The 144,179-nt window shown below is 37.6% G+C and overlaps 2 protein-coding genes across 4 annotated transcripts; one reads left to right on the top strand and one right to left on the bottom strand.

The window, feature by feature from the left end:
• Positions 1-63,693: 63,693 nt before the first annotated feature.
• glra1 (glycine receptor, alpha 1) lies at positions 63,694-120,936 on the top strand. 2 transcript variants are annotated; one of them, XM_084133695.1, is made up of 10 exons: positions 63,723-64,509; positions 71,898-72,022; positions 81,497-81,535; positions 91,830-91,897; positions 94,538-94,761; positions 98,036-98,118; positions 99,168-99,305; positions 103,855-104,069; positions 106,778-106,924; positions 119,917-120,936. In XM_084133695.1, the coding sequence occupies exons 1-10, from the start codon at positions 64,463-64,465 to the stop codon at positions 120,205-120,207; spliced, it is 1,377 nt and encodes a 458-aa protein (XP_083989821.1). In that variant the 5' UTR covers positions 63,723-64,462; the 3' UTR covers positions 120,208-120,936. The 2 variants fall into 2 exon arrangements, with proteins under 2 accessions (XP_083989822.1, XP_083989821.1); XM_084133696.1 differs by lacking the exon at positions 81,497-81,535 and having other exon boundaries at positions 63,694-64,509.
• An 8,755-nt stretch (positions 120,937-129,691) lies between these two features.
• On the bottom strand, positions 129,692-136,710 carry g3bp1 (GTPase activating protein (SH3 domain) binding protein 1). 2 transcript variants are annotated; one of them, XM_084133692.1, is made up of 12 exons: positions 136,537-136,710; positions 135,337-135,453; positions 135,109-135,190; positions 134,852-135,025; positions 132,443-132,533; positions 132,245-132,335; positions 131,783-131,993; positions 131,568-131,669; positions 131,047-131,188; positions 130,696-130,824; positions 130,495-130,604; positions 129,692-130,407 (listed from the first exon to the last, which is right to left on the bottom strand). In XM_084133692.1, exons 2-12 carry the CDS (start codon positions 135,429-135,431, stop codon positions 130,177-130,179), a joined length of 1,458 nt encoding a protein of 485 aa, XP_083989818.1. In that variant the 5' UTR covers positions 135,432-135,453; positions 136,537-136,710; the 3' UTR covers positions 129,692-130,176. The 2 variants fall into 2 exon arrangements, with proteins under 2 accessions (XP_083989818.1, XP_083989819.1); XM_084133693.1 differs by having other exon boundaries at positions 131,071-131,188; positions 136,537-136,690.
• Positions 136,711-144,179: the final 7,469 nt, after the last annotated feature.

The following is a 144,179-nucleotide window of genomic DNA, read 5'->3' as shown; positions in this document are numbered from 1 at the left end:
TAGAATTTCTGTCTTTATAATGCACCCCTGTGCAGCATTAAAACACGTGGTATTTTTCATTTTGATACAGCTTCTGCAGAGTAAAATCATTCCACTGTAGATAGGCTCATTTAACCATATCATAATTGGCTCGTAGGGCTGTGAGGGGGCCTTTGCTTATTGGCTGCGGGGGTGTCCTGTGTGCCTGTGCACATAAGTACTGTGTACATATTGTATTATACTGCATGGCGCATACGTTTGGATGTTAGTTCACAGGGAGAAGTGTTATCTAATACAGAGAGGAAAAGATTAGATTTTCCCCAAGCCTCAGGTGTCAGACTTTAGCTTCAGTCAAGTCTCACATGGTTTTCCCAGATTAGCAATGACTGAATAATTATCTTAACAATGGCATTGAGACACTGTACTGATGCATAACTGAATACTATTTTCACAGGACTCACCTCACAAAACACACAGAAATCTTGTCTTTGTTCAGCTTAAACTCTGAATAAAATGAATCCTTTTTCTCTGCTATTGTAAATACTCAATGCAAATAATGATGTACTATCCAATGACGTTCGGTCCGGCTGTGATGTGCGCCGTGCTTTATGATGTGTACCATTTTGCATATTTTATTAGATTCTTAGGCCATAACAGAATAGCTGGAGGCCAACTGCAACCCTGACACAGACCATTAAAATGCAAATCAAGCCCCGTAATATAAAACTGAGATCTATATTGCCATAGACCCTTAGAGGTGAACATTCAACAAATCACCTCTAGGCTCATTTAGCTTGTGTTATTCAGTAATGTTATCCTATCTATTGCGTCACCCAGAAAACCTGTAGGCCAGTGCTATTATGCATGCGTTCAGCATTTTTCTACTTACGGCCAAGGCTGGACTGAGGTGTTTCAAATCATCAGTGTATCCTAACTGTGCTTAGTTCAGCCAACAAACAAAGTGCTAAGCTAATAATGCAGCCTGCTTTGCTAAAGCCCTGATTCTGTTCTTTTTGGATGGCTGTCAGTTCATTTAAAGACTGCCAGTCTGAAGCAGGTGGAAGAGATTGTAGTGTGCAGCAAATATAGTATCTTAATAGGTGACGATTTAACAGAGGACCAAAGTGACATGCAGGATTCATAGTGGGAAATTAGGCTAATGGTTTCTTGTTTCTCCTCCCAGTACGATGCATTACTTGATTCTACAGACATCCGGGCATCTAGTGTGAGGTTCAGTTTTAACACAGACTGGATGTTAAAATGATTGATCATACAAAAATAAAAATTCTGACATTGTTTACTCACGTTCATGTTGTTTCTAACTCATACATATCTTTCTTCTGTGGAACAGAAAGGTGAACTTTTTAAAGAATATATTGGATTTTGAATAGGTAAATGAGGACTGGGACTGTCAAAAGTGACAGAAATCACCATAAAAATTACATTTTTCCGACTTGTAACCACAGAAGAGCTTTGTCTGACAAATTTAAGTCAGTCACTGAAAATCTTCATCCTGGTTCTCCTTGGCACTTCCATGCAGATCCAGTGTTGGTTTAGTATTATACTATTATATCTATTAATTTTATTTTCAGTTTTAATTTTACCTTTAAGTAATTTTAAGTTGACAAATGACAAACACATTGCATGGAGACTGAATCAAACATAAATATGAACAATAAACATGACAAAACAAACTCAAAACATGACAATTAGTTCATGAATTGGACTAATTCGATCTGGTCACTGAAAAGAGTTTACAAAAACATCAGAGAATACTGACATGTTGTTCTATTCATCATACAAATATGACTCATCATTCAGAAGACTGAGAATATGGTGAACGAGTCATATGATATTTTTATGATAATTATGTTCTATAGAAGCTCCCAACCTTATTGCATGGAAAAGAGCAACCAGTACATTATTCCAAATGTCTCCTTTTATTTTAAAGGGAAGAAAGAAAAACGTGCAAGTTTGGAAAGACATGAGGGTAAGTAATGATAACTTTTGGCTGATTTATTCCTTTAAGATTTGCTTCTGTATGATACTGCACTTCATACTTCTCTCAGCTACAGAGCTTGTACAGATCTTAAAATCATGACATAAAGTTTTCAATAAAGAATCATTTTGAGTGACATGCTTTGACCAGTTCAGACAGCTGGTCAGGCTGAGAATGGGTTTGTGAGGGAATATATGGTCTGTCTGCGACCAATGATACGATTCATAAATTAGTGAGGAATTAACTGGACATCATGAGCAGGTTTGGTCGAGCTTCCAGACCTCTGTCTGTGGTTTATGAGGCCTTGGGTCATTAAGGATAGTAGAATGGCTGACTCTTTCAGTGCAAATAAATAGAGGGCAGGACTGGAACTGGTGTTTGAAGCAAGATGTGCTGCGTACATTATTGTGTTTTTTTATGAGCTTGTGTTAATCTGTATAATTTTGTGGGGTGGATTCACACCACTTTTGCAAATTGCAATAAGCATGCATTTTAGGGGGCATATATTTCTACAGTACATAGCACTGTGAGAAAAGAGTTGATGGTGATAATGTATATTATCAGAAAATTAAACCTTGGCTGCATGTCAACCTATTGTAGGACACATCCAAACCAAAATCAGGAACCTTTAAAACAGCATAATAGGGGTATTTTAAAGACATCCACAAAAGACAAAAATGATGCTTTGCAAATGTTTTAAGTGACAGTTGCCCAAAGCCTGTTTGTGCCAAATCCAGCTCAATTTGAGAGTCTTCATAATACATTTATGTCAAGAGTCAGTCACAGCATGATTAGAGCTCTCTTGTGATGCTTTGGGGTAAAAATGGAACTGTCTCTGATATTTTTGCATGTGATAAGCTAATAGACAGAAGAAAGTCATAAAATAATAAGGATTTTCTCAATGTCTCCTAAATTAAATTTTAATGATCTTTCATGACATAATTATATTTGACTGCCTGAAACCCAGTAAGTATAGTTTTATTAACACAACTTCACTTTTCAAAGGCACTTTTCCTGTGTATTAAATTAAGGAATTAAGAAACAATGCAACTAATAATGCAAACCTAATGTCAACTTAGTAAAATAAAGAACCAAACAAGGAAGCAACAACTTGATGTTTTAAACATCGAACAAAAATGTCCCTTGTTACGACTGTAACCCTTGTTCCCTGAGAAAGGAACGAGATGCTGCAACGAAGACAACACTATAGGGAACGCATCTGCGTGATAACGTCTGAAGCATTTGTGAAACTATACCAAACCTGATTGGTGCTACTTCGTGACGTAGCATGCGATGGTGTACACCATCAAAAGCTTACAAAATCACGCCGGAACACAACAAGCTGCTCTCAGGCATTCAGAAGGTGTGGCAAAGTGACGCAGCATCTCATTCCCTTATCAGGGAACAACGTTCCCTTTTGAGGGAACTCACTCTGTGTCGAAGATGACATTATGGGGAAGAAATCCCACTGCGCCACACTGACTAATGCCTGCCCTGGTATGAAGCTGTTGTAGCGACCCAACCCGAAACACACTAACAACTGGTCTGACTTCCTCCAACAAGAGGACCTATGCAGATAGACCTCGAGAGCCCTAACAGGGCACAAAAAGTATAGCTTCTCTTGGTCAACAACCTCAGCTGAGAGACCAACCTCTAAGAGCTGGTCTCCCTCCAGACCCATAGCTTCCACAGCTCCGGCCAGGGATGATTGATTGTACCCCCAACCACTGTAATCTGATCTGATCTGATCACTATAAGACCTGAAAACCAGACTCGGGCCAGCCAAAACGTGGCTACCATCAGTAGGCTGATCCTGTCCTACCTGACCCTCTCTAGAACTCACAGGAGCAGAGCGATCGGGGGAAATGCATACAGGTGCTGCCTCGGCCATGCCTGTACCATAGCATCCAACCTCATCATGCATCCCATGAGGGAGAACCAAAACGGACAGGAAGACCACAGGAAGACCTGATACGCAAGTCTGAGGGTGCGATCTCAAGCCCCCCTGACGATATAGGAGACCACCGACATATTGTATGTTCGTATTAGAACATGGTCTGGGAGGAAGTACCTGAGTGCTAGAAATACAGCCATCATCTCCAGGCAATTTATGTGCCATGAGAGATGATGCTTTCTCCACAGACCCCTTGTGAAGCAGCCCTCCATTACTGCTCCCCAGCCCGTGATGGACGCATCTGTTGTCACTATCTTCCGGTGACAGGGTGCCCCTGACACTAGGCCTTGAGACAGGAATCATGGTTTCTTCCATATGACAAGGGTACGAAGGCATCTGCATGTAACCTTGATCATACGGAACGGGTTTCCCCTCAGGGAGAACCCCCTGGTCCTGAGCCACCACTGCAGGGGTCTCATGTACAGCAGGCCAAAAGGTATTACGTTGGACGCTGCTGCCATAAGTCCCAATAATCTCTGGAAATGTTTTACAGTGATGGTCTGGCCTTGCTTGATCCTGCAGCCAGGATAGACTCAATACGAGCGGAAGACAGATGTGCTTGCATCATAGTCAAGCCCCATACCACCCCCAGGAACGTAGTTCTCTGCAGGGGACACAGTATGCTTTTCTTGGCATTTAGCGCCAGCCCCAAGCACCTTATATGGCCAAGGACGACATTTCGATGCCCAACTGCCATCTCCTGCGAATGGGCTAGAATTAACCAGTCGTCTATATAATTGAGAACATGAATGTCTCAAGGGAGCCATTGCTGCATCCATGCATTTTGTTAAGGTGCGAGGGGATAGTGCTAAGCCTAATGGAAGAACCCGACATTGGAACGCTTTGCCCCCAAAAACAAACCGCAGGAACTTCTTGTGTTGTTGAAGGATGGAAATATGGAAGTAAGCATCCTTAAGATCTAACATGACAAACCAGTCCTCAGACTTCATCTGACTCACGATGAGTGGGATTGTTAACATCTTGAATCTGGCGAATTCTCAAAATCCCCCGCTTCGATGCTGAGAACATCAACCTCCTCGGAGGAAGACGATCACAACATCAGGCTCTCATTCGGGGTGGAAGAAGCCTCAGAGTGGGCTTCCATATCCCGAATGGAAGCGCTGGAGCCTGCAAGTGAGAGACAAGAAAGACCCAAAGCAGCTCGAGCTCCTCTGACAGCTCCATCTGTAACCCCCACGATCTGAGACGCGGGACCTGAACCGCAAGGAGCCCCCTCGAGAGTTGCCCATGCATGATCCGCTCCCAGGCAATGCACACAAAGCTTGTGTGTGTCTCCACCCATGGTGTATCTTGGGCAGGGAGGCAAACACTGCTGGAATTGCCTTTCATTCGTCATTATCTTTAATATATATATAAAGAACCAGGACAGACAACAATAAATAAAACAGAAAGTTCACACCCAGAGCACTTGCTGAAGAACAGCTCCGCTGTTGTTTTCCGGCGTCCCTTTGTAAGCTCCTGTGTATGCCGTCACACGCTACGTCACGACATAGTAATCAGGATTGGTTTAGTTTCACACGTGCTTCAGACACTATCACCCAGAGGCATTCCTTAAAGTGTCGGGTTTTTTTGACACAGCGTGAGTTTCCTTGAAAGTGAACTGTGAATAATTTCTGACTTAACTATGTCTGATGAACTGAATTGTCTGCAGACTTTATCAAATATTCAGAAATTTCATTGCAAATTTACTGACAGAGTAACAGAAAAACAAGCACGTTGTTTGATCTACAGTATCAGGGCAATCACGTATACATGGCATTGATGTAAAATTCATGACATTATACCTAGCATCAGATGCTGCGCAAATTATGTAGAGCAAACTGTGAGATATATTGAAATGAGCAGGGGACATACGCTGTCCTTTCAACAGGCATACATTATGCATGCATGCACACATCCATTATAGATAAAAAATTAAGCCTGCTTAAAGGGATTCAAAATGTAGTGTCAAAACTGATTGAATCAAAAAAAAATTAGTAAAATCCACCACCCATGGGCAAAATCAGGCAAAATTTACTGTGGCAGGGAGTGTGGATTAGATGTGACTGTAAATAATAAGGCATTGTTCTGCCCCTGTGGTTATGGCAACTAAAAAGGCTGACGGTGATGAGGTGGGCTTTAGGGTGAGCTGCAGGATGTTCCCTAGTGAGTCAATGCCAAAACAATCACAATGTCATGCATTAACTCTGACACATAGTTGCACGCCATTGGCGGCAATGGCCTTGTAATACATTTCATAAACAAGTCAAAAACTCTATAGAGTTGATCCAGGATTCTGTGGTTGTCCCATTTACCATATTATAGTGACATTGTTTTTTGTGTGTGTGTGGAAAACAATGATCACTGAGTGTCTGTGTATCAACTGAATAACAGGTCTGTGTGTTAAACCATCACATGAAAAGTAAATTCAAACTGACTGAGAGCAGTGCACCTGTCAGCACTGTGTTCGAAACCAAAGACAGCTGCCTCGCTGTCTAGTTATTCAATGACCTAGACAGTGTTTGGTTATGAAGATTCCTCTGATAGATCTAACAGTGTTGTTACTGTTAACTATAAACTAACTATTAAAAATATTTTTTGGTAATATACAGTATATAGCATAATATTATAAAATAAGATATAAATATTATGAAAAAAATTAGATTTAAAATTATAAATTAAGTACTAAAGCTACTAAACATAAATAAATACTAAAATAAATAATAGGCACATACAATTAAAAAGAAAACTAAGGCTGCATCAACATCAAGCCAACATTAATTTAGTTTCAAAACACTATCATACACTAGTACTCGTCCACAGTCCAAATGTCAGAAAATGCTAAAATCATCATACCGTGCATGCGTAAAACAAATATTCTGTCATCTTTGCAGGGATGTAATATGAAGACTGTACAAAGTAACATTTATCTTTAGCAACACTGTGAAAGTGAATAGCACATAGTAGGCACATACCGGTCTGAACATAGATAACTATCTGTCCAGTATGTGTTACATGACTAAACGTGCTAAACACGCATTTCTGTTTTTGGTTGCATTGTGAGTATTTGCAGCATTGTGTTGTCAAACTGATGAAGATATTTTCTTAATTAGCTGTTTGTTTGTTTTTTTTTTTTTCATTTGCAGCACTTTGAGCTCTCTTGGCCACTGTAGAGATGTCTACAATTGATGTACTGTACATCAAGGACAAAAGGTACAATGGCATCTCAGTCTGATGGGACATTCCTCAGGTTTTTGTTCAGGAGACATCGCAGAGGTCTCTTTCTTTAGGGCAGGGGTGTCAAACTCAGTTCCTAGAGGACCACTGTCCTGCAGAGTTTAGCTCCAACCCTTATTAAATACACCTTAACCAGCTAATCAAGGTCTTCAGGATTACTAGATACTTCCAGGCTGGTGTTTTGGAGCTGGTATGAGCTGCTGTGAGACTAGCTGAATCCACAATCGCCCCCTAAACCCTCATTCTCTACTCCCTACGTTAGTCCACTAATACTGTTCACTTGAAGGAGTGAATGAAAACGAGTGAATTCGGACAGCCGTTGAGTGTACAATGACTGTACATTCGTTATTGCAATGTGGGATTGAATGAGTGCACTCAATAAAGTTCAGTATGGGTTCAGACACCACTACAAATGGCTGTCACCACAATTAGTGCCCTTTTTGAGGGTATAGGGGGCGATTTCGGATTCAGCCTTCTCTTTGCAGGACAGTGGCCCTCCAGGAGTGGAATTTGACAAATGTGCTTTAGGGTTATTAGACAGTCAGGAGAGAAGAAACATCCCACACTTCTCAGCAGTTGAGCATATACTTCACAACACTCCATGGTTAGATTCTCTCAAGTAGTTTCTGGCTTCCACCCATCAAGATTACCACAATAATCTCATCAGAAAGAGTGTTGAATGCACTGTGGAGGTTCACAGCAAAGACTTCCACTTTGTAATCGAGTTATTTTCCCCTACAGCAAGCCATTGCTATCAAAAAAGGGACTCTAGCCTTTTTATGCAGTCTTGGAGATGTAATTTTGTGCTTGTATGACCATTGGCCACTGGATAGTGTAAGATTATGACAGCAACCCAGGGGAAAAATGCTGGTTCCTTGCCTTCCAGGATATTCACTTCAGATTAGACAGGCAAGGGAAAAGATAGGTTGTCTCAAATGAATCCCAGTACTCACTGCTGGGTGTTTTCTACCTGCATTTAACTTCACATTATGTGTTTCCTCTGTATAAAGCTGACATGTCATGGATAAAACAAAACAAAAAATGCTTTGCATTTGAGATGTATTACGAGTTATGCACTCACAAGGCCTTTAATTTACATAATGATATTTTCTGGTATAACTTGACCATGGCTTCAACAATAGGATTTCTACCTGCTCCATTACTTACTCGAGCAGGTACAAATCCTAAATTCAAAGCACATTCAGGATGGTGAACACTAGCCAGAGTCAAAGCGACAGAGGTCAGCAAATGTCCCAGCTGGTTACACACTTCACATTTAATTACTGGACATTTAAACAATTCCTGCCCAATTACTGTACATCTGTTTTGGCTCAGGAACTGAGAACAAGTGACCACTGGTCCCGCAATGTTAAAGCAGTCAAAAGGATCTGTGCTTTACAGCATACAAAATTAATCTCTTACTGTTTCATGTTTTATTCTGTCAGCTTGATGTTGTTGCTGTTGCCTTTCAGACATTATAATGTTGGGTAAAACTTAAAATACTAGAACAGCCACGGTCATTGTCCTTAAGTCAACGTTTTCAACTCTCTTGCTTGTCCTAGGGAGAAACCTAATACTTTGAACATAACTGAGACCTCCATTAAGTCTGCTATGAAAGTGCTATGAAAGATTATGATACTTATAACAATCTCCCTCTGGGATTGTCTTTGTGCTGAGTACATTGAGTTAGTCTAAAATAGTCAGAGATGCATGCACATATTTACTAATTCTGAATATCAATGTCCTGCGAATATCCATATCTTTTTTCACATAATTGACATTAAAGTAAACTTTAGTTGTAATGACGTATGCTTCAGATTCTGATCGTAATCAGCATTTTTGAGCACTGAAATTATGCAGAGAGTGAAATTCATGCTTTGATCTAGGTTTGCTTATGGCTCCATAATGGGTTATGAGAGCGTTCTGGCCTAATGTACAGGATTTACATTGCATTTAAATGTGTGCCTAGTGTGCTTGTGTTCAGAGGGAGTGTGGGGAGAGACACATCTCAGCTTTAAATAAATCAAATTGTATTTCTCTCTTTCATTTGTCTATTAAGTGTCGTGGCTTTTTTAAGCCACTGCCTCCCTCTCCTGATCTAATGAGGAGTTAATTCCTGAGTGAAAAACACTTTGGAAGGACAGAAGCATCCATACAATTAGCCTTAAGTGAAATTCTGTAGTGTCCGTCATAGTTACTGCTTACTCAAAGGGTGTTCACAGTTTCAGGCTTCAGTCTTTTTCGAGGTCAAATGGAAAATATTGATGGAAAGATAATAATTAAAAAAAGATATTGAAGGAAAATAAGAAATAAGAATAAATGATAGCTATTTATAATGATATAAAGGCCTATAAGCATCAGCTACTATTAATAAGACTTATTTTCAAAGAATATGTCTTTATTCATTATGCATGATTCTGAATTATCCTGTTAAAAAGTCTTTTTATTCTTGAAAGTGTAATTTGGACAAAATTTTGCATATAAAATTTAGTAGTGTTTTTTTTTGGGGGGGGGGGGGGTAAATTTGATATTCTCGAAAACAAGAAATTTTGCTTATCAAATAAACTTACCTTGTTTGTACATTTTGAGATGAGATATTTTTTACTAGAAAACAAGACAAAAATACGGTCTGATTATATATATAGCCTATATTATAAAAAAGAAAGACTATAATCTCTATATGTCATTTGGTTGCAATTGAGTAGCGGCGTAATATGATCCAGTCTGTGTGGCACTTCTATTGATCCTGACAAATGTCAAGACTGTGAGGATGCAGTGAGAGAAGTAAAGAGAATTAGAAGATCAGCTGACATTATGCAAATGGAACATGCAAGCCTCTTTGCAAAAAGTTCACTTCTTTGAGAACAAAACAACCGGATTCACATCAGCTTTAGACACTTCACTCAAGCCTACTCATTATGCATTATGAAAAGTAGTACGTTATTAGTATTCATGCCAGTCACCTTATATCCATCTGTGTAGAGCCCTGAGCAGATAAGAACATTCCCATGGGCACAACAGAGATAAAGAAGAGTCTCCTGTCCCCATCCTCGCTTATCAATAAAATTACATTGTATGTTCTGTGACTGCGAGCAAATTAGATTTTTAAGAAAGTGTCATTTTTCAATTCTGCTGAGATACTATTGTATTACATGATAGTCATCCTCATTAATAAACTGGCATTTCAGTTTCTTAAAGAACTCGTGACCTTTAAGTCAACATTAAATTAAAATTCATTTTACACTTTCTTACTGCATGTTACGGGTCTTATGAACAATTCAGAAGTTCATGTAATTCCGAAAAGAAAAGAAAAAAAGTTTGTTTTTCATAATCCAATCAGTTCCCAATGGACAAAACAAAATCACCACTGAATATTCATAAATCTAATAAAATGTAACATTACAATTTAGTGACGTATGCTTCCATTTTAGAAAAAAAACAAAAAAACAATGCTAATAAGGTATGAAAAATAAGCTTAATTTAAGTCCTCCTGTAGTCAACAAATTTTATCCCTTAAAACTCATCTTTGATAACCAAAATTACATATTTAAAAAAATGTTCCTTGAAAAAAAAATTCTTCATGCCTTAAAGCTTGAATATAACTCTACACTCTTGCCTCATTTACTATACGCGGTTCTATGAATATGTAAATAAGCCCCGCCCCCACTCACTCGCACCAGCTCAGAGATCCACTCGTTGACGATTGGTTACAAGGTTTGTGACATAAGAAACACCAGCGATTTCAAAGAGTTCACTGCAGTTTTAAAGAGAAAAAACTCAATAATGGTGTTGACTTATGAATTTGCACATGGTTTGTCTTAAAGCATATTAAAAACACCACATGGACATATAAACAACATTAAAAGCTTGATTTCACTATGGGGGACTTTAATAATTTATAAATCAAGAAATTTATGAAATTTATGAAATTATAATATATCTTGTTCTATGCATGTTTAGATATTTTTTACTGGAAAACAAGAAAATAATACAGATTTTTCCCACCCCATTTTTATTTTTCTCATTCAATATGCTGTTTCACTCAGAAATATGTCAGATTAATAAAGCAACAAAGGTGTTTTATGTTGAATTTAAATTTGTACGTGGGGAACATTCCACATCAGTTTTCATTCTTATAAAGAGCAAATACATATCTTGGGCAACTATTTCAATAGTGGGTGTCAGGCATCAAAACAAGAATCCATTTTGACTCATATTCATAAGTACTGACTCAAGAAGAAGTCAAAATAATGCCAACAAGGAAAGAAAACATGATACCAAATAATGTTGCTAACACTGTGCATCTTGTCGACTCAAGATCAACCAAATATTTTGTTGTGGTTCATTAATGATCTCTTAAGACATTCAACTAAATCAGTATCTAAGAACCTTGATTTGAGCACACAACAGCATGAACCCATGTGTGGCTGATGCAACCGTTTTATGCCTTCACCTTACCTGGGACCTTTGTTATATACAAAGAGATTGATTTTATTAATGCATTCTGCTTGTGCATCTCGTTAACTTTCCATTACAGTTAATTTATGTGACAGTAAAAACCACTTTACTGTCAATCAGTTTTACAGGGTTCTGTCTTCACCTCATTCTTCAGGTGCATTATGCTGTATTTTTGTTCTACCTGATTGCATCTTTATTGTTTTTAAGCTTGCATAAAGGGGAAGTGTGTAATTTTTCAATATTTGAACACCTTCTCTTCCAGCTTAATGTGCTGAGAAAACTATAAACGTGCAATTTGTAGGCTAATTTTGCAGTAGTCTGTTACACTGTTGCTGCCTTTGAGTGGCACACAGTAACATTGGCTGAATCATTGAGTTTGGGGCGAGACTATCTGTTTGAAAGACCATGGTAGATGAGCAAAGTGTACAGTGATACCTGTTTGAAAGCATCAATCTTTATTTTTCAATCGTGTTTAATGGTCGCTCAGCACACTGTAGGAGAACCAAATGGCATATGCTTCTGTTCTCATTCTGCACAGCCAGGGACTTAAGTTTATGTGTTTAAAATCATTTCATTAACATGAGTAAGTAATAAGACTCCTGACCAGTCAAATACTTCTAATTTTATTAGCCGTGTACGTTGCTTTGTGTCCAAGACGACTGCAATCTCTGGAGCATTAACAAATCCATATGCATACTGTAGGATACATGCATTCGGCTATTTTTGTAACTTCTTGATTGGATTCAGTCAAATCCTCCGCACAGTCGAGCTCTGATGGCATTACTTAGATAGTTCTCAAGGACAAGGCAGCACCGGTAACTTTCAGGAACCGCTGTGATTATGATTCGTGAAAAAAATCAATCTTTCTCAAAAGAGATTCATTCACGAAACATACGTCACTATTCTTGAAACTACATGTTTTCTTTTTCTTTCTTTCTGAAATGTAGTTAAGTAAAAGGATGCTGTTATTGTAGTAAATGTTCCCTGAAATGAAAAATCCGCTGATAACTAGTAAATAATAGAAAACAATATTCAGTAGCATACACTGCCATTTGTATTCAGCAGCAGGGCCGTAACCACCATAGACATTAAGGACAAGTCCCCCGAAATAACTCAAGTTTTACCAAATCCATCTGAAGGAATTACTATCCAAAACCTTACAGTGCATTACTAGAGAGTTATCATGTTTTTCCCTTAAGAATTCTGACCCAAATAATATCCTTCTAAAGAATTTGATAATACTTGAGTCATTAGTGGGTTACCATGATCTTCACTTTTAGAATTAATTGTATTATGCATTATTCACGTTAAAGGAGAACTCCGGTCAATTTTAACATTGAGCTCATTTTTTTTGTAAATTTGGAGTGCTGTCAATACAGAGAACAACGACAAAAATCGGTGTTGCCTACACCGTGTTATCCTCTTTTTAAAATTTGCACCCTGTTGACTTAAATGGGGCAAGTTTTAAACCTGCTTTTAGCCTCTTAACATCCTTGATGTGTCATTACAAGTGCACAGCCAATGTGAGTGATTCCTTCAGAGTGAACACGGGTGAATCTGACTGCAGTAGATGTGAAAGATATGAATAAAAATGATGTTATTTCAGCCAGCGCACATACCTGTATTTACATCCTGTTTTCGGTCGAAGTCCACAGTAATCGATTTTCGAGTTCACGCGTGTGATCATAGGTAACTAAACATATGCGCGTGAACTCGACAATCGATTACATTTAAGTAATCAGGGTGCAAATTTTAAAAAGAGGATAACACGGTGTAGGCAACACCGTTTTTTGTCGTTGTTCTCTGTATTGACAGCACTCCAAATTTACAAAAAAATGTAATTGTTCAAATGTGATCAATGTTAAAATTGACCGGAGTTCTCCTTTAATTATGAACCTGTATATAGTAGTTCTTAGTAGTCTTCTGGGAGATATGAAAAATAGTAGTTATCGATTTGCTAATAATGAACTACCAAATTCGACTAGCACTATTAATAACTAATTCGTTAATCAGTTTCTTGTTAGTTAGTAGTTACTAGAGATTTAATAATGCGTTACACATTTGTTCCTGATTAGTTATTCATTAATGACGGAACAGTATTCTAAAGTGTTACCAAGTAAAAATTATTTAAACTTTGGTGCTGTTTGTAGTTGAGTTGTAGTTGGCACAGTTTTGTACTTGAAGGGGTCAAGAGGAGTCCTGTGCCCTGATACTGACAAAAGGCTGTATATGAAAAGACAATTAGAGCTTAATTTGCGTATTTGAAGTGAGCTTTGTTCTCTCTCTCTCTCTCTCTCTCTCTCTCTCTCTTTGAGGTGAGGTATTTCTGCACAGAAATATTGAGGGGAGGCACAGTCATTTTAACTGACAGTAAAATGCCACCCTTACGGGCAATGCACCTGAGAACGGGTGATTTATTGCTCCATTCTGCTAAAGCCTGCACTGCCTTTAATTAGAAAATACTGAGGAGGCAGTCGAGTGCTTATGCATCGCTTAGATCTCAACCGCCGTCGATGTGCACTGCAGCATCTTCTCTAATATGTGAAAATAAAGATGTAACGTCAGCCTCCAGCATAAATGTCCATGTGTTAATCAGTCACGCTCCTGGTGAGTGAACAGTGCCTCTCATTCATGAAGGAGAGATCACGTGACGGTGTCATAATCAATGAGCCGTGCTGTTTGCAGGTTTTATCTTCTGCCTCTTCATTAGCAGTTTGTGCCTCTGAACTACAAATATCCTCAAAGCAATACAGAAACCATTTTACAATGAAAGCAAGGTGGGTTACAAACAATGTTTTGTTGCAAAGTGAGCGGAGGCATATATATGTTTGGCTTCAGGCCATTGTAAACAAAGTGAACATAAAATATTGAAAAGGGAGAAATAAAAATGTCCTTGTGAAATAAACCAACAACTGAAAGGTAAAGCTAAAAATAAAACCATAAATTAAATATTTGTTTTGTTTTAGAAGCAAAACTGTTCATTAACTGAAGTCATCAAGTTCTTCATAATGAGTTATTATAATTTTAATTTAGAGACTGCGTTCCTCTGCTGTTTGTTGTGTGGCATATTATCATAATAATTAAGTGTGATCCACAATAATATAATGAAACAACAAAACAGCATTGCTAGTAATTGTTCAATGAGATTGTATAGTATCGCATTCGCCCAGATAAATTAGTTTCTACAGAGCCATTGTAATCTATTTCATTTTCCCACTGTATTAAAAAATAAATAAAATGGTAATCCCATTTATCCACAATGTATCTTGATAGGGAATCATTATCTTGATATAGGATCTGTGTTTACATATATGAGTGTATATTATAATAAGCTTGCAGATTATGCAAATAAATCCATAAATAAATAATTCAGAGGCGTCATATGAAATGTCTATGGTGCAGAGCATAGAATATCAAAACATAATTTACATGATGTGCAGACATACAATATAATACATGATATTTTATATATCCCAACATCCATAAGATATGAAAAAAAAAAAAAAAATTATGAGGAGGAAAAGTATTGCATAACTCATGCTCACTATGCCAGAATCACTAAGATTTGTTCAAATGAAGGGTAACACTTTATTTTAAGGTGAAGACATAGTTACACGTTACAACATACTTCTATGCATAATTACAAGTAGGCCTAACTAGCCCTAAACCAAATCCTAACCCTAACCGAAACTCTATAGTAAGTACATGTAGTTCATTCATTTTACTTATTTGAGTAAGTACAATTTAATTACGTCACCTTAAAATAAAGTGTAACCAAATGAATACCTACATATTCTCCAATGGATGGATACTCTGGACCTACTTAATATACATTGTGTGCGTGACAGTGTGCTTGAGTATAGAAAGTATGTGATGTAAAATGTGCATGAAAGTCTATGTTGGCTAAAGGGTAAATGTTTAAAATCTCTAATAAATCTAGACAGCTTTAGTGGGAATGTTTTATTTTGTCTTGAATTCCTCAGGAAAGAAATGCTTCGAGGTCACATTTGCACTTCCTCATAAAACTGACTCACTTTGCCCAATAAAGTTTTTGTGATTCAAGTTTAATATCCAGGAAGAAGAAAAAGTTTCAGTACAGAACACTTTGAAATACTTGTTTCTTTTCTTGATTGAATGGGGAATTGAGTAAGGGAACTGAACACAGGGCTGAAATTGTTCTTTGATCAAAGAGGAATCGGATCCACTGGACTGGATGTACCACAAATATTTGATTGCTAAAAACATAATTACTTAAATAATCGACCTTTGCTGGATAGCCGAGCAAATAACCAATTGTTATTTCTTAACCAAATTCTTTACAAATATTCCAGCAAAATTTGATTTAGCAGCCTTTATTATTCATTAGTGTTTGAAAATGCATGTCCTGTCCAGTATGGTAGGAAAGTGTTTTTACATGCTCTGACCCAAGGGCATTGGTTTAAATTTTTACATTGGTAAGGGACATTTCAAAGTCAAAGTATACAGATGCACCATGTTTATGCAACATGCACAGTGAAACTGTCTGAGATGATGTTAAAATCTTTAATACACCGGACTGGAGTTTGATGGTTTTATTTAAAAACCCTCTTAAAAATGTTAAAGCACAATTTGATTTAAAAAAAAAAAAAAATGATTTGAAAGCTATGAAAGTCAACATCTTGAAGCTCTAAAATATAAACAGCAGAAAACATAAGTGCAGTTTATTAGTTTTCAGTAGTCTCTTAACATAGATAGGGACATTCTGCGGTCACTTCTGTTTTGTTTCATTTGGAGAATCACAGAAATTCCCATCCCATTCCACTACCTCCTAAATTATAGTAGCCATGCTACTCTTTTCACCCACCAAAGTGAATCTAAGTAGCCTGCTAAAACACATAAAAGCTTTTAATTGAATTACAGTTGACAGTCAAAGAAAATTTCACAGACCACCATTTGAGAATATTTGTGGTAGAGAGGGTCAGACAAGAGTTTGGGATCAGACGATCCTTACGGCAAATTATAGAGCGACTGGAAAAAGGTCTAAGGTAGCTGGTTGCTTTGGCTCCAGTGTTTTTAGCGGTTTAAAACTTCTGAAGCAGAATGCAAAACATATCTGACAACTCTTTAGTGGATTTCACTGCAACCACATAAGACTTAGACGTCATTTTGCATACACAAAGCATCCCAGCCACCTTCACAAGTGGCTTTGCAGCCTTTAGAACAGAGATTCCCTCCAAAATAAACACCCATTAAATGTCAGTTGGGTTTATTCCTATTAGCTGCCTCAGTAGTAGGCCAACACTGGCTCTGTAGATGTTTGTGCCCATGGGAGTTTATATTTGAGGTCTGCAGTGGAGATTTTTCTTTTAGATCTCCATTAGATTCATCTCTATTAAAACTGTGCTTTGATGTGCTCTAAGAAATATTACAGTCACAATGATCTTAGCTGAGCTTCTAAACGACCATTCAGAGAATCAATTTGAATTACAGCACAGTGTCATTCGCACAAATGTGTGATGCCACGTTGAAAGAGAGGCCTAGAGACCAGGACTTTGATTGAGTGGCGTGACACTAAAGGCACCATTAGCTTTGAGTGAACCAAATGAGCAAGCGTGTGTTGAGCAAATGCAGCTCTACACTAATGATGATGAGCTTTTTTTCAAGGGCAAAATGTGAGTCGCCTACAAGTAGAATTAAATGTTGAGAAGCAACAGACTGGGCAGCCGTGGAGACTTTATGTTTAATGCAAATACAAATAATAAAAACATTTACAAGAAGACTTTTGTATTGCATTGCTCTTGTGTTTGTAATATAGTATGGATTGTTAAACTTGAAACTATTGTGTTATGCTTGTAGTAAGTCAGTAAGCCTTACATCTTAAAGTGCCCCCATTATGCTATTTTAAAAGTTCCTATTTAGTTTTGGAGGTCTCCTACAATAGGTTTGACTGCACTCAATGTCAAAAAACACTTAATTTTTCTTATAATATACATTGCAGCATCACCTCATTTCTCACAGTCTCTGAAACGGTTCGATAAAGGATTCAGTCTCTCTAAACCTTCAAGGAGCCTACTCTGCTCTGGGGTGCGTTTCCCAAAAACATTTATCAGCCAACTATGGTCACAAGTTCAATCTATTGGTAATGACGGAACTTGCAACCATAGTTGCTTTTGGGAAATGCTTCCCTGACTGGTCAGATGGCCAAGTCTGTTGTGATTGGACTACCAATTACAGTGCATCGGAAACAAAATGTACATTACCATATCTGAATTTCATCTCTGGAGGCTTCCTCAGCACTTGTATTGTATACACATTGATATAAACAGTAACAATGATGTTGGTTTTACCGTATCAATTCGTGCCTGAGTCCTCATCCATGCAAAGTGAAATTGCTTTCGCAGTGCAGAAAACAGCGTCTTCTCGACATGTCGACAACATGAACCAAACTCTTCCAGGCCTCAGCTACAACTACAGTGTTTGAGGATCAAAGTAGACATTGTTCGTGGACAGCTAAAGTAGACCATAGGCTGGCATTATGCAAATTTGTTACAAACCTATGTATGTTTGTGCAGGAAGTAAGGCTGGAATTACTGACGACTCATTTTAGGCAGTTCAGAATCAGCTCTTTGTTTTGGGAGACAAAAGCCCCTTTCACACAGCAATCCCGGTAAATTGCCAGAACGACTTTTCCGGTAAATAAAAAAATTTGCTGTTCACACAAGCAACAGCGTTCTGGCTTTTTACCGGTAACAGACCATTCACACATCAGTTCCAAAATACCGGTAAACCCTGTGATGATGTCATTAACCGGAAGTTTATGCCTTGTTCCTGAAGAAGGCTAGTTATTTTATCATACGTGACAGTATTTCTAACTGTTGTTGACAAATCTCTTCATCCGCCCGGATGAGGAGAATCGCTTTAGTTTCGGTATCACTCCAATTTGAAGACATTTGTAAACAGTGCTGAGTAAACACTTCATCTGCGTCATAGTTTTATGAATGGCTCAGAGCCGTTGCTCTTTCAACGGCTTCTGATTGGCCCAAATCACCTCTTACGTCAGTGCGTTCTGTTCTCGTACGTGCAAAATACCAGTAATCTTCATTCCGCGTTCACACAGCGCATATACCGGTAATTTACTGGTATTACAACTTCCCTAACTGGTAAGTTGCCGGAACCAATTTACCGGCATATTTGAAAAGGTCCTGTTCACACGTGATTTTTTATCGGTAATTTACCGGTAATTTACCAGTAAGGACTGTATTTGTGAAAGGGGCTAATAACTCCATTTATCTGCGTTTTGATCAATTAAACTTTGAAGACTTTTTACATTCACAAACAGCTACAGTATATACTACATGAAAGACAATATCCGAAAAAGCATAATAGGGACACTTTAATTTTGAAAATGATAAGTGAGGTAATTTTTTTTTTTAAAGTGTAATTTAAGTGAGGTAAATAAAATCACAAGGCATGTAGAATGTAACTCTCTCTTTATTTTGTAATTTCTCAGAACTCAGTTAGCATGACTAATCTCACCAGCCTACATTCTTGTTCACTCTTTCCACACTAATTCTTGTCCTCATGAGCGCCCTCTATGCAACACTTACACAGGACACAATATATTTATATTGTTAACATGGAGATCTGAATTTATTTTAGCATTCAAATTAATTTCTCATGCCCTCTTCCTGTTGTGAAGGTTATTATCTAAATTCATTATGTTATACAGAATAACAGGTAGGAAAGAGCTAAGTGAGAGTTGGCCTTGTACGGAAAAGGGAAGATAGAAAAATGGGAATCTGAGAGATAAAATAGCAGGGGAGCGGGTCTGGCACGAGTTCTTTTCACAATCATGATATTTTATCATTGCGAGAAGAAGAGGATTTCTCAGCCAATGGATTCTGCGGCTGCATGGTTCAGCCACCCCATGGTGCTGTATACAAAGATTAAAAATAACAGCAGACCCTCTGCATTTCACACATGACATGTACACAGTGGCAAACTGGTGTAATGTGGAACTTCACAGTGGTCCCAGCTGTTTTGAGTCTCAGTACCCTGTTGAAAAGAACCAGCTTGTTTTTGTTTGTTTAGAAAACCAGCAAGGAATATTCCAGGTTAAGAAATTTTAAGAATCTGAAGCATGGTGTTCATTAAAAAACAAAAAGTTAAGTTAGTATTTGTGTTAAAGTTGTATTAAATTAATCTATATTATTAGATTTAATATTCCATTAAAAACTGAAAGTATTCAATACTGATAATCAAATTAAAAACATGCTATTTTACCCACATTTGTGTGTTCTATGTATATTTATGCTTGAAGAATTGTGCTATTCCTCTTTGGTAGCCTGAGTCAGGTCTCCTGTGTGCTTTATGTGCCAAGCGCTGTTTGTTTGACACATCGTCTTGCCTTAGTAAACATCAAATCAGTCACTTACTGTATGGGGTTCCATTTCAGTCCGGATGCTGCCATAGAAGGCAGCTGTCTATGTAGGCAGTAGACAGCGAGAACTCACTAAATTCCAACTTTAGACATGTGTAAGGGACTGCTTTTTTAAAAAAATCAAAAGGATTAATTTAGTCGGCTGCACCCAAACACTAATAAATAGAAATAGAATAATACTGTAGTTCCTGAATACAGTATCTAAAATGATAAAAGACATCTAGCCTTCTGGCCTTCCAATCCATTTCCCTTTCCTCCTAACACTCTGTGGCTGTTGAAGCATCCAAAGAGCACAATGGCAATATCTACAGGCAACATTGTGCAAACAGTTGAATCATGCAGAATGTCATCCTTTGAATGTACAGTGTGCCGAGGGCTTCCAGTTGCTTTGCCATGAGGTGCAAAGCTAGTCATTTACTGGAGTCATCTCCGCCTCGTACAGACCTCTTTCCCACTGCCGTGATGACACTGAATTTACTCTTTTTTACCTTAGGACAGTCCTAGTTCTCCATGGGGCAGTTCTGGTTGTGCAAGACTGCAACTGGTCACATGGGTGGCCAACTGACAGATGCATTACTGTAAGAGATGGCACAAATTACCCAGTCTGCTCTCATGGCAGGCGACATATAAGACAATCTGTGGCCTGTTTATTAGTGGAGTAATTAGATGGGCTCCTCCCTGGCACATGCACAGCAGCAGCTGTATGCACAGACCCCCTCCACTCTCATTTGTTTATCATTAGATGAATCCTAGAATCGACATTAATGCTACTAGGGAGGGAGCAAATGCTGGTGTAGTGCAAGGACCTGTCCCAAATGGCACACTTCATGTGCACGTGTGGACTTACAATGGCCGCCGCGTGCGTGTGTCCTTAAGTTGAGTGTTCTATTTGTCATTTTAGGTATCAGAAGGGTGCTCTGCGGTCGATATGCACCTTCGATGTGCACTTTTGCTGAGGAAGATAGTGAGGGATTAGGTTTCCATTTGAGACAGGGCCCAAGATTCAGGCTGCATCCGAAATCGCATACTTCCCTACTATATAGTAGTGTTGTCAAAAGTATGACTTTGGTACCAAGTCGGTACTAAAATAAAAAAAAATGTGACGATACCAGCATTTCCCTCTAGCATTTTGAGTACTGTTAAACGGATTAACCTCTGATTGGCCATTGTGTTGACGTGCTCAACATATATGTCTGTGATTGGCTACAATGATCAACGCTTCAAACACATGTTGTCTTCACCGAGCGCTTACACAGATACACACGGTGTTTAAAAGCAGGCGTCTATAAGCGGATCCCTAATATATCCACCGATAGACGGATCCGCTGATAGATGCCTGCTTTCAAACGCTCCCGTGTGTATCTGTGTGAGAGCTTGGTGAAGACAACATGTTTTTGAAGACATACATGTTGAGCGCGTCAACACAATGGCTAACCAGAGACATAAATGTTGAACGCGTGAACACAATGGCCAATCAGAGGTGTTCAACAGCCCTCAATGCTAGAGGGAAATTCTGGTATCGTCACATTTTTTAAATGTCAGTACCGAAGTCTGTATTTTTTGTACACTACTATATAGTAGGTGAAAAACAGTATGTCACAAAATAAGTATGTCATAATTCACAGTACTCATAAGAGAGTAGGCAAAAAGTACTCGGATGACCTACTACTTCCGGCGAGATTCTGAAGTGTGCATACGATGGACACTTTACTATCCCATGAGGGCACTGAAGAGGATTTGTGAATGGCAGTGAAGAGACACAACTGACACTGGTAGGTCACATGATAAGGGCAACAGCGAATGTAGTTCGTCCATTACATTAATTATACGTTCATACTATATAGAACATACTTTTTTACCGGTTGCGAAGTAATTACTTATTCAAAATAAGTACCTACTCAAGAGAGTATGTGATTTCGGATGCAGCCTCAGTCTTCCTGAAGAAGTCGCTTGAACCCCAAAGGGTAGCTGTTTGTAATGCCTAATCAAAAAAAACAGCTTAATGTCTTGATTTGCTGGTCTCCCAGACTGGCCAAACTAGGGTGTAGTTGGTTTAGTTGGTCCTTCAGCTAGTCACTCAACTAACAAACCCCCAAACCCCTCTAAACACAACAAACTAGACCAGCCTAGGAGACTGCTGCCTTCACGCAAAATCTGAAATGTCCTACTTCCCACTTCTGAAGTCGTGATTGCGAGCTTGTTGCATTCAAATGTGTTGTTGTGGGAAACATGAATCATGGAGGACACGATGTTTCCAAAATTATATTTAGTGTCCCATTCATTGACAACCATATAAACTATCACTGCACTAATTATCTACACAGTCAGCTTGCTGGCTATTCTGAAATTTTGGTCAAATACATACTATTTTCACTGTGTATATCATACGCTTCACAATATGCTTCAAATGATTATTCATATATGTAAATATGCACTGTTGTAACGACAAGACAAGGAATGTAGCTGTTGTGGAAAACACTACTAAATAATAGCAGTCACAACAGCAATCGTTCTCAATTCCGCCATGTTAAAAGTTTGGCCCGCCCAACTCGGGAACTGTATCAAAATTATCCCAGAGCTTCCCAGTGGTAAATGCGACTTGAGAGGACAATTTTTAACCGGAAATGATAGTTCTGATAGTATGTGAAAGCAGCATAAGACCAGCATACCAGTCTGAGTTAGTTTATGCTTTTTCTTGTTGTTATTGTTTTTATTGTAGCAGGATTAGTATATTTATTTTACACCACATATTTTGTGTGTTATTTAATTGACTATAGTATTGTCATATGTTCTTGGTCTTTGTCTATGGACTTTTATAAAAGGCTCACCAGCATGGGGAAAAAGGCACAAAGTATTATCATTTAGTTTATACTTGTTTAAAATAGTCTCTTTAGCAAAGTTTGTATTTTCGGTTTATTTTGATAAATAAAAGAGTTTTGTTAATATACTGTCATTAAAATATGTTCATTTTAAAAATGCAGAAAAAAATGTATTTAAAAAAAGTGAAGATTCTGAAAGCATTGAATGAGATTCCATAATAATTTAATATAGCTTTACTGTAGAAACAATGATATTTTATTATATGAAATTAATATGATGGTTTCATTATAAATATGGTGATTAACTTTAAGGTGGACACCCAATTTTATATATGATATTTACCCTCTTAATCTAATCATGTCATGTCAACAAATGGAAAAGTCAAGCAGCTGTTTATTATCATGTTAATTACTGTGCCTTTTACCCCAAATGCCATACTTAAACATATTCTTTTGAAATACTGTTGCTTTAATTTCTTGAAAATCATTAAGAAGACCTTTGTCTCAAAAGATAAACAATAGTTTTATTGATTCTCATTTGCTATATAAATCTGCTAAATTTGGAAAACATCAAATATTAGATCATATTAGCGCAGCTCAGAATTTTCTTTGCGTTGCTGTCCGTGATCACATCAAGGATCAGCCAAATTTCCACGTGCATTATCAGAAGCATTTGTTAAGAAAAGTGTAGAGCTGAATTTTTGTACCATTTATGGTCAAATACCCCTTTTACCGCGGTGCGCCTTAATCCCCTGTTGTACCCTAATGTTGTCCAGTTGTCAAAGTGTAAACATGTATTATTAAATTTGACTGAATTTTGAAGAAGAAAAAAATACTTGGTGTTACCATATCCATTTTACCATATAGCACAAAATGTAGTGCTTTTGATATGATTAAATGAATATAGCCTAACATGCATTTAGCTTAGCAGGCTAAATGATTAGCATGCTAACCTTAGGGACTGAATAACGGAATGTATAGTTAGCAATAGCACGCTAACTGAAAACGTAAGAGAAAAATTAATATTTGACAATTTGTTGCTTTCAGTATCAATATTATGTCATGTCTCTACTCTATATGATATAAAACACCTTAATTGATTTATCTTCATGGTTAGGACTACATTAATCATCAAGTGATGTTGGCAGCATTCCGATCAGGCACCATTAGAATGCCCAAAACGAGTTCTTTCAGCCAATGGGGGCGTTTTGGGGTCCTTCAGGGGGCCTGAATCTTACACGACTGCAAAGGAGGGGTGAATTTTTCTGTGTTCGGCTCCGGCGAGGAAAAGTGGAGCAATGCTGGAGGCAATAAATCATTCCCCATCTCTGAGTTTGTGCTTTGTTGTGCTTTTCCCTCTCAGCAGGGCCCATGATAAATAACTGTCCTCAGAGAGAGAAGCATATAAAAACAAGAAAATTAAAGTGATAAAATAAAACAATCCTGGCGTTCCGGCACAACAAGAGGTTTGGCCGAATGCTGGCAGGACGAGATATCGGTCTTCAGCATCGTAGAACAAAGCCAATGGGAAATTCAGCTGGCCTGCAAGTTTATGAGCCATTAAGTGTTTTCATGCAGCTAAAGTAGTGCTGACTCAACCCATATTGGGGGGACCTGAGCCATCTCATTCATTCATCACTCACCCTCAGGGCTTTCCAGGGCACATTCCAATTAAAAGCCCTTGGCTTAATGCTGGGAATAGCTGTATCGCTCGATCCCCTCTCTATGTTGCACACTCCTCTCTCTCTATGTCTCTCTCTCTTTTTCTATCTCCGTGTGTCTAAGAGTGGGAGCGTGAGCATGCTGTCACACTGTACCAAGCTCGCCTCCAGGAGAGTTTCAGCAAGAGTAATGTATTCCTGTGCTGTCGCCGACAGATTCGGAGTAAAAATCACCAATGTTAACGACTGGGTTGTTGCATCTAAATGTATATCCAGTCACTCTGAAACAAATGAATCAGGGATATCAGTGCCCTGGCCAGATGGTGCATCGTATTTGCGTCCGTATTTTTATTTTCAGTCTTTGCTTGAAGCTTTTTTCCATGGCCTGGCACCAGAGACTGCACACATGACATGCCGGATAAACATTTGCCTTTTGGTAGACTGCACTTCATAACACAAAATCTCCATTGGATATGTAAAGCCTGGAAACGGGACAGTGTCAGATCCACACTAAATGGGGTTATGACTAGGGACTAGAAGAAAATTTTGTTTTTATATTGCAATATTAAGAAATACAAGAACATTTACCAGATGACTTGAATATATTTAGAAAGAACTAATCACTCTATAATGTTCAGTCTTGGGTTTACTCTTTACAAGAACTGCAGACCTCTTTCAGTAACCATAAAGTCAACAGAGTTTAAAAAAATTATATCTCTCCATTTGAGAGGGCACATTCCTGACCAATTCAGTAATGATAGAAATAATTGTAATACTTATATTATGAAATAATATATTTAAAAAGAAATATATTGTAATACTGTAAATATTGTACTGTAAAATAAGAATAATTTAAAATAATTAATAATAATTTAATAATTATTTCATTTTATTTTATAACTGTAAGATTACAATTCTAATATTTATGTCTTAATTTCTTCATGATTTCAAAATTATTTGTCCATGCACATCATTATTATTATTTTTAAATTCATTTAAATTATTTTATTTTTAAATTTTAAACTGTAATCTTTAATCAAAATACCTTTCCATCCTTCTTGCAGTGACATTTCTTCTCTTCTCTGATGACATGTTTACTGGCGCGAGGACGGGACAACCTGTCACTCACATGACATCACAGCAATAGCAAACCACAACCATCCAATCAATTCCATATGGACAAAATCAAGTCCCGCCCTACATTTTTTGATTGTTTGAGAAGCTGTTTCACATCACAATAGGAAAGAAAGGACTGTCGTAACTCCCTTTTTTTTTATAATGCTGACTTTAAACCATTCAAGCTTTTATTTTGACGGGTTGCCAGCTAAATTAATGTATGCACTGCCGGTTTCAAAAGTAAAACGCTGCTGCACTTTGAATGCGGGCATATTTTTATTTAACTCTTTAATGTTTTATTCTAGCTTCATGCTTTCTTTTTTTATCAACACTTGAAAGTGGTAAGTTTCATAAAAAAAAGCAACATTTTGAACAAAATGCTGAGAAAATCAATCATGTGCATAAGCAATGCTTTTATCGCTTTTCTCTGTTCCTTTTTTGCCTGTGTTTTGATCCTGAGATTGCTTAATAGCAGAACATGGAAAGCCGGAAAATTCCATCAATGGCGGGAAAAGGTTGATTAAATCACAGTCTGCACAATTTCACAAATGCACTATAAGCCATATTGTGATGTGAATTGTATTTAAATATATCGTGCAGCCCTGAATAGCACACAGTCTTTCTCTCTTTAAGGCTGGGATGACAGTCCGTTCAGAATTATAATGCACAAAGTCACATCCATTGGTCATATATACGGTATGGTGGTCTTTTCCGGTACCTGGCCTTTACGATTAGCATACAACATGATGTGAGTTATCGCTGGCATCGGCCTGTTTGTTTTATGGCAAGTGAAGCAACTCTGCTGCTAGAGCTTCTGCATCTGAAACATTCCCATCCTATAATGAAGCCATTAAAAATGCTTGGCTGCTGCCAGATGGTTTGTCATTGAGCAGGACAGAAAGGGAAGCCTGCCGCAGTTGAGACCCCGGTGCCGTGATGGTTTGGAGGTTGTTGTTTTGCTTCTATAACAGCAATGCTAAGGAGATTAGCAACAACGTATCAGGGAAACCTGATGTATCTGAAAGCTCCTCTTTCCTCCATTTTCTTCATTAGCTCATTCATATGGGAGAGAGCACAGCAATCTGCTTCTGGACCAGCACATGGGAAACCAGACACACTCCCAAACACACCAGACAGGCTTTTGTCAACTTTACTTTTTGTAGATATGTGTCAGAAAACAGGGGTTTTATTGGTCTTTTGGGATACAATAGCTTCATGAACAAGGTAGACATAATAGCCATATGGTTTTACTGATTCCTTTATATTTAGTGTTTTATTTTACTTTTTAGTATTCCATTTACTTCTTTACATACACATGCAAATGCTAGAGTCCCGAAACGCAAGCTCATGCAATGAAGTTTCGCATTGCGCTGTGTCCAAAGTTTCTGTTTACTGTTATATGTTGAATTTATGTTTTTTAAAAAGACGCTGCACAGTATGACATCATATCACAACCATTGCAATCTCAGAAGAAATGTAGTGACCAAAAACAAATCAAAACTGACAAATCTGTCAGCTATTGGCACAGACTGTGCAAAATCTGTGAGGATTAGCCAATCAAAAGAGAGGTATTTACATATAGCCTTAAAGGAACAGTACTTAATTAACCTGATAAAGGGTGAATTAATCCAAAATTGAACATTATGTCATTAAGATGGGCGGTATGATAATATATATCATGATGACGATATAAAGTGTGCATCGATAGAGATTTTGCTATATTGTGTATATTACGGTATGTAAATATATCTGTGCAGTGCTTGACTGCTAAAATTTTTTGACATGTTAGCGCAATAAAGACACATGCATGAAAGAGAAAATAATGTGCAGGATGTGATGATGGTACAAAGAGTTAAGTGCATAAGCCATGAAAAATAACTTGCACTGCACTGAGACACACACAGAAAGCTCTCAGACAACATGTGATCATGAATTCAGGTCTTTTTCACAACTTATTGCACTTGAACGGTCAGATAGACACAAAATTATGTCGAAAATGCCGTTTAATGTAAACTGTTGAAATGAAATTGAAGGTGTATCAATATATTGGGTGCGTAGATGATGTCAAAAAGTTACAGCAGCCTACATGATATATCGTTATTGTTAAATAAAATAACTTATATTGTGAAATACGGTTTGGTAATATCCCTTTAATTTTAAGAATCAGAGAGAGGATAAAAATTGTCATGTAAAAAAAATACTTTTTTCATGATGTTTCTTCTGCAAACAATCCATCAATAAATAGAAAGAAAGAAAGAAAGCTACAAAAGTGTAAAAATCACCCCCTCTTAACATTAAAAAGCAAACTCGGGCCTACATTCATTCGTGCATTAAGTCAAGAAGACAAGCAAAACCGTTGGTTAGGACATGTGTGGTGTATCTCCAGAGATGGCGGGAAATTCGCCCTAATAAATGTCAGTTAAATGTCAACCGTTTGACCAGACTTCTCTAGCTATTATCAAGTGAGACCTACTTTGTACCAAATCACTGCACAGCCATTAGCGGCACCATTAGTAATGCTTGAACGGCTCACTGTAAAATGAAAATAATGGAGTGCTGTAACCTGTTAGTAAAAAATTCTATTTCATATTTAATTTGCAACCTCAAATCAAGGCTGGTTAGTAAAGTCAGATGAGGAACAGAAAGATTTAAAGTAGACCATAACTGTGTAAATGGCATCAAAACTGTCTCAAATAGATCCCAAATTTCAGATTTGAATATACAAATGAATGGAAGCACAGCTCAACCTGTAATCCTTCTCACAGCGCTGAATGTACCTGTGATGGTTCTCTTCCTTATCTAGTGTGCTGAGTTCGCTATGCTGCCTCTTTTTGGACTGAATGCCTGTAGAGACTTTCCCTTTTCTTTATTTATCTCCATTTGAGGCCTAAATCTCCCATTCAGCATTGTATTCCCACATATTTGTACATGTAAAGCAAGGTGTAAATCCCACAAATCCAAAGGTCTGTGAACTTCAAATCTCAAGCAATTCCCATTCTGGCACAGAGCAGAAAAATCAGCACTTTTGTACAACTCTGATAGAGGGATTGTGCCACTATCACATTCTGATATGCGTTATTCATGGCCTGAGCTTGAGAGAGAAACAGTCATTTCATCTGGATTAGAGGTACTACATTTAGCACCTTGTACTGAGCTTGTTTGATTGTAGCACTCGGAGACTAAAGCTGTGCTCCGTTCCCGTTGTTTCTCACCCGATTGCCAGTATGCAAGGTTAAACAAGGCTGCTTACTCCAGTAAATGGAGCTGCACTAAGGTGTCTACAGCAGAGATCTTCTCTTTATGTCAGATCTGCACTGACCTTTTGACTTGTGAGCGTTCCAGTGAAGCGTGCCGATGACTGCAGGAAAGAAAGTGAGTCCAGGATAAGCCGAGCAGTGTTATAGTGGACGGAAAAATAAAGCAATGGAAACTAGAGCAAATGGTTCTGGGATGCGTTTCCCAAAAGCATTGTTCGTGAGCTAAATTGATCGTAGTGGACATTGGTGGCAATGTTTCTACATTCTACTTAGGCTTACAATGCTTTTGGGCCCAGGTATTCTGGGAGTACTTAACCTTCACTTAATTTGACCCCTATCTGTGCAAAAGCAGCGTTTTTTTCTACTTTCCCAAATACCCGTTTGTCACTGCAGTGCATTGTATTTGTCCATTTGGGTCATTGCCTTCAAAAATAGAATATACAATTTTGAGGTCATTTTTAAAATGTTGCATCATCTAAAACTTGTTTATGATTTTCTTTTTTGTTAAAGGTATTTAAATCAAAATTTTCAGTAACAGCTAAGGGATTTTTTTTCTTTTTAGGTAAAAGCCCCCTTTTATTTGGGCTAACCCACCCACAAAGGTGGCGTTTACAGTGTTTGATTACAAGAATACTGTAAAAAATGAAAATAACCATTTTCTATTCGAATATATTTTAAAATGTATTTTATTCCTGTGATGTCAAAGCTGCATTTTCAGCATTATTACTCCAGTCTTCAGTGTCACATGATCCTTCAGAAATATTGTAATAATATGCTGATTTGCTGCTCAATAACATTTCTTATTATTATCAATATTGAAAACATTTTTGTGCTGCTTAATATTTTTGTGGATATATTCATTGTGTTGCTCACTGTTGTTTACAGTGTAGGCACATATGTTTAATCCTCATACACTCTGGGACCAGAAATAGGCACATTTTACATTCAGGGGCGCCATTAGGTCCCGTCACATCATATAATTTGTCTTATAATTATGTGCACTTATTAACACTGCCAGTACAAGATCACTCTATTCTAAGAACAAATCAAATCGAGTTGTCATATATAATCCTCAATTTTTTATGTAAGAAAAAATGTGCTGGAAATCTTAAGAATGCTGCATAAGTGTGTATCTGGCAAATGCTCTTAAAACGTGGATTAAAAAATAGGATTTCTTTCCATTTCAAATGTTTTCAGTTAAATTCACACCGAGGAATCGCCTCAGTAGCCCAGAGTCATAATGAGAGACATTCTTCAAGTCAAATACGACCTACAAAGTGACAACACCGTGGTCTAGATGGCCTATACACTGGAATGACAGCTACCGAATGAAGCTGCCACTGAAACCTCACACTTATGTCAGGACAAATTAAAAATGTGTGCCGGCTTAGCTCTTTTCCTGGAGCCTATACACAAGCATTACACAGAGGCATTGTGCAGCTGAAGGTTTCATAACCTAAAGTGCGTGTGTATATATATATATATATATATATATATATATATATATATATATATATATATATAAAATGACGAATAGAGAGGGGAAGAAAAAGAGATGGGACAGTGAGGGAGGGAGAGAGATGGGGCAGCACAGCGACTGAATTAGCAACTTACTCCAGGCGCATTGTCAAAACTGCTGCATGAGGACATGACCTCCATCGCTACCAGAATCTGTGGCTGCCATGCTGGGTGGAGAGGGCAATTCCTCATGCACAGCCAGTGTATGGAGCACATATATGACACATGAAATCCAAAGCCTATTTCCCCTTGAGACGTCTCTGAATGTATATAATTACACCCAGCGCTGAGCTCTGGCCAGTATCTATTGTGCGTGGCCAGTGCTGTGCTGTGTCTGAGCCAGCAATCCCTGCTGTAGATATGCCTTTAAAATGCACATGCAGTGAATAACAAGCCTGGCTTTTGACAGAATGATTAATTACCTGCAAAGGTGCTGCAAAATCTTGTCATCGATAGAATGATTAATAAGCAGTTGCGTTCTGAATCTGGCGGAAATGTATGAATTTAGAGGCTCGGTCTTGACGCTAAATATGCTTCTTCCTGTTTTGAGTGTAGCTGTGTTTGGGGTTTATGATGGTGTGTGGGGTGTTTATGTGAGCGATGGACGGAGAGAGAGAGAGCAAAGGTGCATGTGTGTACAGGGAGCAGAGCATGATTGTGTTGTGGAGGATTATGGTGGGAAGAGAGTGCTAAATGAGACCACAGAGAGTTCAGAGAAAGACCTGGTGTAAAAGCTCTTCTTATGGAACACCACCATGCAGACTTTAAAGCTGGAACAACGTGCAGGATTAATGGTGGGTTTTTTGCTATCTCCTGTGTGTTTTTATGGGCAGATTCCACATGTTTTATTTCTGCGTCCTTGAAGGGCTTTGCCAGAAGGGGACGCTACTCTTTGGGTTGATCCGAACAAAAATGAGCTGAATTGCTTTATGAAGGGCCCCACTGTAATTTAGGCCTAATAAAGATATTAATTTCGATTTTTTAAGTTATATTTTTTGGCATTTATGCCTTTAGGAAAGTAGAAGCAGTGAAAGAAAAGGAGAGAGGGGAATGGGATTTAAAAAAAAAAAAAAACTCAATTGCTCTCTTGCACTAATATTGATAATATTCTTTAAGCCCAAAGTACACTTCAGTTTTGACGCAAACGCTTAGTATATGCACACAGACAAACGCGTAACCTTTCAAAGTATACTCCATTTGATAGCATTCGCAAACACAGACGCTCGACACATGCACTCTAGAAAGTTTCATCCCTGTTCGGTGTCTATTTCTCTCCAGAAGTTATGAGTAATAAAAATGTCTCTTTACTCATGCAAAGTTGCAGGTATCTCTTAACCCCCTCACACAAGCACTCATCAACATTGATAATCTATTGCTGTTGCTGTTTCCATTAGTTTGTTGTTGTTATTCCACCTCATCTTTTTATTTTTAGACTGTGAAGCAAAAGACTGGGGCACAAAATTAGGGCAAAAAAAGAATAAAAAATCAAGGCGCGTGTGAATTTGCATATGCAAAAACCGAAGAATAGTTTGGGCTTTAGATATTTACATATTTGTTTGTTTTTACTAAATGCCAAAATGAGAGAAACTGGCAGATATGCAATATTTTCTCTCAATATTATTCTCACTAATTACAACTGAAAATTCTCATCGAATTTTATGGAGAGCAAGTATAAACACCTGAACAATATTAACCGAAAAGTCTTATCTCTCGCTGTTTTAAATTATGAATATTTTGATTATTACTTTTCCATGCCATTTAAATGTTTTCCACCTTTCATTACGCAGATGCCGATCCTATTTAGATATTACCAAGATCTAATGGCAGCCCAGTCCCAATTTACTTCATTGATTTAAAAAGGTTTTAGCCACCCATCTGAAGTCAGCACTAAAGCTGGTTCATTTGCATACTAATTAAAGTCCTTAATCAGACATTTTGGAAAAGATGGAGAATTCTCAATGCTGATCATTTTTGCACCCTCAAGTTTCTAACTGCCAATAAATTACTGTGCATTTACTCACTATTTACACATTGAAGAGAGCTGTTAGCTTGAACGAGGTCCACTCTTATGACAAATACACATGATGAATTTGATTATGCCACATCTAACTGAAAAACAAAGTGAGTTATACACTCCCAGGTGGCAGTCTAATTAAGTTATCAGGCACCTTTAGGGCATGTGGTCTGGTTCGGAGCCAACAGATGCATCTAGTCCAAATGATGACTGTTTGTTGCTTTCTTGGACCTAAACAGATTGCCAGTCAGCTTGCGATGAAAACTCAATGGCATTATCGGCTGTATTGTATGCATTTAAAAATTATTAATGCAGTGATGGTTTTTTTTAACATTAATGAAACAGCTCGGCATCGTCTGTGAAGCAGCAGACATATGATGTTAGTTAATGCATGATTGTGATTGGCTGCTTTTGAATAGTTTGGTTACAATCAATCAAAATTACTGAAAATTTCTTCTAGAATGATCATTTTTCTCAAGCTTGTATGTTTATGTTCAGTTATTTCACTTTAATGGCAATGAAAATTACATATTAATTGTCATTAAAGTGAAATTACTGAACTTAAATATACGAGCTTGATAAAAATGCTCGTTTTAGAAGAAAATTTCAGATGGCACTTAGAGGCTTTTGCATCTGAAGTCTTCATATTCAGCCTCATAATACATAGGGCTGGGAAAAACTATCCCTTTTCCGATCAATCACGATCCTTGTTTGATTCCGAAGCAATTTTATTTATTTTTTTTACGTGACGCAGTCAACATATAGGCTATCTAGTGAAATTCAGATTTACAGTCTCCAGGTAAATTATGAAATTTCTAACATGAATTATAAACCAAAGTGACATGTTAACAACTTAATTGACACCTATTTGTTTTAATCTAAACATTGAACAATATTGATTGGTTGTTAACCTAACTAGTGTCCATGAACTGTACGCTTTGTGAATTTTTAATTGGGCTTCTCTCCATGAACACATGTGCCATAGGGCTCCATGTAAATTCTACTCTATTATTTTGGAAATCCCAGCTTTACCTGTGGGAAGATGCCGGAGAAAGTTTGAAAAACAGCAAACGAGCCGAGAGTAAAGGCCAAGCAGTACCTGCAAAAACCCTGACAGATATCCATGGACTCCGTCTCTGAAGTAAATCATTCTAAATGCTGTTTTGTCTGTTTGTCTTGAGGCTTCATACACTTTTCATGCACTCCCTCACTTCAGCAAACAGACTGACCATGAACATCTGCTGTATTATGTTCAGACAGCCTTAAACTGGCAACGTAATGTTCAAAGCGTGACCAAAGACTACTGAAGCTGGTACACACTCATGTTGTGTAAAACAAATTCTCGAAACAGTCCTGAATTGAGCAAACAATCTTCATAAATGTAGCCCATGGTCTCTTGTTTCTGAAAGGCTTGCTTGATCAGCATTCAAGAAGTATATTCATTGGTATCTACAGGTTTCAAAGCAGAAACAAGCGGCTCTTACAAAGGTTCACTTTTCCTGGGGCTGTTCTTTGTTCCCAAACAAGATCCAAATAGAAAACGTGAAAGCAATTTTTGATTCTCTTTTTTTAAGAACTTTGTACGCTTGTTCTATTCTTACCAAAAAACAGGTAGAAAAGAAGGACAGCCCTAAAGTGCTTGCTTGCTTTGCTTTAATAATAAATAAATATCACTCATGTTTTTGCAAAATAAACTAGCCTCACAGTATTTTCAATAATTTACAAGATGAACTAAAAATGAGTTATCACTTATTTGTTTGAGCACCCGATTCACTAAAGGAATTATGCAAATAATGTAACAGTGCAAATATGCCCCACACAAAAAAAGAAGAAAAAAAAGTGTTGAATGCAATTTGCATGCCACCATTTCCCAGATTGCAAACTGTTTCTTAGAGCTAAACATCTGCAAAATACTTTTTAAAATAAAATTGAGTTTACTGGCAGCCCAGCAAGCACAAAACTTTTTTCTTTTTTTTTACATTGAATTTTGGGGTCACTGTGATTTTATCAAGTAAGACATGTTTCTGGATCAACATACTTTGTTGCTCCTGGAACAACATTCCTGTCTTAAGCCTATCCCTATACTCCTAAATCTAACCCTACCCATAACTTATCCTTAAAATCAGAGGGAAATGATAGGTGAATGACCAACACAGGCTCATTGGAAAAAAAACATAGGCCAAGTAGCCTACCTGTGGCAATATTTTTGGAAAACGCAAAATATGTAGCAATGCATACATATCACTGCAGTTTCCAACAGATACGAACACTAGAAGCAGTAAAACAGCAAGCACTTTTAATCGTTTTCACACACAATTATGATTAGCCTACAGGGGCAGATTATGGATAAATAAAGATTTATTTTCACTCAGCTCCTTGCACAATAATGGTATGACCTCAAAACACTTTTTACCATAGTGCATGATTTGTAAACGGATACATTTTGTAGTTTGCATCACTTAACCAGCTCCATATGTTCGGTTTTACTGACGTTCAAAGCTTGCTCGATAGGTCAGCTGGTACAGAATTGTACTTGTGATGCGGAGAGCTCAGGTATGAATCCCGTGAAAGACGGGTCACGAAGAAAGTGCTCAAAGGCAAGAGTTCATAAGCAAGCTAAAATGCCATGGTTATGATTGCGTTTTTATGTCTCATTTTCTTTTGTTAACACTATCGGGTAGTTTTAAGGTTTGATGTGTAGGCCTACATTTTTTTTTTTTTTTTTTATGAATTAGCATTAAATGAGAAGCTTTTAGCGCCACTCACCGGACATTTCAATTCAGAACTGCGGTGAAATGTACAAACTCCAACGTAATAAAACGTTGCCATATTTACGTCCATCTGTTCCAGAAAAAACTGAACACACTTTTAGCACCACTCACTGGACATTTCACTTTGAAACTGTCGCAAAACGTGCACGACTCAACGTATTTTGTGTTTTGCAAAAATGGCCCTGTCCCAAATGCCACACTTCATACACTTTCGGTCTTGTGGACTTACAATGGCTGGCGCGTGCACGTGTCCGTTAAGTCCATGAGATCGTTGGGTTTCCCATTTGTCATTTTGGGTTTCAGAAGGGTGCTCGCAAGCGCCCCCTTTTGTGGTCGATATGTGCCCTGTGCACTTTTGCCGAGCCTGCACTGATGCGAGCTCTGCTGCAGACTTCTTCTCGACAGTCAAAGTGGCGTTACATCACGAAAGTAGGAAGACTGCTAGTGCTTAGGGTGCCATTTGAGACAGGGATAATGTTGCCACTGGTAGCCTACTTTTTTCTACTGAGCCTGTAAATGATGTAGAAGCACCTAACCCTGGTTGTAAGCCTAAACTTGACATATACTGTAAACTTGTTCCTCAAATATAATTTGTTGATTGGAATGTTGTTCCAGGATGATCCAGGAACATGTTGTACTTGGTGAAATCACGTTCACCGGATTCTGGTTGCAGTTAGGTTACATTTTAAAAATGTGCAAGAAACCAGTCCTGTGAATAAAAAAAGTAATTTAACCAAACCATGCTGATATGCAGTTTCCTAATTAGTAAGGCCAAATATATGCAACTTTGATGCATTTTAGTCACACATATGTTGATACGGCCATTTTGTAAATGTTGTTTAATACATTATTGGAGTACATTCTTTCTACTTCAGAATTTCAAGTTTGATTCAATTGCTGTTTCTTTGTTATTTGTGAACTTTAGAGAAATTTACTAGCAAGTGAAAATTGATTTCAGTCTAAGGGACCATCAAAACAGTGGTCTTTAAATAGACTCAAAACATTAATATAAAAACATCATGTTTTACTACAGCAATAAAACTAGACCAACCTGCATTATTTGTAGGAAAATCTGTTAAAATCTGTTTAAGACATTTAAAAATATTTTTCACATTGCAAAATAATTAGCATGCTGTGAAAAGCTTGCAATAATGTTGTTTCCAAATACAAAATACATTATAGTTTATTTTAACATCATAAATATGTATTTTCACAATGTTGCAGAAACATTGTTAGGCTATGTCCCCTTAGTCTTATTAGTCCTGGGCAAACGTAGCACAACTAAAGTGAATTTCACCCCACAGTCTTGTAGGAAGAATGGGTGAGCTGAATGTGGCCGACTCAGGCAGAATGTGCATTTGGGGAATAGGGAACACGCTGACAGATTGATATCAAGTAAAAAAGTTTCAAAATGAAGTATATTCGTGCAGCAGCATGTTCAGCAGAGAATCTGATGGCAATAAACCTGAATGGAGGCAGGAGCCCGTGACAGTCACAGCACATATAATGTAAATTTAGCTGCAGTACAGACCTACATAGATTGAATGCAGCAGTGCAGCGATCGGGGCGGGCGGGGGATGGGAGCGGGGATGGGAGAGGGGGGGCAGCGCCCACTTCAATATGTCCTCAGACCTTTATTTACAACATCTCTGTAGTTAGCGCTGAGAATTTGCAGTCTCTCACTACGACAGCCTTGGCCACAAAACTAATGTGAGCGAAGATGTTGAATAATTTGGAGTGAGTCCTTGGTATCGATAACAGGGTCACCAGAAAAGCTGTTCAGTGAATTGCATTAATCTTGGCCTGCCGTACACCACAATTCATCATGATGTACGTGAGGCAGGATATGGCTTGCAACTGAAGCCTGTCCCAGACCAAATGAAGTCATAAAATACACACCTTGGTGTTGAGGAAGCGCCCTCCTTTTTTTCTTTTTTTTCCTGGAAGTGTCTTGTGAGGAAACGAGTTCTTTCCTCCCCCATTCTTTCTCCCTCCGTTCTTAATAGAGCACGTCGAGACTAATCAGTGTGGTTTTTATGAGTTCATGATATGGTCATACATCTAGAAATGTAACTTCATAAAAGATACATGGGAGCATTCACTAGAAACGACTAGTGTTTTTGTCTAAGTGTGTGTTGTTTTAACCCCCAATTCACAAAAGGAATTATGCAAATCAGGCAAAACACACACGCAAAATTAGTCCTGAATGTAATTTGAACAGTGTAATTCTCCATCTTTTGGGTCTGTTCTGAGTGCTACTGTAGGAGGTGAAGAATGCAGAAGACTAAAATGATCTCCCTTATTTTAGGACTGCACAGCATCACTCCACCAGTGCAATCCAGACACCTGAATCAGCTGTTTGAAAAGCCAAATGTGCATGTGAATACACACTGCATTTGTATGTACACTCACCTAAAGGATTATTAGGAACACCATACTAATACTGTGTTTGACCCCCTTTCGCCTTCAGAACTGCCTTAATTCTACGTGGCATTGATTCAACAAGGTGCTGAAAGCATTCTTTAGAAATGTTGGCCCATATTGATAGGATAGCATCTTACAGTTGATGGAGATTTGTGGGATGCACATCCAGGGCACGAAGCTCCCGTTCCACCACATCCCAAAGATGCTCTATTGGGTTGAGATCTGGTGACTGTGGGGGCCATTTTAGTACAGTGAACTCATTGTCATGTTCAAGAAACCAATTTGAAATGATTCGAGCTTTGTGACATGGTGCATTATCCTGCTGGAAGTAGCCATCAGAGGATGGGTACATGGTGGTCATAAAGGGATGGACATGGTCAGAAACAATGCTCAGGTAGGCCGTGGCATTTAAACGATGCCCAATTGGCACTAAGGGGCCTAAAGTGTGCCAAGAAAACATCCCCCACACCATTACACCACCACCACCAGCCTGCACAGTGGTAACAAGGCATGATGGATCCATGTTCTCATTCTGTTTACGCCAAATTCTGACTCTACCATCTGAATGTCTCAACAGAAATCGAGACTCATCAGACCAGGCAAAATTTTTCCAGTCTTCAACTGTCCAATTTTGGTGAGCTCGTGCAAATTGTATATAGCCTCTTTTTCCTATTTGTAGTGGAGATGAGTGGTACCCGGTGGGGTCTTCTGCTGTTGTAGCCCATCCGCCTCAAGGTTGTGCGTGTTGTGGCTACACAAATGCTTTGCTGCATACCTCGGTTGTAACGAGTGGTTATTTCAGTCAAAGTTGCTCTTCTATCAGCTTGAATCAGTCGGCCCATTCTCCTCTGACCTCTAGCATCAACAAGGCATTTTCGCCCACAGGACTGCCGCATACTGGATGTTTTTCCCTTTTCACACCATTCTTTGTAAACCCTAGAAATGGTTGTGCGTGAAAATCCCAGTAACTGAGCAGATTGTGAAATACTCAGACCGGCCCATCTGGCACCAACAACCATGCCATGCTCAAAATTGCTTAAATCACCTTTCTTTCCCATTCTGACATTCAGTTTGGAGTTCAGGAGATTGTCTTGACCAGGACCACACCTTATAGAATCACAATATTATGATTAGATAATTGCATTAATGAGAAATTGAACAGGTGTTCCTAATAATCCTTTAGGTGAGTGTATGTCAGTTACTGCGTTTTTCTATATCATTTGATGAATTTCTTTTAAATGAACTGATCATTCTGATCAGATATTGAGATTTTCCAGTTGCACAGTTCCTGTTACATTGTTGCGCCAGTAGGTGGAGACAACTGATTACTTGCATCCCAACTCGCGTACTTATGCACTATGCTGTTTTGTAGTACCTATAAATAGTGTGAGTAGTGTGTTCACACTGAAAGTTACAAAAAGGAAAAGTGCACTTTAAATAACCAGATGATGCACTTAATTATCTGAAAAAACGAAGCGTGGGATGTTGGACACTTCATGCACTCAACTGTTACAGCTTTTATTACGTAGCGGAGGGGGAGGGGCTTTCAGAATCCAATGTTGGACTGCAAAATAACCTTATAAAATAAAGAGGTAAAGAGGAGGTAAAGAGAGAGAGCCCCAAGAAATAAGAGAGCCAGAGCACCAAAGAGACAGAGCCACAGTTAGAGGCTGCGTCCGAAACCGCATACTTCCCTACTATTTAGTATGGGAAAAAGAGTAGGCGAGCGAAAAAGTATGTACGAATCCAAAAGAGTAGGCGAGAATTACCTGGGTGACGTACTAATTATCGCGAGATTCGGACTTAAGTGCGTTCGAATATGCCTACTTTCCTACTATATAGTAGGCGAAAACAGTACGTGAAGGAAGCAGTACATTCGAAACATCAGTATTCATAAAAGAGTAGGCGAGAAGTTCCCGGATGGCTTACTGATTTTCGAGTGCTCAACCGGATACTTTTCTATCCCAGGAGGCCACGCGAGAGGATACGTCATTATCAAACATCGCAGAGATCGGCGACGCGGGTGCTTCCAAATGTGAGTAAACACGGTTCCTTGTGTTAAAATTGCATGTGTTGAACTACTGTAGAGTAAACTGTTGAATTGTTGAAGGTGTAAAGACGTTACACAGTATAGTATAGTTGTGATTTTGCTGTAAAAACACGTTTTATTATGTATAACGTTAGCTAACGGGGAGCTCCAGTAAGGACACGCAAGTTACGTCTCTAACGTGGATTTACATAAACCATATAGCCTACATCTTAAAGACGCTTATTTTAAATGTCTATTTACATCTGACAGGAAAATCTTCAGTAAGTATTGCAGAAGAGCACATCACAACATGAAATGGACATCTGAGTGATGAATATGTGCTATTATGTAGAACAAATCTATAAAGTAACTAAACATAAGTTATCTATTTTATTTGTCCATTACTGTCGATAAATTGAGGAACATTTATGTTGGATAAAAAGTTAAAACAACCTCAACATGTAAATGTAGTGTTGAGCTCATAAATCTCAGAGGTAACGTGAATCTTGTCTGGATGTTACAGGGACAGATGAACAGATGTGTTTTTATCTGGTGGAGAGTGGCTCATGAAGGCTTTGAGTGAGTATACAGAAATGAATAACAACTATTTAAATCTTAAGTTGTAGCTTATTTTAATTTAATTATCGTAATTTCAAACAGAGCTATTACAGCACTTTTCTGATTCTTGATTTCTGTGCATTTGCCGCACAGCTTTTGTGGTGGAGCAGGACCTGCAAGGAAAGATGATGGCGGCATTTGTGAAAAGCGTTTTTGTCTTCTAAATAATACTGAAATCAAATGACATTGTGCGGTTAAAATGACTGCTTTTGTGTTATGTTTGTGCATTTTTGTAGGATCTGAAATGTCAGCAGGCTGGTGTGAGCACTGAGGATGAGGAGCCCAGAGCTGAATCCTGGAGATGGTGCCATGGATGGGTCCCTCCATCACTCCACCTGCCCTTACGAGACCCTCCATCACTCCACCTGCCCTTATTGCCTCAGATTGTGAAGCACAACACATCACGCAACAACCTCAGGCACGAAGGAACGGCTCACCTCTGGCGGTCAGCTGATTCATCAGAATAAAGCCGCAGAATGGGAACCGCTGTGTTGAGACGGCAGAAGGATTTGGGGTTCAGCGCCTGTAGCCTACATACATGATTGTAGTTTGAATAAAGCTTTGTTTCATGTGTTGACTTGCATTTGTTTATTGTGTGATGGTGACTTTCATTCATTCTTTTACTAATTTATTAATATTTCTCATTGTTGTCAGTAAATAAAATATAATTATTTAATTAATGCTTTATTTAATTGTTTGAATGAAAATGTAGTTCACTATATACACATCTAGAGTGTATTCAATCATGCATAGCTATATCATATGACATACATTACAATTTGTTTGTTTTATTGAATTATATCATTTTCAGTAAAAAGTAATATAATTAAGTATTGGTCAGCATTTATAGTTGTTATTATTGTATGTTTTGGGGTGGGATAACAATGCAATTCATTCTGGGGTAATATTAATTTTTAATATTAATGATACTTAAATTTTTCGAGTATAAAATCAACAGTTTTCTCCAAAGCCGAATCTTCACACAGCTGCCATTTGTGCAGACATTACAAACATAATATGAGATTTTTTATACAGTAAAAAACCTACAAGGTTGAATATCTTAATATATATTTTCTTAAATAATTCATTATAATACATTTAAAAAATGCATTTTTTGTTATTTATAGGCCTAGGCCTGAGGGATGAAACGAGAGTTAAATTCAACAAGAAAAAGAGGAAAACATAAAGCAGTTAGCCACTTTTGCTTGTGGATGAAAATGTTTGGATATAAAATAAAGAAATTAATAACATATTCAAGAGATGACAATTTGGGGATTTCGTAATAAAAATAGGCTAAATAGCCTAATATTGTTAAGGATAAAACGGTGGGTCACATTAGTAGGGTTAAATATAAGAACTTAAATCAACCCTAAATGTAATCACAAAATAAATGGGCAGCAGTTTCTTCAAAAAGACCACAAAATGAGCAAGTTTAATCAATATCAAGATATTTACAGATAGATATTTAAAAATGTCGTTCAAATCTTTTAAGTTGTTGCGCGTGTGATAACGCGTCGTAGCCAGGTCACATGATAACGTCAACATGGCAGATGTCCGGTTCGCATTCATACTCAACGAGATCTGGCTATAAAGTACCTACTCTTTTAGCGCTCGTTAAAGGTGAACTAAGTAACTTTTTTACCTTAACTGAACAGCTTCGGAGTCATTGGAATGGTTATATTACTTATTTCGGGTTGAATGGTGGTCGTTTCGCACCCCCCTGGTGCCCGTGAGCGGAGAATCCGCACTTGCAACTTTGAGCCGGCAGGCCGCCGGCCGCCGCGTCAGGAAGTATCGCGTGATATCAGGTCTCGCGATGTAAACAATTGCTTTAAGGCCAAAAGAAATCTGCTAAAATGCTGTCATTATTGCGCTCCCTCACACTGTTCGAACCCGAATGAAGAAGACGTTTTAAAGAATGTCCCATCCGCTTTGATGTCGTTGATCTACTAGCCTCTGGCGTCTGAGAATCGCCAACGAGTTTTTACAACAGTGTTGTCAAATATCTATTCCGAAGCTGTAGGGGGAGCTCTAGAGAGAAACCTGCGAGCAAAAAGCGAGAATACAGCGAAGAAATCCCGAAACTACTGAGCCCTGCTTTAAGTAAGTACTTATTGAAATTAAGTACCTACTCACTGAGTATGCGGTTTCGGACGCAGCCACAATCTTCTTTTATCCTTTCCTGACCATGTGACTAAAACCCAATGTGAGACGTTCAAACTGAACAATCATGACCAATCAGATAATTACAACTTCCCCCAATGTACTAAAGGTGTGACAATTCATCGACCCCCATTGTCCACCCAGGTTGGCCTACAGACCTTGAGCCCTATCAGCACCTCTGTGCCTTTAGGAATTCCAAAGGGTCCTTGTGGTAGAAAGAGGGGGTGGAAAAAAGTAAAGCAAATGTCTTGGTTCATTTCAAATATCTTGGATTATTTTCAATCCTACAGTGTTTAAGTGCATATAGTGCATCATTTGGGACACAACTATTTTGTGTTTTATAAGTGAATCATTGAATCAATCAAATAATTTAAAAACACAGATTCATTCAGAAATGAAACAATTGGGTGCATTTTCGTGTAGACTAGGAATCTATTCATACAACATACAAGAAGGATGAGAATGGTATGAGGATGCAGCCTTCCAATCGAGAAGCACTCAAGTGACATTTTGAGAAAGTCATGAATCATTCGTTCAATCTTGTGTTCTTTTTTCTTCAAAAATACTAATTCATTCGCAAATGTCTATGTTGCAAGGAGCATTGAGAATCTTAGTGCTAATGTTGACTTGGATTGATGCAAAGTACATAACACCGTGTCCTAACCAGACGCGATGCGATAAGATTAATTCCAGCGACAAATAATTTGTCTGTCCTCACTAGACGCGACGCGACTGCGAGATGTTTAAAAATCAATCAAAACCCACAGCCAATCAGAACAGTGTGTGGGCGGGATCTCGGGGCAAGTTCACACGCACAGCACCAGAGAGTAATCTTGACGGCAATCGCAAGAAAATAAGTAGGCTACATAATCACATTCACAAATATTACACCATTTAAACATTATTCAAATGCATAGGCTACTGAGTTACTAAAACAATCTTTGTCAAATAATACAGTTGTTTGTTCACAGTTTGAACGTTCTTGTTTCGTTTAAAGGTATTGTAGGTAGGATTTTTATAAAAAACTTATTTTCCAAATTTGTTTAAACTTTATTTATATATCAAAACATAATTAAAATGTAAGTACTCTGAAAAAGAAAGTATAAAAATCGAGTGTCTGTAGACCTCTCATGACTGTTTTAAAGACAGCTCATTATTTCCATTCACTCCACCCCCTCCCTTCTGGGCTCCTTCCAAAGCCACGCCCCCAAAACACATGAACGCGCGACGCCGACCGCTGAGCTGAAGACGCATTATTTACCTGAGACGAGCGGAGACGAGCGGAGAGGAAGGAGCACAGTGCATGTAGTGACATCATGTGCATGTAGTGACATCATGTCAGAATCACATGTAATAAAAAAAATCTAACTTTATCATTATGAAGATAAACACATAAGATGTATTTTAGTACTCACTATCAAGCTAGCATATTGATATTGGTAAAGTTTAAAATATATATTTTTTGATTCGCTAACGAGCTAGTTATATCTATAAGGCAAAGCTAAAAACAGGTTGCATACACGTTTTTCCATTACCATCATTTACACTGTGATGAAGATTAATTTCGTGTAAGATTCATAACATATATGGTGTTCTGCATGTAAGAGTTTCCATGATAAAAGCATTGTTGACTCTGATGAGGACTACACTCCAGAGACAAGTACCGCATCGTCAGCTCGAGGACAGGTCCGGGGTCGAGGGCGAAGCAGAGGAGGTCGTGCAAGAGGCCGTGCAACTAGGGTCCGAGGATATTGACACGCGTTTTATTCAAAGACTTTTTGTTCATTACCTTTTCTAGTACTGTCTTCCTTTTTTGCCTTGTTTGCCTTCGCTAACTGCATATGCCGGTAATGTGAATTTTTGATTGCTCTTTCTCTGCCATTGTTTTGCTATTCCTAGGTTCCGTGCCTCTTGAATTCCTCAAATCAAACGGGTGCGCGCGCATATGGGCAGATCCTGTGTGGCAAAAGGGTGGTTGCCATGGTTGCGAGAGAGTGACAGTCGCCTAAGCCAATCCTTTGTTTCGTCCCGAATGGAAATAATGAGCTGTGTTTAATACAGATTAAACGGTCTAGAGTCACTCGATTTTTATACTCTTTTTATCAGAGTACTTACATTTTAATTATGCATTGATATATATAAAAAGTTTAAACAAATTTGGAAAAAAGTTTTTTATAACAATCCTACCCACACTACCTTTAATTTCAAGATCTGAGGTGAATTATCCATTTTTGCTTTTACAGCTACAAAGCTGGGAGCACTATACTAAATCATATTCAAAGTCACATTACACGCGTTTAACATTAAATAAAGCACATAAACAGTACCTGAGATTATCATTGCCAAACTTTGTGTTTGTTGTTCCAGCGCGAAGTTGCAGAAAAATAGAAACAGTTTCTAAAATAGAATTGTCGCGGCTGGATAGGACAAAAACTCTGATTAACATGGAAAAGTTTTTCCATAGTTTTTTCATTTTCCAAGGAAAATACCTTTTATCGTGTGTCGCGGCTTGTGTAGTTAGGACACGGTGTAATATTGTAATATATTGTTTATATTTCAAATAAAACCTCTTCTTTTGAAACTACTATTCATCAAAGAATTCAGTTTTTTTTTTTCACTTTCCAAAAAATATTAAGCAGTACTAATGTTTTCAACATTGATAATAATTAAAAATGTTTCTTGAGCAGTAAATCAGCATATTAAAATTTCTGAAGGATCATGTGACACTGAAGACTGAAGTAATGATGCTGAAAACTCAGCTTTGCCAACACAGGAATAAATTACATTTTAAAATATATTAATAAAATATACGCCTTGATAAGCATAAGATACTTCTTTTCAAAAACCAAAAAAAAACCAAAAAAAAACTGACCAACCTCAAACTTGCATGGTGCTGTATGTGATTTATTAAAACAGAATAGAGCATCTTGTTCGTCTGATGACTGGATACAATTTTTGTTTGCTTTCCTGTATCGAGGTTGATCATGTTGTGCAATGTTTCACCCCATATTTTTTGGTGAAATTCTCAGTAAAAATTTGATTTGCCACTAAGTTAGTCATGAGAAATGTCTCAAAGGGAATCCTCCACTAAACTAACTAGAACATTATCTTACTAATGCAGGGTTAGTCATCATGACTAAATGCCTTTGAGGATTATATCTCAGTCGAAGGATACCGTTGATTTCATCTGAATGAGTAACACAGAATCACAAACTGACTTTGAATCCCAGATTCGCCTTCATTAATCTTCCTACTTCTGACCTTCCACATGCACCTCGTGACCACAAGACATGCAGAATTTTTAATCAAGAGGCAGCTTGTGTTGCGGGCAGTGAAAATCTATCATTCTCAAACTGCTATTGATGTGAACGTCAAGACCAGTGAGAGACCATCACACAGGGCAGAACTGCAGATCGCACAACAAAGCACTCAGTGTAATTAGCAGCGGGGCCCTTGCCTCCATCCTATGAAATCACACTGATGAAACCAGGAGTGACAGTGCAGTGAATCTGAAGCACGACAGAGCTGCAATTCGCTTAATTGTAATGTTGTAATGCAGGCCGAAAACTGATCACGACAGAACTGCAATTCGCTTTTTTGTAATGTTGTAATGCAGGCCGAAAACTGATCAAACACAAGCTGTGTTACAATCTCAACAAGGGAACTTTGAAATCTTTACTGTTTTTATCCCTCTGAAGTTCATTAATTTCGTTATTCTTTATACACAGAGAAATAGATCTTAGTCAGAGTAAATGCCATTTGTAATTTTATATGAATGAAAACAATATGCTCAACAGGTTGTATTGTTGTGGCATATTTAACCCTATAAAGCCTGCAGTGTCATATTTGATATGCAAATGTCTAAAGCCTCTAAATTATCAACATGATCAAAACTTTGCTGATAAATCAGTTGTTCACAATCTACTACATGCCTTCTGTCACCTGATTGATAGGTTTTACTTTAGTAAAAGTCCTTTTAGTGTGATTCAAAAAATTGCCTCTTTCAAGATGTGGTGCATGTGTGAAAATCTTTACTGAATTTTAAATGAGTGATTAACTTTTATATTGTTAGTATTATTTCACTTAATGGACTGATGATGAATTTTTTTAGAAAAAAAATGTTAAAATGTGAGTATCAAATATCTCACCAGGCACACAACGTCATAACACACTGCAATTTGGTTGAATAATGGTTCTGACGTCAGGTGACCGAAATTCAATGTCAGGAAAACGTCTATTGTCAACGTCAATTTGATGTACAATATGACGACAGCTGAGGTTGATATTGTGTTGATTTTAAGTCAGGGTTTTAAGTAACCAAAACCCAACGTCTGCCAAACGTTGTAAGATTAACGTCCACACAACGTCAAATTATAGCATCATTAGACGTTGATATTTTGTTGGTTTTAAGTCATGGTATCTAGTAACCAGAAGCCAACATCTGCTAAACGTCACAAGATTAATGGCCACACAACGTCCAATTGTAGCATCATCAGATATTGATATTTTGTTGGTTTGAAGTCATGGTATTATCTGACCAAAACCCAACATCTGCTAAACGCTGTAAGATTAACGTCCTAACAACGTCCAATTATAGCATCATCAGACTTTGACATTTTGCTGGATTTAAGTTATGGTATCTAGTAACCAAAAGCCAATGACTGCTGAACTTTGTGAGATTAATCTCCACACAATGTCCAATTATATCATTATTAGACATTGGTATTTTGTTGGTTTTAAGTTATGGTATTAAGTAACTTAAACCCAACGTCTGCTGATCGTCATAATGTTAATGTCCACAGAACAAAAAATTTCAAACTGATTTTATTTAGGTTAAAATCTATTGCTGATAATCCTGCCATTATATTATTTAGTGATGTTTGTAGTATTTTCATGATGGATACACAATGTACAGTAGGGGGCGGTATGTGGTTTCGACACTAATCCGCCATGACACCCAAAGAAGAAGATGTACCTGTTGTGCAGGTTGACCAGAGCATGGGTAAGGAAAACTTTGGTCATGATAACTTTTGTTTATTAGTTTTATTTTTTTGTGGGACATAGCGAGCTAGCATTGTCAGCAATGGATTCTTGGGTAACACTTTATATGAAGAAATCTTGAAGATATGCTCATCAGACATTTTAAGTGGTTTATTTGTTAATGTAATTAATGAACAATAATTCCTGTAATAAAATAATGAAAAGAAAAACAGAAATCATTAATACAAACAGTTGAAAAAATTTTTTTTTTAATGTTACATAGCAAAACACTGCAACAATACCTTTTAAAGTATAATTCCAAACTGCTATAAGCCATACCATGTATATAGGATATATAGATTTTAAAGAATCAAAATTATTATTCATGACCTCTAATGCAAACATTAGCCATTAAAGGCATAATTGATAACTAATTGATACAGCAAACAAGTTTCTCTGGAACTATTTTATATTTGATCGTTTATAAATCAGTGTAAAATTGATTATGAGCATGCACATTGAAAAAGCAAATGCATGACTTCTAAGTAATTATAAAAAATAATATAAATGTAACTATAACTATTCTTAAGCCCTATTTGGACGGGATTAACTTTACAAGGGTAGATGGAGTAATGTAATTTTACCACAGGACGTCTGTAATAGTAATGGCCAATTCGCACGGGATAAGATATCTCAGTAAAACTAGCAGAAGTGGGAGGGGTAACTCGATTTGCGCATCGCGGTCACTCCTGTCATCATGTGCGTATTACGTTGCTTCGTGATATGGCAAACAACTATTTATTTAAAACAGTTATGTCCGGTTGAACGATGTATTAATTAACTTCAGATTGGACTGTGTTGGTAATAGGCACTTACCTAACGCTAAAAGATGTTTCGTGCCTCTAACAAATGCTTAGATCTTCTTTCTGGTCTGAATGGTATGTGGTAAACACTTGAGTTTTGCCACAGACTTGTCCCAGCGTCTAGAATGCAACTGAATGCTTTTTCAAGCGTCTCCATACTTGAAAAACCACGGAAAACTACTTTTAAACAGGAAATGATGAAATATTTACGTACATATTTAGAGCGGATCTATTCGCACGGGATTAGTATTACCTGAGGTAATTTTTCCACACCTTTTTACTGAAGGTAAAAGTTGCCGTAATCTTTACTGACATTGTCCGTAATGATTACTGAGATGTCACATTCGGACTAAAATCACAGAGAAGCACTGGTAATTATTACTTTACCCCACCTCTCCATGTTAAACTAGTCCCATCCGAATAGGACTTTATAATGCAGTATACAGTAGGTCTTAATGAGTCTTTATAAATATATTTATAGAATAGTAATACTTACTTATAAATAAGTATAAATGGGGCTATAATTCATTATAAGCATGGTCTTCATAGAAAGTGTTACCGATTGTAGAGTTGGCACCATTTTCCACCTAGCTTAAAGTGCTTTAAGTTTCTCTTGGCTGCATCGCAAGACTAACATAAGTATGATTTAGGGTTTTGTCTACAAATATTAAAAACCCCAGTGAACATGCCATTGCCTCACCGTCAGTGTAATTTACAGAGAGGCAGCATTTAACCTTGCTTTTTAGTTTTGATTTATGCTAAAATATTAATTTACTAATTAATCAGTGATACATTTTCATGTGAACATTTTGTTAAAGTAATTTTAGTTTAAAGAATTTTATGCCCAGAATAAATGGCTGGTTGCTCTGTCAGAGTGGTGGGTGCACTGCCTGTAGTAGGGGAAACTGGCTTAAGTTATAGACTTGTCATTTTCATTGAATGCTTTACTTAAGTGCCCAACGATTGAGTTTGATGTAAAGACAACATTAGGTTTTGATATCAAATCAATATTAGTTTTTGACATCTGCACAAAGTTGAAGCTTAATGTCAAACAAATGTTCGGTTTAGATGTCAACACGATTGTCATTTTCAAGCAAATTTGGAAATCTGCACAACATTGGAACTTGACGTCAGACAAACGTCGCGTTGAGACGTCAAAACAATTGTCATTTTCAACCAAAATTTGACGTATGAAAAACGTTGGAGCTTGACGTCAGACAAACGTCGGGTTTAGACGTCAACACGAATGTCATTTTCCAGCAAATCGAGACGTCTGTACAATGTTTGGAGTTTGTGGTCAGACAAACGCCTGGTTTAGACGTCAACACGATTTTCATTTTCAATAAAAATTTGATGTCTGCACAACATTGGAGCTTGATGTCAAAAAACATTGGATTTAGACGTCAACCTGATTTTTATTTTCAAATACACGTCTACACAACGTTGGAGTCCAACGTCTTCCTTTTGTCTAAAGGTTCAATAAACTGTTCTTTTTTTTACTATTATTTCATATCAGGCTTTACAGGTTTAAAGCCATGACCCATGAAAAAAAGCCATGAAACCATGAGCCATGAAAAAAACTAATTGTGAGATAAAGGTTAAAATGAGAAATGATATCACATTGCTGGCAACTGCAAAATATAATGCTGCAATTGTCAGATATAATTTGATCTATTATCAGATATAATTTTTACTCTTGATTCAGAAAGGCTTCCATAGAATGATGTACAGCACCACTAAATCAAAATGTATACCACTGGTAAGACTTATAAACCAAACTTTGCAACTCATCAGTTTGTAATATGTAATTCTAGTTGTGATGGAAACTCAGCTACTATCAGTCTGAAGGGTTGGCATTCATATGAGGTATTGGCTGCAGAATTATTACTAAATTACTAGAATTATTACTAATAGGACTAATATTTACCACTGCAAATTAAAAATAAACATAAAAATAATCTAAAAATAGACCATTGAAGTATTCTGTTACACTTTACTTTACAAAGTAAAGGCAATATGAAGTCAGCGGCTCAGAGTAAACTGTTCCAGGTTCAAGAATATTATTTACGTCATGTGACATTCACCTGAACTGATTTCCTGAAAGGTGAATGTAGGTACAAGTGCTAAGCCTTTTATCACTTGTGCTTTTAATCAGCCAACTGTCAAAGCAAACGGTTGGCAAAGTCCACTGCTTCGCTTTTAAAGTCGTCATTTTATGTACCCCGCTACCATTTATTGTCCTTTACACTGCGGCCAAGCAAAATACGCTTTTTAAAATGATTATCTCCTGAATAAAGTCGAGGGAAAGTGTGAGTTTTATAATTGGACTGTCATGCAAATCACTCTTTTTTTTATTAAGCAGCTTCAAACAAGTCAAACAGAAATTCTGTACTCTCATACGAAATTCACCGCTATAATCACTTTTTCATATATGCATTTAATTAACACCTCAAGTAATGAGTCTTGGACTGTGTTTGCACAGACGACTCTACATGTATCCTGCCATATGACTCATCAAGTGTTGTGTGATGATTCCGACTTGATTTTGCGGCGCACGGCTCGGCTTTTGCTCATTTTGACTTCCTGCTTGCTGCATCTGCTTGTAATGCCCTCTGGGAATACAGCTGGGCTGTGGCCTACATGGAACAATAGCATGAAGAGCAGCAAGAAAATATTATAAACGTCTGGCTAGTTGCATTCTTCTTCGTCCGTGGAGCCAATTTTGTGTTTATTTCCGTTCTATTTATACTAATTGCATAAGCATCAATCATGCACAACGTGTAATCGGTGTGCTTTCATAAACAGCACTTGGTAGGTAAATGAGGGGCTCTTCGTCTAAGCAATCAGCACCTTGACGCATTTGTTTCTTGTGTACGAGACACCTGGGATATCGAACACAGTCGTGGCTCGTTGGGGAGCTGCAAATTCTTTCTCCACAGGAAGATGTGGACAAGACAGTCGATGATTCAGTGGAGTTGTCTCAGCTCCCCCGGATCCCTTGGCTGGCTGACGCTCCTCTCTCGGGCAAGTCAGATCTGTTTGATAGCATTTAGCAGGACAAGCAGATGTCAACTGCTGCTGACCTTGCCAATTATTACCCCAACAGAAAGCTAATGACAGCATATCTATTCACTCCTGCTGGGGAGCCTGAAAGCTGCCATTATGTTCCTTTAATCTATGCAGAAATTTGCATGTATTGTAATGTCTGAAAACCTGATAAAAGGAGGCCGTATTCATTACACGTATGACTCGGTTTCAGCCGGGGTTTTCAGACTGACAGCTTGATTATGCAAACTGTCTTTCTTTGAAGCATCTAGGGAGACTGGTTTCAACAGCCTCTTTGGCATTGGTCAGCACAGGGGCGTTTGCTGATCAATGATGTTAATGCAGAAGATGCAGAATGCTCGATCTCAGCAGACGACCAGGTTCATTGATCGGGAGATCGCTCACATGCTCGGTGTCCTGAATCACTGAATCTCTCAGCGTAGAGAGAGCTATTAAGAGACCATGGTATCAAAACTGGACTTTTCTGGCTTTTGGTCCATGTCAGCTTTGAGATTATCTGTATGGTCGGTCGCTGTGGTTTTGCCAAGAATGACGTGTTTCTGGATCAACATCTTTTGTTTTTCCCTACCCCTAAACCTGACCCCACCCGTGCTATCCCTAAAATCATAGGGAAATGAATAAAAATGGTGTAGAAGCCCTTAAACCTTGTTGTAAGCCTGAACTTGACATTAACTGTCAGTGCTACATTTTTCTAAATGTCATAATCATTTGTTAACAAACAAGCATTCATTACTTCATTGTCTCTGCATTCAATTATTACATTGTTTAAAATAATACCTTTTTCGCTAACTCTGATTATGTATATGTACATTTCTGAAATAACTTAGACAGTTACCTCTGATAACAGATCAGTCTAAATTGTAATGTGGACTCGTGCATTTTCTGTAAAGTTGCTTTGAAATGATGTGTATTGTGAAAAGCACTATACAAATAAATGTGAATTGAATTAAATTAACTGTAAACCTATCGATCAGATTGGTTGGAATGTTGTTCCAGGATCAATATATCTCTTTCACCCTGTATGCTAGTGCAGGGCTCTCGATTGTTCGGTCATGAGCCAAATATTATGATAAAAAAATTTTTTGGAAACAACAGGGAGAATCAATAATAAATGCAGATAATAAAACAACTGAACTGTACATACTTAGGATATAATTAAACAGGCTTATCAACTTTTTAAAGAGAGTAGAAAACACTCTTCATCAAATGCTGGGCTTTCAATCAAACTCTGTCATTTAGAAGCAGCCAAATGAGGCATATGAAGGACATTTTGCATGACTGCCTTTATCCTCTAAGACTATGAACAAAGCTAAAAACACAAAAGAAAATAGCCCAAACTAGATTAAACAGGGGTTCACTTGCCGTAAAGATAAAGAAAAACAACAAACAGACATGAAATGCTGTTCATCCGGTCACAAAACTGCCATTCACCTCAACAGCTTAGATGAAACTGAAGAGAAAATGGCTGACTTCACTTATTTGTTTACTCTAATCACCTGTAGGTGTCTCCATATCCCCTCCTTTTAGATGCACCTAATACACCATATTTAATGAATATTATTTTACAAGAACAAACATTTTGGCACAATTCATAATTAATTTATTTTCCCCGTTACAGAGACACAACAATAGACGCCCAGGTTGACTATAGGGATGCGTCCAAGAGCTCAGGCAGATGATTTGTTGCTTCGCTGCCTTATCAGGCAATGACTTTGCAGGCAGCATTAGCGCATGAAGGTACCTCACAAAATTGATTTCGGACAGACTTCTAAAGCAGTGTAACAGTTTAATGATTTACAACATAATAGATAGAATCATATTTAATGACTACAATAGTAATTTATCTCTAGAAATGACATCAAAAATGGAAAATGTTGGTCAAAAACGTACATTTACACACAAACTGACCACCAACCGCAACTTTCAGATGCCATCTTGATTTTTTAGCTCAGCTGTCACAGAATGTAAAGCACAGGATTGCAGGATGTCAAAGGCAGAGAAGGATACTGTACATCTATGATGCCTTTAAAAATGTACCAGTTTAAGGTAGCCTATCTCAGGAGACATGAAGTGAAGCTGACATTAGTTTCGGACATGCCTTGATGCCGTCCTACCTTAGAATGCATCCTCGGAAATTTTGTGAGGAGGTTCAGAGAAACGCACAACTCTAGTTTAAGTGAGTTCAAAAACATTTTTGCTTGAAATGCACTTGTCACACAAGCTATCAAAAGGAGTATACTTTGAATGGCTACGCGTTTCGCTGTATGCATACGATAAAACTAATACTTTGGGCTTTAGCATGGCCCTGTTAGCTCCTGTTGGTAGATGCTGCAACTACAACATCTGAGCGCACAAAATATTTTTCTCCATTGACAGCCATTTAAAAGTAGCTCTGTATTCCAATGAATTATTCATATTAATCCCAAGTGTGAAATGGACTTGATATTTTTTCCCCTGTCTGTTGCCTTTGATGTCATAGCTCAGGATAGTGACTAAAGGGTTTTTGACCATAGTCGTTCTTCGGTGCCATGGGTTTGATGCCTAGGAAATGCGTGAATTGAAATATATGTCACTTTGGATTTATGCACTAAAACAATTTGATCTCAGCTGAACAGTTACAGGAAGTCTCTTTTTCACTTAAGAGCCTTTCACTCCTCACACATGAATCCTCCATATACAGTAACTTTAGTTTAGTTCCTGAGGGACGTGTAATTGCATTCGTCTCAGGCCAGCAGTACAAGCAGACAAGACTTATGCATTATTCATCTGCATTCCCTTTGCTGTAGTTCAAATTAGAGGTCATCGTCTAGCAGTGGATGAGGTGATATTACACTTGCCCACTAGAAATAAACTCCTACCTTGGTGGGAAGAAGAACCATACAACTTTCATTGTATTTACAAGTACCACCATGTGGTTTAGGTATGTTTCAAGGTCTCTCTCTCTCTCGCTAACCTGTCATAATCTCCCCACTTTGACACATTGCAGGTACTCTCACTTCTCATTGATTCTGCTGAAGCAGTAGAGAACTCAACTCAGCACGCTCACCCTAACACCTTAAGAGTGCAATTAACAACAGAGACACTCTCATTTCTCTTCTCTAGAATGAAATTGATCATTGACATTCATACGTTGGGTAGTGGAGGCACGGATATTATCAGTACAAACAGACAGTGGTGTATTACAAACCTTTGGGCTCTAATAAACCCTAAGACAGAATCGTCTCTTTTCTGGGCTTTGCTGATCTATCATTTAGAGCAGGGGATTTCAAACTCTGGGGCTGTACAGAGATCAGAATCCGAAAGAGCTTTATTACCAAGTGTGCTTGCGCACACAAGGAATTTACCTTGGTATTTAAGCTTCTGGGCCACACATGATGCAAGATGGATCAAAAAAAAAATGTAGAAACATATTTTTAGGTTATTGTGTGCATCTGAAATATTAATAAAACACTACTGTTCAAAAATGTAAGGTCTGTAAGATTTTTTTTAAAGGTTTTGGTGTCTCTAATGCTCATAAAGGCTGCATTTATTTGATAAAAAATACAATAATATTACGATTTAAGCGAACTTTTTTTCCCATGTTAATATAATTTTAAATTTGTGATGGCTAAGCTGAATTTTCAGCATCATTACTCTAGTCTTCAGTGTCACATGATCCTTCAGAATTTGTTCTATTCATTCTATTCTATTCATATCAATGTTGAAAACAGATGTGCTGCTTAATATGTTTGTGGAAACCATGATATATTGTTTTCAGGAATCTTTTCAAAAGTACAACATTCATTCTTTTGTAACATTACATGTCTTTTCTGTCATTTTACTCTCCTTTTAATGCATTCTTCCTGAATGAATGTATTAATTTCTTTCAAAGAAAAATGCTAGTGTATTTAATAATAATAATTATTATTATTTTATTTTTTTAAAGAAAGGGATCCCTTGAAAAGTTGAAATATGGTGGACTAACCTGAAGGCTGGAGATTGAAGCGATGTACCAATCAGTAAACTTTCGACAATGATGTAACTGACAGGAAAACAGTTAATGTAGCTCTATAGGCAAATATAATATCACTGACTCCTAATGACATCAGATGGGCCCCCATAGGTAGTGGGCCCCTGCCTCAGGTTTTTAGATTCCCAGTGATCACCCCAAGCGGTCGTATTCAGAGGTCTTTGCAACCTCAAAACACGCATCTCTTGTATTATTTTTGAAATAGGACAGTGCTCATTTCAAGGGCAGTCAATGCTGGGGACATAACATGCTGTGGCAGTAAAGCACCAACCCTGCGATTTATCAGTCTGGCTAAATTAAGGAGATTGCAAAATGTGGTTCCCTGTGTGAATATGAACAAATGTGGCTTTTAATGTGATTGCCGGAGGCGGTTGTGCCATCAGTCAAGGTTAAGGCTGGTTGCGGTCAGGGACTGGTTTCATAGCCATCTGAAGTGTGCAACAACAGTACATGTGGATGCTTTGAAAAAGCACCTGTTAAAATTAATGAGCCAGCTCTCCTCCCTTTATATGCATGAGATACTTCTGAAGACATGATGCATCGGATTACAAGACGCACGCTCTCGCGTCCAAAACAAAATGTGGTAATTTACTCTGGCAAGTTGGTGGAGTCATTCATAAGCCACTCGGTTAACACATAAACGAATTTGTCAGAACAGACAAATAATCTCGCATCGGTTTCTGCCGATTTGTCACACGGCATCAGCGACACGCGCTCCCTCTGATCATTTTGAGCCTGGATGAGAACCAGAGGATGTGCTCTTTCACTCCAGTGACAGGTGGATTTATCATCCCCATAACAAATGCTAGACACATCTTTCCCCTAAAACTGAAGCCAGATGGAGGGAGGATTCGTAACTAGCAAATCGTCTCGGCTGCAGGGTGTTCCTTTTAAAGGGAAGTCGGCAACGACGCTGCAGAGAGGGCAGAAAAAAATCGCTGACAGTTCCCTGAATTGGCATGTGTGACCTGTTAGCATTGGCTCTCTTTTCCTGTGTGTCCTTTTGCTCCTGGATGCACGATCTCGGACACAGGTGTGCCCATTCAGCATGAATGATCAATGTTATGTGCCATCCTGCTGTATACAGAGATGGAGTGTGTTTCCCAGTTGCTAAAATGGGTCTGTGTTTTAATACGACCAGGATAGAAAGCGAGGGAACCTCAGTCACGCTTGAGCAAAATTACATCTCCGTTTCCCCAATGAGTAGCTTTTTTTAGATAATTTTTTTAACGGATATAAATAGGTAGGTCAGTCTGATGCCAGCTGTAAAGAATAGCGCACCTCCAAAGGTCATATAACTCTCCTCACATTATTTACCAGTTAATTTATCGGCTGTAAATGCATGCGGAAGATGTTTTATTGTGCATTTCTATTGCTGCTGAACCACATGTATAGAGATGATTACCAGCAAGCTGTTTCATCAAGAGAGAGATAATATGAGCACGCTACATTGAACTTATGAGTTTGTGCTGCCTTTGTGTTTCCCACTGAAAAAGCTCCTCGTTTATGATGAAGCATACAACACATTTTCAATTCATGGCCTTTCCTGGGGAAACACATCCTTGATTACACTAAGAATATCCTCCATGTCTGCTTCATAAAACTAAATTGGGCCGTGTAGGCTATGGACCATCATAAGTCATTTTGATTAAGTTAGTGATACGCCAGCCGCTACAAAAGCCCACTTTTCATTTAGGTAGAGGGGTGGACTGGGAGCTTATAGAAATGCCTGAACAATAATCACAACACCGCTTCCTGACTAGGCTAGTTCAACAATGGTGAAGTTTAGGTTTAACCCTTTAAATATATAAAGACTTCATGTATTTACTGCAGCTAAATTCCGGTTCGTTGGCAGAAACCTCTAAACGCTGCTTTCCTTTGTTCACAGAACCAATCAGAAGCGAATCAATGCAAATCAAATAATACGATATGAGCCAGCTTTCAGTTATCGAGCTGCAAGTTTTTATCCTGTTTGAAGAGATTTTTTAACAAGTTTATAGCCTACTAAAACTGTACATTTTATGTCAATGAATAGTTGAGATTTGACTAATATCAGTTTAATGTTTACTGTCACAACTTACAGTACACTTTTTATGGTTATTTATTTATTATTTATTCTTTTTTATTTATTTTTGATACATCAATTTTATATTTTTTTATATATATTTAATATTGTATATTGATTATTATATTTACAGTATTATATTTTTTTTTATTTTTTTTTGAGCGTAGTGTGGTGTAGTTATTGTATGAAGTCTTCTATTTGTCTTCTGTTTGTTGTTGTTATGCAATAAGTACTGTGCAGTCATTTTGTGTCATTATGGTTATACTGTGTGAATCATTTTTTTACTATATTTTTGAGCCTTTTACCTTTATTCAGAAAGTGGAGAGTGACTGGAGGGAGATCACATTCGAACCTGGGACCCATGTGAGCATTTGGACCTGAATACGCGATACGGACGTGGCAGTAGTGATTTTGTAACTGTTTACTATGTCTTGTCCAAATAGGTGGAGTTTTTTGGAGAGAAAAAGCACACATGGACTTGTACTTTACTGCCACTTTTGGTCAATTTATTGCATCCTAGCTAAATAATAAGAAAGGGATAATCCACGGCTAGCTGTGAATTAAATGATTTTAATGCACGACGTGAAGGCAAAAAAAAAAACACCCGACGTGAAGGGGCATTCAGGTCTTTTAATGCACAGCTAGTTGTGGATTATTGTGCTTATACCATTGTCATTTGCCAGCATTGATAACTTAAAGCTGTTATTGATGTTTGCAGAGCAATATTTGACGAGTAAAAATGACGGTTATTTTTGTCAGTTACAGCTCGTTAGATCATTCTGTCCACTTTAAATCAGACACAAAGTTATGGTATAGTGTGTAAGATTACATTTATTTGAATTAATGAATTATATCATTTAGAGATGCGTGTGTGAATTATCTGCGTTTGTTCAGCGTCTCTTTGTCTATTTACAGCAAAGCTGTAAGTTTAATTACATCAAAACCAGCGATGTTACCCCCTCGTTGATGACAAATATAATGTATAGCGATTCAGTAGCGAAGCGTTTCGCTATTTGCTAGTTAGCGAAATCGTTTTAAAATCTTCCCGGTGATATTTGTTATGACACCCGCTTCAAATATTACAGAGCTCATGATAACTTTCATTAACTCTATCAGTAAACCCACTTCACCAGCTAATTACTCCCCGATAGTGCCATAGAAATATACAGAGTTACCGCAAAAACAGAAGTTAAAACACAAAATTCTAAAGATGGCTGCACGCTTGTTTCTCTGGCGCATAAGGTCTGTAGAACGGTTATTAAACTGACTAAACGGTTTTATTGCAAACCTTACAGCCAATCAGAATTGAGTATTCAGACAGACCATGGTGTACTTTTAAAAAGTTTAAAAAGGTTTTTTTTTTCTAATAATAAAACCATAATATGCTGTAATATTATGGTAATAATATTAAACCATAATATCTCTTACAAAGATAATAGAGGTTAATCAGAAGATACAGTAGTGCATACAGAAATTTCATTTCTAATGTACATAAAATAATTCTGCTCAGTTACATTACATAAGAGAGACATTGAAAATAAATGTGCGGTGTTGGGGTACTCCGTGGATTGGGAAATACTGAGATGATTCAGTCAGCTCATTCACCTCCCACTGATGGAGATGTGAGATGTTTCTGTGCCTGAACAATAAATGACGGTGCTTTGTTGCATAGCACCATTGAAAATTGACATCCGTCACACTGAAACCAACTGGATTGAATTAGGAGCATTTTCTTATTAGAGAAGAATCAGATATGTTAATTTAGTTTAGATAGATTTTAGACAAGACATTAGCATTTCTTCTTCACTGATATCCGACTATTGTGCTATATGATTTGTCTTTTATGGATAAAAGTCAAGCACTTTTCACTAAAAGTCAGAGTGAAAAAAAAAGGTGCAAGAATCTGTTATTTTATCATAAATAAAGTGAGCTGGCTCTCCGGTACGTACAACACAGACATGTGAATGGAAATAAATGTTTTCTAGTTGCGTTTTCTTCGATTAGTCCTGTCATTCCGTCAGCTTGTTCAGCGTAATGCTTGTGCTAGCAGTTTTTTAATGGTAAATAACTTTTTAATCTTAAACTCCTATTCAAAGAATTTAATATACTATATTCAAAGCAGTCAGAAGTGACATTATTCAATTCTGTCAGTGTTTTGGCCCACTATACAACAACGGCAGTGCAGGGGAACAATGCAGAACGGGCGAATCTACCCCCAGTCTCAGCTGCCGAATTGTTGATAGCTTTAATCACTTCTTTCTGTTCTGTTTGTGTTGTCACGGATAACAAAATTGAACTGAATTTCTAGGCTCTTTATTCATCGTGAAATATTAGAGCTGTCAAGGTGTAATAGAGTTTGACAGAGATATACAGAGCATCTGTGTCACAGTTCTGTAAAAACAAATACAAGTGGTACAACTGTAATTGATCACAGACTCAAACTGATTAAGTGAACGCTTAGATAAATACAATAATATAATAGATTCGAGATATAACAATGGCTTATTTAATAAATATTTAATATTTAATGATATTTTCATAAAAACAAGAGGCTATTCCATTCTCATCCAATGGTAGAAAGACTTGAATGGATGCTGACTGTATTGCACTGTGACACTGTTTATTCGAAACTTATGTTTGTTATGATTACGTCATGTTTTTTTGTTGTTTTTTTACACTTGCGGCTTTGCACTGGCAAACATTTTGCTTGTTATTATGCCTGCAGTGAAGTGACATTGAGCAGGACAGACTATGAAATCCAACTGCAGTAAACTTCACTCCTGATGTGTGTTTCAAGAATGACGAAGGTGCGGCCGGGGCTAGTTGTCACATGGGATATTTCTCAGTAACTATACGGTTTTGACTCATAAGTCAAATTACACCAATGTGTGTTTTCTCTAGCAAAGGGTTTGTGATTTATTTACAAGTTCGAAACAATTATTATTTTTTTAAATCTGTCTTCTAAACTAAACTTATAATAACATCATACTGATTTTTAGCTTTAGCTGTTAAGTTAACAAATGAACAGATTCAGATAATAGTACGGTAACACTTTATTTCGATAGTCCACTTTAGACATTCTACTCACTATAAGTATCTTTGCAACTACATGTCAACTAACTGTCATTAGACTATTAGTAGACTGTCTGCTTAATATCTGCTAACACTTTATTTTGTTGGTCCCCCAACAGACATTCTACTGACTATAAGTAACTTGGCAACCACAAGTCAACTTATTCTCCTAACCTGAACCCTAACACCTAACCCTAACCTAACAGTCTACTGACAGTCTACTAGCCTACTAATACTAATACTCTAATGAGAGTTAGTTGACATTATGGCTGCACGATCATGACAAAAATCATAATTGCCGATTATTCCCTTGAAATTGTAATTGCGATTATTAATTACGATTATCACAATTTACATTGTATATATATAGGCATATTATTATACATGTTTACTTAAAAATTGTGAACACACACACTGTCCCCCTTTACTTAACATACACATAAATTGTAAGAATATGACTAATAGTAAAGACTACTAAGAAATAAACATTAGGCCTATGCTAAAGCTATTAGAAATAGCAGTCCCACTAGCTTTTGTTAATACAATGTTGTTATGAGCCACCACAGTCATTTAAAAATATAAAAAATAACACAAAGTGAAAATAAAGTGGCATTTTGGAGTTTATATTGAAACGACAGTTACATGGTGAATACACAATAGGCTACTAACAAGAACTGTTATGAAACATGGAAACTGCTCCTGGTAAATAGAATGAAAATCATACCTGCATGCAGATAGGCTACTTCTCAGCTAACACACGATGTACCAGTAACGTGATTTATTGGTCTTTTACTTTTATTTCGTGACTTACTAATTTACAACGTAACAACGTTGCATGCTCGTAGTTTCCTTTGCACTTTATACAGCGCGCGTCGCCGCATTTGCGCGTGCAATTGAAGAGTGTGCGCTACGAACACAGTATAACGCCTGACATGACAGGAACGTTCGTTTTTCTGAGGTGAAGACTTTTTATTTCAGCATACACATAGGTCACTGTCTGGTAGTTCCTACTGTGCTGGGTTTTCTGAAGTAGTTGTGATTCGCCTCTCATAACATGCTCTAAATGCACGCAGAGTGGAGTTTTTTTTTTTTTTTTTTTTTTTTTGCGGCTTTGAAAGATTACGCAATCGTGGCATCTATAATCGTAATCGCGATTAGAAATTCGATTAATTGTGCAGCCCTAGTTGACATGTAGTTGAAAAGTTACTTATAGTTAGTAGAATGTCTAAAGTGGACTTTCGAAATAAAGAGTAACCAATAGGACGATTCGATAAAGGTAAATTTGAACATAAAAAGGTTCAGTGCATTCGGGGCAAGTTGTGTTTAAAATACAAGTTGGTCCAAACTATATTTTTGTGTATTCATAGGCTGCCACATTTCTTCACATTTTTTACATTTTTCTGAAAAATCTATATATGCTATTTAATTGATGATTTCATTGTGACAACTTATATTGTCTGACAGAATGCCATACACAAGGTGAATTAACTACATCTTTTTTATGGGCAACAATGGTTAAAGCTGCAGTCTGTAGTTTTTCCTCTTTGTCGCCATCTCTGTTCGAAATCTGCAATTGCAGTTATTCGCGGGATTATCAACTTTACGTGGGTTGTGCCTCGGCACGGCACAGCGCGGATGAATCCAATGTTTTGAGGAGAATGTGCGGCTGTCAGTCGCCGCGCCGGTGTGGAAACTGTCATTCGGAATCACAGATTCTACTTTTTGGAAATATGACCAACTTCAACGGAAAATGTCATCTGAACAAGTAACATCCACTTTTGTTCTGACCAACTAAATGAAAAAAAGCATTGCAGTAAATCACACTGATTAAATCTAACGATCGCTTATCATATCACGTCAAACCGTGCAAATTATACTTTCTCAGACTGTTAATGTTAACAACATCAGCATTGCGTGACTACATTTAATGTGTATTAGGGCTACCTGTAGTTCAGTTTCCATTTCTGTGCAGTCTAATTTCGAATTGTCATACCAACAAATTAATGTTCCATAGAATGTTCCACTGGTGATTGTCGTTTGAACCTTTCTGGATCCGCCATCGAATTGATACGTTTAATTATATCAAGTGCTGTGAGAAAAGGCTATAAATCTCCACCTCCAACATCCTCACACACAACATAGCCTACTAGCTGAGACTCCTTCTTTATGTGTACAGATGTGATGACGTAATGCTCGAATTTCCCGCGGAAATCCACCAGTACCACTGGAATTAAAAACATTATTACAAGCTTACCGTTTTGAATCGAGCTAAGGCAAGCCGATAGTTTTGAACACTGGCTGGTTATGTACTTGCTAAAAAAATATTTTGGATAATTTTTAACCCAAAAAAGTTACGAACTGCAGCTTTAAGGAATGAATAATGATGTTAATAATGCTGTAAAAGTATTGCTTGTTCATGTTAAAAGGATGGTTCATAAAATTCTGTCATCATTTACTCACCCTCAAGTTGTTCCAAACCTGTACAGTATATTTTTTCTTCTGCTGAGCACAAAAGAAGAAATTTTTAAGAATGTTTGTAACCAAATGGTTGTGGGGCACCACTGACTTCCATTTTTTTTTTTTTTTCAATACTATGGAAGTCAGTGGTGCCCCACAACTGTTTGGATACAAACATTCTTCAAAATATCTGCTTTTGTGCTCAGCAGCAGCAGCAAAAAACAAAAAAAAACAAAACAAAAAAAAAACAAAAAAAAACCGTATACTGTACAGGTTTGAAACAACTTGAGGGTGAGTAAATGATGACAGAATCACATTTATGGGTGAGCTATCCCTTTAACTAGAGTCAATGTTAACAAATGAAAACCTATTGCAAAGTGTTACCTTTTAGGACAAAGTAGCAATTGTGTAAAAAAAATAATATATATATATATTTTTTTTGGGTACAGTATAGGCTATCTCCTCGACAATCTAATAAACACAGTTATCAAACCTGGTTGGTCGAAATACCCCAGTGGCTTGAACGGAGTTATAGGCACTGCAGCTCTCTGCCATACAATGTATTTTTGTTGCATGTTTCTGAAAACTGTGCCATACATAAAAATAAAAAAAATTGGCCCAAAACAGCGTAGCCCTCGAAGTCCAACATATGGCAATAAATGCCCATCTCCAATCCGTGGAGGAGGCATTTGTCTGTAGTGCCATTCAGACCAATGACAGCAGCATGTGGGCGTGTGTTGAGAGTGTGTGAGGTGCTTTTTGAGTTTAGTAAATGACTGCAGCAAGAAATACTGTGGGGCTGGGGGGCTTCTAAGCGATGGAACAGACCCTGTGTGCTGAAATATCAGCGTTTGGGCTTTTCTGACGAGGATTCAAGAAAAACACTGAAACAAAAAAAATGAGCAGCGTCTCCTAACTGGACCAGACAATGGAAGTAGCTTCATGCAGCACTAACAATTCACCCAAGGGAAACAAGTACGTACTAAATCAGACTACCTCAGCCAGAGGTAGCAAAAACTAACGTGTGGCTCGAAAGCGACACATTTCTTCACTGGGATGCATGCAAAAAGAAGCGTGGAGGAAAAGAGCAGACGCGTATGTATATTTCCCCAATGACTTTGGTTGGCATTCCAGCACTGTGAGGAGATTTAGTGTGTAGTTTATTTTGTTTTAAATGTTTGCGATGGAGCGTCTTTAGATATCCTCGGCGACTACGCATCTAATGCTGCTATGGATCGTCCGGAATGAACATCTGAATTTATCTCATCGAGTTTTTTCCACAGCGCTGCTTCCACCTGAAATTCCGCAACCCGTATGAAACAGGAGCTCCGCTTCACCTACACAGCCGCTGTCGGGAAAATGACCAGCTCGTCTGTATGCTCTTGAGATTTGTTTGGCCTTTCTGGGAATCTGAAACAAGCAAAGGACGAATCGTGCACCTCAGAAGTGAGAGAAGAAGGAATTGTATGGTGCTCTGAGCTGTAACTACATCTACTCATCTCCAACCTGACACAATGTTCGCACTCGGGATTTATTTGTGGGAAACTATTGTATTTTTCAGGTACGTATCGCGCTGTTTTGATGCGAGAGTGCTTTTTGCTCAAACAGGCGATTTTCTTGTTTTCTATCGAGGTGGTTTCTTTACTTTTGCTGAGAATTCGGTACCCTATAAAAATACAACAAAATACAAAATCGTCGTATCAATGATTGAGTCGATGGCCTGTTAGTTCATCTGTTGTAATATTATGTCTGCTAATTAAAATAAATAAATAAACTAAGTCATAATTCCGTGTCATTCAGTCATCCAAGTCAGAAATGGCAAGGATTCATTTTAAACCAGGCTAAATAGCGAACACTAGTGGTCACTCGATGAATAGAAAGTTATCAACAGGCACATATGAAGGCAACAAACTACCTAAAATAAATCAGTGTGTGAGTGTGAGATTTATTTAATAACTTTCTGGAGAGTTTTTATATATATATATATATATATATATATATATATATATATATATATATATATATATATATTACACACACACACACAAATAGTATATATATTAGCAGTATATTAGCAGTGTCATAATCCCTAAAGCAGATGTGTTGTGATTGACAATGTAATTACATTATCCATCCATCCATCTATCCATCCATCCATCCATCCATCGGGTCTGTTGTTATACAGTGCAGTTCTATGACAAAGTATAGGCCTGTAAAAAACTTACACCACCCTTATGCCGCCATGTTTATGCACATTTATTCAGTTTACTTTTTAATTACAAAATGAATATTTAATTTTACAGATGCAATCTATTTCAATCATAATCATATTTCATTTATATCATAACACTGATTATCTCAAACGTAAGAATCCTCTATTACAATATCATGAACATATTCACCTTATCTGGCTGGCGGTTTGCAGTAATTATTTTGCATTCTATGGGCAGTGTTTAGTTAATGAACTAGAATCAGGATATTGCAGTCTCAGCTCTTGCTGCTGAACTTTTGCAGAGGCTGTTAATTGATATCTTTCTCCTAGTTTCAGCCTACACTCCAACCTCGTTTCACATGCAGACTTATTACTAAACATTGATCGCTCTATCGATGCTAATGCCACTGACGAATACAAATTGTACACAAACATAATTTGCTCTATGAATTGCATCTCTCTAATTGATTTCCATATTAGCTTGCACATTTTCCAAGCAAGGATTGTCACGTGAGAGACTGCTGTGTGCATGTCACTGGAGAACCAGAGGCATCGCTATTAAAATACATGTGTAAAGCAGTTATGATGTTATGTCATCACACCATCACATTAAAATATGCAGGTAATGCTGTGTTAAGCCAATCCAATTATTGCAGCTGTGTGCATGTAGTGTCTCTACACTGTAAAAAATATGGTAACGTCTAAATTAACAGAAACGTTATTTATTACGACTGAATAAACAGTAATTTAGCCCAACGAAAGCAACATATTACAAAATTAAATTTGACAAGATATTGGACCGTGTGACATAACTATCGAACATTTGAGGAAACAAACATTCTAATAATATGACTAAAATATAAACAATATTCTAAAATGACTTAAACTTTTTGTTTTGGATTAAATAACTTTATTTTTGCATAACTTTTCTGTGTTGTCACTCATCAAAGATGTACTTCATCTCATCAAAACCCATTAATATTAAAAATAAACGCTTTGTTTGTAGGATTTGTTCAAGAAGAGTCAGAAAAAATAAAATGAAACAAAGCAAGGACTTATTTTTGTAGCGCTGTGTCACCATCAGCCCATTTTTTTTTTTAAATATATATATATTTTTATTTTAAACAATGTAATCTCTGTGCTGGTTTGCATGAAGATCCTCTTTGAAAGTGTAGTTGCATTGCTGTTTGATATTAATGCATATCCCTATTTCTGTTAAATTGCTGCTTGGCTCAATGATGAAAACTATGAAAAAAATTGCACTTGCCTCAATGCCTCAAGGGTTAATATCTACTAATAGAGATTTAGTTTCGGTCTCTCTGGTAATTGTATATGCACAGGTAGTGACTGCAGTGCCGGATACATCTTCTGTAGAGCTTTTCAAATCTAATTTTTCCACTCAAAGTGGAGGAAAATGAGGGGAAGGATGGCTTGTTCATCATCTAAAGAAAAAAAAAAAAGCTATAAATAGTATTCATTGTAACCATTATTTTTAGGAAGGTTCATTCCTAACTCCTAATGCATCATTAATAATCAAAGACAGGATTGTACCACAAATAGCACTGACCCATCACTAGCAATACTCATTTTGATTTTTGGATCCACCACCTTTCTTTCTATCTGAGAGGTTATTATTTATTGAGGTCTGTGCTAAAATGAAGATTTGAAGATCAAGTAATTTGGGGTTTATTCTGACATGTTCTCTTCTGTCCTTCGGTAACCGCATTGACAAATTGAGAGCGGCTTGAAGAAATGCCATCTTGGTGCCAGAGAGGCCTTTGATTTCTTGAGTGTTACAAGATCAATAAGGATTGTGTTCATCAGTGGTCCTAAGAACATAATGAGCTACACTTAGGGCTAATGATTGGATCCTCACATTAAAGTATGCAGGTCTCTGGGTTGTTTGCATATATTTTCTGGCAGGAGGCTCTGGTTTGGTTCCTGCTGCATCAGCAGAAGGATCAAGCCCTCTCCACTGCCATGACCAGCATCAAGGTTCATTTGTTCAGTGCTGCCTTCATCAGTGAAACCATTAATTACTAAAGATGCAGTTTAAAGGTAGGGTAGGCATTTTCGGAGAGGCTAGCAATAGCAAGCTAGCTTTCCTTCAAACCTCCTTCAAAACACAGGAACGAACACAGCAAAGCGTCATGAGAGACGGCGTTAAATGACCTCATGTCTCAAAGCACAGAACATTACAATAATAATCAATGTAAACAACTTACAGAGCTCTTGTTTGTACCACCTGACTGCTGCAGATTTATTTCAGCGTTGATAGTGAGAAAAACACATACATTTGAGTCTGAGGACGCTCGGTGACTCTGTATAGCCTCATGAAACCCTCTAATGACGTGTGATGTTAGTGTGAGCAGGGTGTGCGGAGGTATGGAAATATACACACTGATAGGCAGGTAGGACATCCTATTATTGCATTCGGACCGAGTGCAATGATTGGACGAATATTTTTCTGTCCTGAGACTTCCACAGAAGATGTATGTAGGTACATACCACTTCTATTATTGATTGCTATCAGGATGTGAAGAGAATTTCAACCAGTATAACAAAAAGAAAATTGCCTACCCTACTTTTAAAACTCACATTACGTTTCCAGCTTACTCCATCTTTTGTCAGCCACTGGTTACAATGAGATGGATATGCACGGAACCAAAACTAATAGCGACTGTATCCTCAGATTTCACACTGTCACCAAGATTTTTTCGATGGTGTGTTCATGTAAAGAGCCTATAGTCTCTTCCAAAGAATAGCTCTGGAAGAGACTCAATAATCTGGCATGCCATGACTAATCTCATTATGCTTGCATTGCAAAATTTTACATTAAACACAAATGAATGTGTTTCTCACAATGGGATGATACACACACACACACACACACACTATATATATAATTAATTCCTGGGATTCTGTAATATTTCAGATTTAAGTCCCTTAGACTTTTTAATGTGGTGTTCACCAAAATAAAAAAATAAAAAACTTTTCACAATATTTTGGTATGTCCATTATAATGAATAAAAATAAGTATTGCATTTAAATCATTTTTATCTTAATATCTTATTTCTATCTTACTCTAAGCATTTTGTCATGTCCCCAAGGCACTTCACTGAATTTGTACTTATTTAACAAATATTTCCCTAAATATTTGACAAAATGTGCATAGTGTCTATATTATTTTCTTGTGAAAAAAAAGAAAGCTATTTTATAAGAAAAACGATAAAGTCATGTCCCTCAGTCTGAACTCAACCCCGTCATGCCAACCATTCTCCACCACTCATCATTGAAATGACATCATTCAGGTCTCTTTAACAGTGGTGCAGAAGATGGTAAGTAGTTTCAGCATTTTTATTCATATTTTTGAGGCATATTATAGGCAGGGAGGGTACTGTCAAGCTTAACAACTCAACCCCATCACATAAAATTAAGATGGAGAATTATTATTTCTCAATTTTATTTAAAGGGATACTCCACTTTTTTTTGGAAATAGGCTCATTTTCCAACTCCCCCAGAGTTAAACAGTTGAGTTTTACCGTTTTTGAATCCATTCAGCCGATCTCCGGGTCTGGCGGTACCACATTTAGCATAGCTTAGCATAGATCATTGAATCGGACAGGACCATTAGCATCTCTCTCAAAAAAATGACCAAAGAGTTTGCACCATGGGTGCAGCAGGCACATAATGATATGACGCAGCGCCTGAAAATAGGTCTAATAGGTTAGACAAACTTAGTCCCGGTCACGTTGGAAGTTACCGAGCTGGGGACTATTTTCAGGCGCTGCGTCATATCATTACGCCTGCTGGACTCATGGTACGGCAGCAAAGTTTCTTGATTATTACGCAGGAATGAGAGTATAGTTCCTAGCCATATCAGCCTAGAAAATCGCAACTTTTCATTTTCCGTCGGTCTTAGTACACGATGTAACTACAGAAGAGTCAAGTTTTAAATAGGAAAAATATCGAAACTCTTTGGTCATTTTTTTGAGAGAGATGCTAATGGTCTTGTCCGATTCAATGATCTATGCTAAGCTATGCTAAAAGTGGTACCGCCAGACCCGGAGATCGGCTGAATGGATTCGAAAACGGTAAAACTCAACTGTTTAACTCTGGGGGAGTTGTAAAATGAGCCTATTTCCAAAAAAAGTGGAGTATCCCTTTAATGACACAAGTAAATACAATGTACTTATTTCATTGCTGCCATGTATGGTCTACTTTAATTTTTTGGATCAACATTATTGTTAGGGACAATTCAGTGTCACTGAATATTGATGGGGACATGTCCCTAGCGTCCCTACTAAATTCTGTGCCCTTGATACACACACGCATGTTATGTTTTCATGTTGTATGGGGACTTTCCATTGACATAATGATTTCTATACTGTACAAACTGTCTCTTCTCTCCCCATACACTAACCCTACACCTAAACCTACCCATCACAGAAAACATTCTGCATTTGTACATTTTCAAAAAAACATCATTTTGAATGATTGATAAGCTGTTTTCCCATGAGGACCAAAAAATGTCCCCCACAAGGACAATGATTTTGGATATTGCCGTCTTTATGGGGATATTTTGTCCCCATAATATAGGGTTTACCAGGCCACACACACACACACACGCATCAAGGCTGCATTTATTTGATCATATATACAGTAATATTGTGAAATGTTATAACTTACAATTTTGTTTTCTGGTTTTATCATTTATTCCTGTGATGGTAAAGCTGAATTTTCAGCATCATTGCTGAAGAAACATTTATTATATTCATCAATGTTGAAAACAGTTGTGCCAGCCACTTAATATTTTTCTGGAAACCATTATACCTTTTTTAAGGATTTATTCTCTAATGAAAAGAAAGTTCAGAAGAACAGCACTTATTTAAAATAGAAATCTTTAGTAACAATGTAAAAGTCTTTACTATCAATTTATTTTTTATCTGAATTTAATTAATTCATTTTCTACACCTGTATCTACAGAGTTCAGCTTTTTTTTTCTTATGCTGTTATTTTGAACCATTCAGCGTGTGTTAAAATGAAAGAGTTTAATTAAAATTGATTAACAGTCTTTTGTTAAGGTGTTAAGACCGATCACACATTATGTTTAGATTTAAAAGAGATATGTTGAGCTGCATTTCCCAGAATATTCTCTATGACGCATTCACATTTAAATGCCATACACTTCTCCAATTTAATAGTTGCCCAACACCAGTAAATGTTAATGAGCAGAAAGAATAATGATGTGCGGAATGGAAAAAGCCTGACTATTGCTTATTTCGAAAATAAAAAGTATAAGTGGTGACGCAGAAAGTCAATGGACATGAAAGAATAATGGATATGCTGCTGAAACAGTTCGACAGGATTCAGTGGCTGGTTAAGAAAATAGAGCAATTCCCTTCAAAGAAAGACCCATGAAATTGGCAAGAACAGGACCATGTCTCAAGGACTTAGGTGAAATCAATATACCACAGGCTCTTTTATGATTATTATCCTCCATTTTTGTCAGACACACTGGTGCTGTATATGAAAAAAAAAAGTTCATTGTTCCTGTGAGTTTTCAGTAATCAGGTATGTGAGAGGACTTAAATAAGTCAATAGATATTAAAGTCCTTCATGTTGCACAGTGACTTGATAATTAAATGTAGGGCAGATAAAGAGCCCCATGGAAGCAGTTAAAATGTGACTAATCAGCACTAAAAGTGGTCTTAGGCTAAAAATCCCATGGGATAAGTTATCATGTGACTCGCAGGCCAGTTAGTGACCTGACTTTTAGTGTGAATTCAGTGGGCGGGTTACACTGAGGTTTCAAAGGGATGGACATGCACCCTGTTATCACTTATTAAGCTCTAATGGCTTTCAATGCTAATGAAGACACAGATACTCCTGTATGACGAGGTCTCGATTCATTTCCATGTTCATTTTGCTTTTTCATGGATTCTCTTTTGGTCTAAAGTGAATAAGCTTCAGCTCTGGAGATTTAAACCCAAAGCTTGTCAATTGTTTAATATCACTTTTTGAAAACGACAGCATTTAATGTCAGAGACATAGACCTTTGCAACGAGAATGAAAGCGAGGCCGTGAGGGATATACGTGCATCTCCTCAGTGGGTTGTACTGATATTTAATGCGTTTTTGGATTGTTCTGCTGATGAAACGCTGCAAACTTATCTTTCCAAGAAATTTCAGTAGACAAAAAACTGATGTGAAAATTATGTGATCTAGGAGTTTTATACTGCTTTTTACAGCAGATGCCATTGAAAACACGGGCAAGTCTATCCAACACTATCTCACGACCAATTCGTACGAATTCGTACGAATGATAAAAAGGTGGCTAATTCGTACGACCTCACTCGTACGAATTTGTACGATTTGTCTAAACCCACGTGATGGGTAGGTTTAGGGGCGGGGTCAGGGGTAGGTCATTCATATGAATTCATACGAATTGGGCAATTCGTAAAATATGTACGATTTAGCAAAAATCTTACTAATTCGTACGAGTGAGGTCGTATGAATTCGTACGAATTAGCAACCTCGTAGAATTTGTACGTTTTGCCGTGAGATCAGGTTGGTCTATCCCTCACAGCCTCGCTTTCATGTCATGGCGCTGCTCCGAATAAGGTCTATTGGTTTGCCAGAGGGTAAAAAGTGTAATTGTAATTGAATATATATATCATAATGCAGTGCCTGTCCTCCTCTGTTCTTTAACGCACATGTCTTTCTCCCATTCCACAGCTTGGCAGCGTCCCAACAAGCAGCGGCTCGGAAAGCTGCCTCCCCCATGCCCCCGTCAGAATTTCTGGACAAGCTTATGGGAAAAGTGTCCGGTTATGATGCAAGAATCAGACCTAATTTCAAAGGTAGGTGTATCCACCAAGACACTGCTGGATATCACAGGAATGTAGCCAAGCAGTACTTTAAAATGTTTAAATAGTTGGAAATGTAATGCAAGAATATACGATAAATGTATATGGACTATTTGTCAGTAAATGGAAACAAGGGATGGCTTGTTATAATAATCCAACATTTTTGCACAAACACGCATAGTTTTCCTGTACAAAGGATTTTCTGATTCTGATTTCAAAGCATATTGCATCCAAACCTGATACCCAAAATTTAAATTATTCTCTGAAGGTTTTTTAATAATAATAGAATAGCAGCCTGCTATATACCTCAGTGCATGACAGATACTGTTAGGATAGATTATATAGAGTGGATACTTTCTGAATTACCTGTATAGTAGTAATATAAAGAAAGCTTTTGGCTACATTGCTGTTCCTTTTCCATGATCTCGTATCATTATCCTGAGTGAATGTCTGTGGTGGGACTCGGTATCCTCTATATTATATTGTGACGTGTGCTGGCAATGTTAGTAATAGCCACTGCAAGATACATGTCAGAGGTTTCCTTATATTCAACAATATATTAATGTCAGTCCCTGCAAATTACAGTCTGCCTGTTTCTTAGCTATTCTTGGAAATATACTTTTTTATATATTTTTTTAGCTGTGTTAAAAGCAATACCTTGTCTTTTAATACATATATTAATTACAAAATACAAACTAAATAATATATTTGAAATATTTGTGACAATGTTGTGTACACATAAACACAGATGCAAGATTAAAAGCTGTGTATTTCTTTCCCTTACAATTTTTTTCTGCATTTCTAGTGACTACTGCACTATTATGTAGTGTATATAATGTGCAGCAGTTGATTAAAGAAAGTGTATATATTCACTTCTTATGTATTGTGTTTGTGTGCATATATTTTGTATATATTCAATTCAATTCGAATAATGGCCTGTTTGAATGCATATTGTTTATAGAGCCAAATGTATCAGTTGTTTGACCAGTAACACTTTATAATAAATTTAGCAAACTATTAAATTATATAATGCTTAACAAATCATTATTGTACAGTGAAATATGATCTGCTGATCTGTTAAGCTTTATGTAAAGTTTAATTATTGATTAATGAAAGATATTATAAAGTGTTCTCTTTTGACCAAGATATGTTTAATGTAATGCAGATTCTATGCTAAATTATATTTTAAAGCGTAAAAAATCTGTATATGTACAATCTCACTCTTCCTTTGAAAATATAGGTAGGTAAAACCATTACTGAATGATAGGAACATTGCAGTAATGTATGCTGGGACTTTGTCCAGACTGTTAAACCTGCTTGAACGCTTTAATGGCAGAGGGTTACCATCTGATTTTGAGTGGCCTTGCATCTTAACCTTGCTTGTGGCAACGAATTTCTCTCTTTTATTTATTTATTTATTTATTTTTGTTGACAGTCAGTGCTGTGATATGGTGAATGAAGTCTGACGTCTTCAATTTTTGCTGTTTGCTGAGTTTTGCTGCAACCTGAATGGCGTCGGTTGATTGTTTTCTCACTTAAATTTACCCAGAAGAAGCAAATATTCTCAACATCATAAACTCTGCATTGCCTTTATGGTTTCAATGTGTAATTTAAACCCTAATTGTCAGAAATTATATATAATATATATATATATAACAAAAGTTACAATGGCAGTTGATATCCGCTGTCTGAATAAACACTGGCCCTCATTCGTGATTCCATTATGTAATTCATTCACTTCATTTTATAAGGGCACATGGGTCCCATGGTCACATGACCAGACCAGACATTATGAAATACAAAGGTTCGTCACAGCTGTCAGGTCAAGCATGTAACTACACTCTGAGCCGGAAGCTCGTGCGTCCTCAGACAGTTTTCTGTGCTCCACTGTAGAACGCATTCCCTGAAATTCATATAGCAGGCAGCCTGACAGCATATCTTGATAAATCTCTGAAGGAGAAGCCGAGAGAGAACGTTTCAAGGGTCCTAGGCTCCTACGTAAACAGCATCTGATGTGTGAAGACATTTTTTCCAGCTCATGGTGAGGAGGAGGAGTTCACCTCCTCTGATTACTGCCTCTCCTGCAAATTTGGTCGTACAGCAGTAGTGAAAAAGGGAGTGAAAAAGATAAGAATTGCCTGAAGCAACGAATGTGCTGGCATGAGAAGAAATTACACTGATCATGACTGGGACTCACAGTGGGAAATCCTTCCAACTGATTTAGCCGGGACCATTTGAAATGGATAGATCATAGTCTGGCACATTTGGGGCACCCCATGCAGCTAGGACCAGGATTTATATATTTTCAGATCATAATCTTTGTACCTTTCAGTCAATGAATAATGTAAGACTTTATTTTAATAAGGCTGAAGTGTGTAATTTTTGGTAACCCTTTCCAACAAGGTTCAGTTCATTATTAATGCATTAAATGTCATTAACTATCAATGCATTTATTAATTCAGGTTCATGTTAATTTTTACATTTGTATTTTAACATAAAATTAAATGTATAACTTAAAATTAACATATTACGACTGAATACGAATTTACAGTGAATGAGTCCATTTACACTACTGTACAAAAAACAGAGAAAGGGGAAGAAAAATAAGTTACAAATTTATTATGACATCTTTAAGGAAGCGCTAAAAAATGTACTTTTATTTAACTATATTTAAGAAATAGACTGTAATATCAGCCAAATCGAAGTATTTCGTTGAGCTAATAGAAAAAAACGCTAACAATAGGTTGTTATTTAATATTATAAATACAGTTATAATCCCTCCTATATTAAATCTAGATCCGACCCCACTGATATGCGAGAACTTTATTAAGGCGAGACACTACAGGTGAATAGGGTAAAATTTTAAAATAATAGATATCACCATGAAACTTCCTCAGTTGATTACTTACACAAGTATATAAATAAAATGTATTACAAGTTTTAGAAATTTGTATGTTTAATTATGCAAATTAGGAATTATCTCATTAAATATGCAAGATTTTGCATATATTTTCGGTAGATAGATCTGAACATATGATAAAGCCACATGCAAAATTCTTTTTTCATTTTGTTTACACACAAGATGAAAAAAAAAAATTCAGGATATATTCTTTCATTACCTAGGAAATCAAAATATACTGTCCATAGCCTTAAAAAATCGATTTTCGCCATATTTTTTTTATTTATTAAAATTTCACATAAATCAGGCCAGGAATGATTTATTAACAAATCCCTCTGAAAATATCTTCAGAATACTGCTAAGTGTATAACTGGAAAGTTTGGTGTACATAGATGCTACATAGGCTGAGATGTTTGTTCTGGAGAATGACAAAAAACTCATTTTGAGAAAACGGCAGTTAAAGATTTAAATAGCTCTAAATGAGAAATCATTGTTAGCTTTAAATCCCCCTTTGGACATTCATGATTGGTTACTGATAGAAAGGAAATGCCCATATTTGGGTTACATAGCGTTGTGCAGGAGACTCAGAGCTGGAATGCTAACCTCTTGGTAAATTCGGGAGAAACTTACTGCCGCAAGTAAACAAAATGTAATAAAATAAACAATATAGTATATTTTCAACGTTTTCTTTATAGCAGCTTGAAAGAACACATATTGAAGGAGTAAACTAGCCCAAAATCTCAAAACTGACCACTGCATGAAAAATCGATGATTTGCCTGCCGTGTCTCGCCTTAATTCATTTAAAACTAAGATTGAGAATCTTAGAGGAATTATCCCACAAATGAGCAGTGACTTTTTAGGCCTTGTTACACAGACTGCAGTTTTTAATCAATTTGAACTCATTACATTTGAGCGGCTGCGGGAAATTGTAAGCAGGCTGAAACCTACCGGGTCAGTTATAGATATGGTTCCTCCATGGTTTTTAAAAGAAAACATTGAGGTTATTGGACCTGGTATTCTTCAAATTGTGAATAAAAGCTTAGATACAGGTATTTTTCCTAGCATGCTGAAACAAGCCTTTGTACAACCTGTACTAAAAAAAAACCCAATTTAGATCCAACTGACTTGACTCATTTCAGACCGGTCTCTCATCTCTCATTTATGTCAAAATTTTTCGAAAAAGTGGTGTTTAATCAACTACATGTTTACTTAGAACAGAATAAGATTGAAGTTTACCAGTCTGGTTTTAAGAAGCATCATTCCACAGAGACTGCCCTTGTAAAAGTGTTCAATGATTTACTGATGACAGTGGATGCTGGTGATTCAGTAGTGTTAGTTTTATTAGACCTAACTGCAGCTTTTGATACAATAGATCACACGGTACTGCTTTCGCGGCTAGAGGAGTATGTTGGGATGCAGGGGAAGGCCCTAAATTGGTTTAAGTCATACCTGACTGCTAGAAGCATGGCTGTAAGATTTGGATCGACATCACTAATATGTGGTGTGCCACAAGGCTCTATCCTGGCCCCAACGCTCTTTTCGCTTTATATGCTCCCGTTGGAAGACATTTTCAAGAAGTATGACATCGCATTTCATTGCTATGCAGATGACTTGCAAATATATTTACCGTTAATAAGCGGAAATAGCTTGGAACCTCTGATGTTCTGCTGTCTGATCTTAAATCATGGCTGGCTTCTAACTTTTTATATCTCTATGAAAATAAGACAGAGGTTGTAGTGTTTGGCCCCAGAGGAACCAGGGGCACAGCAGAGTTAAATTTCAGCCCACTGTCATTATGTTAAAGAACGTGTTAAAAACTTGGGTGTTTATACAGTATTGATAGCTCCCTGAAGTTGAATGCAAAGTATTAAAGTGGTTTTCATCTGAGAAATCTGGCTAAGATGAAATCATGTCTGACGTATAAGAGCCTTGAAATTGCAAACCATGCTCTTATATCATCAAGACTTGATTATTGTAATTCTTTATATAAGGGTATTAGTCAAGCATCTATTCTACAGTTGCAAAAGGTTCAAAGCGCTGCAGCGAGATTATTAACGAATATTAAAAAACGTGAACACATCACTCCGTCCTTGGTCTCTTTACACTGGCTCCCTGTAAATAGGATTGATTTTGAATTTCTTTTATTGGTGTATCAATCTCTTCACGGCCTTGCACCGACTTATTTATCAGATCTGTTAATGGAGTATCAGACAGGAAGAACTTTGATACCATCAACTCAAAATTTGCTGAAAATTCCAAGGACCAAGTTAAGCCAGTGATTTTAGGGTAGTAGCGCCAACACTTTGGAATAGTTTACCATTACATGTTAGGGGTGCTGACTCTGTACATGTTTTTAAAGTACAACTTAAGACACATTTGTTTGCCATGGCCTATTCATCCTTTTGATTATGATTTTTATCCTTTTTATTCTATTACTATTGTACTATTTTGTCTATCTTACTGAGATGATGTAAAGCACATTGGTCAACATGTGTTGTTTTAATAGTGCTATACAAATAAAAGTGACATTAACATTGAGATAGACAAAATTATTATTCCAGTCTTCGGTGTCACATGATCCTTCAGAAATCGTTTCTTATTATCTTGAAAACAGTTGTGCTGCTTATTATTATTATTATTATTATTAATAATATTATTTAAACAAAATTTGGTGGAAACCATGAAACATTTTTCAGGATTCATTGATTAATAGAACATTCAAAAGAACAGCATTTATTTGAAATATAAAGCTTTTGTAACATTATAAATGTTTTTACTGTCACTCAATTTAATGCATTACTTACTTTGAAAAAAAATCTTACTGAACCAAACTTTTGAACGGTTGGGTATTGTACAATAATTATTAGTTCGGCCTATTTTTTTCATATATATATATATATATGTATATATATTAGTTCATGATACCTAATGTATTAACTGATGTTAACTAGTTTACCTTATTGATAAGTGTTTCTTTGCCATTGCCATTGCCATTGCCATTGCCTATGCCATTTTCATATGCATTTCCCCAAAATGTGTATCAAAAAGAGCATCCTGACCAGCTCAGCACAGCGGCATTGACTCAACCTTGAGGCGGTACTATCTGTCTAGCTGACCAACAGTGAACCGGGTGAGAAAAAAAAGAAAAGAAATGTATTCAGTTTGGTACCACAGATATTACACACTTTAGCCTCAGTTTTTCTGGAATAGACCATGTCTTAGCGCTCGCTGACAGATCAAAGTGCTGCGTTAAACAAATTGGGGACGTGTGAACCTGAGAGGAGCGGGGACAGTTGGTCCGCTAGCTTGAGCTGTAATCTGCGGCCGCTAGTGATGAATGCTTTGGAATGCAGCTGCGCCTCCCGTACCCACGTTAACCTTGTCCCTTCTCATCAGTCACAGCGAGGAGCTACGAGGCCGACAGCCACGAGGTGCTACAGATTCCGCCCAAATAGCACAATCATCGGCTGCTTGCGCCATGCCGTACACCAACAGTCTCCCTCCCGTCCCGTTTCAAACCGGCTGCCACGATGCATTATAGTCATGATCAGTGCAATACTTTCTGATTACTATTTCGCTTTGCTTCTGAATGGGTTCGATGAGACAAGTGTACATTTTGTAAATATACAGTCTGCTGCGGTATATTTACTGATTGCTTTTTTGTTTTTCTTTTTGGATGTCCTGTATTGTGTCTGTTACCTCTTTGCATCTCCTCCTCATTCATGTAAAGTGCAGAACTGAAGCTTTAGTAGCTGGTGGAGCTTGATGTTAATTTGGTGCTATCAGCACATGCTTAATGGGACTTTAATAGGATTAATGGGAATTCTCTAATGAGTCGGGGTGCAGCGTTCACATACAAACGGCAATGGTGAACCTACAGATGCTTTTCACTCGGTTTAAATGATGACAAATGAGTGAAATCCTGATCAAGAGTGTTTCTTATGTGATGTTTGAAGCTACCGGATAAGTTATCTGCAGAGAGCAGAAGCATCCCCAGCAGAATGTGTGTATCTGCTTTAAGAGGTGGCTATAAATGATTTTGTAACATCAAGCAAGCTTTCAGAGATGCTATGAACTGTATTTCCACCATGGGGGTAACGAAGCGTCTCAGGATCGCGCTAGATAATTGCGTTTTTATTTTGCGGGTAGAGAAAGAAGGCAATGCATCTGTGAGGGGGGGGGGGGGGGGGCTGCGGGCCTCAAGAAACATCACAACAGAACAATCAAATGACACCGAGACAGAGCAAGGTTAGATGTGATTTTAATTTTTCATACACGTTTTAGCTCATCGCCTACAAATTGTACCAGTTCTCACAGGGCTGCAGAGACAATCATCCATGGAAATGTAATTTTAAAACTTCTGTTACTCGCATTTGAACTTGATCGTGCAACTCCAGAGCGATTTATCACTGTCTGCAAACTGGGGGGGGGGGGGAAATTGGTGTAGGGTTTACGTTGAAACAATTTTCACTCAGAAATTGCTAGTACTTTTCACAAATAATTGCATAGAAACGGCAAGTAACATTGACATTCAGAAATTTTGAAGTAGACATTTGCTTGTAGAACATACTCAATATCAATAAAAATAATTTTTACTGTGCAAGATGGTTAGATTGAGATTAGAAAGACCGTTTGGGTGTTTGCAAACAGCGATGACGTTTTGTGGGAGGAGCCTACACCAAAAATGTAAGCTTTTTTTAAAGATTTATGCAATTTAATTAATAGTAAAATTCCATCAAATTGAATTTAATAATCCGTACGTAATTTTAATTGAATAATTGTTCAATTGCTACTTGTTCTTTGATTGACATTAATGACAGACAGCTTTAAGATCTGACGCTGCTGCACATGATGCGGATCTCGCACGCGTCCCAGTTTCTCACAAGTCTTTACGTTCATTTAAGACTTTATTCAACTTATTTAAGACTGCTCTTATGAGAACACTAGTCAAAACGAAAATTTTAGCGTAATCGTGTGTGTTATTGTTCATTCAAAGCAAAAGAAAACTCGATTATGGCACGCCGTATGTGCGCACGATACTGACGCGCGTCTTTCGCGTTCTCTTTTGTCTTGTTGCGTTAAAAAAATTTACACGTTAAACTGTAAAAAAATGATCGCATGCTTTAACGTTAACAGCAATAGTTTAAATATTATCACATGCTTTAACTTTAGGGCTAATACGTCATGTCCCCTAAGAACTGCATATGCGATTATTATGTAGATCTATTGTTTTGTATCAAATTCATGCCCTAATAGTAGGTTAATCGTCGCTGGTTTCATTTTCAGAACTGTTTTCAATTTAAAGTATGAATAGCACATCTCTTCTTTTAATGTACTTTTGTCTTCTCTGACCTCCTTAATATTAGCTCTGTACGATTGGTGATGGAAATGCACAGGGATCAGCTGTTCTCTACCCGATAAAGAAGTGGGCGTCTCTAAAATATTTGTCGCTAATATCATTTATCTAAGAGCTTTAGATGGGATAATCAATGCTGGGTCATGGGGACTGGGAATTGAATGGTTAACGTAGCTCTTTCACAAAGGATAAACCTCTTGGGAAGTCCTGGATTATGTCGGCGTCTGCGTTATTGGTGAACATGCTGTTGGGCTGAAGAAGTAAGGAAGGACTTTGAAGTCCTCAAATCACCCGTCTACATTTCATGTTTGCGTATGTTAATTAGGATCCAGTGGATGAGTGATTTGTGTTTAGGGTAACACACAAATGACGGCCACCCACGGTGCTGTTGCCTCAACTGAATAGATTGAACTGTGGCGCATTACTGCACACGATAACTGTGGTCACAAATGTGCATGGTAGTGTTTTATAAGGAGCATCTTTATCCTTGTGATTACCATACAGAACTGTACAAGAAAAACACGATTGTAGTAGTTTCTGTATGGTTTTGAGGAAACTGACTGGAATACTGTGACCTGACGTATGTTTTCTAGGTTAAACATTTAGGGAAAATGCCCCAAATTGGTTCTCTTTGTAAAACAACAAAAAAGGGGGAGCTGTTTTGTGGTCCCAAAGTAAGTTCCCATTCCTTTTGTATTGCACAGCCCTGCAACCCAATGCCAGGCAAATCAATTTGATCTACCGGTCAAGACAAAATCTTGAAAACAATTATCCTTTTTTACAGTTTGTGTAACACTCAAAGTGAAGCCAGTTTGACATGTAGTCTTTGCATTTTCCCTCCTAGTGTATTGCATCTATTCGTGCATTTTGCTAACCTCTGCCTCCCGTGACCAGATATGCATTGCAACCCCCATCCTTTCTTTCATTTCAGTGCTTTGCCTCTTGTCCTGCCCGCTCTGAAGTTTTGGACGAATAAGTGCATCCCTCCTTACCTGCTCTTGCCTTTAGTATGCCCTTAGCACCCAATATTCCCTGCCACACACTTCAACGCTCAAAGTGTTGGCAAGTGTAAAGTAGAATACGTGAGCCATGCTGCTTATGTTTTTTCTTTTTTTTTCTTTTCTATTGTTGGTTCCGCAAAGAAAAAAAAAAAAGAAAAAAAATCTTGCTGTTAGAATATCATGTTATTAATCCTGATCTTTTTTTCATTAGACCCACAAGGCTCCAAATCGGATGGTACTCACAAAAAAGGTACTTCCTTTTTATTTATCCAGGATTATACAAGCTTATTGATTCATGCAATGAGCGGGCGATATCTCATCTGAGAAACAGCTAAATGATATAATGAGTTCAAGATATCTGTGTGTTTTATTAATGGTTGAGAGTAACATAACTAAAGCATTTGCCCGCAATGCAACTGACATCAGACGGGCGTCTGATCTTTTTATAAATGGCTTGCTTACTGATAACACCAAATGACACATGAGATATTAGTTTATATTTTCTGGTATAATTGGATATCATTTCTTGACCTTTATTCACTGATAGGAGGATCAGAGTAATTGGTCTTCAGGCAAGCATTTTAAAATAGCTTACGTTTATTTATTAATTAGCTTCCTTTTACTCATGCTGTGGAAATGACTACTTATTTAATTCTGTGTGTAGCCTCCAGTTGTTGGTTTAGCATTGGAACTTTGTGACTGCCACTATTTAGTACCGGTTTACCCCTAAGATAAGCTTTGTGTTGCCGGGCACGATTTTAATCTGTGCACCACTGATTTTCCCTCTGATCTTGGCTTAAATTATAATTAATTTGGGAGAACAAATGAATTTCTAAATATGACTGAACAAAAACAACAACAACTGTTGACGCTCAGTTATTCGTCTAATCAAATGTTGTTGCTTTAGGTAACAAGCCATGGTTTCAGATATTGTATTCAAATAATATATTTGATTCCGATGTACGGTTGTCCCGGTGGTGCATGTAATATTGTTTTTGTGACTATTGAGGTTGGAGAGATACAGCTCCAGTCCTGTGGGTCGAACGCTGCCGGTAGATTCTTATTAGAGCCCTGTTATTTAGCTTTATTACGGGCATTATATACACAGCTCACTCCCTTTATGTAGACTAATGTGAAGCCTTCTGGATGTTTGTCACGGCTCCAGTGTTCTCGAATGAATGATCATAGGAGGAGTATCCACAAATCACATTAGAGTATTATTCTGCATTTATCGCGCAACGTTTAATCATCATTTATCCCAGCTGAGATTACTGCTAGCTATTGGTGTGTGCTCTAAAATATGTCTGCAGTATGTTTAATGTGTATCGTATGCATATATTAGCAGCGTGTTAAGAACCGTAATGGTCGTTTGTATGTTAATTTATAGTTATAGTTAGTTATTAGTCATGTTGTTTGTGAGTTTTTCATGCCTTGGTACCTTAAACGAAATTAATCATGACCATGTAAGGTTTCTACTTGAAGTAGCAGGTTGTAGATGTGTTTGAAAATTATATATTTAATTTGTCAGGGATGCAGCGTTTTTTTTATCAGATGATGAATATTCAGAGTGTTTGTTTTTATATTGCACACATTTTGTCCTTTACGCATCCAATATACAGATCATTGTAGTGAAGAACGAGTTCATTAGGAAGTCACAAGGAAATTTCGTTTCCATACAATATTTCCATTACTCATTTTTAAGTAATAACTCTGTTGGAGAAGTTATTTTAAAATAGTTTTTCTACAAGCTAATCAAAATTGGAAGTAGTTAAACTCTTACTTTATTCTAGCTATTCTTTAGAAAAAGTACTTAGATACACCACAAGTTGCTAACAAAAAAGCTATATATATATATAAAATATATATATATATTAAGTTAAAAGGAGCAATATTAGCAAATGGCCTGACAGCTTCAAACTATATAATAATATGATGATAATAATAATAATAATAATAACAGACAGACATATTCGCTAAAATGTTTTAACTCTATTTGAAAGCAAAAGACATTCTAGTAGAGCATGTTTGATTATTACCTTTGATTTGCTCAACAGAGATATGTAGAATTTTAAACACAGTTTAAAAAATGCTTGTTAATGTAAAAGCAACTGAATTATTTTCACACTATTAAAAAAAAAAAAAAGTGCTTAAGTTAGTAGCGTTAACTTAATACTTTTACCTAGTTTCTCCCCAACACTGGTAGGACTGTATATGTTACTGAAATATGTAAATAACTCTAACAGCATTTCAATATAATGGCCAGTGAAATCCGGATTGGACGGTAGGAAGCTCAGTGCCATCGTTAGTCCAGCCGAGATGTCGGCCAGTTTATTAGAGATTCATCATATTAATCTAATTTCCTTCTTATCTCTATTCTCTAATCTAATTATTTCATACGCATAGCCACAGAGTGTAAGGAAACACAGTCTCTCATATCATTAAAACCATCAGTTAACCTCGGTGTGAATCAATTTCGCTGTAATATTGACCATTTAATCTCGTGAGTTCTGTAGCTGAAGCTACCCATGCAATCCAGTGTAATCAAACTGTAGTCGACTCATTCTCCATTCCGGACTCAGTGCCACAGCCCTCCTATTGATTTATGTCTCTCTCCAGCCTCCCTCCTCCAAGGCTGTCATGTTTCCCCTATCAGTGATGCTAGCCTCAGGGGCAGGAAGAGATCCTGGTAATTTAGCAGTGTGTCATTACTTATAGGCATGTGACAATGCTAACTCAGACACTCTCTCTGAAACTAGCTGTCACTGCTCAGGCATCTTTCCCCGTCCGAGCCGTCGCTGTCCGTCTCTTATGAATTTTAATACAATCCCCTTAATGGTTAGGGTCGCCTCTAGCTGAACCGAACCTGGAGTGATGGATGGCTGTGACTTCTGCCCAATCTGGATTTGGTTTTGTTGGAGTGGGTTGTTTCAAGTAGAAAATGCATAGAATGCAAAATGATGTTTGAGTCAGGGATCCACATAGCTGCTTTTTATGTGCATAAACCAGGTTTGTTTTGTTTTGTTTTATTGGTTTATTTAAGAGGGGACAGTGCAATTTCATAAAACACATGAACAGACATGGTTAAAAAAAGCCAGAATTAGCCAAAAGGCTATTTTTCATCTGTAGTCCCCTGGCCAAGATGTAAAAAAGCATTAAAATACAAACATGAAAATACATTAACAAGTCTATGGCAGATCAATAACACTATAAAATAATTTAAGGCACGCAATACCTGTTACACACAAAAAACACGTTCAAAAAGGCGACGGTATCCAAATATACAATAAAGCACAACAGGCTCGGCTTTTAATGTTGGCAGACATACATGTTGTTAATTGTCAAATTGTTAATTGTCAAACGTTTTGTCGTAGTAATTTGCTAAGACATTGCAGGGCATTTTGTATTTTTTTATGCTTAAAATGTTTTGTTTGTTTTTGTGCTAATCTAGTATATAATGTTCTCTTTTTTAACCACTCTATATTCTGTTTTTTTGTAGAATTCAAAGAAAAAATATTTTATTTTTGTACTATTTTATGCTATTATGTTTTAGTAGTATTCTAGTTGTTTTTTTACTACTCTATATTCTGTTTTTTGTACTGTTGTGCTATTCTAGTATAATATTTTGTTGTTTTTTTGTGTACTATTCTATACTATATTTTGTACTATACTATATTCTGTTTATGTATTATTTTTTTATTCTATATTGTGCTCTGTGTTTGTAGTACTCTAAAAGAGTATTTTGCTTTTTTGTAATTTTCTATATGTATGGGATAATCCACGGCTAGCTGTGCATTAAGCGCGACGTGGAGGCAAATAACCACCCGACGCGAAGCAGAGGTGCATTAAAATAGTTTAATGCACAGCTAGCCATGGATTATCACGCTTATACCATGGTCATTTGCCAGCATTGACAACTTCAAACTGTTATCGTCATTTACGGCTCGTTAGATCTATTGCGCCAGAACGGCCACCACACACCATCTTATTGGTGGAGAGGAGACAAAATTATGAAGTCAATCAGTATATATGGGGGTGATTAGTAGGCCGTGATGGACAGAGGCCACTGGGCAAATTTGGCCAGGATGCCGGGGTTATACCCCTACTCTTTTTCCGAAGGACATCCTGGGATTTTTAATGACCACAGAAAGTCAGGACCTCGGTTTAACATCTCATCCGAAGGACGGGACTAGCAAGCGACAAGTTCCAACTAGACGGACATTTAAGGGATACGGTAAAGTCATACCACTTATTACACAGCATTTCGCCACATTAATAATTATGGGGATAAGTGATATTGATCTGAGATGAAACCATTTTAAAATGGTACCTGTGTGTTATCTAATAATCCATTACAGTATACAAAACATTTGTCGCAAAATGGCAGCAGCTGCGTTTGTATGAAACGAGAGAGCGAGTCTGCGATACCGGATGACAGAATTAAAAAAACTGTTCACAAAATACTGATTTTTAAGTAGCCTAATATAGTTTCTGTTTGTGTATTATTCTGTAGCATATTTTTTTTGTAGTCTATTTTTGTACTATTCTGTACTGCATTGTGTTTTTATATAATATTCTAGTGTATATAATAATTCTAGTGTAAAATAATTTTTGTAATTGTTTTATACTTTGTTTTATAATCTTAGATTGTATGTGTTGGGCTGTATGTAAAGCACTTTGGCCAACGTGTGTTGTTCTTAAATGTGCTATGTAAATAAATGTGATTTGATTGATTGATTGATAGTATTATTTTTTTCCTACTATTCTATACTGTTCTTTTTGTAGTATTCTATTAGTAGTGGTCCATAGTATAGTATGGTTTTTGTACTATTTTCTACTATATTCTGTAGTATGGTAATACAGCATTCTGTTTTTGATATTCAGAAACTTCTATTTGAGGTATTCTATATTATATTATCATTTTTGTTGTCATCTGTAATATATTCTTTTTTTATAGTATTCTATACTTTATTTTATATGTTTCTATACTATATTTTTTTGTATTATTTTGATTTTGTTGTACTGTAAATCTCTTCACATCAGAATAAATCACATTAAACAACAAAATCTCAACAGAAATGGATTTTGGATTATGTAGATACATGATTTATTTGTTTTTTTTCCCCATTTCACTCTTCATAAAGAAGCTCAGCTCCTTCTAGGGCTGGTCCGAATACCATTTTTTGAGCTTCGAAGCTTCGGTAGTAATGAACATCGAATATCCGAAGCTTCGGAGAGAGAGGGTGCTGAACATATTCTTCTCTCTAATAAAGGCAGGAATCTCTATGTGTCTGTATGTCCGTTTGCATTTTTATTATTTCGAGAACCGTTCATCCAACCGACTTCACAAGGAAGTGCAGTGTTGCATTTGGTGCAATATAGACGGACACACGAGACGCGACACATTCAGAATTAATAAACTTTTAGTAAGCTACAGAACAGCGCGAGCGGGAAGCGGCGCACCTCACGCGGGCAGGGCTAATATGCTCCGAGAATGGACACTGCACTAGTGATATAAAACAGGTCTGTTAAATTAAGCAATACTTTTAAGGTAGTCTAATATTTTTCTGACTAACAAATTACTGACACAGTAAAGGGTAGATTTAAAGGAGAAGTTCACTTTCAAAAAAACTTTTGCTGATAATTTACTCACCCCCATGTCATCCAAGATGTCCATGTCTTTCTTTCTTCAGTCGCAAAGAAATTAAGGTTTTTGATAAAAACATTCCAGGATTTCCCCCCATGTAATGGATTCTATTGGGACCCAAACGGTAGAAGGTCCAAATGACAGTTTAAGTGCAGCTTCAAAGGGCTTTAAACGATACCAGACGATGAATAAGGGTCTTATCTAGCGAAACGATCGGTCATTTCCAAAATAAATAAAAAAGTTTAAGTTTTATAAGCACAAATGTTCGCCTTGCTCTGGTCTGTGATGTGCGTTCGTGACGTCACGTATTACGCAATTACGTTGAAAAGGTCACGCTTGAAAAATTTCTGTCCTGAAGAAAATGTTCTTTTTGGCTTTTTAATATTAAAACACCGAGGATACGCACACGAAATGGGCATTTTAAACGATAAACTGACACAAATACATTTGAAAATGTGTATATGGTCCTCCTTCCGCACATTCGTAAACACGTCAAGCGTGACCTTTTCAACGTAATTGCGTATTACGTGACGTCACGAACGCGCATCACAGAACAGAGCAAGGCGAGCGTTTGTGCTTATAAAACTTAAACTTTTTTATTTATTTTGGAAATGACCGATCGTTTCGCTAGATAAGACCCTTATTCATCGTCTGGTATCGTTTAAAGCCCTTTGAAGCTGCACTTAAACTGTCATTTGGACCTTCTACCGTTTGGGTCCCAATAGAATCCATTACATGGGGGGAAATCCTGGAATGTTTTCATCAAAAACCTTAATTTCTTTGCGACTGAAGAAAGAAAGACATGGACATCTTGGATGACATGGGGGTGAGTAAATTATCAGCAAAAGTTTTTTTGAAAGTGAACTTCTCCTTTAAATAAAGAAAAATGAAATTTAAAGAAAAAACGAAATTTAAATAAAGAAAAACGAAATTTAAAGAAAAAACGAAATTTAAATAAAGAAAAACGAAATTTAAATAAAGAAAAACGAAATTAAGTTAAATTAAACACGAGATTAATTTAGATTGATAATAACGGGTAAAAAGGCTAATACATTTTGCTTCTATTATTCTATTTTCCACAATGTCAAAGCAACGCAGCTTAACCCAAAACACAAACTCAGGCATGCACTTCGGTCAATACAAACTCCTGCACTTCGGTCAATACAAACTCCGCTGTTCTGCTCTAGCCAGAGAACACTCCCGTTGCAGTTAGGCGTCGGTTCTATTTCTAGCATGCACGCATTTTCCGCGTGTCTCACGCAGGCAGTGTGCAAACTCCAACCTGTTAACATGGGAGCCGAAATAAAACAGCTGAGACGCTCACGCCACGCAGCCAGTGTGTCGCCGGCCTTATTCAAGCGCGAGTGAGAACCGTTTCGTGGGGGATCCCAGGTGTGCAAAAAAACCCCCCCCTGAATATTCGAATGTCAAATTTTCAAATCGAATAGGCCTACCAACCCACCGAACGAATATTCTAATATTCGGGTCCAGCCCTAGCTCCTTTGCTGGCGCTTAACACCTTTTTTTTTTACCCTATCACCGTAACTAGAGCAGCGCAAATTGAAAATTGCCCCATGCCAATAGATTTACTCAGCATCAGCCCATGTCAGTGTATGGGGAGTAAGAGGAAGCCCTTGACATTTGCCCCGGTGTTGATTCAGTGAGGTGTGCTAACATGGAAAGGCTGGTAGGGCACGTTGCTGTCCCTTTGTTACCAGTGGATCTCACTTCAGTTGAAAACTGCCTTGCCAAAACCATATCGGTACAGCCATAGCCATATAAATATTTAATGTCTCTGTGCCATTGTATTTCTGCTGAGAGCAGCTCGATTTTTAACATGAGCAATATCATTAAGCTTTCTTTATTTATATCAGACACTTTCATTTGTGGTGGCCCACTTACCTGGGAGGCATCTTAAGTGCCCGTTGTGTGTAATAAATCTGTTTTGCTCCCTTATTGAGAGTGTCCTCTGGGGGATAACATCTTGCGCGCCATTTTCCCTCCAGCTGACCAGTGTAAAACAGAATAATGGCTTTTGAGGCTGTATCATTCTCCGGTTGCTGCTAGGTAAAGAGATGGACTCACTCTGGTATTGATCAGTTTAGTCATGAACCTTGTTAATGAATGACTATAAACTGCTAACTGTAAAGATGAGTAGTGGTTGTTGGTTTATGAAGAAGTAATTGGTCCCTTGGATAACTGTTTTTTTTATTTTTATTCTTCTGTTCGGTGGGAAGCACGTAATTTATGGGCTTTCTAACGAGGTTATACTTACCCAAGGGACATTTGATTAATGATTGTTCTGTTTATGCATGGAATTAATCACAGTAATGACTCTCTGAATGTTTAGATTTTTCTTCGTAAATACTTAACTGTGCAACGTCAATACAGTACGGGAAAACGCTCTTCCCTCACTTTCTCCTTCTCTGTCTCTGATGAGCTCATCTCTAGGAAAGACGAGGCTGATGTTAGCGACTCGCTTGTCCTGTTTGTGTCTGTGTAATAAAGAGAAGCGCAGTGAAACGTGTGAGGCTTCTAAACTACCGTCACCTCTACGAGATGAGAGTGGAGGCACGGCTCAGAAATTAAGGTCTGATTTGCTGGGAAGGACAGCTGAGTGAAAAATGTATAAATAACCTGAACGTCCCTTCGCTGGTGGTTGCTTCCCTCTGCAGTGAGCTTCTCTAAGGAGAGCAGGGCGCAGATTGTTTGGGCAAAAACATGGCAAAGCAAATCATTCTTGGCGATGACTCACCCTTTCCTGACAGTTAATGAGCTCTGTCTTTCTCTTTCTCCTCTCCTTATTGGAGGCTGGGCTCACAAATGAACTGCAGTGGGGGTTGAGGACATTAGATTTCCTCTGTGCTGCGTCACATACGGCAAGGAAAGCCAAGAACAGACAAATGATTACAGCCAGTATAATACTACCCAGTGGAAGGAATAAGCCAAGAGCAACTATGGGGCTTGACACTATATAGAGGCTCAAACAGGAACTGCCTGATAATATGATACAATTTGAGCCAGTTCCAAAACTAGTGAACCGCATACGAAGGCAAAGTCTGGTTCAAAAGGTTGGCAAGTGAATTCTGCTAAGATACTTTGTTTAAGCCAAATTCTGAGGCAACATCGCGTGGCCATCACAAAGAACGATAATGTACCACAACGAATGAAAAACAAGATGGCGGACAAAGTTGACTTATACATAATGCTTTCGATTAAAATTAAATATTACGTTGCGCACAAAAATTAATTACGCTCAACTACTTATTGTTATGCTCGTTAGAGAATTGTGCTGTTAGCTTAGCAACATGCTAATGTCAAACTATTGAAATCAATTGTGAGTTGAGTCTTTCATGCAGAATGCTTATTGTATTGCGTCTGGAATGTCACAAATCCATTTGATTATGGTTAGGATGCTGCCTTTGTAGGCAGGCAGTGAGGCTGCTCACTAGATTTTGAAACACAGGTGTTGTGCACATTTAAGATATAGACTAGGGCTGGAACAACGTGTCGCCGTAACGATTACGTCGATTACGCACGGTTTATGTTCATCCCTATTAATCCCCTGTCATGTTTCACACAAAATAAAACTCTAGAGCAGATGCTAATGGCTAGTTAGAATGAGTTTTGTGTGAAGCGTGACAGGGGATTAGGGATGAGCATAAACAGTGCGTAATGAACATAATCGATTACATTGACATGTTGTTCCTGCCCTAATATAGGCCTTAGTCAGGTTTGACGCCATATTGCATGTAACACGGATGGAAATGAGGCTGTGACTTAGTCTTCTCTACAATGGCACATACAGTATTGTAAAGATACTAGATCCAGGAATTTTTCCAATTTTTTTTTAATCTACATACAGTTTTTTGTTGTTAAACAGTACAAATAAACGCACTGTATTTCTATTCCTCACAGCTTCGTATTCATTTCTGTCTGAAATTAAATATGGCACTACCCTGACCATCTAAGATCTGTTCGTCAATTAAGACATTTCTGATGGCGCAGCGCTATACAATCATGTGTAAAATTGTCAAATCATACATGAGGTAAATTTATTTCCAGGTAATAGTTTTCTTGGGGATTGCACTTCGCAGCCTTATAGAATGCCTAATAAATTGTGCAAGACTTTGCAGATTGCAATATGTTTCTTTCCAGTAATCTACTCATTCAGCACCTTAGGATGCTGCGTGTGGCTCGTCAGCAGGCAGAGAAATTGGGTTCAGGGTTTCTCCATTCTGTTCAGCAGCTCTGTATCTAACCGAATCAGAAGTCTGGAGCCGCCTGACAGGGTCTTTACGAGGCCATGAGCGCCGTGTCACTCCAAATATCCCCCTCTCTGTGTTTACAGAGCCATATGTGATGGATCGCTTGTTTTTTGTTCGTTTTTTAACAGCAGAAGTATGCTTTCTGTTCAGACGTATACATCTGTCTCTTTGACTGCAGGTTTTCAGTTGTGCACCAGCATAAGATATTTACTTCCAATATTTCTAAAACAGAAATGGGAGGAACAATGGCTTCCCTTTGAGGGTTTGTTCTGTCCTAATAATAATACTGTTGGCCCTTGTCTTCACAGAAGACTCACCTCAACATCCTTTCTCTTTGGGATGATTAGTCTAATAAACCATATCACTCCTTATTTTAACAGCATCTTTGTTTTGTAAGCTAAGGCAATGTATGGATCTTAAAAAGATTTACATGCTTGAAGTCAATTAAAATGTGCTAATTTAGCAGTTAGCAGGTAAGTTTTGGTTAGTATTTGTAGTTGATTCTTAAGGAATAGGTTTAAATTTTGGTAAGATTAAAATTTGGAGGATAACCTGTTTTTTTTTTTTATCAGTATCATTTGACTTATTTGTTGTTGTTGTTTTGTTGTTTTTCTCTTTTCTTTTTTCCACAGGTCCACCTGTGAACGTAACATGCAACATTTTTATTAACAGTTTTGGATCTATTGCTGAAACAACAATGGTGAGTATATTGATAAAACTTATGCATATGTAACCCTATAACGGTTTGGTGAAGAAAAAAATTCAGATGAGCGGGCTCCAAAACTTTGCATTTTTCTAATTGAATAAAAAAATAAATTAGTACTTATGATTAACATAAAAAAAGTGAAAGAGAAGCTGAACTGAAAAATTAACATAAATTTAAATATGCTTCTTTAGCTTAGTTTTTTTTTCTGTTTATTTCAAGGTTTTAATTAAAATCCAGAGTTTGGATGTGGTCTAAGACTTTTGGACCCCGCTGCAAAGGCCCATTCACACCAAGGATGATCACGATAACTATTAAGTATATAATAATAATAATAATAATTCAATGATAATCTTTCTAATTCTGTAAGAATAGTGGGTCACACTTTTATTTCAATGGTCCACTTTAGACATTCTACTAACCATAAGTAACTTTGCAACTGCCAGTCATTAGAGTTTAAGTAGACTGTTAGTAGTGTTACTTATAGTCAGTAGAGTCTCTGTTGTGGACCATCAAAATAAAGCATTAGCAGATATTAAGCTGAAAGTCTACCAATAATCCAATGACTAGTAGTTGACATATAGCTGCAAAGTTACTTAGAATGTCTAAAGTGGACCATTAAAATCAAGTGTGACCGAATAGTAAAGTCCACACCACAACTATAACAAAAACGATTCAGAAAACACTTTCAGAATTATTTTTTGCGATTAAAAACACTGACAGCCAATCAGCATCCATCCGACTTTAAAGAGCTCAGAATTTTTCTGCCATTGGTGTGAATGCTAAAATAGTTATTTATAGTTATCATGCTTGGGGTCAATGGGACTTAATGGTCACTCTTTTTATGATAATGAAAGACAGTGAATTTAATATGTGCACCCAAAGCCAGACTTTCACATTTATATAGTTTTATTGATCAGATGCCAAATACCTCTGGGGCAATATAGTTTTTAATGTGTTTTCAATGTATTGATACATGGAGGCAAATGCAATCGAAAGACATTTTCAACTGTTGACCAGGTGAAGGTTACACTTTTTTTTTTTTTTTTTCTTCGAAATAATATCTTGTAATGCCAAGATTTCCTGTTTGGCACCAGCTGAGCAGGTCCAAAACTTCAACAGCTTGCAAAACCCCCTCAAGCAGAACAAATGCAGTGCTTTCCACTCTTTCTTTCTTCCATAACCAGCGGAATTGATCCGAGTTGCTCATGCTCGTGTTCACACTGAGCAAGCGGCGGCGAGGTGGAGGGGCAGGAGCAGGTAACGCGAGCGATATCGATAAATCTTTATTGCTTATAGGGCAGTCAAGAACAATGTTTCAGCCAGTAATGATCCGACCGACTCCGGCCACTACTGAGACTGTCGTTCCCCCCGGCCTTTCGCCGTCCTAATTGTTTACCCTTTTTATAAGGCAAGGGGCCCACGGGAGAGGCGAGTGGCTATTTAATTATCTCGGCAGCTCTTTCATTTTCTTGAGGAAGCAAGTGAGAGCGAATGTGTAAATTTCAACGTCCGTCATTTGTTAGCAGAGTTGGGCGCGCGAGAGTCATGCAAACTTTTTCTAATATGTCACCGTCAGGATAGGATCTGGCCTTGGGCTTGAATCGCATTATGAGTGGGTTGTTGCCATAAATCACTCTCCTTAGCCTAGAGAAATCAAATCAGAAAGGGGAAAAAAAGTTGTGTGTGCGCTGATGAATGTGCGCCCACTCCTCGCTTGTTTGCAAAATCATTCTGTCGGAAACTAGCTGTACGTTTGAAGGGGAGTGTTTGACTGCAGGCGCCCTGTTTTGTTGTAGCAATGGATGTCTGAAAATCACTGTAGACAAGAGCAAAAAGTTTTACTAATTTTGCCATATATATGCGTGGTTTCTGTGACGTTAAATGTGTGTAATAGGCATTTGACGAAAAGAACAGATGTGTTTACATAACGCCTGAGTGATTTGGAGATAATGCTACTGGTAATGAAGCCGCTATGCATCGCTCTGTTGTTTTCGCAGGGTTCATTTTGTGTCTACAATGACCGTGGGCTGTTTATCATAAAGGAGAAATATTGACAAAGTAAAATCGATGGGACTAGTTCTTTTCCTGTGCTCTCCGAGAGGCAAATCTAATAACCTGGGACAGATGATTCTCCTCCATCAAAATATTTCGAAATCCTTGGGATGAACCGGTCACCATACATTAGGATAATTGCCCTGAAATGTCCTTGCATGTTGTAGCTGATTGCCATTGCAAAGGTCATCCACTTTATTTCGTGCCATGCGGATCATCCCAAGTCATCTCAAGGTACATTTCTGCCCAGACAGTTTAATGGTCTCCCTGAAATGATATAACTGCATGCCCGTTTTGGAGAAGAATTGACAATTATGGCAGTGTGTTGGGGCGAAATGCCACTGCTTTACGGTGTCTGCTTTTACGCATCGGCCATGTCACCGGGCGGTCTGCCTTCACGAATAACAATTATCTCAACCTAAATATATAGTGAGACGATGCCAAATTTACCTTAGCAAAAAAAAAAAAAGCATGTCCTTGTGAAATTTCACTGGTTCTTGAACCTGATGTTAGCTTATAAAATGTGCTGGCGTCTCTTGCTCACCTCTGATCTGTTGGCATGGCTGTCTTTGTGTGCCACAGGATTACAGAGTGAACATTTTCCTGAGACAGCAGTGGAATGACCCTCGGCTGGCCTACAGCGAATATCCCGATGACTCCCTTGACCTTGATCCCTCCATGTTGGACTCCATTTGGAAACCTGATCTGTTCTTTGCCAATGAAAAGGGAGCTAATTTCCATGAGGTTACCACTGACAACAAGCTTTTGCGGATCTCCAAAAATGGGAATGTTTTGTACAGTATAAGGTGAGAGTGCAATATATAATCTAATGCTGTCAGTAATACATTATACGGTGTGTTTGTACACTTAACCGGGGCTAGTTGTCACACCAGCTTTATTGCCGTCCATGTTTCTCAGGGTGGATTGATTTATTTGTGCTCTTTAAAAAAAGACATACAGTTCATTAAACACACTTTGACCTTTTGTGATAACATGGCTCAGTAGTGGACCATGTTGTCACACTATATGGGGTAAGTTGGTGCAATGGAACCTGTCATTAAACAGCATTTTATAGAATTGTCAGCAAAATGTAAAAAAAAGAAAAAAAACACCATTATTTAGAAAAATGTAATGGGTAACAAAAAATTATCAATAAATATATTTTGTCTTAGGTTTTATAAAACATATGCAACATAAGAATGCAACAAATTGACAATAAAAACATTTATAATTTTACAAAAGATTTCTATTTTTTAAATAACACTTTCTGTTCATCAAAGAGTCCTAAAATAAATCATCAGTATCACGGTTTCCACAAAAATATTAAGCAGCACAACTGTTTATAACATTGATAATAATAAGAAATGTTTCTTGAGCGTCAAATAATCATATTAGAATGATTTCTGAAGGATCATGTGACACTGAAGACTGGAGTTATGCTGAAAACTAAGCTTTGCATTACAGGAATAAATTACATTATAAGATATATTAAAATAGAAAACAGCTACTTTAAATTGTAATAATATTTCACAATATTAGTGTTTCTACTGTATTTTTGATCAAATACATGCAGATTTGGTGTGCATAAAGAGACACATTTAACACTAGAAGTGCCAGAATTCCATAACTACTAGAACTGCCGCAAGCGGTCATTTTGACCGCTGGATTCCAAACTCTATATCTTTAATGATAAATACGCAATTGAGAGATTAATGCATTTATTGTATTAGGATATCTTTTAAAAACAAAACAACACCAAACTGTACATTTAAACAAGTTTAATTATACATTTATAAATAAATAATATCCGTAGACAAAATGACGGAGTAGCCTATGTTTTCATGTTTCCACTGTTCGATCGCGCCCGCGCCTTACACATACACACACACACACACACACACACACACACACACACACACACACACACACACACACACACACACACACACACACACACACGCACACACACACACAAACACACACACACATACCATATTCCAGCATTGCAATCTTGACATTGCAGCCTGTTCGTTATAGCCATAATAAAATATAATAATAAAATAGTCAACCTAACATACAAAAATTCCACTGCTCTGTTTATATAGTCAGTAGCCTAGTACAATTCGTACCATTTTGCGCATGTGAAGAGGGCGATTTTTTTCCGTTGATATTGGAACATGAGTGAAGTACAAAGCCTATAATAAAGAATAGTTTACCATCCAAATACATTGCAAATGTTGAAACATTTTGATTCTAATTAGAGAGTTACGCCGCTTACTTTCACTTTCGCTTATAAAGTATTTCATTTTGGCTTGTTTATAGTTATTTTTTCATTCTTGTTCTGTTCTTAATATCATTACATTTAAATGATTTGTTGTGGAATTTTTTTTATTTTTTTCTTCCTTATGTGTAATTTATATGAAAAACATTTTAAATGAAAATACAGACACTTTTAGGAAAAGTCAGGTACCAGCAGGATTTTATTTATTTTTTCAACAAAGTTATTGCAGATATAAAATTAAAAATGGTCAAAATGACCGCCATGGCACTTCTAGTGTTAAAAAAAAAAAAATCCCAAAACCTTTGAACGGTAGTGTATCTTGATGAAATTATACACTGTTAGACTTCTATTATAGACTGCACAGCATGTTTGCTAAATTGTGTGTGGTACTTTATTATTAAAAAATGAAATGGCTTAAAGCAAAAAATATATAATATATCCTTCTTGGCACATTTCCAATTTCCAAATTCACTTTATGTCTTATCATTGTAGCATTAAAGAGGACTGGGGTTGTGGTGAGAATAGCTGTGTGGATTGGGAAGCCACGTCTCTTAACTTGACACCATCAAATGAACCTTTCAGATCAGTTCAGTCTTAGCTGTGAACTCTCTCTAAATTGCACCAACCACAGTGCACAGTTAAATTGAACATTTCGGGTAAATAACCACTATCTTTTGATAGTGACGTAAATACGGCCTCGAATCAGAGCTCTGCACTGGGCTGCTTCTTTATCTAGCTTTAGGATCATATGAGGCAGAGTTAATAATCATAGATTTAATAGAGTTTGGTTGCATTTCTTAAAGGGATAGCCACCTAAAATTGTAAAATCTCAGTTTTTTTCCTCATCCTTATGTCATTCCAATTCTGTATGCTGTTATTTCCATAAAATAACACTTCATAGTGACCACAAGCTTTAAAAGGCACTATAGAAATGGTCTGTAATACAACCCCTGCACTATATTTTAAGTCGTCTGAAGTGAGGAACAGAATAAAATTTAAGTTATTCACTGATAATCGTCACCCCTGATGCAGCTCTCAAATCATATTTGGCACCTGTGCTTCAGGTTGGACATCAATAACATCAAACGTTATTGGTTCTCCAGTGTCTCATAACCAGGCGTCTCGTAAAACCAAAACGAACCACAACATATTTCATTTGAGAGCTGCTGTGGCGGTGGACATTATTCGTGAAAAGCAACTGATGACAGTGAGCGAATAATGACGGAATTGTAATTATTGGGTGCTGTGTTATTGTTAACTGAAAATAAACCCTTAAAATTAGTTTGCATCATTTAAATCTAATAAAATATAAATGTTAGATGTAAAATCAAAAACTTGAAAATTCTGTCATTATTTGCTCACTCAAAGTTGCTCCAAACCTGTATGGATTTCTTTCTTCTGCTGTACACAAAAGAAGATATTTTGAAGAATGCTGGCAAACGAACAGTTGATGGACCCCATTCACTTCCATAGTATGGAACAAAATGCAATGGAAGTCAATGGAGCCCATCAACAACTTGAGGGCAATTTTCATTTAAATGAAAATTAGAAATGTTGCCTTGACACCTAACTGAAATAAGTTTAAATACTAAAATGACTAAAACTAAATAAATAAAAACTACTAAAACAAGTAAAATGAAAACGGAAAATCCAAAAAATCTAATAATATTAAAAATAATAATACTGATGTGGGTGAACTGTTCCTTTAAATTTGACCAGTGGAAAAGGAAGAAAATAAGAGCTGTCTAATTGGATCTGTTGTGGAGTTTGTTGCTGATCGCGGGTGTTGTTGTTCTCAGAATAACACTGATTCTGGCCTGCCCCATGGACCTGAAGAATTTCCCTATGGATGTGCAGACCTGTATAATGCAGCTGGAGAGCTGTAAGTATGCCCTGATCCTTTCAGCCAGATGGCGAGGATTTATTCAGTGGTGCAGAGATGGATGTTGTACTGGCTGGCACCAGCAGATGAAGAGCGTAGTGATTTAAGGCCGCCTTCAAGTAGATTCAGCAGTCAGCAGAGAGACGCTTCAAGCACAAGCCAACTCCGGCCCTTCCTGCCATTACAGATTTCTGTTATTTACTATTGATTCTCAGATTTGCCAAATTATAGCGCATTTCTGCAGGGGAAACTTTGTTTGACTGAAGCATTTTGAAAATTACGAGCAAATTATTTGTGGGTGACGGATGGTGACGCAGGTTTGGTGGTTATGTAACATTTTAACATATATCTCTCCCGTTAAAATCAATGCAGACAATTGCACTAGCTTTGATTATAGTGGGTGCTTTTTGTTTCACATTTTGACGTTATATACTAGGGGTGTAACAATACATCGTGTTTTCTTTAAGTTTTCAGAGTTTTAGTGTCAGTACTACATTAAACTTCTATAATGTTGAATATAATGTATAATAATGCAATGGGAGTCCTGATATTGCCAAATTCTTATGCTACCAGTAAAAAGTGGCCTACGTTATTTTAAATATATCTAGTCAGTGACAGAGTGCACTCATATTTGACTAAAATAATTCTGTATTTTAAGCTTGAATATTGAATATTTTTATTCTGGTGTCACCATTGTCCGTTGCATTGGGTTACCAGCACCTATTCAAGCCTATTCATTTACACCCCCAATGTAATACCAAATTTAGCATTTAAAGCAACAGTACATTTTTTGTTAACCTTTCATCATATGTCTGGGAGTATCGCAATAATATCGTATCGTGATATGTATCGAATTGTGACATGAGGGTATCGTTACACCCCTATTATATACTATATATTATTGTTTTTTCAAGAAATGCATGTTTAGATCGTTTCTTTTAGAGGTGTGAAGTGGGCGATTCGCTAAAATAGGTGCCAATTTCAGACCAAATGAAGCTCTTTTTTTCGCTGTCACGGACAACGCTATTGTTTCATCTTTCCTCCACTAGTTGGCTACACGATGAATGATCTTATATTTGAGTGGGACGAGAAAGGAGCCGTGCAGGTAGCAGACGGACTGACGTTACCTCAGTTTATACTGAAGGAAGAGAAAGATCTGCGCTACTGCACCAAGCACTATAATACAGGTAAGTGTCATTCATCGTGTGATATTCATCTGCATGTGAAGCTGTAGTGTTTGTTCAGAGCTGACACTGGTCTAAATGTGACCGGACACAATCGCCAACTATTGTTGGATCCGTTGTTATGAAGCATTTTGCACCAAAATGGGTTCAGTGAAAGGTTGTGGACCACAGCTTGGGAACACATGCTTTGAATCTTCTTCGTGAACTTTTGATTGGGTTAAATACCATCTGTTCAGTCAACGTTGACGGTCAGGATTTGTTACACTCCAGATAAACTGGAAAATTGCTGAAGGCCAGACTAGTTCAGATCGAAAATAGAGACAAGCCAAAACAGCAGGGACAGTCAGAGCAGATTTTCTGCCTTTTTCTTGAATTATCATTGAGCTAATGAGAGTTTGCGTTTTTGTTTTGTTCGAAACAGTCTTATTGGATATCATTTCTTTATTTTTTCTTAAGCATTAGGTTTTATTAAAGGTCACATTTATCTGATATCATATAGGTTTGAAGACTAAGAGAACTTTAAAAAGGTTATTATATATTGTTACAGTTACGTTAAAGGGGTCATGAACTGCATTTTTTATATTTTTTTTTTATAATGTTTATACAAAATAAAGTTTAAGGACTTGAAGTTACCAGTTATAGTTGACAGGATAACGATAATGGTGGATAACCGAAACGGTGGATCATCCAAATGCATCCAGGATAACAGTGTTTCATGTAAACGAATCATGAATGAATGTACCATCATTTGTCACACAGTCGCCTATTTATATATTAAATAGCCAGACTATTTATCGTTCATCTTTTTCGATAAAGTGAAAAATATAGGCTATGCACTGCGGCACCACAGTATAAATACTCTGTAACTGACAAAGCAATAGTTACACATTGTAAAAACACTGTTACTCACACTTGTGTTGCGACATTACTGTCGGAATCAATATAGTCGTCTCTGCATCATCTTTTATTTTCAGTCTCTCTGAAAAGCCTGCGACGAACGGTGTCTTTTGTAAAAACGAATCCACAGTAAAATGAAGCAAAATAAATGAGTGTCTTACTGACACGATCTGACTGGAACTTAGTAAAAAATAATGTTCATCCATGCTTTCTTAATCTTAGGCTCACAAGGGTGGCAAAGACTGTTTTTCCACAACTTGGCACTGTAAAACATCTTGTAATCCTCAGAGCATCTCTATGGTTTTGTTGCTGCAGTAATCCTGTGTTTACGTCTCTCGCATTTACTACTACGTGAAACATGTGGATTGGTAGACGGGGTTAAATGGGCAATGATGTAGAAGTATGCTTTGATCTTCTTCTGAGAGGCGGTCTTTCATCGCACTATGACGTTACAATGTTACAATATCCAAAACGGCTTGTTTGGGCAGCTTGGTTTCAATAAATTAGATTAACGAGGAAATTCTGAAACTTACGGGAAAGTTTTGTTTTCTAAATTCATGACGCCTTTAAATGTTATTAGATTAACATTACATTTTATTTCAAAATAAATGTTAACTTTTTCCACACGGTTTTTCCGAGGTTTCCGAGCACCTTGTGCTGATCTCACATAGAGCACATTTCCATTATTATCTCGTTCTGTTATAAAACACTGGCCAAATACTCGTAGCATTGAGCCTCATTCATGAAACACAAACGGAAAGTGTACAATTTTATTAAGCTATTCAAACACAATTTATTGCTTTAATTTATTAAAGAACAAGACAATTACTTTATTTACATTGTGTATAGCAAGCCATTATAGACTATACACAGCCTGAGATATCAATTCTGCAAGAATTTTCATGTCATGAAAGAGATTTCAAAATGGCGGGGAAAAGTATTTATAAATATATAGAGAGCTTTTAATTTATGCATTCTTTTAGATTTTTGTTTCTTTGAAAATTTGTATTGAAGAAATGTAAAATATGTATTTTCCTTCTTTTTTTTGTGTATATATATTGTATTTATTTATGTGAAATTATTCAAATTGGGGTCTATAAAATTTAGTTTAAAAACAATTTATATACAAAAGTTTTCAGACATTTGTGCTCATGCAAGCCCATCATATTGATTTTGTATAATATAATTCATCTAGATAATTATCTTGTCTGTGTTTGCATATTTTACCATGAGATAATCCAGAACTAACTAATATCAGTCAGATTTAAATACTTTAAAAAGGTTCAATATTTGCTCAACTTGCTCTCTCTCTCTCTCTCTCTCTCTCTCTCTCTCTCGTTTTCTTTTTTCAATTGGTCATTTTCGGCGCAAAGTATTAATTTCAAAAGAAAAATGTGACGGTTTTAATAAAAATTGTATTTGGCACTGCAAAATTGGCTATTTGGAAGACAAGGAAAAACAGACGGTTGAGGCAAAGGTCAATAAGCGTTGTGCCTATGTTTTAAGGTTTGGTAGCTTCTCGAATTAGAGTTGGAGTATGCATATTACAAGTTGGTGGAATCTCTACCAAAGTTTATAGAATTATGGGGAATAAATGAAGTATTACATACAATGTATGATAATGAATTCGTTTTGGGGTTTTTAAAAAAAAGGGTGAAAAGGGTAATTGTATTTATTTTTTGGTGTGTATATGTTTTTGTAAATCTTTTGTAATAATAGCGAGTCAATTTCTTATTAATTATTATTATTTATTATTAATAATAAAGGTGAACTTAATCCTCTCTCTCTCTCTCTCTCTCTCTCTCTCTCTCTCTCTCTCTCTCTCTCATAATTCATCAGTGTGCTTACTTTGCACTTCACCTATCACCTATGTGTTTGTGCGGATCAAATACCCTGAAGATGCCCTAATGCTCTAATCATCACTCTCTCTCTCTCTCTCTCTCTCTCTCTCTCTCTCTCTCTCTCTCTCTCTCTCTCTCTCTCTCTCTCTCTCTCTCTCTCTCTCTCTCTCTCTCTCTCTCTTTCTCTGTATCTATCTATCTATCTATCTATCTGAAATTCAAATTCAAATGAGCTTTATTGGCATGACAAATTGTACATTATTATTGCCAAAGCATTTCTATGAGCATACTTTTTTTTTTTTTTTAAATGAACAAAGTTGAACAAATTTTGTATTGAAGCAGTGTGGAAAAACAGGGAAAAAAAGAAAAAGAAAACAAAAGTGTATGTACACTCAGTGGTGTGTGTGTTTGCATATGTTTGTATACAAGAGCTTCTCTCTCTCTCTCTCTCTCTCTCTCTCTCTCTCTCTCTCTCTCTCTCTCTCTCTCTCTCTCTCTCTCTCTCTCTGCATAGCCGTGTTCCTCCAGTGCGAGCACTGGACATTCAGTACATGAGCTCTGCTGCTCCCCAGTCAAGCATTATCCGAAAATTAAAGTGTCGTTTTTCTCAGATTTATTAGTGGCAATCTATTTTGATTTGCAGAGCAGGCCTACGGTAAGCTCTGCAGTCCAGCCTGTCTTCCTCATCCGAACGCATCCTCCAAGTCCCTTGGGAAAAATAGGCACTTGTATAGTTTTAATTTTAGTGCTGGTCAGTTGCATCCCGACTGTTTTTCGCTTGGTTGTTTACGATCAACAAAGATTGCAGTCCAAAGAAAGTGTTTGCTCTCTCTGTTTGAGCTTCTGTTTGAGTCAATACCTCTGTTTGCTTTTAGTACTAGACTTTCTCTTTATGTCTTTACACTGTTGCATTTATGAATATAGATAGTCAATACATAATATTCCCAAGAGTAAGGGAATAAAGTAGAGGTTTATGCTGCATCAACTCCGTAACAGCTACAAAAGCTTGGCTATTCCAGTTCAACTGAGTAAATGGTGGAAGTTAAATGAACCTTGACCCTGACATTTTCAGCTCTGCTGTCTAGTTATAGTGTGGGAACACACATGGAATTGTTATGGGGCTATAAACTAGGAATGGGATTTTACTTTTCTGGTTCCCAGATTCCTTTTAGCAGTTAAGGATACTTAATGAAAAATGCAATGCTATTGTTCAATGATTAATCATTTTAATAATAATAATTGAATAACTATTACAATTAAATTTGATCATTTAAAACAATTCTTCCAAAATGTGTTTACATAGACTTTTTTTTTTTAGGATCTTAGGGCCAAACAAACTACTAAACAAACCAAAATGTTATAACATATTTCATTTATTAGTTTTTTTTTAAAGTACTATTGACAAAACGTATATTGTGTATCTGTCATATGGGAAAAAGCAGTCAGTATATACACTGATTGAAGTCTGTAAGCTGCATACGCTAAAAAGAACCAACTCGTCAGAGTCATTTGTTCGGGAATCAGATTCACTAAAAAGAACAGGTTCATAAGAGTCATTCATTCTGTAATTGGACTACACTGGTCATGCTCTCCGTTTTGTTCTGATTCAGTGTCTAGTTTGGTAAACTGTTAATTGAATCAAACATCATTTGGTTCTGGTATTTTTTTTTTTTTATGGAACTGTTTCTAAATAAGAACCAGTTATTCCTTCGCAACCCTATTTAAAAGGGCTGTCTTAAACCTGCAAAGACAAAACACTGGAGAATCACACAGAACATGAAGACAATGAAAGCCACATACTATTTCTGTTTCAGGGAAGTTTACCTGCATAGAGGCTCGTTTCCACCTGGAGAGACAGATGGGCTATTATCTGATCCAGATGTACATTCCCAGTCTCCTGATTGTCATTTTGTCTTGGGTGTCCTTCTGGATCAACATGGATGCTGCTCCTGCCCGTGTAGGCTTGGGCATCACAACTGTGCTGACCATGACCACCCAGAGCTCAGGATCTAGAGCTTCTCTTCCCAAGGTCAGTTGGGTCTCCAGCATAATCATCTCAACAATACAATGCCCTGATGGTGTAGAGCATACTCTGTTCACAAACATATATTTTAATCTATTTCATTTATACCACTGCAATGTGTCATGAGCTGTAGTAGGCTCAATCCCTGTCCACTGCTTGTCTACATAAACATCATCCTGATCAAACTCAAAGCTCATAGAAAATTATTTGAAGACTTAAAGGCCTGGTCCCACAGACAGGTCTTAGATTAAGCCAGGATTAGGCTTTAGTTCATTTATGATATTTAAGTAGCTTTTATAAACATGCCTTGGAAGAAAACATTACTGGTGTGCATCTTGAGACAAAACAATGGCTCTGATATATTTTTAAGATATGTCAGTGCAAGTTAGGCTACTTTTAGTAAAAACAGCTCAAACATGCATTTTAGTCTGGGATAGGCTTAAGCCTTGTCTGTGAAACTGGGGGAAAAATGATAAAAATGCCAGCGTCACATGGATCTTTGTATCTGGCCACACTGAGATAAATAAGAAAGTAAGACTGCACGATTAATCGAAATAAAGCCAAAACAAGGCTGCGATTTTTAATTCTATAAATAAAAACAGTTTGCAGTGGCTCAAAGCGGGTCAGTTCGGAGTTCGCAAAGGCTACTCCACACGAGCTCCATCTCTGCATCTGCTCTGTGTTTGGATCGCATTAATGTGCATTTGGGAACACAACATGTGCCAACCATCTTCCCATACTGGTAATGAGAAGCAAAAAGGGCCAGTCAAAATAAAAGTTTGATGTTATAATTTGAAAGACAGCCATAAATATTAGTATTGTTATTAGTATTGTAATTTTACTTTTGCAAAGTAAACTTATTATTATTATTATTTTCAGTATTATTATTAAATACAGTTAAATATTACAATAGTAATTTTATTTTTGTAATAATAATACTTATTATTATTTTTTATTTTATTTTTATTATTTTGTAGCCTTATTGGTTTATCATCTCAAAATCTCGGCCAAATTGTGCGAATTATTTGTAATCACAATTTTTATCAGAAAACTTTGCAATTAGATTTTTCCCCAAATCTTGCTGCTCTATAAGAAAGTCTGAGACAAGCTTGACATCAGGAGCATTTCTTTGATCCCCAAATATTATATCTAGGTTGAGTTGGTTTTGAGACACAGCCATGTATGTCTTGTCTACACTTTGTATACAAGTTCATTTTACAATTTATAAACATATATGTTTGTAATATTTTTACAAGGCAAAATTTCAATTTCTGTGAATTTCTTGAAATTAATGTTTAGTACAAGATGTTTATTGCCAAAGTGCTGTTTGTCAGAGACATCCCAAATAACACAAAATATGAAGTTTAGCAACTTATTTAGCTTATTGCATTGGTACGGCCAGCTGTACATGCGATTTCATTATTTATTAATGCTTTGCATTGATAGGCATTTGTGGTAATGATTTTTCAAAGACCTGCTATTATTACTAATTTATATATAAAAACTGAAATATCTTATTTCAGTTGTAATTCTGATGTCCTTTTTTCTATGTGTGTGGTTTTTGGGGATTGTTGACATAATTACTTTATAACAGGACTGAAATTGTACCCATCATTTCTCTGTACCTGTTTTACATACTCAGCCTGCTGTAGTACTTCATAGATTTTCAGATCCTACATGCAGCGTCAAGATGAGACAGGATATTGCTGTAGTTTGAGATGCTGATCATCATTTACATGCACCATGACTTGGCACACATACCGTTCAGGTTTAAATAGGTTGCCATGCTTGACATGAAAACCTCTAGCTGGATTTATGAAATGAATAAATCCAGTTTACTGAGATTATTCCTAGTTTTGACATTTGGCAGATGATTTTGAGTCTTCTCACCGCAACACTGATCATGCAGGTGTTGAAAAACGCCATGTTTTTTTAATGTCAGTGCTCAAGCCATGTCCTTGGATGGCTGTACCTCCCCTGTGTCCAGCTGCGTTTATCTAAAAAACACAGCTTTGTCTCTTGGCTTAAGCCTATTCGGTTTTGATAGTAGTAGGTGTTGCTGATGGAAGTAATTGTAAATGTTTCAATTAACGAAAGAGAACCGTTCCAATAAAGCCATATGAGATTAGCGGTGAAGATCAGAGCGGAGTATTTCATCAGCGCTGTCTCACCCCAGCGCGCTCCCGTCATTTCAACAATGCTTTGTGAACCGTGCACTCTGTAATGCCACCTAAACTCCACAACCACTTTGGTCACTGGCTTGTCAAATAAAGTGAGTCTCAGCCAAGCGGCCGGGCCGGCAGCCCAGCTCTTTTCCAGGCCAAAGAAGCAGCTCTCTGCGCATCTCCCAAAGCGCACTTCAGTCGTCTCTGTGCATAGAGACCGGGCCACTGTCTAACAGCCATCATGCTCTGAGAAAGAAAAAAAATGCATAAAGACTCACTGCTAAACCTAAATTCTTAAAACTGACATATTTTATTCATTAACACTTTGATCCCCTATCTCAGACTTGGTAGAACAGTCCCTTTAGCTCTCCAGATTTCAGATGAAAGGTATTCTTACCTATAATGGGCATATTTTACGACTTTCTCAACTAGAAAGTTCTGAGCACTTGAGCCAAGAGTGACTCAGTGAGTGAACTTTGAGCCAGGCGGTGACTCAGAGTTGTTCTTCGTTTCTCGTTGCAAATCCTGTTGATTTCTGTCTTGCTGCAGGTCTCGTATGTGAAAGCCATTGACATTTGGATGGCAGTGTGCCTTCTCTTTGTGTTCTCTGCTCTGCTGGAGTATGCGGCCGTCAACTTCATTGCACGCCAACACAAGGAGCTGCTGCGCTTTCATAGGAGGAGAAGGCATCTTAAGGTAAACCCTACAGTACAAGCACACTCTATCTACAAGCCCTGCAGATGCAATATTACACATTTATTTGATCAAAATTTGAATACATTTTATATTGTAATTTATTCCTGTGATGCAAAGCTGAATTTTCAGCATCATTACTCCAGTCTTTAGAGTCACATGATCCTTCAGAAATCATTCTTATATGCTGATTTGCTCAAGAAACATTTTTTATTATTATCATCAATATTGAAAATAGTTGTGCTGCTTAATATTTTTGTGGGAACCGTGATACATTCTTTTCAGGATTCTTTTAATTGATAGTTCAAAAGAACAGGAAATCTTTTGTAACATTATAAAAAAAATTAAATAAGTGGGTCTTTCAGAAGGGAGTCGTCATATTTGGGGGAACCGGATTGATATTTTCTCCTGATTTTAGCATGCTGAGACTGAAACCAACATAATGTGAGTTGAAGTTGAAACATTAATGCTCCTTCCATTCATAGAGTAATGTGAGTTGGCATGGTGAAATCTTTCAAGTAGCTCAGAAAGCTCCGAATAAATCCTGAATCCCTCCGTTGTAATCCTCAGTTTGCCTCTGGGCTGCATGTAATGGGTGCAGTGAGATTAGTCTCTGGTTCCCTTAGCCCTATACAGGTAAATCCACAGAGACAGACTACACAGCCCTCGCTGATAGCAGTCCTTCCACCATTCAGGCGCCAAGGGCAAATGATGCAAACTGCAAATCCAACTGTTTGGTATAAATGCTACAGATTTCCATCTAATAAGTTCACAACCCAAGCAGTAAGGGTTTGGCTGGTTAGCATGGACCAGTAAGCCAATGCTGGTAGATAACTACACCAGTCTGCGGAGGAAAATCATCTTTGTCCATTGACTTAATTGAAAAATAGCTCTTTATTTGAACAAATATATTTTTATAAAACTGTCATTCAAAAGTTGTTTAGACTGTTTTTGAAAGAAGTCTCTTATGCTCAGCAATGCTGCATGTACTTGATTAGTTTTACAGTAAAAACAGTAATATTGTGAATAAATTTTCAGTATTCATATATTTTAAAGGGGACCTATTATTCCCTTTTTCAAAGTCTTGATTTTGTTACTAGAATAGGTTTTCGTGGTTGAATGTTTAAAAAAACTTTATTTTTTTCCACATTTTGTACACTGTTGCAGCACTTCTCTTCCTAGTCTGTCAGTAACGCTCTGTTTAGTTCCGGTCTCTATCAAGCCCCTCCTTCCGAAAAGCACAACGTGCTCTGATTGGTCGCCTGGAACAGTGGGTTGTGATTGGTCAACCTCTTCGAGCGTGTTTGGGAAATGTCACTCTTCTTAACATGACTGCGAGTTTAAACGCACTACTAACGCAACTCAACCAGGCCACACTCCCTTTTTTCTCTTGGGCGGGAATTATTTAAATGAGATATATAGTGATGTGTTCGTTCCCGTGTACGTTCACTAGTCTTCAGTGTCACATGATCCTTCAGAAACCATTCTAATATGCTGATTTGCTGTGCAAGAAACATTTTATATTATTATCGATGTTGAAAACAGTTGTGCCTCTTAATATATTTGTGAAAACCGTGATAGTTTATTTTTTTTTATGAATAGAAAGTTCGAAAGAACAGCATTTATTTGAAAAAGACAGCAATGTAAAAGTCTTGACTGTCTTTTTTGATCAATTTAATGCATCCTTGCTGAATAAAAGTATTAATTTCTTTAAAAAAATAAAAAACATTTGAACTGCAGTGTATGTCGAAATATTTCATTGGTATAGTATGTTTGCCAGTCATCATTTTTGTTCTCAAAAGCATGAAATGGAAAATATTTTTCAGTCTGTTTTGGCCATCACGGCTTTGAATAGCCATTAACTTGAACGCTCTCAGATAGCTCTCCAAGCATGAGACTCCATGTAATGGCACGTGACCATGGTTGTATGATTAAATGTTTGTGTGTATGTGGAGTGTTTTTTCATTTCAGGAGGTGCAGCACAGCAGTAGGTTTGCTGCATTATCATTATCACCCCCTGGTTAATGAAACTCCCCAGCCACAGTGATCCACGGCTGGGGTTCAGCCCTTCATTCTGCCTCACTGGAGCTATCAGTCAGTGCCTGCTCTCTGCACTGCAGCCCGGAGCTGTCACCTCCCTGCACTACACAATAAAACAACTCCCCGGCATTACCATGGGCGCTTATCGACCTCCTCCTCCTCCTCCTGCATATGTCTCTGAGAGGCGTCGGGTGTAGAAAGAGGATTCCCCCTGCTGGACAGCGCTGAGATATGTGCTCAGCAGTGGTGGAAATGACACCAGAGCAAACTTGTTTCAGAGACTGCTGTCCTGTAAACACTTGAATATTTATTGATATATAAATCATGACACGGTTTAAAAAAAGTGGGCAACCTGAATCTTACTTGTCACTCACAATCTGACTTAAGTCTCACTTAGCTAACATAAGGTAACTACTGAGTAACTAACTCTTAGGCTGCATCTAAAATCACATTAGTAGGTACTTCAATGAATGAGTACTTTGCAATTGTTAAAAAAGAATATTCTGCCTGGCCAAACAAAAGAAAAGTCACTCTTCGGATTTAAATAGGCAAATGCTAGCATGTTATATGTTTGGCAACAGTTCTTTTAACTCTAACTGATGGGGTGTGTAGTTTTCATTTCTTAAACAACCATGTAGGAAGACACGTGATGGCCATATTCCAGGATGACAATGTCAAGATTCATCAGGCTCAAATTGTGAAAGAATGGTTGGAGGGAGCATGACGAATCATTTTCACACATGAATTGGCACCTCTGAGTCCAGACCTTAAATTCAGTGAAAGTCTTTGGGATGTGCTGGAGGAGACTTTACAGAGTGATTGACTCTTGCATTGTCAATACAAGATTTTGACCAAACATGTATGCACCAATCAAAGACTCTTAAGCATTTGCCTTTTTAAATCCAAACAGCGACTTTTATTTGGCTGGGCAGTGTAGTATGAATAGGTGTAGTATGAATGAAATTTGGACGTACTGCATTCAGTTGTTTTGCTTAACTGCCCTTCACAAATCCTCTTCCCTGGTCTCATGGGATAGTAAAGTGTCTATAGAGTGTACCAGTCAGATTCCGGAAGTAAAAATCCCATTCATTTTCTCTATAGGGGTTATGCGCAACATTCTTCCGGGTTCTACAAAACAGGTTTAACTACTTCCGGCCGTCAGCTACTGAGGTAAACACAGCGTAGTAATGGCGACCTTCTATAGCCGGTGTTTACAGGAGCTACCCCTAATATCAATTTCCGATGTACACCGTATTGCCAAACGGACGTCCAGAGCCCCGAGTACTCTGTGTCCTCTGCCACACGCTTGGCCGAGCGACCGGCAGGCTGAAGTTGTTCCAGGCGAACAACACCGGAATCGCCCCGGGTTTCAAACGGCGTCGGTCCCCCTTCAATTATATCTTCAGGCATAAAATGCAGACTGCAGACAGTGGTGTGTCTCCTTATAACGAAATTATCACGCCTAATGTTTCAGACCCATATCGCCCTGAATGACTCATCCTTTGGGAACTGGTGGAAACTTACCCCAGAGTTAATTTTCCCCGACACAGAGCAGATCGGCACACAACAAAAACTGCTGTTCGAATGTTCCCGTTTCTGATATTTCAACATTCGTGACATTTTAATTAAAACAAATACACTAAAGTTTGATCAGAAATAAGAATTTTATTATAATAAGCGGAAATTAACAGTTACCTCAGAGATCACCTACCGCTGCAGATGTGTAAGGAAGTGAAAAGCGGAAATTATTAGACCTGTTTTCCGACCTGTTTTGTTTAATAAACCATTAAAGACAGACCCACTGTGAGTTAAAAGGTTATTAATTGATGGTATATTTCAACAATTTTTTTAAAAACTCAATTTCAACAGCGGAATTCCTGGTGAAAAACTACATTACTCTTGAAACTACAGTGAAATTTCCACCAATCAGATAATTGCAACAAGTAAATTGCACCAAAAAACACTTTAGTACCCACTCCCATGAAGCACATTGTGTGACGTAATAGAAATACTACTATTCTACTCTTACTATTTCTTGCATATAAACATATGACAGAAATGGTAGTATTGCAAGTATGTTACTAAGAATTCAGCCAATGTTCGAGTTGTGTGTGCGTTATGCATCAGACAGTCAATAAACATAGACAAAACTAAATAAAAAATGTTCATATAATTGAATATTGCATACAGATTCTTAATTTTTAAAATGAAGATGCAAGTTCATTTGCATAAATAGACTGTAATTTAGCTCTCATCCTTTAATACAATGTACTTTTATAGCATTTTTACTAATAGCTAGATTATTTACTGGAACCAGTCCAGTTTATTGCTACACAACGTGGGTATAACAGTGTACAACAGACTGCCCAGCCTGACAGTGCTGTATTAATAACTGGGTGAAGCAGTGCGACCTCTGGACTGCAGATGTCTTTGCTTTTCCTAACAATGACAAGTGTATATTAGTGAGTAGCCTATTGATGGAGAGTAATCACCTTGTTAGGGCTGATTGTGATGCAAGGAGGATCGCTCATAGGGAACTCTGAACGCTGCAGATGCCGTTCGTACGAGTGGGGATTGTCTATACAAATAAGCATGAGGAGATAAGCAAGTCAGTGTCACGCTCTTCCTGGCCATCTTGAGTTAGGGTGGCAAAGGTGCATAGTGAGGCTGATTCGTGTCATTTTATTTGGTTTGGTGCAGCCTGAATTATAGTGCAGTGTTTAATAGAGCCAGAGGTGTTGAGTGGACTTGGCACTGGACTGTTAGTGTGCTGCAAAGTACTGCAGTCTTTTGTTGTTGCTTATTACGCAACTCTCTTGAATACTTGATTCTTATTTGTCAGTCAGTTTCAATCAGCAGTCAAATATTTTTGAATAATGTCCGCTGACCAGGGCAACTTTGTATAACTGACCGCACATCCAGCCTCCTACGAATAAAATAATAAATGAATAAACAGAGAGGATTGCATTTCTAATTTATATAAATAATTAAGTTACATTGAAGGAGAGACCTGAGACACATGTAGGGACCAAAATATGACATCTGGATAAGTTCTTTTGACTTGAGTCAGTAAGCAACCACCCATAAGACCCTAGGAACCTTATAGCAACATGCTAAAAACCACTCAGAACACCTTTACATAAGCCATTTTCCCAACCGTTCTCATTGCTTACCAGTTCCATTCCATGCCGATCCGTCCCATCCGGTATGGATATGGGTTCATTTTCCACTGTGGAGTTGATAACAGTGCTCTTTGGAATGTAATACAAATGTGTTAGTTGTTGCCTTGGTAATGCAAGAGTTTACAGACGATATGAGATATAAATAGCGGCCATGTTATCATATATGATCATATATTTTTATTATTAACTTGTTTACTTTGTTCAAATAATGTGCCTGGTCAGCTACAGAGAAACTAGTAGCCAGGCAACAGACAAGTGACCAATCCTGAGTGGCGATGTCACTACACACATTCTAGCAGCACAGTTAGCCAACCGTGCTGAGAATTCTGGGCTGAGAACTGCAGCGATGACATACTTTTGTTGGCCAGTCTGGAAGTTGGTATCACTCTGGTTCCCTCAACAAAAACCCAATAAGATTTTTTACATTGGCATTTGGATTATTGCATAAAATAAGCTCTAGGACCAACCAAAAATTCTTACACGTTTTGTTCATCAAAATAATCTTTACAAATTAATGCAACTTTAATGAATTTTGACGAAAAAAACTGAAGGTAGACTATAAATGAAGTGCACAACTTAAACGTCACCACCATTAAGCTTCCGACAAATCAATCTTCATTAAAAATCTACAAGTAAGAACATTTGAGATGGATTGGTGAGACTAGTGAGTAGATGAGTTTTTCTGCTTGACATAATGCTTCATGTCCCTGACAGCATCTGTAGTCCCACTTAGCCAATTAGCAAATATTTTTTAGAAAACATGTAAATGCTTGAAAAAAAACTTTGGGCCTCATTCATGAAACCTTCGTAAATATGTGAGAAAATTGAGTAATTTGCACGTATAACGGACCTTTCTGAAAACTCTCAATTCACAAAATTCACAAACGCTTCGTAAACATCAGATTTTAATTCCAATCATTCATGCACGCTCATTCACTATTTGCATAATCCCCACCTGTGAATTACAACTACGTAAATTACGTGTCCAGGAATGCTGTGGAATCAGAATTAGCTCCAGTATATTGCGTAAATGCAAAAGAGACTAATAGGCCATTATACCTTACAATAAATAATCAATTGACGTGTCCACCAAACCCAGCTTTTTAGCCAGCTGAAAAAAAAAGTCTTATTTCAAAAAACGACCAACTGGTGGTGCTTAAGAGCGCTTTGGAGGCGCAGCAGAGTTGCTTTGGTTGCTATGATTTGGAATGTCCACAGCAGTAACGTCTTACGATCTCATTTTGAAGAATATTACCGAATATAAAAATGCAGTAACGAGCAATATTAACTGACAGTGACGAGTGTTGCGTTTTACCCAAAGTTGAACAGTTTTCAACTCTCAGCTACAAAAAAAAAAAAAACTAGGGCGAGCGTTTGCATTTTTGCCAGAAAAAAGTTTTTTGGCAAATGCGTTGTCATAAGAAAATACACAAGGCTAGAAACGTAGTGCAAAAGGCAAGCGTTTCGTTTAATTAGTAAGCATATTTAGAATCAATGGTTGGCCTGAAATGTCGCTATTGAGCCATCATTCTCATTGTACTCTGGAGGTCACTGCACACGACAGGAATAGAGAGGTTTTTAGATGTGGTTGGACCGATACAGGGTTGAAAAATATTTGGGCCGTTAGGGAAACCTGAAAGGCATAATATGCTTGCAATGCAATACACCAAACAAATGCTGTTTGTCGGCTTCTCATTTGAATTCCCAGCATTTACATGGGCGCAGATGTTTATTGGAGAAAAATCATATTTTTGTAAACATGTATTCATTCAAGACTCATAAGCATTGGGCACATCAGCATAATGCCTGAATCTGTTTCATATGCAGCTCGTAAAATATTCATTCGAAGTCACCCATAGGTGATAAAAACAACAGACGCATGTAAATGCAATGCATTGTAATGGCCTGCACAGATAAATGTAGGACATCATCCCGGTCTCAACGTGTACGATAGAGGTGACTTTCACTTTAATATATGCTTTTATATAAAATCATCCCCATCCCGGACATCTGATGCAAAACATTTTAAATGTATATAGATATATACGATAAAAGCATGAGGCTGCTATTTTACAGCCGTTTAGGTTTCTGTCGTTTATCACAACGTCCCAATAAAAGACATCCAAATCATCAGTCACATCTACGAGCTTTGATTGATGAAGGAGCTGAGAGGTCCTGTATATAGTGGCGGACACCACACCCCTGATTTGCAAACGCTGCCGTGAGCAGCATTCTGACGTTCGCTGGTAATATTGCACTTGGAGGTTTAAAGCGGAGGCTTGGGTTCTGCTTATTGTTTTTTCCCTCCCCTCAAACAGTTGGACTGGGAACGCAGCTGGCACGCCTAATGCAGTAATGGCGAAGGTTTAATTAGGAAGGGAGGGTAATGAATCTGGCAGGGGCCGGGCCGGGAGGGAAAGTGACGCAGGACGCAGCGGTGCTGCAGCCCGACTCCTCTTTACAGCTCCACGTCACGTCTCGGAGCCACCACATTAATCATATGGCAGCAGAAATAAAGCCGCGCATCCGTAATACTTACAAATGGCGAGCCAGTGCAACTGAAGGACAAGGAAAGGTCGTAGCACCCTAGCATCAAAGACAGTGTCGTATACAAAAACAAAGGGGCAGTGGAATAACATCACCCCCTCACACACACTCGCATCCTAGTGTGATCTTCCATTTACCCCTGCACACATTAACAGTTATAAATGGGATGGCTGAAAGACAAGGACAGAAGGAGGACAAAGTGTCTAAAAATGGAGTCCTGTGTAGAAAATGGCTGATCTTTCACTAAAAGCGAGCGGGATATTTCCCAGCGCTAGATGTTTGCACCTGCAAATTGAAAACATGCATTACGAACATAATGATCCCATTTCCCTTCTGCGGTTTGTGTTTAAGCAGGCACAATCATGGTGAAATATCTACCCGCGCTGAAATGTAATTAACCGAGGTGGTTATTTTGGGGACTGTTTTCATTAACGTGTAAGATCAAGTCCATCTGCTGAATCTCAAATAAGAGCGTGTGGAGGTGGGGAGCAAGGCAAGGTCAGTCCATTAACTGATATGTGAAATATTGTGACCTCTCACAGCGCCCTGTGGAATCTAGCTGACACGTCAATAGTTAATACTCATAAAAACGTGTAATCCACCTCACAGGACTGGAGGACTTAAAAGGATACTCCACCAAAAAATTCAAATTCTCTCATTTATGTATATGATTTTCTATTTACAGATGACTACAAATATTTTTCGAAAAATAATCATCTATGTGAGTCCACATAATGCAAGTGGACATTAACCCAAAAGTTGACGGCTCAAAAAACAAACAAAACAAACATGAAGGTAATCAATAATGCGACCCCAGTGGATGAAGCGAAACGAAGCAACTATAGCAACTAATATAAACCATCACTTCCTTCCAACTGTCATATGTGCGTTTATGACTTCACGCTCGATGTAAACATGAGCATGTTAAGAAGCATGATGTAAGCACTTATGTCACGCTTCACAACCTAGCAAATTCACGATGTTCTCATGAACCCACGTATGACAGTTGTCCGAAAGCAGCTTGTTTGAATATTAGTATTTTTCCTACACCTATCGTTTTGCTTGACTAAATATTGATTTATCAACTGGGGTCGTATGGATTACCATCACGATTGTGTTTTTTTTAAACGTTAACTCTTTGGGTTGCTGTCCACTGGCATTATATGAGGGCTTTTCACACTTGAACTAGTTAACACTGGGTCATTGTAAACCTTGGTAAACAGAATCCATCTTTCTTCACATTTCACTCTGCTGATACTTTAGGGTTAACAATTAATCCAGGGTATTCATAAATTTCATACTGTACGTTCATGAACCCTAGGTTAACGTTCTTATTTGCATATTTGCGTTGTCAGTGTCATTGATAGGACGCAGTCTCTAGCATTGAGCATACTCATATTATACAGTGCTGACTGTGCAATCAAGATTTCTCTTGAATGGACGTGTCACCATTTGACCCCACCAAAAGAAAAAAAAAAACACTGAAATGCTGTTTATATACAATACAATACAATATATACTCTCCTTGACTGTCCAAAGCCGCTGAATATGAAGCACACGATTGTCTGTTTCTGTTTTGGTATTGTAACACCACATAATTTCACACTACAAAAGTTTGGAAATGTGAGATTCACACACCACAAATGCAGTGCTAACCCTGCTTCTGAATTACAAGTGTGAAACGTTCCTCTATCAAGGGTTAAAAGCATCGTAACCCCGTATTACGTGCAGCTTAAAAAGCACTCTGGACTCTCAGAGATGGATTATTTTTCTAAAAATCTTCATTTCTGTCTGCTTTAAAAAAAAAGTCATACATTTGGAATGGCATGAGGGTGAGTAGTAGACGATGAGAGAATTAAAATCCCTCAAGCCCCTTTCACACAGAGCGTTGATCCCAGAAAACTGCCATAAAATTGCTAGAGTGCCTAATGTGTGAACGCAAACATGTCCCAGGATGGGGACCTAGTAACAAATAAGGGTTTTCGCACCGGAGAAACCTTACATAGTTCCTATAACTGTTCGCACCGCAGGAACTAGGAATGATTTTAGTTCTTGGAACTCCTTTTGGAGGAACTAATTTAGCTCCCACTTCAGAGTAGGGTCTAAACCAGCACTATAGGAACTACCAGTGACGTTAGTGTACGCTGATTGGCCAGACGCACGCAAAACCCCGCCATTTTTAAAAAAACAGTGTAACTCCAGAAACTAACTCTACGAATATGGAAAACGGTGATGGATGGGCCTCTTAACCCTTACGCTAAGGAGAAAATGCAACGCAACTTTGAGGGGACCAAGCAAAGCATGATAATGTATTTCTGCTCAGCTAGCGACATTGGGCATCAACCACACGGCAAACGCTAATAAATGTTCATATACTGTCTACTTTCTCTGTATAACAGTTCTATCTAATAACGTATTAGACAGGACTGTTAAACAGGTCGTAAACTAATGTAGTTAGTTTTAATTTTTGCAAATTCCTTTTTTTCCGTTTTAATTTTTGGGAATTCAGTTTTTTTTTTTTTTTACCCTTTACTGTTATTTTAGTCGTAAAAAGAGTGCTTTTAATGTTAATGATTAAAATGTACACAAATAAAATAGGAATGACCTTAAATTTATTGAGGTAACAAACATCACATTTACTCAGTACTTTTCAGTAACAACAAAATATGAATGGTAATGAGCTTTATACTGTCCAGTAAAATAAATTATATAAGTTTAAATAAAAGTGCTCCATTAGCTTTTTCTTTCAAGTAAAAAAAATAGGACAAAAAAAACCCCTCTAATTTTCAGTGTTATACATATACTTATAAGAATCATCTTTTCCATACAGTACATTAAAGTGCAAACACAAGGCAAAATACAGCAAGTAGGGCCTACTCCCTGAGTTATGAAATTAAAGTTGACTTTGGGCCCTTTCACACCTACCTTGTTTGGTCCGGATTTTCGGACTTTTCAGTTTGGTGTGAAAACTCCCTTTGTCATCATGTAACAGCCAAGTTGAATGCAGCAGCAGTAATGCACGTATGTAGGGACGTGGTGGCCTTAATAGCGTTATCATTGTACTTCTCCTTGTTCTTCACATGGCTTTTGGATAACAGGTGGCCAGTGCATGTATTTTTGCGCTTCCAGTCAACGGAATGTTCGCCTGACACATAAAAGTCACGTGGGAACTGCTCGGCTCGGTACTAAGGGCTTAGCGTCGAGTTTCTTAACTTTTTCGCAGACGAAAGCAGAGCCGTTGAGAGCCGCTTCGCCATGCTTTCATTGTTTTGAAGGGGGAGCTGAAATGACGGGAGGGGTTGTGTCGCCCAGATTTGCTTCCCCCGGTCTACATTTTCCTCAGACATACGTGTTTCTCCCACACAAAAACAGAATTTTATTCTAAATATGTAAAATTCCGCAAAATTCCGCGTTAACACTAGATTCCGCGTTAATTTGCCAATTCCGCGATTGCGGAAATTATAGGGCCCTACTAATGAAGACAGAGAATGGGAGCGCTATGTGCTCAGGCTCTGGGGCCGGTTTCACAAAGCTATTTTAGACCGGTCTATAGTGTTAGACAAGTCTAAAATTTGCTCATAGACTAGTCTAATGCAAGTTAGACTGTTTCACAAAAATAAAGACTGACTTAATTTAGACCAAAAAATTAGACACCTTACCCCAGGCTAACTTAGGTCTAAGACTCTGTTACCTTGGCAACCAGCAGTAACAATCAGCCAAAAGAAAAGGGAAAATGGCTCATAATTTAAACATTTCTTCCAGTTATTACATTCCCAAGTAAAATGTCCTTGTAACTGTTAGGGCCGTTACATAGTCAACGCGAGCAACGATCAACGCGCTCCCTTTCATAGTCTGAGCAGTGGACGCAAGCGTCACGGGCGATGCGTGAAATGCAATACACCGCTCACGCAACTGGGGGTAGTAGAGTCACAGTGGAGTCATAGCTCTGAACGCCCGTCTATTTCGCTTCAAACGCTCGCTTTACGCGCGTCTTATTCGCCTTGGACGCGCGAATGGATTCAAAATGTTCAAGCGTCGAACTAGACGTGATAGACGCGAATTTGACGCTCTATTCGCGTTTGGTGTGAATGCTGCATAATAACAGGCTGCGATGTCAAGATTGCAATGCTGAAGTGTGTGTGTGTGTCAGAGAGAGAGAGGCACGGGCGCGATCGAACAATGGAAACATAAAAACATACGCCGTCATTTATACTCCTCCAACAAACACATATTTTCGGCTGGGGTAAACTGCACTGAGCGGTTGAATGCGCTTACTCGATCCGCCATGTTTTTTGTTTTGAAAAGTGTCTTATTTTACCCAGAATGCATTGCAGTGTAGTCCTACTTAAGATAGTCAGAGTCTTAAGTGCTTTGTGCAACGGTCTGATTTAGATGTCTATCTGAAGTCTGACTATCTACTATATCTAAGCCATAGTCAAAGTCTATCTTTGTGAAACCGGCCCCTGGTGTTCTCAGCACCGTCAAAATAAATGTCTGCCGTACAATCAAAATAAAAGTTACAACAAAAAGCAGGGCTTATGTCACTTCAGAGTTCCTACTGGCGGTGCGAAGGCAACCAGGAAAATGTTCCTAGGGGAACTATTAGTTCTCGGGGAACCACCCTGGTGGCTAGTCCCTAGAACTACCCGGTGCAAAAGCCCCTATTGCTGGGATCAGTCCCAACAAAAGTGAACAAAAGGCAGGACCAAGGCCGTAAGGCAGGGATGGGCAACTTCGGTCCTGGAGGGCCACTGTCCTACAGAGTTTAGCTCCAACCCTGAAAAAATCACCTGCCTATAATTTTCTAGTAATCCTGAGGACCTTGATTAGCTTGTTCAGGTGTGCTTGATTAGGGTTGAAGCTAAACTCTGTAGGACAGTGGCCCTCCAGGACCGAAGTTGCCCATCCCTGCCGTAAGGGGTGTGTCATATTGATGACGCACGTGTCGTCACAATGGCGTAGTTATCGTGCGACTCTTTGACCAGGGGTTTTAAATGCAGATCAATATTCACATTGTATAGTAACAAAGTCACGTGTGAACGCACGCACAGATTCCAGAAAATCACTGGCAGTGTGAAGGTGTCAAAATCATACGATCCCGGGACACATTATCAGTGTATTTTCCGGAATCTCTGTGTGGAAGGAGTTCAATAAAAGCGCATCGTTTAAGGTGAAGCGTGTGAATAACGTGTTTCTTGACCGATCAACACCTGTGCTGTATTGCAGGAGGACGAGGCGGGAGACGGGAGATTCAGCTTCTCCGCCTACGGCATGGGTCCGGCGTGTCTCCAAGGCAAAGACGGCATGGCCATCAAGGGCAACAACAACAACGCACCCACCTCCACCAACCCCCCTGAGAAGACCGTAGAGGAGATGCGCAAGCTCTTCATTAGCCGCGCCAAACGGATCGACACGGTGTCGCGTGTGGCCTTTCCGCTGGTCTTCCTCATTTTTAACATTTTCTACTGGATCATTTACAAGATCATCCGCAGCGAGGATGTTCACAATATGAAGTAAATAACGCAGTAAAGAGATCCGAATACACCCGTCCCTACACCCCTCCCCACATCCCACCGTGCCCGCCTTTCTCTCACTGCAGTGCTCTCACTCGCTTTCGGTGATGACGAGTCCCCGGCAGAGGTATTTATTCCTCTTTTTTTTTTCCGTCTCTTTCTCTCCTGTCCTTCTGAATAATCCGGACCTGTGCAATAGCAATGCAGTAAAATGCATGATATATGAATGTGGCAATATATTTACTAAAAAAATGAAAATGACTAAAAGTAAATATTCAACTTAAGAACTTCTGAACTGATGACTGGGAATCCAAGAGGAAAACTTGTACAACTTTTTTTGCAACTTGAAGACGCACTGCATTGCGAGAATATGGAGAAACATTACTGCTGTAATATATCATATATTTAAATGATAATACTTCCATAAGAAAGTGATTGAAAATTCAACTTTTTTTGGTGTCTCGAAGGCAGTTTGGGGCTTCCATGATTATACGATGAAAACGTTGCAGAGACCGAGATTTGTTTTGGTACAGTACGTGTCCTGGATGTTTCATTCTGATGTCGATTATTAATGGATCTTGATGAGTGCCAGTGAAAAAATATATATATTTATTCGAGCTGTGGTCAATGTGTTCCTCTATCTGTGCTCATTTAAATTTTTTGTTTGTTTGTTTGTTTTTAAACATCAGGTTATGTTCTATTCATGTGCCAAAAGTCATCTTTTAGGTTGACCAAAAAAAAAAAAATACAGTTTAATTTATTTATTTATGTGTTCACCATTTGATATATTAAAAGCCAAAACAACCCAAGGGTTGAGAGGGGGGGAATACAAATAATTTATTGGTAACACTTTACAATAAGGTTAATTAGTTAACTAACATGAATAAACCATGAACAATACATTTGTTACTGTATGTATTAATCTTTGTTAATTAATAAAAATACAACTGTTCATTGTTTGTTCATGTTAGTTCACAGCGCATTAACTAATGTTAACAAGATTTTAATAAAGTATTAGTAAATGTTGAAATTAACAAAGATGAATAAATGCTGTGTAAGTGCAGTTCATTATTAGTTCATGCTAACTAATGTAGTTAACTAATGTTAACTAATTAACCTTATTGTAAAGTTACCACTAGATATATCTAGATACATGTAAAATAAATAAAATATACCTTTAAGCATTTTTTTTTCTCTTTGCATTCTTTTGCTTTGCCATCGTTTTCATCATCTCAGAGTACGTCAGAAACGGACAGACAGAAAAGCAAAGGGATCTTTCATATCTCATACTTCAACAGTGTTATTTTTATAAGCTTGGTTTAGCAGTACAGCCAGTGCCATGATACTAGATCTATATTTCCAACCAAATGTATATTACAGTGAATTTCTTTTTTCAGACTATATGTATAAACACTGCATTGTGCAACAGAATAAAAAAAAAGTGCACAAAGGTTTAGTTTGTGAAATTTAGGATGCATTTTCATCTGGCTTCTCTATGCAATAATCCTACAGTATATGCAATTATTTTTAGTGTTCATCATGTCGAATATGGCCGTTTTATTCCGAAGGCCCCAAAAGATGCTATTTCGTACGTGTTAAATTTTCTCTTCCAGTCATGCTCATTTGCTGTCTATGCATGGCGAGGCTTTTTTTTGTGTGTGTGTGTGTGTGTGTGTGGTGCAGATGATATAGATGTCATTTTTCACTTTTGTAATGTTTTGTTTGACTGCCGAACTGAAGAGAAACACCATTATACAAAGCGAGCATGTGTCCAGACTGTGTGATAGATGCTCTGTGTAGGATATGCAAGATTTTGCCATGCGTGACGTATTTTTTTCTTTTATTTTTTGTTTCAAACCAAAGAGCAGTTTTGTTACTCTGTAGTCAATTTGCCTTTCCGGTTTTCAAACTGAAGTTTGACCAATTTTTGTCGTCTCCATTTCGTCCTGTTTGACATTGACCAATTTTGTAAGACCTGTAACATTTGTAATTTATTCAGTTTTTCAAACATTTATTCAAGAAAACCTACAAGCATATATCTTTATACACTGCGACTAGTCAGACATTTTGTGACAAGAAATCCGAACTTGCATCTTGGTCCAAATGGTATCATGATGTTTTTGATGTACCTATATATTTTTGGTTGAGAGTGAAGCTAAATAAGTTCATGGGTAATTGATGGCACATTTTAATTTATTATTTTTTTATTCCACAATAATTTATTGGTTTCATTTCTTTAAATGACCAGGCATCATGGTAAATTTGAAGGGCTATTTTTGATTCTCAACATCAAATCTTCTCCCTCAAATGAATCGGCTTGTGATAAAGTGCTCAAATGTGTGATCTGAAAACTGGTTTATACCTCACCGGTGAAGACACTGGGTTACACTATATATTAGACCTCGCTGTATGATACGTTGAGCAGAAGCTGAGTTCTACTCGAGAACGTTGTAATGTGAAACGCTATCCACATGCAGCACAATGTAGCAAGAACACATTTCACACATCATTTGAATGTTCACACATGATGAATTGTGCTGAAAGGAGTGTTCACGACTGGATCTGTAACATCACAAACGATACAAATCATTGTTGTTTCAAATAGTCATTCTTCCGGCAGGTCCTGTGTGAGACTGATAGAGGCACACGATGTATGACATACATCACAGTGTACAGTGTGGAAAGTCATAAAGTTGCTTTATACACTTGATGTGCTCATTCTTGAAATGGGAAACGCAAATATGTAGTCAAAAACACATTTAGAGAACATTTGTAGAAATACGTTCAGCTTCATGTTGCTGTTAATGACCGATTTCTTTCTTGATGAACCCTGCTTAAGGCTATTGACGACGTTGCTGGACTGTCCCGTGTGGAAATGACAGCAGTGACGCCCCGGGCCCTCACACACGCAATATACACGACGAGTTATAACAAATAATACTGGCTCGGGAACACAAGGACAGTGTGATGTGAAATATGTGCTATATGCAAATACGATTTGTTATTTGGCTTAATTATCATGAAAATATCCATTTAATGTCCTGATGATTTCTGACTCTTATTTTGAGGCATGTTTCTTTTGTGTGTGTGTGTGTTTATCATTTGTTTATTGATTTGTCCTGTTTTGATTCAATGCCACCTTGGATTCGATCGCAACTGCCCAGGAAGTGGTGATCTCTGAGTGATGATTGGCATGGCCATCATATGTAACTTATGTACGCAAAACTGTGGGTAAAATTTTATTTTTGCACAAGTTGGTATGGCCTTAATTTTGGGGTTTATTTGCTTCTATTGTGGATTGGCACCAAGTGCATCTCTTCATTTGCTTCTTGTCATACTCCGAGTGCACTTCCAAGCAGTGAAAAGAACAGCAAATTCTTATTTTTTATGTTCCAATACTAAAACATGGAATTTTTTGCATGAATAGAATTAAATGGCAGATATTTTTGGCTTGTACAGAAATGTGAGCAATTTGAAGAAAAACGGAATGTACCATTTCTGCTATATCTGTATATAACACAATATTTATTGAAATATGTCATAATGCTAAATCTAATTCTATTAAAGGTTTTCTGAACTAAAACATCTGAACAGTTTGTGAGAATTGTGAAATTTGTGTGAGCTAAACTAAGAATCACGTTGGGTATGAGCATATACATTCATTTATATAAATATAACACAACTTTCAGGCACAATTGATTGACAAATAAACTGCGCTCCTATTTCATTGTTGTTGTGGATATTTTCAGCAAACAGTTTGCTCCGTACATTTAGTTTAACAGCATTAAAAAGGGAAAATGTTATCACTCAAATAAACGGTGTATGTGCATTTTAAACGCATTATGTTCTTCGTCCATGCAAAGACGGCAATATCTGAAATCCTTGTCCTTGTGGGGACATTTTTTGGTAACTATGAGGAAAAGCTTATGAATCATACTAGATTCTGTTTTTTAAAAATGCTGTGATGTGAAAATGTAAAAATGTTTTCTGTGATGGGTAGGTTTAGGGTTAGTGTTGGGGAGATAATATACATTTTGTTCAGTATAAAAATCATTATGTCTTTGGAATGTTCCCATATAATATGGAAACCGTGTGTGTGTGAGTTTGAATCTATCTGTTTATTCCAAAAGAAAATGCATTCCACTCTGACAATGACATCTATGTTGAGCATATATTCAATTTCTGAACTTCAATTCTTTTTTTTTAAATACTTTTGTGGCGCATATATTTAAAGAAAATACAGGATGGCTCAAAATCTTATTAAAGGGCTGACATCCTTACAAGTTTTTATATATTTTTTTTTTTTTGTATTACAATATTTTGTTATCATTTCTAAAAAGCAGTAAGTAAAGTAGTTATGTTACTGCTATGACAAAAATGTGTCAAGTCAAAGTATGATACATATCTTAAATGCAGGAAGCCATTTCATAGTCGTAACGATCCCCCAAAAAATATACAAAGGAAAATATCAGAGAAGATAGAAGGTCTGTTTTGTTTATTGGTCGTTGCAATTTTATATATTAAAAAAATGATATATAAAAAATGTATACTGTATCCCTTTATATATGTAAAATGTATACCATATAGGCCCCCTGTCCCAAATGGCGCACTTAATGAGGACTTTCGGTCTCGTGGACTTAAATTGCGCGTGCTCGCTGAGTCTACGAGTCCGTAGGCCGTCCTGAAGTGTGCGAAAGGCCAATCAGACAACGGATGGGAGGAGATTTCGCTCACGGACAATTGTTAACATGGCTGAGAGGAAAATATTACGGTTTTTATGACCTAACGTTAGATGTACATTTTACCAGTTGTTACCTACAGTTTATACAAACATTATGGTCATCGAGCAGTGGTTGATGTCTCCAACATAATAATAGCGCGTTGAATAATACGATCGCGTTATGATTCATTAAATAAATAGAACCGAATGTCAGGGCTTTACTGAGTCATATGTAAACAGTATGAATATTGAAACCTGTAAATTCATCTGAAACTCGTGCACATTTTCATTATGTGTTAAAATTGTAATCTTGGTTCAAATGGAACATTATGTATTATGTACAACTGTATACATCATTTAAATAAGCATGATGTATTGTCTAATGCCCATCTAGGTGGCATGCATAAAAAATGTGTAGTTGACATGGAGATAAGACGTCGGAGCGCAAAAATGTGATTTCTCCTGTCCAACAACAACCAGACCGTTATTTCCGGCGTGACGATTGAGTCTGTCCCAAAAATACCTCTCAATGCGCCCTCGTGGACTCGAGCCAAGGGCCCTATAGGTCTGCACTACATGACGTCACCAAAGTGTGGACTCTGAGGAAGTCCACAAGTCCAGAGTGTGCCATTTGGGACATGGCGATCGATGGATGGATGGATGGATGGATGGATGGATGGATGGATGGATGGATGGATGGATGGATGATAGTAACCAGTAAACTAAAATATATCCATAAAAAAAATATTTGATTAATGCAGGAGATAAATTGTTTGTCCTTTCATGCACTGCTTCAACCATTTTAGGGGAATGACATTTTTTAAGATGGTGCTGTTGTCCTTATTTAAAATTTCAAAGTCACATTGGATATTGACATTGTTTTAATATTATTTCAAAGCATTTGTTTTTTGGGTTTTTTTTATATACCCCAAACAATTTTTAGAGGAAAGTCAATTAAGCAGATTCAGGCTCTGGAAAGTATACACTTTGCAAGAATTTCCCAGAGGCCCCTGTATGGCTGCATTTGAATACATCCATACTCGGCCTTATGGCCATCCTTGCTCAGGCTTTTAAATTATGCAAGTGGATTATGAAGCACAAAGGCTCAGTCAATTTGTCCCCTCGCTTGAGTAGTCTGGAGGAGCCCCCGCCCCTCTGACTGCCCTGCGCTTTACAGTGGGACTGGAATTACATTACGGCTGACACTGAAAACCGCCGCGGGGCCTGAAGCCAGTGAAACATGAAGGCTTTGACAGAATGTTTTTTCCTTCAATATATGAGAAATATTTTCAGTCTTAGCTGAGAAATAGAACTGTTCATTTTGTTTTATTAACAACTTAGCAATAAAAAACTCTGGAGGTGAAATTTTTTTAAAGGGGTGGTTCATCCATGGAACATGAATGGATACGTTTTGAAAAATGTGCAAGCCATCCTTTTAGCCGTTAGGGATGTGAGGGACTAATCGATTATATGATACTGCCGCCAGGGAATTAGCTAGGGGATCCGGGGCCTCAGCGTGGGTTGTTGCTGAAATCACGGGGGTGCCCCGTTTGTTATCACAACAGTTTTTCTTTTGTCAAATCAGCTTAAAATTTGTATGTTATCTGAACCACATAAATATCTAAGTTCATTGAAATAAAAGGGAGGGGGGATTCTTTGGAAGTCAATGGAGCCCATCTACTATTTGGTTGCCGGCATCGTTCAAAATATCTTCTTCTGAGTCGAAGGAAGAGTTAAAAAAAAAAAAATACAGAATTGGAGGAGAGGATTGAGAGTGTAGAGGGTTAAAAGATCAAATAGTGTGGCGCCAAACCATGCAAAGCCTTGTAGAATTTTTAAATCTATATGAACATACAGCATAACTGCAATTTAGATGTAGATTTAGAGACCCCAGCAAGTAGAGCATTTCAATAATCAATGTGGGAAAATACTAATGTATTGATCAGTTTTTCAGCCACAGAGAAAGATAAACATGGGGCACAGTCTTGCAATGTTTCTGAGATAATTAAAAAAAATCTAATTTTAAAATGAGGATCAAATGTAAAATTTGCACCAAAAATCACTCTCATTACATTTTGTTTGAAACTCCAGAGCTGAGCCATCCAAATTAAAGGTTAAAGAACCAGCTTTAAGTAGTTGTGGGGAGAACCAAAGAGCATAACCTCAGGCTAGTCATTGTTTAGACAAATTTTAGAGACATCCATATTTTTATCTCAGAAACAGTTAAATAAAGGTGACAGCTGCATTATCACCAGGTTTTACCTGTAAACCTGGTTGTCATCTGTGTAAAAATGAAAATTAAGACCAAGAGATCTTAGTAGCTGATCAAGAGGAAAAATGTAAATGCTAAAAAGTAAGGGGCTCAAAATCGATCCCTGGGGAACACCTAATTGAACTGAACCAACTTTGAACTTGCATCCACCCAAGGAGACAAACTGCCTACGGTCTGAGAGATATGACTTTAATTCAGTATTAGCAAAAGAGAATGATACAGTGTCAAAAGCTGCACTAAGACCAAGAAGGATCAGAATTGAAAGACAGCCAGAGTCCGAAGCTATTAACAAGTCATTGGTGACCTTAACTAATGATGTTTCAGTGCTGTGGAGTTTGCAGAAGCCAGCTTGAAGGGGCTCAGAAATATTGTTTAAAGTAAGATAAAGTGTATAATTAAGAAGCAACAATTCAATAGAATTTTAGCAAAAAAGGGAAGATTAGAAATGGGAACAAATTTTTTTAAGGTTGTCCAAGTCCATATTAGTTCATATTCAAATGGATCACTAGCTTATACAGACAGTCTAGACTGGTCTGTTGCAGAATTCCCATTTAAACGATAATGAAATTAGTCGTTGCGCACATCCCTAATGCAAATACAATGAATTAAGCTTCAAGAAAGTTGCAAAGGCATCTTGAAAGTACCATATACGTTAGTTTTGTGACTAGAGAGAAAATTTAAGTTGCTCATGTTTTGAATAGAATGATTGATTCACTGATAAGCAGTCTGAATAATTCACTGACTCTGAATGATTTGGTTGCAGTGGTTCACAGCTTACTAGAGGGGAAGATTTCCATTGAATAATGACTTTAATTTCGGTCTGTTCCTAACACAGAATCTCAAACAGAGAAGTCATTCTGACCACTTTTATGGTGCTTTTTTGGGGGGGTTAAGGCATAAAAGCCTCAGTGGCCATGGTGACTAATTGCAAGGACAAAAGCAACCGATTCCAATTTTGGAACAAAATGAGGGTAAGTAATGACAGAATGTTGATTTGCGGCTGAACTAACCCTTTAAATAGCTGTGCCGGTGACTGTGGTGTTGCAGAGGGTCCAGCTGGGGGTCCGTATGTTTGGTGGGTTGTGGCCAGCTGTATGAGGACATCTTGAACTCATGTGGGTCATGAGGGTGTGGGGCTTCAAAATAAAGTAGCGGAGAGAAGCTGCACTGTCCCTCTCATGAATACTAATGCTTGGGCCACCTGCTGGTCAACACCCCCCTACATCACTGCTACAGCTAATCACATTCACTGTTTATAATGAGCTACAGTTGTGATTGTGTTTTTTTCTTTTTTTTTCCAGTATGATGCAAGCACATGAATTCTTAATTAGGCCCAGTCATCTCAGTAACTCAATCAGACTGAGAAAATGGGAAGATGATTGGCCGGCGTGTGCCTCGGGATAAGGTATCGGTAAAGAACGCTGCTATGGCAATATAACATATTGATATTTGTTGAGAGTGGCAGCACAATATTGCAAAATCTCATCATTTTGGTGGCTGGGTGATGGATGTCTATAAGTGCAAAATTGACTTTTCTGTTATGACCAGTTCTACCCCGGGAGTAATGGAAAAAAGATTGAGCCAATGCTATGAAGATCTTCAGGTGCTGCAGCCTTTAGAAATTAGATTTGCATATATATATATATATATATATATATATATATATATATATATATAAAATGATCAGCATGCTAACGTATCTTCAAATGCAGCAGCCAACAAACGTGAGGATTCTCTGTGATGTCATTTTAACATGGTGAAATACATTGGAAGGGGACAACCTGTACCATGTAGAATTTAAGTTGACATGAAACAGAAATTGCAATATCCTTTTCTTCCCTATGGTAACATATCTGTGTGAAACAGCTTCTCAAACAGGAAAAACTTGGGGAATTGTATGGATGGCTGTGGTTTGAGCGGTGATTTGGGGTAATCTCAAAAAATAGGGCAGTTAAAGATTACAAGGGCACCTGACTTTTACAAAAAAAAAATGTGCATGGATGAATCATTTATAATAGTGTAATCTCCATAAGTCAATTTTGATTTCATGGTGACTAACATCCATGATTTTACCTGTCACTTATTACTACCAGGTGTTTTAGAGGCAACTTTAAAACTACTTCCAAAGAGCCATTTAAACCTAAGAATTATTTAAACCTAATTATTTTGGATGTGAGCAGCAGTATATATATTTTAAAAAAATACTTAAATTGCTTTTTTCCTACCGTGTATCATTTGACATGCACATTTCTATGCTTTCTATTGTATTATATGATCCCATATGCAAACTTTGTCTAAAAGGATTTTTCAGACTTCATGTTGTCCCTTGTCAAACAGTAAATCCTTTTTTTCTACATAATTGCCACTTTTCTTAATTATGAAAATTTTAGTTTTAGTTCCAGGCCTAGAGGTCAATTAAAATTTGTCCTTATTTATATTTTCCATTTACCGCATGATCCGTCGACATTTGTTAACCTAGACAAGACACAGCCATGCTTCAAAATAGCACATAGAGTTTATTTTGTTCTCTCATCAGTGGAGTTGTTAAAATATGTTGTCATTCTTGATGAAGTGCAACAGTAGAAGGCAAACAGGATTCTTTACATGCTAGATAGTCACTCACACACAACCATGATTTGACATGGCAACAATTCCGAATAAAACCATACTTGCACTTGACCTGAAAGCGGGTGCTAGCAATACACAGGATTGCCCAAGCAGTAAAAACACGTTCCTTTAAGAAACAGGGAGAGAACTCTAAAACCAAATGCTAGGTTTCTCCTTTCCCCAATTCAAGTTTCAGTTTTGTTTTTCTACAACAAATTCAAGTTCAATCTCAGAATTAAAAGGAAGTCCAGATAAAGAAACAAAAATAAATCTCACTCCTGGGTCCTAGAGTGAGGGATGGAGACAGGGAACAGAAAAGCCATCTGTGTTAACCAGGGTGACTTGCATCAGCAGTGAATGACGTGGGAGCTGCCTCACTGACGTGGTGCTGCGTAGCGGCCCTCGCTGGGTCCTGCGGCTCGACCGGCTCCGAAACTGGGTTTCTGAGGCATGCCTCCACGGGTGGGCGGTCCCCTTGACCCGCCAATCCTGTCACGCGGTCCCCCCGGGCCTCTAGGGCGGATGTCCCGCCTGTCACCTTCACGGGCCGAGCGGGTCTTCTTTTCCTCTACGTTCAGTCGAACATCTCCTCGCAGTTTAATGGGCTACAACACACAGAAAAAAGGTCATTCTGATGATCCTGCATTCGGCAAAATATCCCGTATCACACAACATCTGAGAGCCACGCGTACCCGATTGCTGAGGATCTTCTGCACGGGCTCAGAGTCATCAAATACCACAAACCCAAAGTTAGGCAGCTTTCCACCGCTGTTGATTCTCAGCTCAAGGACAGTGCCATACTCTGAAAAGAAATAAGCAGGTAAGCTCATGCAGGATGAGGATCTGATCTACATTTTAAAAGGTCTGAATTGAGGAGTGCCATTTACACTTACGTTCAAAGAATTCCTTGAGCTCGTTCTTATCCACATCGTGAGGTACGTTTCCAACAAAGAGTTGGTGGCTGTCGGGATACCGGATCGTCCGCCGCACCTCTGACTCCCCGCTCTCACCCTCCCGGACCACTAAACCAGAGATTAAACAGATGATTCATGTCCTTTCAGGTTTTTAGTGGACCAGCCACACTTTTAATTTAACTTTCAATTTCACTGGAGTATATGCCATTTATATGCAGACATGAAGTTCATTACAAAGCAGTTTTGCCAGAGCCAATAAGATTAAGAAACTGCAAATTCATCAAATCGACTTTCGTAAATATTTTAAAAACAGTTATAATGGACCCATACTAGATTCAGTAGACTTTTGCACACCTCCTGGTCTCGATGTTCTGTGAGCAGGAGAGGGTCCAGGTCTCTGGTCACGTGGTCTCTGGTCTCTCTGGGGTCTCTGTGCTGTGGTCTGTGTTTCTGCTTTCACCTCTACACGGGGCTATGGAGCACAAATCACAATTAATCAAGCATATGAAATTATTTAATGCACAATTCCCCGAACTATTACAAAATTTTCTTGATTAGGATCTACAGTAAGTTACATTGTTGGACTTAGAGTTGCACTAACACAGAAACCTTACACTAAAATAGTGCAAGTACATATTTAACTACTGAGGAATAAGAATTAACATGTTTTTACTATAGGGCTAGTTGCATGTGATTATGCACTTTATAGTAATTACTAAAGTAACTACATGTAACAAGGACACTGTAAAAAGGTTTTACTGACTTTGAAATTAAAATGTAAAAGCATTAATTAGGATAGAGATTATAAGATTTCCTAGACCAAAATGGAGTAAGAGTGTTGTGACATCTACCTGCGTAGATGGGACTCGGACAACATGTGGAGGGACTCCTGTGGCAGGGACCACTCCTCCTGGTGGGAGATTCTTGCTAGTGACTGAAGCCCATGAAAATTGCTGAAAACAAGAAAGCATTTAATCTCACCTATCCAGTTTGGGATGAATGTACAGCTTCACAAATATAGGTCAGTTGACACGAGAGAGACAGTGATGAACGAGGGTGGTCTTACCCGGTTCTCCTCTGGCATGGTGGGTGCGGAGTCAGCAGGTGTGGGCGAAGGGGAAGATCTCTGAGTCTTTTCCTCAACATGAACCTCAGGCTGGCTGACGGGCTCTGGTTTCAGCTCTACAGCTGCTGGCTCAGGCTCCACCTCAGCTTCTGGCTCAGGCTGGGGCTCTGGAGTTATAGACACCTCTTCTTGCGGCCCCTCTGGCTCCACGCTGTAAACGGACAGACTTGCATGAAACCACAACTCAGTGGTAAAAAGCAACACTTTTTGGAGGGCATCATATCAAATAGAGTCTTGTGGCAACTTAAGGTTACTGAAGTATTCCTTATGTAACTAATCAAAATTGAAGTGCGTGTAGTTTGCTTTGACTTACAACACACCCACATGATTTGCATCCTGCCTTACTCAAGTGATTACCAAACTGAACTATATTAAATGAGCCGAAAACTGAATCCAAGTTACCAAGGTGTCTGATCGTAGTATCCAGCAGACTCATCCTGGACCACCTCAGGTGAGTGTACTCGCTCCAGCTCCTCCACGTCCTCCTCAGACTCTGTGAACAACAGGAGATGAATGAAGTCATCTGCTCACAGCTAGAGCAATGGGGAGACAGATTACTCTAAAGATGCCTGAAAAACACCAACAATATCAGCTGCTCACCCTCAGGAGGTTCTGAGTCGGAGTCCCCGAACACTTCATCCTGGTACCGGAAGATATCGTTGTGTACATAGAACTTATTTGCAACGGTTCCCTAAAAGATTACAACAATAAAATTAATTAATCTAAAAGAGAAAAAAGTTAATTTGTTGGCAAAAAAGCCAAATCTGCCTAAAGCCATTTTATTACTAAGAACACTATTACCAATCAAACACTGAAGATCAGAACAAGTTGATGCTTCAAAGACACAAAGTCTAATGTTGTAATCACTTTTCAGCAGGTGAATTTCTATTTAATCATCTGTGATTACTGAACAAATAATTTTTTTGATTTGAACAGATGCTAATGAATCAACGAATAGAGGAGACTAAAGGTGAAATGGGGAGGGCACAGACTGGAGCAGAATGCAGAAAATGAAGTATGCCTGCGCATTAAACTTCACTCCACACACATGAAATATCTAGCCAATTATTTCTTAAAGTTAGGGGTATGACAAGATCTTGTGCCACATGATCTTGCGATATTAAAATATGACATTTCTCATTTTGGTGAAAGACTCATCAGAATGACTGAGCTGAGCTTGTGGCAAAACCTTTTAAAGGGCTCACATTATATTGTTCTATATTGTCTTTTACTGAATATAATTCATTCTCCGAATTTAGAACTGAAGTGACATTCATTACAAGATGTTTAGTTTAGGGCTGTCACAATTCCTTAAATTGAAGTGGCGCATTCAATTGACGTGATCCGCATTATTAGACCGTTTTCTAAGGCTGCACTAGGGATGCTCATAATTAACTGGTTAACCATTAACCAACAGTACGAATTTTTACCGATTAATACGATCAGTTAAACGGTTTCATTTTTTCAAGATATTTTAAGATGTTTGCTGCATGGTTAAATATGCTACACATACCAAAGTGTGTTTTTGAGAGAAAACAGGCCAGTCACGTACAAGTCAGATTTTATTAGGCTATTACATTCTGAAATAATGTAAAATACCAGTAAATAAAGCAAAATGTTTGCAAATATAGCTGTAGGCTTTTTTAGTTTCATTGACTCCACAGCAAATCCTTTCATTTTAAAAATATTCAGAACAGAAATGAAAAATAAGAGTAGCTATACAAGCATCAAGACAAAAATCAATTTAAAGCGAAACTGAAACTGGCGCTGAGTTCACGTAGCCTACCGCTCTCATTAGGCACAAATCCAAATGTTTCCATATTTGCAATGTATTTGGATGCTAAACTATTACTTATTGGAAGGTGAGTGAAGTACAAAGCCTAGTTTACATTATATTGATATTAAAAAAAATCCTTCACGTGCTCAAATATGCTTGGCATAACACCACAGCGGGAATGTGGTCACGCCAAATGCCATAGATTGTAATACAGACTATTTAAATTGAGCAGTGTAGCTTTTCATGTTTTGACTTATTTTGATAACGAATAGGCTGTGATGTCAGGTTAATGTTAGAAATGTTAAGTCTATAACTGTTTTTCTCCGTTCACAGAAGTGCTACAGTTGCATCGTGTGAAGCCTCATGTTCTGTTGCTTATGCTGTTATTACACATGTAAAGCCAATGTCGGGACTGTTTTTGAGGGTCGGCCGACTTGGAGAATCAGCATGTAGAAACTGAGTTGGGCCGTCGGTGAGAGAGAGAACTCTTATTAGCTGTACAGGTTAGTGAATTGAGTCAGTACACGAGAATAACAGCAAAACAGCGAGCAAAGTCATCAAGACGGTTCGGACAGAAGGCTTACGTCATCTTACCCGAGTGTTCCTGGGCGAATATTTTAATATTAACATGAGCCAAGTGGAATAAAGAAAGTGATGAGCATGATTGATAATCAAAACGGTAAGCACATGCTGCTTTGTCAGCTTTTTTGCCCTGACGCCAGGCGACAACAGTAGATTTTCATCAGGGCTAGTTCTTTGGCGTCCGTTTGGTGTGTCCCTACCTTAAAACTAAACCCTCGAAAAAATAATTTTGTTATTTTAAATGGGTCACAGACACTTGTCCATTCTAATTTAACAATTTTGTTGGTTAACAAGCTTCAGTTGTCAGTTAGGGAAAAAACAAACAAAATGAACATTCACAATATATTAAAACCATTTAAATATTGTAACATAGCAGAGCTATTCTGAAGTCACAAATGCTGCGTTTCAAATAAATTAATATATGCACTGCGAGTTTCAGAGTGAACCATCAAATGCCTGATATTTTCACGCCGATTTCAGATATCGATTTACATATTCACTTTTTTATTTGTCTTTACTCCACACAGCCTCACATTTCCAATGGTTTACATCTGCATTGGCAGATGTTCAAAAAACAACAACAATAGCTTATTCACCCAAGGTCTTTAACAATTTAATCTGATAACGCATTTGTGAAGAAACCTTCATACCTCAGGTGCCAGAACAAATGTCTGCATGAATTTCCTCATGGGCTGCATGTTATTGGAGAGCTCCCCCAAAACTTGCACCACCACTCCCTCGTTCAGGGTGGCATGGGCATCGACGTGCCTGATCTTAGTGTGACAATCACGGAAGCTGAGAGCCATCACCTTCTTATGGATTTCCTGTTCAAACCGAAAAATGACATTGAGCTACTACACTGAACCATAACTAGTATTAAAAATCCATAACACTTGCATTAACTCACAGACTGCCCATAGACCGCTTCAGCCGGTTTGCCATTATTATCCAGACCACCATGTACATAAGATGAGTTCTTGCCATAAAACCTGAGAAGGATAAAAGCAACATGTTTAGCTATTGCAATATGTGCTAGCACATTTTAAACATGCATTTAACAGCGAGGGGTTGTGGTCAAATTTCTGCAAACCTCATTTGCAAAGAAAATCTGATTATGAAGGCAGCAAATCCTCACCTGTGCAGGTAGTCAGGAGCCTGGTTCAGCAGGGTGTAGTACTGTCGGACAAACTCTCGCCCGACCAGATGGGCACTTGGCTTCTCCATCACCATTTCTTTGGTCAACTGGATTCAACTAAAAAACAAAATGGCTCGTTAAAATACATTTTTCATCCACATGTTGTTCCAAACCCATGACTTTCTCCTGGTGAACACAAAAGAGCTGTCAGTAACATCTTGTTCCTCCAGAGAAAGTCAAAGAACATGATGGGTGACTGAGAATTACTATTTCTTGTTGAAGAACTTTACCTGCTATAGAGGTAAACTACATCGGTTGACTGAAAACTAGGACAGACACTGAGGGGAAACCGAAACAAATCCCTTTGTTAAGCCCATCGAGAAGCAATAAGGCCGTTTCATGTCGATCGTTTCTGTAGATTTCAAACGTAAACAGCCACACCCGATATGAACATTACTTGGTTTAGCTGCTCATCATGTAACGTTAGGGTGGAACATTATTACTGCTCATTAATTAGATTAATCCATTGCGAAATGGACTGAAGTACGTTAGGCCCGAACAAGACACACCGCGTTGCCATCTTGAGCCCGGTTCCTTTGTGATCCCATTATGACATTTGATAGTATAAGAAAAAATATTTATCCAGTCAGATATACGATATAAGTTAAGCCAAAACAATAATTTTCTTAAATCGACGATGAATCAGGCACGTGCCCAGTACTTTGTCGCATAAGCTTGGACCAGATGATGAATATCAACAGCAAACGATAAAATCATACATGTGTGGAAAATAAGTTTGAAGAATATTGAATGTAAACATCGTATAAAACTTGTATTATAATGTAACAACTCAAACGCGGGATCGCTCTTTGAAGGAAATGTCGGCTGGTGGTGAGGTGAACAAGCTAAAGCTAATCCTCACAGCGTCGAGCTACAAAAACCCACCCAGCGGCCTAACCGTGAGACTTACCGCTTAAGTTCTCGATTAAAGAGTCATATTTTAACACCCGATATGTTTTAATATGAAAAATGTTGGAATTGTAGATTTTTACCAAATAAATCCAGCACATGTCTATTAGCTGCGCACGAGTTATCGGATTCAGTAACGTTACGCTAACCGGACTACAAAAAAATGCACAAAATAAATGCTTTTTTTTCTCTCTTTTTTTAATTCAGCCATTTAATTCCAAAAACACTTACCAAGAGGGAATCAGTAATGTGTGTTTGGGTTGAGTCTGAAGTGATTTGAGTGAAGCGCCGATAGCTGTGAAGCTTTTAGCTCAGACACACTGGCAGCAGCGCGTGTGGCGAAGTGCCGGTTTCACACGAGCTCCTATCAACGGCCCTTCTGATCACAGAACCCAACAGCCAATCAGATTGATGCAGTGGGTTTGCGCGTCCAATCAGCATTCGTCCTCTCGCAAAGCCCCCACGTTCACCCAATTAACATAAACTATACAGACTGTTTTCAACCTATTGAAAACGAGAGTGAAACGAAGGATCAGAGCAAGGTTGTTAGGCCCGCACGGACATGAGTTACGCAGCAGCTGAACGTGTTGATGCGTTGCGCATTTTGTTTGCGAAACTAACGAGTTGCCAGGTAATGTTATGCACATTAGATACTGTGAATGTTTATGGTTTACACTGTAAACCATAAACATTCAAATGAGAAAAGACTAAGGCTGTGATGTACGAAAAGAAGAAAATGTACAGTACAGGTCTCATTTCACTTCAGAAACCAAAATACATAAATAAGAAATACTTTACATGCAATTAAAAAAATTCATTATGATATTTATTTTATTAAATTTAAACATATTTACCCAATTTTTGTTATCAGAATATCAAAATAAACAAATAAATAAATATATTAATAAATAATTTGTGGTAATTAAAATATATTTGTTTAAGTATATGCCTATATGGGTGTTATACATCATATAAATATTTGTTTTACAAATGCTATGCTATATTAATTTAGCTAATTAAAAATCACAGTATGATAATATTGCTATAGCCTACTGTGATAGTTATCGTAGAAAATAGTGAGATGTCCAGGCTCAGTACTGTAACGACATTTGTGGGGTAATTCATCTCGTGAAAGTATTGTCACTCACAATGCAAAATATCTTTTGAGATTAATAACCCATTTGGATGCGGTCACAGTGGTTGAGCCTATATTTGGTATCAGCGTGGAGAAAATCTTTAGCACGGATTTTTATAGTGTTATTTTTATATTTACAAATCTGGCAGAACTGCATTAGAGTTTAATATAAATTATGATTTATAAATATGAATTTATTGAGATCGTATATTGTCCATTAGGGGGCGACACGCTTCCCATGCATGCAACAATGTGCGTTTGAAAACGATATTAGGACCGAAAGCATCGTGAGCTAAGAGGATCGTGGAGAACTATTAGCTTGGGCTCGATGCTTGACACGCATATTGGCTATCTGCCAACAATCATGACTAATAAATCCCATCAATCAACAGCTTTCATTATTTGAGTGTTTAACTAAACATTTCTCAATTCAAGATGGTTAAGATATTAACCTCACTGACTGTTTGTATTGGATCTAGATTGGACTGCAGGCAGTTAATCTCTCAAACAAATTGTTTTTTACAATCAACTGGGATGAAAAAAGTTGATGCAAATAAATAAATTATGTATTCATCTGTTCAACATGCAGAAGTATTCACCCATGTTGAATGCTTCTTTCAGTAGGCTATGCATCAACACTGACAGATAGAATAATGTATTTAATATTTATAGTAAACATTGACAAATCTAGGTGTAAAAATACATTCAGAAATAGGCCATCTGATGTGAACACAGCTGTGAAATCGTATTTCATATTTTTTTATTAAACAAACCTCTTCATTCTGTTAGTAGAATTCCTTTAAAAGACATATTTCAAGTTTACATTAATTATATAATATAGGCTATGTCATAATGTATTGGTCTGAGGACAGGTTGTTTTAGGAGTAGATAAACCTGATAAACCTATCTAACGTTTGAAATTGTTTATAAAACCTTATACCATGGTCTGACGTCTGTCTGAATATTCGATTCCGATTGGCTGGAAGGTGTGCATTCGGTTTAATGCACAGGTAGTTCCAGTCAGTTTAATCACCACTCTATATAAATGCGCTGCACACACACACACGACACACACACACATACATCCACATCACTCGCATTCGGAGATCACGCTGCGCACGCACACACACACATATTCAGGAGCACAGAAAATTGTCAATACTGCTATTAACAATAGCTTACTACTGAATCGCCACATTATATTTCTCAGCAACGAGGTGGTAACATCGCTGTTTATGCAGATAATATTTAAACCTCAATTCATTTTGGGTATATCAAACTTTTGTTCTTTTGACTGAACTGTTTGCTTTTTATTGTGTCCTACTATTGTACAAACTTCTTACAGTTTTATAATGGCTAATATTGTTTATTTAAATATTATTTTTAAATACATAATATTATATAAATAACTTAGTATTTGGTATTGAGAAAGAGTGATTTCGACTTCAGTGAAAGTTACATTATTACACCATTAGGTGGCAGCAAAGACTGTCTTTAGTGAGTCAGTAGCAAATACTTTTTTATTGAAAGGGAAAACAAGGTTGTAAACAAGGACGTTGTTTTTACTTTAAACACCCTATAAGACACAACTTACAAATACATTGTCTATAGCACCCTGTTAACAACTGTTAAAAGGACATAGACAAAGATATCAGTGGACATTCAAACTTATTTTGTGATTATGAATATAAGATTGACCTGAAGAATATCAGCTAGATGCAGGTAATGCACTCGCGTAGTCGATCTCTCATGATTCTCTACTCTACATAATACAATAAGCTTCAATGAAGCAACTCAGTGTTCCTACGTTGCCAGATCTAAAGTGACGTTTTAGTATTAGTAAAGGATTCTATAGTCCAGTCATTTTAAGCCAAAATGGGGGCCAACCTTGAACAAATTGCAACAGAAGCAAACTCAACTGATTTTGTATCCTAAATATGTCCTGAGTAAGGAAAAAAAAGCTCCGAAGAATCCCATTAGGGGAAAGTTTCGAAAAAGACCCAAATATAGCCTATTCATACGCCTATTCATTCTTTTTCTTATGTGAATAGGGTAAAAATTTTATCCTTTAGATATCACCATTAAAATTACTGAGTTGATTACTTACATCAAGACAAACAAAAAATGACAAGTTTTTTTTAATTGTTTGTTAACATGGACAAACGGTGCATAATCTAATTACGTATGTGCTAATTTGCATAAATAACACACCAGGTCTAAACATTGGGTCTAGCCAGGTGAAAATGTCTTGTTGAATCTTGTTGACACATAACAGTAAAAGACTTAATGTTAAGGTTTGAATGGGACCCATTTAGGCTACCCATGAACATTAATACATAGAGGCAGGAAGAAGTACTTTAGAAACCATGCCTTTATTAATTTTTAAGAGATTGGGTTTGGGGCTAGGTCTGTGGGACTGTTTCTGGGAGACGAGTCTGAGGGAAGAACAGGAGACAATGGTAGGTAAAATAAAAAGTGAATCCCCAGAAACAGTCCCACGGACCCAGCCCAAACCCATCTCTGCAATAATAATGAATAAAGGCTGGTTTCTAAAGTACTTCTTCCTGCCTCTATGTAATGCTCATGGGTAGCCTAAATGGGTTCCATTCAGACCTTAACATTAATTATTTTACTGTTATGTGTCAACAAGATTCAACAAGACATTTTCACCTGGCTAGACCCAATGTTTAGACCTGTTGTGGTATTTATGCAAATTAGCACATATGTAATTAGATTATGCACCGTTTTTCCATGTTAACAAACAATTAAAAAAAACTTGTCATACATTTTTTGTTTGTCTTTATGTAAGTAATCAACTCAGTAATTTTCATGGTGATATCTAAAGGTTAAAATTTTTACCCTATTCACGTAAGAAAAAGAATGAATAGGCGCGTGAATAGGCTATATTTGGGTCTTTTTCGAAACTTTCCCCTAATGGGATTCTTCTAGGCTTTTTTTTCCCTTACTCAGGACATATTGAGGATACAAAATCAGTTGAGTTTGCTTCTGTTGCAATTTGTTCAACCTTTTTTCATAAAATGACTGGACTATAGGCTCAACACTGTCAACTTGAGATTGGAAACCGTGGCGGAAAGAAGTAGTTCCGCTCAAAAGAGTGTTTTAACAGACACTCTTGCTGAGTCCCAATTCGCCTACTTATACTACGACCTAAAAGTATGTACTTTTTTTGTGAGGAAAAAGTACATACTTTTGAGTGTGTAGCAAAAGAGTAGGCTATGCACGTTCTGGGACTTACTTCGATGACGTCATGCAACGTGAACTTGAACGTGGTTGCCTAGTTACGCACACCGCGACTGTTAACAGAACATTTTACATTTCATTCATTCATATCCAATATAATTTTATTTACTATTCCCATCTTTTTATCGTTTTTTCCACAATACATTTACAATGTGTTCTACCAAACTGAGGAGTGAAGCAGGGCGTCGTCGTAGATTAACCAAACGCAGGTCGTTTGTGAGGCGGCTGGTTCTGACGTTCATGTGCAATCGTGTGCAATGTGTGTAACGAAAGCTACTTATTTTCTGAGTTAAAATATTTAAAGTTTATAGTATAACTATTGTTTAACATATTTTAAACTTAATTTCATCATTATGTATAATACTCAAAAATACCCAGATGAAAATGAACCATGCTTTTACTATAGTAAAAGTGTAGTAACCATGTGTCTTTTAGTTGGACTGATAAAGTTAACATTTGTACAGCCACAGTATTACAAATAAGTCAGTGTGGTTAAATATAGCTTTAATTAGGGTTAAACATTTGAATTCTTACACTTAAAAACTGAGGGCGCATCTCCGCTGCTGCATCCGACAGTCATGTTTACATCATCACCACCATCACCACAAAGCTCCTCCCTCCCGCATGCAATGGGTTGTGGGCAATATTAGCCGTTAGAGTGTGCATTGATCTGCACTTCGAATTCTAACCGGAAATAGTAGACCATCCGGGTATCTTGGGAATACTCATTTCAACATACTACGATTTGGGACGTACTAATTCTAGTTTCGCATACTATTTAGGACGGATAGTATGCGAATTGGGACTCAGCATCTGTTGTTGTTTCTTATTTACACACTTGTGTCATCGAACTGTTGTATAAACGCAATATCACACTCGTAACCGTGCAATGTGGCGCTATATCATTGCCTACGGCCGAATCACAGCCATGCTGAAATGTAGCAATAAGGTACGAGAGGCCGTGTTGCAGAGGCGGACAGAGTACACAGCTTCATTACTTGAGTAAAAGTACAGGTACCCCTTGCTAAATTTTACTCAAGTACAAGTAAAAGTACTACAGTCAGATGTCTACTTAAGTAAAAGTACTAAAGTACTTGTTTTTAAAAGTACTTGAGTATCAAGAGTACAAGAGTACATTTTCTAAATATTGCATTACTACTGCCACAGTGCTTACTTTGGTAAACACAGCAAACACTTGAAGCGAAAACTATCATTAACTTGTTCAGAAAATTGAAATAGTCTGGCGAGGTGGGGGAAGACTCATGAATATTCATTAGGGAAGCCATCCCTGATTGGTCTGATGACCTACCCGTCACTGGGGTTAAGACCAATCAGAGATGACTTCCCTAATGAATATTCATGAGTCTTCCCCTACCATCCTGGGGAAAAAAATACTCCCGGGATGGACCTGCTGCGTCTTCATCCATTGTTTCGTCCATGGTTTCTTATCTAAATCTGACCATGGAGTTGACTTTGGCGGAAAGCTGAAGGTGATTGCTGATAGGCTGTCCTAATCAGTGGCGCCTGCACAATCCAATCACATTTGAGAGGGAAACAACAAATTGAGGGTTTCCGAGATGTTTCTTTTTTCCTTTTTAGAAGAAGAAGTAATGGGTACTCACAGTTATGGATAGAAATGTAGTGGAGTAAAGAGTACAATATCTGCCTCTCAAATGTACTTGAGTAAAGTCATGAGTACTCCCCAAAAATGATACTCGAGTAAAGTACAGATCCCTCAAAATTGTACTTAAGTACTGTACTCAAGTAAATGTACTCTGTTACTGTCCGGCTCTGCCGTGTTGTATTGTGAATATTCACATTACAGCACGCCTCAAGTACCTTATTACTTAAAAAAAAAAAAAACAGTTACCACACAATACAATATTAAAATAAAAAATTTATATGTTAATATGGTACTTTGAAGTAAATTCATTAAATGCTATGCTTCCGGTAAAAATAATTCCTGACAGTGACAGTAAATGGCAAGAGAATGTTCCAAGGTGTAACATGCCTCATCTTGTGGTGTGATATTGCTCATTTAATGCACAGCTAGCCTTGGATTATCCCTTATTCCTGGTCTTTGGCATTAGCTGTCAGAATTCTGTATTTACAGCTATTTTTATTGTTTGTCTGTCTGTCTGTTTTTTATTTTTATGCAGACACTAAAATTAGCACTAAAACATAAAACAGAGAGTGTACCGTTTAAAAGTTTTAGATCTGTACGATTTTTAAAATGTTTTTACAAGAAGTCTCTTCTGCTCACCAAAGCTGCTTTTATATGATCCACAATACAGCAAAAACAGTACTGTTGTGAAATATTATTACAATTTAAAATAACTGTTTTCTATTTGAATACACTTGAAAATAGCAGGAGAAGAGACTTAAAAAAAAATAATAATAAAAAATCATACCGATCTAAAACTTTTGAAAGGCAGTGTGTATGCTATTTGTGTCTAGTGATTCATGTTGGGACTTTAAGGCTTGTGTTAGTAATGTTGTGATTTTGTGATCTGCAGCATTCTGTTTTTAGGGTTAAGAAGGAGTGGAGAAGAGTGTTTTACCCCTCCCCGGTGCAGAAGTGGGCTGGACTGAGCAGCACAGTGTTCTGGCTGGAGCTCTGCCATTGTTTGAGATTCCTGACGTGAGTGTCTGGCTGGAAGGGTGAGCCTGGTGACTGGGTAAATCCAGCTCTTTCTCTCTAGCTCTGCTTGATCTCCACTGAGACCATCGACTCTTTTCCCCACTGCTTCGTGCAATATATGCAACATGCTTGAAACCTCTGTTTGAGTTTGTACTATAGAGCCTAAATTATTGGTTGTTTATAAATATGAACGTGTGAAAAACTACAGATTACGACTTTAAGCAAAAACAAACTATAAGAATTGCCTTCTGGAATAATCCAAGATGTTTAAGAAAATTCTCTCCACATGAGTCCTCTGATATCTTCTTAGCCTAAATTATTATAAAACAAATCTTGAGAGGGCTGTTAAAGTTTGATTTGTGGATGTTTTTCAGCATTTAACTGTCCAGTGCAACCAGTTAAACACTGAGGTAGCCACATCGCCTCGGAGGCTTAAAAATAATCCTGTAAATACAGGCTCCTAAAATATATATTTTAAAATGCAAAGGCATGAAGGAAATTACGTAAACATCCACTCCACCCTCGAGGAAACTACTAACATATGTGTTCCAGATTTTTAGCCCCACAGTATACAGAGATCCCGCTGACCATGCACCATTGTTTTCTTTGCACATTTACAGTGTTTATGTAGTCATAATCATATTTACTTCAGCGCTAAAATGATCTTGGGTATAGTGGAATAAAACAAATGATCTGTAAACATCATGTTTGACAAAGTTTTTCATCCTTTCCATAGCAAACATTAAAGTATAAATGGGTTATGCAGTTATGAACCTGGGGGGAAACAGATCAAGACAAATGGATAAATGCATGCAAAGATTGGGTTTGAACATTTCA

Source organism: Abramis brama (genome assembly GCF_963993115.1).
Source record: "Abramis brama genome assembly, chromosome: 13".
NCBI classification, from domain to species: domain Eukaryota; kingdom Metazoa; phylum Chordata; class Actinopteri; order Cypriniformes; family Leuciscidae; genus Abramis; species Abramis brama.
This window is presented reverse-complemented; position numbering and strand designations above follow the sequence as displayed.

Bases quoted from the DNA above. Each gene is read 5' to 3' on its own strand.
- g3bp1 (XM_084133692.1), bottom strand. From the start codon at position 135,431: ATGGTGATGGAGAAGCCAAGTGCCCATCTGGTCGGGCGAGAGTTTGTC. The intron at 132,336-132,442 runs GTGAGCAGCTGA...TGTTGTTCACAG, and splicing joins CGACTCAGAACCTCCTGAGG to AGTCTGAGGAGGACGTGGAG. The intron at 131,994-132,244 runs GTAACTTGGATT...GTCCGTTTACAG, and splicing joins TACTACGATCAGACACCTTG to CGTGGAGCCAGAGGGGCCGC.
- glra1 (XM_084133695.1), top strand. From the start codon at position 64,463: ATGTTCGCACTCGGGATTTATTTGTGGGAAACTATTGTATTTTTCAG. The intron at 91,898-94,537 runs GTGAGTATATTG...TGTGTGCCACAG, and splicing joins CTATTGCTGAAACAACAATG to GATTACAGAGTGAACATTTT. The intron at 99,306-103,854 runs GTAAGTGTCATT...TTTCTGTTTCAG, and splicing joins CACCAAGCACTATAATACAG to GGAAGTTTACCTGCATAGAG.